This window comes from Bubalus kerabau, chromosome 1, assembly GCF_029407905.1.
Source record: "Bubalus kerabau isolate K-KA32 ecotype Philippines breed swamp buffalo chromosome 1, PCC_UOA_SB_1v2, whole genome shotgun sequence".
NCBI lineage: Eukaryota > Metazoa > Chordata > Mammalia > Artiodactyla > Bovidae > Bubalus > Bubalus kerabau.
Genome location: NC_073624.1, coordinates 88,467,236 through 88,611,414, shown reverse-complemented (window position 1 = coordinate 88,611,414; position 144,179 = coordinate 88,467,236). Strand labels below are relative to the sequence as shown.

Below are 144,179 nucleotides of genomic sequence, written 5' to 3'. Positions count from 1 at the left end.
CAGTCAGATCCTGCCTTTATCAGAATATGCCTTTATTCAAAGAGAATTTTTTCCTCTAAGGCTCAGTTGCCTCTTCCTGAAGTTTAGTTTTTATTCCTTCCTTCCTTCTTTCCTTTCTCCTTTTCTTTCTTTCTTCATTGAAGTTTCTGTATTTACCATTAAAACTTTTTACACCTGCTGACGCCCATTCATGAACTGAAGACTAATTCATTCCCATTGAGCTTCTGGACCAATGTAAGTAAGGAGACACACTTGGGCATCTGTCCTGCACTGGAGTTAAATTTCTAGAACTTTCTACTATAGTCAGAAAAGTTAGTCTACCCAGATCATAAGAATACCTCTAGGGAACATTGCTTCCTAATTCTACATGCCAGCCTATTGCAGGCTTTGCTCTGACTTAGCAAAAATCCTCATACATCATCATTAGCTTTTTACCAAATTAGTGAGCACACACAAACATACACATGTGTGCACATGTCTACACACAAGCTAATCCTACACACAAGGATTAATATTCAATCCTGGCAATGGTGCAATAAAACTACTGCTTTCAAATATTGATAATGGCATTGTAAATTGGAACATGTTTGGAAAGAAATATCCCAAAACGTATCCAGAACCAAGAAAATATTCATTCACATAGTAATTCCATAAAATTGTGTATGGTCTCAAGAAGAGATAATCTAAAATGCAAGAACAGGAATGTCCAGCATTATTTATAACACTGAAAAATTTTAAGAAAATAGTCAATAATAGAGATATTATAGTATATTTATCTATGAAATCTTATATTGATATTAAAATAATTAATATAAAGTCTATATAACAACAGATGATACAATAAGTACCATATACTGAATGCTTTCTATGTTCTAGGCCATAAATTTGCAATGTTGTGAATATTACTTCATAGCTGTCTCACAGTAATTCTATGAAATAGGTATTACCCCCTTTGAAGTCTCTTTTTAACATTCTTCTTTCATTTCCCCTGCCCTTTTTCAATGATCTCTTTCAGTGACTTCCCTTTTCCATGTAATAGAAGGAGAACTCCTTAAAGAATCTCCTACCTGACTGCAGAGCATGAGATTTTTTAACCATTATCCTAAACTGACTCCTACCTAATATGGTGTTAAACAGAAAAACAAAAGGAAATCAGATTACAACTTTATTATATCTGCTACAACTTAGGTTTTAAAGATGTTGCCTCTGGAAAAACACTTGGAAGATTATATACATAATTAATGACAGTTGTCCTAGGGTCATGAAATTTTAGAGGGATGATACTTTTTTTTCTTCAGAATTTCTGTAATGCATTTGACTTTCTTATACTTTCTTATACTACTTACACTAAAGTATAAATACTTTAAAATCCCCCAAATGGAAGTAATTTGGTTCTTGAGTGATGGATCATAATTTTCTTGCTCTACAGCATTCTTTATGGTCACTGTAATGTTGTTTTCAGAATTTTAAAATATGCTAAACAATAAAAATTTCTGTCTGCTGCATTTATGAAAGTCACCATGATTAAGCATTAAAGCTGTAGAGCTTAAGGACCGAAATCATCTCAACAAATGCATCAATATAGTGCTTTGTAGGTTTCATTTTTATGTACATGGACTCACTTGATCTTTTGGAGACCTGAAACATAGAACTTCAGTGTTCTGTAAGCTGTCCAGAAAGCCCTGCTCCTAGAGTATCAGTCCCACTGGATGCACTGACGAGTCTCCATGCCCTGGAGAAGGACCAGCAGGCACTTGACAGATGCATCACCCAGCCCCATCCAAGCACAGCTGGAAACACAGCTGCAGGCTGCAGCCGGCAGAGCCCCTGTAAATCATCACTGAAAAATGCTGAAGAGGAAGGCTCTTCTGAAGGTTCTTCCTTCCTTCCGCCCCCTCTTTCTGTCCCTCTTGGCTGACTTTTCCACTTCATAGGAAGAGCAGTTCTACTTCATGTTGCTAAACAATCAACAGCTGGTGATGACAAGCTCCTCACTTCTTCCCTGAACTTAAAGCTCTCCCAAACAGCCCAATAACAGGGCAACTGCAGAGATCTTGGGGACTAATACTTCCCCCGCTAGGCAAAAATTTCAGCAGAAACTACTGCTTTCCTTCAGATTTTTCCTAACAGGAAAAACAGAGACTTTAAATGTCGCTTTTCTTTTTTTAAAGCATGGAATTTTTCTGATTATAAAATAACTACTCAGTGTAGAAAAATAAAAATGAATTTAACGAATAAAATCACCTTAAATCCTATCACCTAGAAATAACCACTGTTATGTTTTTAATAAATTCCTGGCCTTTTAAGAATATGTGATAAATAAAAACATATATTTATACACATTTTGCTTTCACCATTTGAAAGAATCATACTGAACATACTATATAGTTTCCTTCTTTATTTTCAGTTAATATTACTTGCATCTTCTTATTAATGATGTGGCAAAATATCTTTTTAATGCTTTGTACATAGTATCATAACTTTAGAAACCATTCCTTGCAGGTTTGTTGTAATATCAGCACCATCTGACTCCTCTTCCTGTATCCTTTCACTCCACTAGAATCCTCATGGGCATTTAAAATTCTCTGGCTCAGTGAGAATTAAGCACAGGAAGAGGAAAAGCAGGCCATCTGTGCAGGAAGGTAAAACCAGTGTAAATTAAATGGGGTGTGAAAAAAAGCCACTTATGCTCTTTAAATATGTGCTACTTGAGAAATGCTCACCTGTGTACAGAACTAATCACTAAACACACAGGCTTCAGGTGAATGGCTGGTTCTGAGTGTCCTTTGTTCAAAAAGCAATCTTATTTTTTAAAAATGATTCTTTATGGCTTTAAAATGATCCCAGAGATTTCGCTCAAACCTTAAACATTCCAAGCATGACAAGCCAAAACCCAAACAAGCCTCCATCCCTGGCAAGAGTTCCATTTTTCTCCTAGCTTTGCTCATCAGCTCAGGGTAATTTTGGATTCTGGCTCTTCATCCAGGGCTGTTTGCTCACTCACTGCCATCTCTTCCTCCCTGGTAGGTTTTTGCTCATCCCTTTCTTTTCAATATCCCCCTCCAAACCTCTCTTCTTTGTCTTTACTGGAACACATGTAGTGGAATAGCTGGTGGTGAAGAATGCTGGATTTGAAGTCACACCGTACATCTGAATTCTGTCTGTGGCAATTTATGAAAATCACTAGCCTCCCCTGTCCTTCAGTTTTCAACTGACAAATGGGGCTAACAGTACCTGTCTCAGAGGACTGCAGTCAGGAGTAATCCGCTACTTTCTGTAAGGCACTTTTAGAAAAGCGCCCAGCTCACAGTGAGCATTTATTCACTCTCGCTTTTATTATTACTACTAGAAGAGCTTCCTAGATGTGTTCTCTGTTTTCAGTCTCTGAAGAGTGGTAACAGAATAACTCCAGCTATCTCTGTGTCCATTCAGTGCGTTTTTATGTGCCAACCCTGGGCTACTCACTTATCATGGCTTGCTTTTATTCTTTATTACAATCTTCACACTGGAAATGACCTTCCACTTGACAAATGCAAAAACTGAGGCTCAGGAAAGTTCCCTAGTCCACCTTTTACAACTTCTTTAAGACATTATAGCATCCTTTTTATACACAGTATTTCTTTGCGAAATATCTACAAGATAGTCTCTTAACTGCCCCTACATTGCTTCTGCTTTCCAACCGGGGGCATTGGGTTAGTGGCTGGAAATGCATTCTCACTACCACCCAATATGGCCATTGTAAGTCCATCCCCTGCTCTTTCAGCTTCAGCCCTGAGGTTACTTTAGATTCTGCTCATATCTCTTTCTTTCCCCATCACCATATTTATCCTAAGACAAAGATTTAAATCTCCTTCTTCTCCTGGAAGTACAGTGAAGTACCCTATCTCTAGTTCTTGGAGTATTTATGTCACCCATATCTTGAATTTCCCTGAATTTAACTATTGTGTTACGTTAGTCACTCAGTCGTGTCTGACTCTTTGCAGCCCCGTAGACTGTAGCTTACTGGGCTCCTCTGTCCTTAGACTTCTCCAGGCAAGAATACTGGAGTGGGTTGCCACTTCCTTCTCCAGGGGATCTTCTTGATCCAGGGATCGAACCTGGATCTTCTGCACGGCAGGCAGATTCTTGGCCATCTAAGCCAGCAGGGAAGCAAATTTAACTATATCCACCTTTGAGAGGAAAATCAATATATGCAGTCAAGGATAAATGACTAGTATGTGTTGCTGCAATTTTGGAACACAATTTTAAGATTTTTCCAGCCCCTGACAAGGAAGCATGGAGTATTTTATTTGCAGGTGACTGTGAAGGTTAATAGAGTGCCTCTGAGACTTCAGTGGGCACAGGAATCACTTGAGTATCTGGTTAAAACGTATGTTCTGAGATTCTGCATTTCTCACAGGCTCCCATGTGATGGTATTGGTTCTCTGGGTGGCATTGGTATCTTGAGTAGTAAAAGTTGAGTAGATATTCTTAAGGAAAAAGTTGAACAATTAATTGAGGACCATAGAAAAATATTAACTTATAAAGAGATAGGGAAGCAAGTATAATCTACAAAAGACAAATACTGATCTAGGAAAATAAAGATCCAAAGTTTTAAGGGATTTCAGGTATAAACTGAATTGGATGCACTTTTCCTCTTTTGTATTAATTTTAGACTCTCATTCTCTGTCTTCCCCTCTTGTACCCATATATCATGTAAGATTTATTATTCGTACCCTCTCCTAATATGTTCTGGTCACCCCTGTATTCCATGTCCATCAGTACTTTAGAATCATGGTTAGAGTTCTTTAGAAGTCAGCAGATTTTACAAGTACCTGTGTGAAGCATTTAAGAAGTTGTAATGAGTAGAAGAGAAAGAAAAATAGCAAGATTGGGGAGTCAGAATGAGAGAAATTGGAGTAGCCTAGGAGTCTAGAGTAACAACTTCTCCAAACAAAATCTGGGACACATGGTTTGACAGTAGATAGCAAAAGTAGGCACAGATCACATACTTGAAATTTCAAAATGCAGATCATATAGTCAACATCCGTATAGGGAATGATTGAGTGCTTATGCTGAGAAACAGAAGGTAAGGCAGATTGGGGCGTCACTGGCCCCGGGGGAGGGTAGTGGCTACCTATAGCTCTTCTTGAATATCTGGAGTGCTTGTCATGTGACAGAGGAGAAGAGAGGAAGGGGTAGTGAAGGACAGAGAGAGGATAACCTGAAAATGAAATAAACAGTCCCGGGGGCTAGAAGCCCCTTATCAGGGATGTTATGGAGGAAATTCCAGCATCCCAGCTTGAAATGCTACGTTTCTATTATGCTTTCAAGATCCAGTGAGATACTCATTTAGCCACTGGTATATCCCAGGCACATCTAGTCTGTTCAGAAAACTTGTCAAGGCCCTCACCTAAACCTATGTCTCCTTTCTCTTTTTAATGTGTCCCCGTCTTCCTTCTTTTTCCCAACTAAGAATGTGAAAGTGTCTCAGGGGGGAATAGTCAAAGAACCTGACTAGGTACTGGTAGTAACCTTCTCTAAACCAAAACTAGGACCCTTGCTTTGCCCCCTCATCTGGGAAGGGAGTAATAGAGCTGATGTTGGTTGTGTCCTGGCAAACCCTGCCCTGTAACCCAGCACCCCCAGAGGAGCAGCCCCAGAACAAAACCACATAGACCTCTGCTCCACCCACTGTGGGCGTTTCCCGAGCCAGACAGATATGAAGGACGAAGGGGAAGGGCTGGAGGGGCAGAAGCCGTGAAGGAGGCATTGCCTTTTCCTACTTGTAAAAAATGAAAAGGCCCCCGGGGAGGTTTCCTACCTGAAGTTATCAGCAAACACTTTAATTAGAGTTCATATTTTGTGATGGCTCATTGCTGAAATTGGCTGAAACCAGGGACTGGGCACAGGAAGAGGCCCCAGAGGAGCACTGGTGGGTGGGAATGACGGAAGGAAGGAAAGCGGGCTGATAAGGGAGGCACGGAGGGCACTAGGGTGAGCCTCCAACCTGGGCTCACTGAGCCACAGGCTGCACATTCCTGCCACCTTATCTTGCCTTTAGATTCTAGGACAAAAGTCAGGTCCTTTTCCCAGGGAAATTCAGCACAGGAATTAAATGTGCTGCTCGCTTCCCCAGAGAAGGGACTGTAGTGACATGGACTATTTGGAGCTGGTGTGTATGTGTGTGTGCATACATTCCAGTGCGTGTGTGCGTACATTCCAGTGTGTGTGTGTGTCTCAAGGCTTGTGTGTCCTCAACTACTGTGCCCACAGGGGTGAGGTTTCCCAAGATGGGGTCTATGGGAGGAGAGGAGGGTTTGGGTTGGGAAAAACAGGCTGAGTTCAATTTTGTACGTGTTATGCCTGAATCAAGAACTTAGAGTATTTTATTTTAGAAGTATGTATACACGCATGTAGGTAGGTAACTATAAAAACATAGGTCTTCAAGATGGTCTTGCTCTAGAGGCTTTACATACATGAACTCACGATCTTCACAACATTGAAGTACGATCTGTTATGATACCCACTTTGCAGGCGAGAGAACTGAGGCACAGTGCTAGTGAATAACTCGCTCAAGGTCACACGTGCAGTCAGCACAAGGCAGAGCCTGGGCTTGAACTCAGGCTGTCCAGTTTCAGAGACCATTTTTTAACCCAACTGTCTCTCACGTTAAATATAAAACAGAGTTAAATAAGTGTTCAAGTAAAGCATAGAAATTCTTAATCAGAGCTAATAAGTAGAAAGCACTAAGCGTCAGACTCTAAGCCTGTATCTCAGATAACCCACACGACAAGTCTATGAGATGGGTACTATGAATATTCTTTGTTTTAGAAGTACAGAGACACTCAAGGTAACGGAAGTTAAGTCACTTGCCCACATATGCATCTTGCATGTGGACCAGATGGAAACTAGGGTATATTTAGTAGCAAAGCCTTTGCTTGGAACCAGGACTCCATACCAAGAGAAAGAATGAACAGTATCTAACTTACTCTTTTAGGTTCCTCGATGAAGCCAACAAACAATTAGGAAATGTCCTCCTCATCTCTCATTTTCCACTCCTTTACATCACATTCTTTTTAAAAAATATCTATTTATTCGGCTGCACTGGGTGTTAGTTGTGGCACACAGGATCTAGTTCCCTGACTAGGAATCAATCCCAGAACCCCTGTCTTGGGAGTGCAGAATCTTAGCCGCTGGACCACCAGGGAAGTCCCTACATCACATATTTTACTTTGCCTCCATTAGAAAGATGAGTCCCCTGTCCATGCCTGCAGCTTCTTTCATCTCCAAAAATCTGTGTCAAAGTATGTGCATACTCAGTCTCAGTTGCGTCCAACTCTGAGACCCCATGGACTGTAGCCTGAAAGGCTTCTCTGTCCATGGAATTTCCCAGGCAAGAATACTCGAGTTGGTTGTCATTTCCTATTCCGGGGGATCTTCCTGATCCAGGGATTTCAACCTGCATGTCCTGTGTCTCCTGCATTGGCAGACCAGTTCTTTATCACTCCACCACCTGGGAAACCTGTCAGGGCATACCTTACATTTTTAATGTCTTTCGAATGCTAGCTTGTAAGGCAGCTTGGTAACTCAGGCAAGTTATTCAAGAAATTAACTGGATAATCATTTCTGTTACTTTGCCGCTGATAGGAAACAAAATAGCAAAACCAACATGCTAGTAATTAATAAGACTGATAAACTCAGTACATCTTATGACTAAAATTGTATATTACTCATATCTTTTTAACCCCAACAAATATTAAAAGGCCTGATAATCACTCAATAAATATTCATTAAACCACATGGATGATAAAGCTGCATGATACTAGAATGGCAGGATGACTTCTAATTGTTTTCTTCTATTCTATCCCTCATATTTACAGCATATAACAGAAAGAAACACAGGTGCAGAAGGCCAACAGATGGGAGTTCTAATTCCAGCTCAGCGGCTGTCTATGAAATCTTGACTAAGTTACAGTACCTCTTTGCCCTTCACATATCCCTCTGAAAATTGGGCACAATAGTGTCTACCTTTGGAGTAGGAAATGGCAACCCACTCCAGTATTTCTTGCCTGGAAAATTTCATGGACAGAGCAGCCTGGCAGGCTACAGTCCATGGGGTCTCAAAGAATGTAACAGAACTGAGTGACTGAGCAGTACCAGTGTCTACCTTAAAGGTTGTTGTGAAGGCAACACAGGCAGCACACAGGCAGGTGACCTAGAAGTGGGCACTGGCAGGGGTTCGGTCATTTTCCTTCTGTTTCCTCCTCTGCAATCGTCCTCAGCTGCCACCTCTGCAATGCCCCCATTCTCCCGTTCGTCTCTACCTGTCCCCCCATCCCCCAACCCCACTTCAGAAAGGCCATAAAGCTGAGTGCTCTGTTAATATGGACAGATAATTATTAACATTTCCTGATCAAGAATGTACGTGTAAGTCGATCTGCTCCTATTTCTCCCTGGCTTCTTTATATTTTGCTACTTCACTAAAGAAGGGAATGAGAAGCAAAGGGAATGGAAATTCTTCTGTTCTGGTTTTGCGTGCCTACGAGTCAGACAAGTCACAACAATGAGGACTTTAGGACTCTTTCTTATCTAGTTCTTATCCACTTATGACATGGAGTATACTAGGCTGTGTGTTTTTAAAAATACTTCTCTCAAGATTTGTTTTATACTTTTACAAATCTTACTGAGTACACACTGATAATTGACTCACAACATGGAAATGATGAGGACTACTTTAAGTTTATGCCACAGAGCACACCACAGGACACTGTCCCTTCCCCTTTCAAGATTGCAGCTGGCAGAAACCCTCACTTATCTGCCCCCTTGTGGAAGAATCTGGCGAAAGAGAGCTGATTTGTCCGAAGTGGACACTCCTTTCCCAGGGCAGTCTGCATCCCATGACTGGTCCATATGATGGTGAAAAAAAGACAACTCTAAAGGATTACCCCAGCCTTGAGCTCCCCGTGGGGTTGGCTGGGGATTTCACTCTAACTGTGTTGTAGCCCAACTACTTCCTCCTCCCTAATCTTGCTTGTTTTCCTTCCCTTCCTCAAGTGTGGATCCCAGGAGCACCTCTGATAAACCACACACTCATTCATCTCAGTCTCACACTGTTTCCCAGGGAACCCAACCTGTGACAGAAGTCTGATTGGTTGATTTTCGAACATTCTTGGTGACTTAGACCTGCAAAATAAGAATGTCAATCAATATATTGTGGATAGCTAAAAACTGACTGCATGAAAAGTTCCTATATATGCTTACCTGATAGAGACATGTAATTTACCTAAAAATGGTGTCTTAGTTGTGCATGATGTCTTAGTTAGGACAGTTCATATTTTTATTTTAAAAAGTAAGATTTGATTGGCAAAGTTCCGTTTCTATAAACTAATTTAGGAAAAGTTGCTATATTCAGGTTGTTCAGGAGTGTGGTATACTTCTCAATATACTCAGATCTTTATCTATATATTTTACACTTTAAAAAATATAGAAAGACAACATACATATTTCATGTTAAGAGAATCCTTGGGTAGTCTAGGTTTTCATTGTAAATCCTTTATGTGTGTGTTTAAGTTGAATTACAGGTGTGGCACAAGTTGAATTGTTTTGTTTTATTGACTTAATAATCTTAAATTCATCTGGTGTAATAAACTGTAATAAATAATAACATTGAATAAAAGAGGCACCACAACTGAGTAGAGAAAGAATTTTCACAGCTGGCACTGGAATAATAGGTTAGTGATTTGGAACAAATCAGTTTAGATTCTTAAGTCTCCCTAGATGGGTTAAAGAAGTAAACAGGTGGAAAAATATCTAAGTCATAAGAACTAAAGCCATACGCTGGTGAATATTCTCTCTGTATAAGCAATTAATTTGTAAGTTTAAGGAAAAAAACTCAACAATTTATTGACATAAAAATTTCCACTTCTGAACACAAAAAAAGGCAGACAAAAACAGAAAAAAAAATTTAGCTACAATTTATGACTTTTAAAATATAAAAAGCTAAATGGATTTCCAAACACAAAATACTGGGAGAAAATACACATAATATACAATTCAGAGAAGAAATAAAAGGTCTAATAAGTGCATTTAAAAAGTTCAATAGAACTGGTAACAAAAGAAAAGCAAATTAAACCCAGAAACTTTTCACTTACTAAATTAATAAAAATGAGTAAAGTTGTAATACCCAAGAAAGCTGAAGAAGCAATACCATGACTACCTTCACATACTATCAATGTTTCCTTGCATACTTTCTTTCAAGAAAGTGATTTTAAACTTGTAGCAAGTATTTTAAAGCATTGCTACATTTTAACTCTAGAATTCCTCTTCTATAAATTTATCTATGGGAATAATCAGAGATGGGGAAAAGTACCATACACTTCTATAAAAAAGCAAAAATCTGAAATCAATGAGAATGACTGCAAAACCATATGATAGAATAATTTGTTATCTTAAAATTTTATGGTTTTGAAGAATTTTTAATGAGAGTAAAATGATCAAAATTTAATGTCACAAAAATACAAAACTGCACACGATTCCGATTGTACTAATGGTATGCACATATGCAAAATGAACTAAATGTCAATAGTGGTTATCTAGAGTCTATCAACTTATAAATGGTTTGGATTGTCTTTTTTCCATTTGACTGCATGTTGCAACTTTTCCATGGTGAGAATAAATTTTACAGTTATATGTGTATGTGTGTATTTAAAAAGTGAATGGGAGGAAAAGAATTTGAACATATTGTTAACTATTCTTTGGTGAAGCTTGACACTTAAATAGAAGACAAGGGCTATAGCCAGAGACAAATGTAAAATCATGGGGAATTTCCTCCCAATTTCCCCCCTTCCCTAACTCCCCCATCCTCTTTTTTTCTTTATTTTAATGATAGGAGAAGTTTGAATACTTTACAGTCAGTAGAGAAGAGGATGAAAATACAGTAGTCAAAAAATAATTGCAGGAGTAAGTTTCCCAAGGAGAGTCAGATAAAGAGCACTGCCAAAGGAATTAACTTTGAACACATTCGTTGAACAAGTATTGAATGAACAAATGCCAAGCAATAAGACAATTTTCTTTCATTCTGTTCCTTTTCAAAATTGAAAAGGAAAAACCAGTGCATTTCTTTTTTGATCTAAGTTACAATAATAAATATAAAGAGCTGTCGAATTCATTATAAAATTGATATTGCTAAGTGCTTTGTATCTTAACTATAGGATGATGTCTAAATATTAATTGTTATAAGAAGAGCAAGGAGGAACAACAGGACAAATTAATATATAACTGTTCTTTTAAATCACAAAATTTAATTTGACTCCATTTACAAATGTGAATTTCATATAGCAAAGGTGAATTAGACATGCTGGCACATATCCAGACAAGTCTGGAAGAAAAACCACACTTGCTATTAAGGAATGGTCATTTTTAGGGGGTTGGGGCTCTGAATTTTCTAGATAATTCTGATGAGCTAGAACCTTGTTAAACTAAATACATTACTTAAATTTTTTTATTTCTTACTGAAGTATAGTTGATTTACAGTGTTTCAGATGTACAGCCAAGTTATTCAGTTTCACTTATACATATGTGTGTGTGTGTGTGTGTGTGTGTGTGCACACGCAGTCATGGCTGACTCTTTGCAATCTGATGGACTGTAGCCCACCAGGCTCCTCTGTCTGTGGGATTCTCTAGGCAAGAATATTGGAGAAGGTTGCCATTTCCTCCTCCAGGGGATCTTTCCAACCCAGGAATTGAAGCCACATCCCTTGTGTCTCCTGCATTGGCAAGTGAATTCTTTACCATGGTGCCACCTGGGAAACGCTTATATATGTATTGTTTTCCGTTACTTTTTAAAAATGTTTATTTATTTATTTTTGGCTGTGCTGGGTCTTTGTTGCTGCATGGGCTTTTCTCTAGTGGTGAGAGGGGGCTACTTCCTAGTTGCAGTGGACAAGCTTCTCACTGCTGTAGATTTTCTTGCTGCAGAGCACAGGTTCTAGAGTTCGTGGGCTCCAGTATTTGCTGGCACGTGGGCTCAGTAGTTGAGGCTCCTGGGCTCTAGAGCACAGGCTCAATAGTTGTGGTGCATGGGCCTGTTTCCCTGCGGCATTTGGGATCTTCCCAGGTTAGGGATCGAACCCGTGTCTCCTGCATTGGAAGGCTGATTCCTTACCACTAAGCCACCAGAGAAGCCCAACACATTACTTTTTAAACACAGGTTGAAGTTCCTTTTTCCCTTTTAAAAGTGTCATTCGATAAGCTCTTACCCTTGATGTTTTAAAATGGTAATTCATTAGCCACAAGTTTCCAAAAATGGCTATTCATTTGCTTTGTGTATATAGGCTCTCAGGCTTTAAAAACTTAGCTAAATGTACATTTTATAAATATTTTATAAATATTGTTATATTCCTTGTCATTTTAAGGACCTGAAATTTAAATTCAATAGAAAAGAATTAGAGCTACTGAACTATAAAGATATTCTACTTTTTCATTCATACATTCATTAATTGGACAAATATTTATTGAGCTTCTATTATGTCCAAGGTGCTTGAAAACAGTTAAAAAACATGCCATCTGTTTTTGGCATGGCACAAACATGTCTCTGTGAGGTTTCTTTTCCAGCTGTGACAGCCATTAAATAAAAGAATCAAAATTAATCAAATTTGGAACCAGACTTGTGAATTGCTGTATCACAGAGTGTTAAACTAAGATTTTAAAAATAAAGTATACTCAATAGAATTTATCTTACTAAAATGTTAATATTGTAATAATAATTAGAAATATATTTTAGTAATACAAAAAATAACAAATAAGTATAAACTCCTGCTATTTAACTTTTTGTGAATGTTTTTATGTATATGATAAATAGGACAATAATAGGGAGGGGCGGTCCTAAGACGGCGAAGGAATAGGATGGTGAGACCACTTTCTCTCCCACAAATTCATCAAAAGAACACTTAAATGCTGAGTAAATTCCACAAAACAACTTCTGAATGCTGGCAGAGGACATCAGGCACCCAGAAAAGCAGCCCATTGTCTTCGAAACGAGGTAGGGAAAAAATATAAAAGACAAAAAATAGAGACAAAAGAGGTAGGGATGGAACTCTGTCCCAGGAAGGGAGTCTTAAAAAGAGGGAAGTTTCCAAACACCAGGAAACATTCTCACTGCCGAGTCTGTGGTGAGCCTTGGAAGCACAGAGGGCAACATAACAGGGAGGAAAAATAAATAAATAATTAAAACCCACAGATTACGAGCCCAAGAGTAACTCCCCCAGCAGAGAAGCAGTGCAGACGCCTGCACTCGCCACTAGCAAGCGGGGGCTGGGCAGGGAGGCGCGGGCTGCATTGCTTAGAGTAAGGACCAGGCCTGAATGCCCCGAGGGCAATCTGAGGGAACTAACTTGGGCTAGCAAACCAGATTGCGGGAATGGCTACCTCGCGCAAAGCCAGCCCTAACCTAAGATGCCGACAGGCCCTCACACAGAACAAAGGACTGAACACAGATAACCGGCTGCAGACCATCCCCCTCCGGTGACAGGCAGCCAGAGCTGGAAGCGGGCAATCGCAGCCCCAGAGAGACGTTATCTACCAAACTGCAAGCAGGCTTCTTTGCTAACTAAGACTTCTTGAGGTTCCGGACAGTCAACATCCGCCTGAGAATGTGTGCTGGTTGTACACCCAGAAAACCGAGCGGCAGGGATGGGGGAGGCAATAAGTCGCAGTGACCGTGCTCGCCAAACACATCACCTGAGCTGCTCGGACCTGAGAAGGGCACAAAACGCAGGCCCAACCAAGTCTGCGCCTCTGAGGACTACCCGAGTGCCTGACCTGAGAAGCTTAGACCTGGGAGGTGCATGCAGCCCAGGGCTGGCCTCAGATGGTTCCTGGTGGAGCAACCTAGAGCCTGAGCAGTGTGGGCAGGGAGGGTACACGCGCCGTGAACAGGGGCAGGCCCAGTGTGGCCGAGGCACTGCAAGCACACGCCAGTGTTATTTGTTTGCAGCGTCCCTCCCTCCCCACAGCACGACTGACCAAGTGAGCCTAAAAAAAGTGTCCATCACCACCCCCTTTGTGTCAGGGCAGAAATCAGACACTGAAGAGACCAGCAAACAGAAGAAGCTAAAACAGAGGGAACCGCCTTGGAAGTGACAGGTGCAATAGAGTAAAACCCTGTCATTAGTATTGACTACATGGGAAGGGGCCTATAGATCTTGAGAAATATGAGCCGGACCAAGGAACTGTCTGAAAATGAACTGACCCCACAATACCTACAACACCACCAGAGAAAGCCCTAGATATATTTTTACTATTTTTACGATGATTCTTTTTAAAAAAAATTTTTTTTAATTTTAAGTCCTCTATTACTCCTTTAAATTTCACTTTTGTAATCTACCATTACTTTGCAAAAAAAAAAAAAAAAAGAACCTATTTTTTAAAAGCAAACTACATATATATATATTTATAATTTTTGTGACTTTGTTTTTTTTTCCTCTTTCTTTTTTTTCTTCTTCTTTTCTTTAATATTGTATTTTTGAAATTCCAAACTCTACTCTAGATTTTTAATCTGTGCTTTTTGGTATTTGTTATCAATTTTGTACCTTTAAGAACCCAATCTTCAGTACCCATTTTTACTTGGGAGTGAGATTACTGGCTTGACTACTCTCTCCCTCTTTGGAATCTCCTTTTTCTCCACCAGGTCGTCTCTGTCTCCTCCCTACCCCCTCTCTTCTCTACCGAACTCTGTGAATCTCTGTGTGTTCCAGACGGTGGAGAACACTTACGGAACTGATTACTGGCTGGGTCTGTCTCTCTCCTTTTCATTCCCCACTTTTATCCTCCTGGCCACCTCTGTCTCCTTCCTCCCTCTTCTCTTCTCTGTATAACACCATGAATATCTCTGAGTGGTCCAGTTGTGCAGTGCGCATAAGGAAGTGCTTACTGGCTAGCTTGCTCTCTCCTCTATTGATTCCACCTCATCTCATTTGGGTCACCTCTAACTCCCTCCTCCCTCTTCTCTTCTCCATGTAACTCTGTGAACCTCTCTGGGTGTCCCTCACTGTGGAGAAACTTTTCATCTTTAACCTAGATATTTTATCAACGGTGCTGTATAGAAGGAGAAGTCTTGAGACTACAGTAAAAATAAGACTGAAAACCAAAAGCAGGAGGCTTAAGTCAAAACCCTGAGAACACCAGAGAACTCCTGACTCCAGGGAACATTAATTGACAGGAGCTCATCAAACGCCTCCATACCTACACTGAAACCAAGCACCACCCAGAGGCCAAGAAGTTCCAGAGCAAGACATACTACTCAAATTCTCCAACAACACAGGAACACAGCCCTGAGTTCCAATATACAGGCTGCCCAAAGTTACTCCAAAATCATTGACATCTCATAACTCATTACTGGACACTTCATTGCACTCCAGAGAGAAGAAATCCAGCTCCACCCACCAGAACACCGACACAAGCTTCCCTAACCAAGAAACCTTGATAAGCCACCTGTACAACCCCACCCACAGTGAGGAAATGCCACAATAAAGAGAACCCCACAAACTGCCAGAATACAGAAAGGCCACCCCAAACTCAGCAATATAAACAAGATGAAGAGACAGAGGAATACCCAGCAGGTAAAGGAACAGGATAAATGCCCACCAAACCAAACCAAAGAGGAAGAGATAGGGAATCTACCTGATAATGAATTCCAAATAATGATAGTGAAAATGGTCCAAAATCTTGAAAGCAAAATGGAATCACAGACAAATAGGCTGGAGAAAAGGATTGAGAAGATGCAAGAAAGGTTTAACAAGGACCTAGAAGAAATAAAAAAGAGTCAATATATAATGAATAATGCAATAAATGAGATAAAAAACACTCTGGAGGCAACAAATAGTAGAATAACAGAGGCAGAAGATAGGATTAGTGAATTAGAAGATAGAATGGTAGAAATAAATGAATCAGAGAGGAAAAAAGAAAAACAGATTAAAAGAAACGAGGACAATCTCAGAGGCCTCCAGGACAGTGTTAAATGCCCCAACATTCAAATCATAGGAGTCCCAGAAGAAGAAGACAAAAAGAAAGACCATGAGAAAATACTTGAGGAGATAATAGTTGAAAACTTCCCTAAAATGGGGAAGGAAATAATCACCCAAGTCCAAGAAACCCAGAGAGTCCCAAACAGGATAAACCCAAGGCGAAACACCCCAAGACACATATTAATCAAATTAACAAAGATCAAACACAAAGAACAAATATTAAAAGCAGCAAGGGAAACACAACAAATAACACACAAGGGGATTCCCATAAGGATAACAGCTGATCTTTCAATAGAAACTCTTCAAGCCAGGAGGGAATGGCAAGACATACTTAAAGTAATGAAAGAAAATAAGATTACTGTACCCAGCAAGGATCTCATTCAAATATGAAGGAGAAATCAAAAGCTTTACAGACAAGCAAAAACTGAGAGAATTCAGCACCACCAAACCAGCCCTCCAACAAATGCTAAAGGAGATTCTCTAGACAGGCAACACAAAAAGGGTGTATAAACTTGAACCCAAAACAATAAAGTAAATAGCAATGGGATCATACTTATCAATAATTACCTTAAATGTAAATGGGTCGAATGCCCCAACCAAAGGACAAAGACTCGCTGAATGGATACAAAAACAAGACCCCAATATATGTTGTCTTCAAGGGACCCACCTCTAAACAGGGGACACATACAGACTGAAAGTGAAGGGCTGGAAAAAGGTATTCCATGCAAATAGAGACCAAAAGAAAGCAGGAGTAGCAATACTCATATAAGATAAAATAGACTTTAAAACAAAGGCTGTGAAAAGAGACAAAGAAGGACACTACATAATGATCAAAGGATCAATCCAAGAAGAAGATATAACAATTATAAATATATATGCACCCAACACGGGAGCACCACAATAGCTAAGACAAATGCTAACAAGTATGAAAGGGGAAATTAACAATAACACAATAATAGTGGGAGACTTTAACACCCCACTCACACCTATGGATAGATCAACTAAACAGAAAATTAACAAGGAAACACACACTTTAAATGATACACTAGACCAGTTAGACCTAATTGATATGTATAGGACATTTCACCCCAAAACAATAAATTTCACCTTTTTCTCAAGAGCACACAGAACCTTCTCCAGGATAGATCACATCCTGGGCCATAAATCTAGCCTTGGTAAATTCAAAAAAATTGAAATCACTCCAAGCATCCTTTCTGACCACAATGCAGTAAGATTAGATCTCAATTACAGGAGAAAAACTATTAAAAATTCCAACATATGGAGGCTGAACAACACGCTGCTGAATAACCCACAAATCACAGAAGAAATCAAAAAAGAAATAAAAATATGCATAGAAACGAATGAAAATGAAAACACAACAACCCAAAACCTGTGGGACACTGTAAAAGCAGTGCTAAGGGGAAAGTTCATAGCAATACAAGCATACCTCAAGAAACAAGAAAAAAGTCAAATAAATAACCTAACCTACACCTAAAGCAACTAGAAAAGGAAGAAATGAAGAACCCCAGGGTTAGTAGAAGGAAAGAAATCTTTAAAATTAGGGCAGAAATAAATGCAAAAGAAACAAAAGAGGCCATAGCAAAAATCAACAAAGCCAAAAGCTGGTTCTTTGAAAGAGTAAATAAAATTTACAAACCATTAGCCAGACTCATCAAGAAACAAAGGGAGAAAAATCAAATCAATAAAATTAGAAATGAAAATGGAGAGATCACAACAGACAACACAGAAATACAAAGGATCATAAGATAGTACTATCAGCAACTATATGCCAATAAGATGGACAACTTGGAAGAAATGGACAAATTCTTAGAAAAGTACAACTTTCCAAAACTGAACCAGGAAGAAAATCTTAACAGACCCATCACAAGCACGGAAATTGAAACTGTAATCAGAAATCTTGAAGCAAACAAAAGCCCAGGTCCAGACAGCTTCACAGCTGAATGCTACCAAAAATTTAGAGAAGAGCTAACACCTATCCTGCTCAAACTCTTCCAGCAAATTGCAGAGGAAGGCAAACTTCCAGACTCATTCTATGAGGCCACCATCACCCTAATATCAAAACCTGACAAAGCTGCCACAAAAAAAGAAAACTACAGGCAAATATCACTGATGAACATAGATGCAAAAATCCTTTACAAAATTCTAGCAATCAGAAGCCAACAACGCATTAAAAAGATCATACATCATGACCAAGTGGGCTTTATCCCAGGGATGCAAGGATTCTTCAATATCTGCAAATCAATCAATGTAATACACCACATTAACAAATTGAAAAATAAAAACCATATGATTATCTCAATAGATGCAGAGAAAGCCTTTGACAAAATTCAACATCCATTTATGATAAAAACTCTCCAGAAAGCAGGAATAGAAGGAACATACCTCAACATAATAAAAGCTATATGTGACAAACCCACAGCAAACATTATCCTCAGTGGTGAAAAATTGAAACCATTTCCCCTAAAGTCAGGAACATAACAAGACAAGGGTGCCCACTTTCACCACTACTATTCAACATAGTTTTAGAAGTTTTGGCCACAGCAATCAGAGCAGAAAAAGAAATAAAAGGAATCCAAATTGGAAACGAAGAAGTAAAAATCTCACTGTTTGCAGATGACATGATCCTCTATCTAGAAAACCCTAAAGACTCCACCAGAAAATTACTAGAGGTAATCAATGAATATAGTAAAGTTGCAGGATATAAAATCAGCATGCAGAAATCCCTTGCATTCCTATACACTAATAACGAGAAAATAGAAAGAGAAATTAAGGAAACAATTTCATTTACCATTGCAATGAAAAGACTAAAATACTTAGGAATATATCTACTTAAAGAAACTAAAGACCTATATATAGAAAACTAAAAAACACTGGTGAAAGAAATCAAAGAGGACACTAATAGATGGAGAAATATACCGTGTTCATGGATCGGAAGAATCAATATAGTGAAAATGAGTATACTACCCAAAGCAATCTACAGATTCAATGGAATCCCTATCAAGCTACCAACAGTATTTTTCACAGAATTAGAACAAATAATTTCACAATTTGTATGGAAATACAAAAAACCTCGAATAGCCAAAGCAATCTTGAGAAAGAAGAATGGAACTGGAGGAATCAACCTGCCTGACTTCAGGCTCTACTACAAAGCCACAGTCATCAAGACAGTATGGTACTGGCACAAAGACAGAAATATAGATCAATGGAACAAAATAGAAAGCCCAGAGATAAATCCACACACCTATGGACACCTTATCTTTGACAAAGGAGGCAGGAATATACAATGGATTTAAGACAATCTCTTTAACAAGTGGTGCTGGGAAAACTGGTCAACCACCTGTAAAAGAATGAAACTAGAACACTTTCTAACACCATACACAAAAATAAACTCAAAATGGATTAAAGATCTAAATGTAAGGCCAGAAACTATAAAACTCCTAGAGGAGAACATAGGCAAAACACTCTCCGACATAAATCATAGCAGGATCCTCTATGACCCACCTCCCAGAATATTGGAAATAAAAGCAAAAATAAACAAATGGGATCTAATTAAACTTAAAAGCTTCTGCACAACAAAGGAAAGTATAAGCAAGGTGAAAAGACAGCCTTCAGAATGGGAGAAAATAATAGTAAATGAAGCAACTGACAAACAACTAATATCAAAAATACACAAGCAACTCCTGCACCTCAATTCCAGAAAAATAAACGACCCAATCAAAAAATGGGTCAAAGAAATAAACAGACATTTCTCCAAAGAAGACATACAGATGGCTAACAAACACATGAAAAGATGCTCAACATCACTCATGATCAGAAAAATGCAAATCAAAACCACAATGAGGTACCATTTCACGCCAGTCAGAATGGCTGTGATCCAAAAGTCTACAAACAATAAATGCTGGAGAGGGTGTGGAGAAAATGGAACCCTCTTACACTGTTGGTGGGAATGCAAACTCGTACAGCCACTATGGAGAACAGTGTGGAGATTCCTTAAAAAACTGGAAATAGAACTGCTTTATGACCCAGCAATCCCACTGTTGGACATACCCACCGAGGAACCCAGAATTGAAAGAGACACGTGTACCCCAATGTTCATCGCAGCACTGTTTATAATAGCCAGGACATGGAAGCAACCTAGATGTCCATCAGCAGATGAATGGATAAGAAAGCTGTGGTACATATACACAATGGAGTATTACTCAGCCATTAAAAAGAATACATTTGAATCAGTTCTAATGAGGTGGATGAAACTGGAGCCGATTACACAGAGTGAAGTAAGCCAGAAAGAAGAACACCAATACAGTATACTAATGCATATATATGGAATTTAGAAAGATGATAACGATAACCCTGTATGCGAGACATCAAAAGAGACACAGGTGTATAGAACAGTCTTTTGGACTCTGTGGGAGAGGGAGAGGGTGGGATGATTTGGGAGAATGGCATTGAAACATGTATAATATCATGTATGAAACGAATCACCAGTCCAGGTTCAATGCATGATACTGGTTGCTTGGGGCTGGTGCACTGGGACAACCCACAGGGATGGAATGGGGAGGGAGGATGGAAAGGGGTTCAGGATGGGGAACACGTGTATACCTGTGGCAGATTCATGTTGATGTATGGCAAAACCAATACAATATTTTAAAGTAATTAACCTCCAATTAAAATAAATAAATTTATATTAAAAAAATAGGACGATAACACAGATATATTAGTGACAAATATATTGAGGTACATATTATGTTGCAGAAGTAAAATCAAGGTGTCTTTAGGTTCAGTTCAGTTCAGTCGCTCAGTCGTATCCAACTCTTTGTGACCCCATGAATTGAATTGCAGCACTCCAGGCCTCCCTGTCCATCACCAACTCCCGGAGTTCACTCAGACTCACGTCCATCGAGTCAGTGATGCCATCCAGCCATCTCATCCTCTGTCGTCACCTTCTCCTCTTGCCACCAATCCCTCCCAGCAGTAGAGTCTTTTCCAATAAGTCAACTCTTCACATGAGGTGGCCAAAGTACTGGAGTTTCAGCTTTAGCATCATTCCTTCCAAAGAAATCCCAGGACTGATCTCCTTCAGAATGGACTGGTTGGATCTCCTTGCAGTCCCAGGGACTCTCAAGAGTCTTCTCCAACACCACAGTTCAAAAGCATCAAGTCTTTAGGTTAAATTAATTAAAAAAAATTTTTAATATATGTTTTCAGGATGACATATGTTATCAATGCCCTTTGATGAGAACTTTTCCAGAAGTGTGTTATTGGAGGCTCATGCCATCTACGGTCATAAGGAAGAAGGAAAAGGAACAAATGCCATAAGTATTTAGTAGGCGGAGTGACAGGACTGGTGATTATTCCTTTGAAAATGTTCACTGGATCATGTCCATCACTGCTCCTTACTAAAATCCTCCACATAAAGAGGATAGCATCCAAGCAAGGCTCATGTCTTCAGGGGAGCCTCCACAGATTCCCAGCCCAGTGCATGTCCCTCTGTTACCCCAGAGAGTCATGCTGAGGTCTCTCCCTCACAGCACTTATCTCTATCTACAAACTTCATTCATTGGTGAGATCATTTGCAGAATGTTGGTCCTTCTGAGCTCCATGAAGGACTAGCAGAATGCCTGGCATTTAGTAAATGTTAGTGCAAAGAATGCATCAGTTGGATCTGAAAGGTGAAGGAGACACTAAGCTACCCCCCTACCTCTAGCCTGAACAGTTGTGACCATGATGGTACAGTTTCACGAGACGGGGTCTATGGGGGAAGAGGAGGGTTTGGGCTTGGGGGAAAAAGGATGAGTTCAATTTTGGACATGTTACATCTGAATCAAAAACTTGTGAAGTATTTTACTTTAGAAGCACATACATATGTGTGTGTATAGTTAACTAGAAACATATCAATAAACCTCTCAGTAAAATTATCCCATTTGTGACTATGAAATAGCATTGGATGTCTAAAATAAAACCGAATACATAGTCCTTCAAAATCAAGCACACTGAAAATTACTGGGTATTTCCTATTTTAAGAACAATTACTTAAAATAGAAATTTATTTTAGTAAAGTGTGTAACTCTACTCAAGTAATGAATAGGGCTCTTCCCCTTTTATTGCTTGCCAGAAGGAATAGAAAAAAAGAGACAAAAAAAACACCCCCTTCCTCCCCAAAGCTACCTTCTCAGCAGAAAAGGCAAAACCTATATGGCACACCACTCCAGTACTTTTGCCTGGAAAATCCCATGGATGGAGGAGCCTGGTAGGCTGCAGTCCATGGGGTCGCTAAGAGTCGGACACGACTGAGCAACTTTGATTTCACTTTTCACTTTCATGCATTGGAGAAGGAAATGGCAACCCACTGCAGTGTTCTTGCCTGGAGAATCCCAGGGACGGGGGAGCCTGGTGCGCTGCCGTCTATGGGGTTGCACAGAGTCGGACACGACTGAAGTGACCTAGCATAGCATATTTCTGCCCAGTAAGGTTTTAGCATCATATACCCTCCTTCTAACTTCCTGAGATGACCTTGCCCTTGTTCTCACCTGAACTAGCTCATGCTATCCATCTGGGACTTGTTTCAAATTTTCACGCCTTCTGATTTTGTCATTCATTTCCCCATTTTCTTATCTCTATCCTCACTTCCCTTGATACCTCTCATCACTTCCCTACTATTGCTTTCATTTCTCTGGCTCTTGGATGAAGATTCTTTCTCCATTGTATTGCTTTTGGACACCCAAACTGATAAGAAAGTAAGAATGATGATACTGGTTCAGAACTAAGGAACAGTCAGCCCTGTATTCCATTTCTAAAACTATCTCTAAGGGTTTGAGGGTTTAAAGATCTCCCTGAGTCTAGCCACCTGAATATTTAATTTAGACCTATCATTTAAATTTATGTTATCCTTACTTGGAATGAATGCTTTTCAACATGCCTTTTACCTTTACTTGCCTGATTCCAAACCCTGTGCTCTTATCATCTGTGCTATTTGTGAACATCTCTGTGTATTATTTTTAGGATGCAGATTCCCAGAAGTGACACCAATGGGATCTAAGTTCTTCCTATTTATTGCCAAATTATTTTCCAGTAACTAATATTGTTATTAAATACCTAAGATACATTATGACTTGCTTGAAATGTTTACACATATTAACAAACATATTTCATATTACCATGTAAGGTAGGTGTTATTATTTCCACTTTAAAGATGAGGAAATTCAGGAACAGAGATAATAATAATAATAACTCCGCGGTCGCAGAGTTATTAGGGTGGAATCAGAATTAGAATTCAGAAAATTTCACTTCAGAGCCCACATTTTTATCACTAAATTAAATGTGATTAAATTTAATTTTATCACAAAAAAGTTATAGTAACTTATACTGGCACCATTAACAAGTGTAGATAATATACTCAACTTTGGAACACTTCTACTTTTTGATTAGCACATTCATATGTAGAGCTTAACTTCCCTTTGTCACTTTAAAATTAAGGTTTGGAGTGGACATGGAGGACTATTTTCTAATAAATACGTTGTCTCCTTACTCCCATAGTGGGAGAACAGGATTAGAGGTGTTGGTCTGACAGCTATTTCAGTATAGAATGAGCATAATGCAATACTCATGCCTGTAAGCTGGGACTTTGAAAATTCATTGCCCTGTGCTTATTTCTGCAAAGCATGCAAGAAAGTAACAGATACCACTTATTGTGCACTTACTGTGTGCCAAGCATTGTGGTGAAGATTCTGGAGACACAGAGTCATTTAAACATCAGATGGGTATCATTACCTCATATGGTAAGAAGCTAGGGAGATCCAGGCATGTTGATCTGCATAACAATGCATAAAGGTCAGGTAGATAAACCCCTGGGACTGATCATTGGCTCTGGTTCTTTAGTTTAGCTTCAGTGAATGAGACCATTTTGCCATCCAGTCACAATACGGAACAAACCCTACTCTCTGCTCCCCTAACAGATGAAAATTAAGTGACCCTACAAAGCTAACCTGGGCCAAAATCAGGAACAATAGACATTTTTAAAGAGGACTGCACTGTGATTTTATTTTAAATTCGGTTTAGATTCAGTAGAATTTGTTGACCTCCTGCCAGAGCCAGTTACAGATCTGGAGAGGTAGATTGTCCACTGAGATGCTGGAAGAGATGACAGAAGACCCTGTCAGGCCCAGACGACTGGGACTCTTTTAGGTTGCAAAGTTATTCTTTGCTCCTTTAACTAACTCCTATTGTCAAAATACTGTTATCTATGAATGAGATCCAAAGAACATTGAAGTTGGTAAAATGGGTTAATTAGGCAAAGAAATGTGATTACATCCATCAAAAGAAAAACTAGATACTTTTAAAGACCATCTGATGTTTTAGATCATATTAGTTGGAGTAAAAGACTGATTTCAGAATAAATAACTTATTTTCTAATGAGGTAAGTTTTTTTTTTTTCATAGATGGCCATATTACTTCTGTTATAAATAGAAGATATTCAGGACACTTATTCTGCAAAAACTGTACCTACTGATCTTTCTATTTTTCATCATTGTCAAAATTCAGACTGTCCTATAACTGATTAAAAAGAGAAAACTATACACATTCAGGAGATAGTTTTGATCCCATTTCAAAATTCACCCACAAGAAATATATATATATGTATAGATCTACATACCAATGTATTTGGACAGCTTTGAAAACTCATGGGGGAAAGCACCTTTTCTTTGTAAGTGCACAGCTCTCCTACTGGGCACCCAGACGGGAAGCATGTGCAACCCAGGTGAGTACAGGGTGAAGCTGCGGTGAGGGCAGGTGTTGCTCAAGTTTAGGCTGAATCTTGTTGGGGATGTGATTAATCTTTCTTCACAAAGTTGCCCCTCCTTCCTGGACCCTTCCAGAAAGGGCCCATGGGAGCTACTAGAAAACTCCCAGGTGACCTGAGGTGATTCAATTCTCTTTTCACGCTACAGATTCCTTCTCCAGCCTCACTTCCAGATACAGAAATGTTTATTTTCTCAGTACCATAGGGCAGCCCACTGTATAACCCATTAATATGTCCTGACTACATGAGTATCATTTGGGGAATCTACTCAGTTGCAAAGGTCCACAGTAATTTTAGATACAATCAACAATGACCTTGGGGCTCATAACTGTTACAAAGCAAACTGATTCCCAGGCTGCCTGGAAATAGGGCAGCGATCCCCATGTGAAGGCAGGGGGTCCTTCATCCTCTTGGTCCTCCAAAGGGGTTGTTCCAGCATCAGGGAACATCTTAGAGCCAGGCACAGTAAACTGACTTTGGAATCAGTGCTGGATATAAGACCTAGATATGTCAGTTAGAGCTGAGTGGACTTGGAATAAATTCATTAGACTCTGAATCATGGGTTATAATGGACTGTACCTCCTAGGAATGATGTGAGGATTAAATGAGAGACCATCTATTAGGTGCTTATGTTGTTGCTTGTCTCGAGAGGCACACAGCAAAGAGCAGACTCATCATCATGATACCCCTGCTTCCATTTGAGACCACAGCAATTGGGTTTAAATGCTGAGCTACTGAAAGGACCTCTGACAGGAAGTTTCACCTACAAGTGGTGTTGGAGGAAAAGCCACACTGAAGCCACTGAGCACTCTTCCTGAATATCATCCCCATCCTTCCTCCCAGCAATCGTCTCCACAGCAGCTTCTTCGTTTCAGCCTCCAAGGGGACATCTACACTCCATTTTCAGATTGCCAACTAAAATCCAGATGAGGGGTGAAGATCTTTCCACACTCGAAGCCCAAGACTGTCTAGTTGCAAACGGTTGTAGAATCATGGTTAAGCCTGAGCATGGACTTTGAATTTGGGCCTGAACAAGAATTCAAGCCCCCTTTCACCACTTACTGTCTTAATGTGAACTTAGCCTCTTCAAACCTGTTTTCTTATTTATACACAGGCTAATATGATATTGAGTAATTAAAAGGATAACATGTAATAATATTTACATGTAAAGTGCTTAGCACAGTAGTTGCCAAGGAGTGAAGCCCAATTCGACTACTGAATTGAGTTTGTAAAATGCTACCTTGATTACTGCGGCCTTGTAGTATAGTCTGAAGTCAAGGAACCTGATTCCTCCAGCTCTGCTTTTCGTTCTCAAGATGGCTTTGGCTGTTCAGGGTCTTTTGTGTTTCTAAACAAATTGAAAATTTTTTTGCTTTACTTCTGTGAAAAATGCCATTGGTAATTTAATAGGATTGCACTGAATCTGTAAATTGCCTTGGATAGGATAGTCATTTTCACAGTATTAATCCTTCTAAACCAAGATCATGGTATATCTCTCCATCTGATTGTGTCCTCTTTATTTCAGTATCTGAACAGTTTTCTGAGTCGAGGTCTTTTGCCTCCTTAGGTAGGTTTGTTCCTAAGTATTTGATTCTTTTTGTTAAAATGGTGAATGGGATTGTTTTCTTAATTTCTCTTTCCAGTCTTTTGTTGCTAGTGTATAAGAATACAAGAGATTTCTGTCCATTAATTGTGTATCCTGCAACTTTACCAATTCATTGATTGGCACCAGTAGTTATTACTCAGCCATAAAAAGTAATGAAATTGTGCCATTTGCAGAGATGTGGATGGACGTAGAGACTATCATTCAGAGTGAAGTCAAAAAGAGAAAAACAAACATTGAATATTAACACACATATCTAGAAAAATGGTACAGATGAACCTGTTTACGAAGCAGAAATACAGACACAGATGCAGAGGAGACAGAAGTATGGACAGCAAGGGGGAAAAGGGGAAGTAGGATCAATTGTGAGATTGAGACTGACATATATACACTGCTGCTGCTAAGTTGCTTCAGTCCTGCCCTGACTCGGTGCGACCCCATAGACAGCAGCCCACCAGGCTCCCCTGTCCCTGGGATTCTCAAGGCAAGAACACTGGAGTGGGTTGCCATTTCCTTCTCCAATGCATGCAAGTGAAGAGTGAAAGTGAAGTCGCTCAGTCGTGTCCGACTCTTAGCCTCTTAGCGACCCCATGGACTGCAGCCTACCAGTCTCCTCCGTCCATAGGATTTTCCAGGCAAAAGTACTAGAGTGGGGTGCTGTTGCCTTCTCCACTATGTATAAAATAGATAACTCATGAGAGTCTACTGGGAGAACAGGGAGGGGGAAAAAAAGGTACAATCTGTTTATAGGACATAAGTTAACCTTAAAAAATGCATTACAATATATATTAAGAGCAGACAAATACTGCTTGATTCCACTTATACAAGGTAGCTACAACAGCTGTCAGAAAGTACTTTGGGGGTGGGGTGGAAAGGGAATGGGGAGTTAAGTGTTTAAGGGGAACAGAGTTTCAGTATAGGAAGCTGAAAAATTCAGAAGATGGATGATGGTGAGAGTCGAAAAACAATATGAATGTACTTAGTGTCACTGAACTATACAGTTAAATAGTTAAAATAGTATGTTTATATTATAGGATTTTTACCACAATTTAAAAAAAATTTTAAATGCTACCTAACTGCAGCCTTAGGTGCACAGAAATAAGTTAAAACCCTAATCAAAAGATAAGCTTTCCATCAGACAATCAGACATGCTCTCTAAACACTGGGGAATATACCAGTGATGATAAGGTAACCAGCTGATGGAGCCATGCTCAGTCTATCATTTTGCATGTTCAGATTTCCTACCTTATTTATAAGCATTATCCCTGCCAGGCAAAGGGCACACTACTTATAATTAGCAATTTCATTCTAAATTAGCTTCCTCTAGAAAGGGAGGGGGGAGAAAAACCAACTTTTTGGCGACGTGTATACTATTATTAGGATATGGGTACTGCTAACTGTGGTGGTGTTGTTTTTTACAAACTTGGGAACAAAACTAAGGACAAACGTTAAGCAGGCGAGGGAAGCAGTGTCAGAGGCAGAATTTGACCGCAGGTCTGTTTGAGCGAGGCTCCCCATCCATCATCTTCCCCTTTCTGTTTGCACTGCCTTTCAGCTTCTCCGGTTTATTCAAGAGCTGGCCTTCTGAACAGGATTCTCAGACAGCCATTGTCGAACTAACCAAGACCAATTTCTGCCACTCGACGGAACAAGTATTCTAGTTATGAGGCGTTTGGTTTTCCTCTCGCTTTTCCAGCGGTGACTAAAAAGCCATAGCCACTGCATCAGAGGCTATTCCGTCTGCCCTTTTGAAATGCGCCTGGTAGATTAATTTTTGAAAGATGATTCACCTTCCTTTTCCTGTTTTGATGGAACACGGAGACGCAACCATTCCTGTCAATAGAAGGCTCGAGTTTCCACCGCGCAAATTCGCGCGGCGCTGACTCTCATTGGCTGACGCGCAGGTGGGATTTCCTGTCGCCATTTTAAGGAAACACACTGCCCTGCAAGGAAGTGCCCAGTCAGTTCAGAGGGGCTGTGCCTGGAACAAAGAGAGAGCAAAAGAAAGGGAAACGGTCCCAGCAGCCCCAGATCCCTCCATCCTGCGCCCTCGCTCCCCGCTGACCCCAGATTTCGAGCGCCCGGCTTCTTGATCCCCGACGCGCCACGCCCGGGGCTCGATCACATGGGGTCTCCTCCCAGCCCAGAGCGCGCCCCAGCTCAGCAAAACCACCCAGTTCCCCCAACGGAGCCCCTCAACATAGATCTCGGGGTGCGCGCTGGCCGGGACTGCGGGTGCTGGATCCGGAAGAGGGGAGGCACCTCCCACTGCGGGTGACGGACAAAGGCTTTCCAGAGGTGTCCGCGCTCCCGGCCGATCCCGGCCTCCTCCGCGCCGTCCCTAGGGAGCCTCCACGCCGCTCCCTTGCTGCCAGCGGCTCCCACGCTGCTTGCAGGGCTGTGAGCCGACCAGCCACTCCGGCGGCCATCCTCACGCGGCGCCCTTCCCACAATGCAACTCCCCTCGCTCACGCGCCCCGGCCCGGCTCCGGCGTACCCCCAATGCACCCGCAGCTCCCCATCGCACAGTCCTCCTCGCCTCCTTCCGTGCCCTCCAAGCCACCTCCCCTCTCCATCTCCGAGGGCTCCCAGTCTCCGGCCACCGCTGCAGCTGGGCTCTGGGCTCGTCGCAGGGCACCAGGAGGGCGTGGGGCAGGTGTCCAGGCTGCGCGCACACTCCGCTCCCGGTGCCACCGCCGGCGCTCCCGGCACACAAGCGCCCCGCAACCCCTCCCTCGCTCCCTCTCTCTTTCCGATGCTCAACCTTCGCCGGCCGCGGTCGCCGCATCCTCGGCGGACGGCGACAAGGAGGCAGCCAGGGGCGGCCGCCTAGGCAAGAGACACCATGTGACGGGCACCGCTCAGTGACACGCATCTTCGGTTAAAGAGCGGACGCGCAGGAGGGGAGGCGACGGCACGCGAGACGCGGATAAATAGCCTGAACAGCTAAACCATCGCGAGCCATGGATGCGCAAGGGCGACGCGTCCCCTAGTAGGAGAATGACTGTGATTTGATTCGAGACCCTCTGCGGCCGAGCGAGCGGATGTGAGTGCGAGGCTGGCGAGCACCGTGTGGGTAAGGGTTGCTGGTGGGGGGAGCTTCTGATGCAATCGGCCCCGAAAGGAGGAGGAGAGCCAGGAGTGCGCGGGCTGGGGCGGCACGCCGCTCCGCATGAAGGTCGCCGCCCTTCACCTTCCTCGGAAATCGCCACGCCACGCCGAGCCTCCCCGCCCAGCCCTCGCTGACGGAAGGCACCTTTCATCCGCCAAGGCAGCCAGACCTTGACACAAAGGACATCGCAAGGCTGGGGGAAAATCCGGGAAGGGCGGATACCACTTTTCCCCCCCTTTTTTTTTTGGTCCGAGGTAAGAGGATTTCCCTTTCCCAGGGAGAGCTGAGGGAGCAGCGGTGGGGAGGAAAGGGACGTTTTAGATGTGGGAGGAGGCGGTAACGCAGAAGTCATCCATGCGGGCGTAAAAGGAAGGAGTGCGCGGCTGAGCCGGATGCGTTCGGATTTTGCTTTTACCAAGAGAAAAGTCAGATCCAAGGTTCTGCTGACCGCCTGCGGCAGTGTAAAGAGGCGCGGAGCCCGTGGTTTTAGCGTTGCGTGGGCTGCGGCTTACTTTTGGGGTCTGTTTTCTTAGTGGCAGATTGTGGTGCCAGATCTGGTTAAATCATTCGCGGGTTAGGGACCACGCGGGTCTAGAGAGCGCGCCGAGGTGAGGGCTCCACTGCATTCCCGAGGAGTGGTTGAGTGCTGGGCATTTGCGGGGAATTTCCTGTGTCGTAGGAGCCCCAAGAAAGGCATGTGATGTGCCCGGGGTTGAGTATGCGGCCGGCTGGGTCTCGAGGACTGGCCACGGAGCCCGAGTAAACAGGAACACGCTCGCCGGCCCTTCTCGAGCTCTGCCCGGCTCTCAGTAACGGAGAGGATGCGGGCTATGAGGTTGGGGGACGAGGGGTGAGGGGGATTATTAAGCGATGCTGGCAGTGACTCACTGCCCTTTCCCTCCCCAAAGAGGTTCTTTCCCAAAGGAAGGAGAGAAAGAGAGAAGTGCCGTTCTGAAAGCTAGGAACCGGTGGAGCTGGCGAACAAAAGGGCAACGATTGCGCGGGGCCCGAGCGCCGAGTGTCCTCCCCAGCACTCCCACGTCTTCCCCCCACCCCCGAATCACCCTCGCGTCCCTAAATGTTACCACAATAGGCCTTTAACCTCGCCGGGCGGGTGCCCCGAGGAAAGTGCTCCTTCGCCCCGGTGCACGCCCCCACCACCGTCATTCCCCTCCCGGAGCTTCGGGGTCCTCAGCACCCACTGGTACCCCCAGGCTACAGGGCTGCCTGGGCGTCGCTTCCCTGTGGAAGTGCCCAGCCCTGGGTTTGGACTGAACTGTAGTTAGAAGGTACAAGTATATATGGCGGCAAAAGGAATTTCGCGGTAACCGCGTCCCGGCGTTTCGGAGGTGCCTTTCACAGGCTGTCTTCGGCTTGGGAAGTTGGTGCTACAATTGTGAGTCCTTTGTGTCTGACCCGGTATTTATTGCTCTGGTTCTCCGGTGAAAACCTAATTGCCACCAGTATCACATACTTTCGCGGACGAATCCCTGGTGATGTATTTCATGAGTTGAAAAAGACCCGAGAGCTAGGAAACCGTATTTATTTGCATTTGGGAAAGGATCTGACATCTCTGCCGTGGGTTTAAGACTTTTTAATATAAGGGGAAGGAGAGAATAAATCCATCGTTTGCAGACTCCAGGGCCCAACAAGACTGTAATTTGTCACCTTGATAGAAGAAACGGCGGCAACTCGTGCTTTTTCTGACGTCAGAACGACGACGGAAATAAAACCTGAGCTAGGTGGCTGGCTGGCCTCATTGTTAAATGAATCTCTCACCGGCTGGGTATTCCTGAAATTTTTCAGACAGGTCTGATGATGGTAGGATTTCAGTTTGGGCCCCAACCTCAAATTGGCTTTACTCCTCAGAGTTACTCAGTTCTCAGTAGTTCCTTAGACATCACTAAACTCACCTGATTTGGCTTGAGGCCTTAACCTTGATGAGGTGAATTCACTTTTTCCCCCCTAAACATATTCAATGAGTGTTTCCTACTGAGAGTTTATGTGGCAGTTAGCAACTACAAGATAAAAGTTCCTATTTCTGTGAGCTGTCCCTTCTCCTGGGGGGAAACAGACAATAAATACACCTATAAATGAATGTTGGAGATTTGTTCTTGCAGTGAACGAATAGAACCACGTCAATCTTGTGAGGAAGGCTGATGCCTGAGATAGATGACCTTCTAGGTGGGTCTTGTAAGAGGGTACATTTGTCCTGAGACTAAGAGACCAGACACCTGATTATTGCTAGACTGTCTTTTTCTTTCCCTGGGTGATGCATGAGCGCAAAATTAGTCTTACTTACCATTGTTTCCCTAATGCCCAGCACAGAATAACTGCTTAATAAATGCCTGTTGGATTGAGATCTTAGTCAAAACATCTTGTTCACCACTTAGTGCTACTGTTGACCATCCTTTTCTTTCTAGATCTCATTATTTGTTCCTCTGCTAAGTTGAAGCATCGGAGTCTCTTTCTACTGTGCTTTTTCTCTCGCCTTCTCTCCGTTTTTGAGCAGTTACCAGGAATCTGCAAATGATGCATAAACCTGTCTTTTCATCTCCATTCCCACTGCCCAGGTTCAGGTCTCTATCACTTGATTTAGACAGGGCAATTTAAGGAGTTTATTGGGATTCAAAAATGGTGAAACAGACATGGAGGTGCCCTGAAGAAACTAGCACTCGGGGGAGCAGATGCAAGCACGGTGAAGGGTAAAGAGTAAAGTAGCCAGCAAAGGAGGCGTAATGGGCTTCTAGTTGGTCTCCTGGGTATAAAGTTCTGCTCCCCTAATTCAGTCTCAACACTTCCATGGGATCTGTATTTTTTAAACTAATTTTAAACTAATCTTTCTTTTGAAAACCCTTCAGTGGTTTTCAAAAACCACTGTTTTTCAAAATCAGTTGCCTACAATTAAAGTCTAAATTCCTTAGTCAGGCATCTGGGACCTTCCACAATCTGTTCCTCACCTCTTTCCATCACTTTCTCCCAGTTCACCCTATGTCCTCCCTGTCACTTTCTGCCTCAATATTGATGCTGATTCCAAACTGGAATGCCTGCTGAAATCCTATATATTTGTAAAAGGCTTAGCCCAAATACCACTTTCTGCCTCTTTAAATAAGTGTTCACTGATTACCTCCTAGCCTTTTCATATTTATCTTTCACATTTTGCACCATCAGTCCAGGTGATGGAAGGTGAAGTAAGGACAGATACTTTGAGTCAAATGTAAATGCCCAGTCTCAACTTATCAGCTTAGACACCTTGGGCAAGTTGTTCAGCATCTCGGAGCCTCAGTTTTCCCACCCCCCCTTTGTTAAATGGTAGTGATGGTGGTGATGATAGTGGTACTTACTGAGTTATCCTGAAGGGTTAGTGAGGATAATAGATGTGAAGAGCTTGGCACACTGTTAATACTCCATAGGTACTAAATTAAAAGAGACTTCAGGTTTCTCATCTATCAGAGGAGGTGGGGGAAGTTGATCAGGAAAGTTCCCCTTACCTCTAATGTTCAACGAATATTTAATCATTTAAAAATATTTTTCTGAAAATGTTTTAACGGAAACTACCTGAAACTTTTCAGTCCCTGGGCGAATGTGCATCTGTGAAAGGTAGTATGGAGGTGGGGGAAGCAAGTGCATAGAAGGAAGTGAAATCCAAATAGCATCATAGACTTTAGAGAAGGACACCCTAGAACACTGGCCCTAAATTGAACCTTTTTAAAAAACTTATATCTGGAATTGATAGCATTTTAGTCATTAGTTTTCAGCTCACCACCTGTGTGTTAGGGTTACTTACTAAGCATAAAGGAATCCAGTCATAGGAAAGCACCATGGTTTGGGTAAACTTTGCAAGCACCCAGGTTGCTGTCAAGGAACTCTGCCTCAGGTAATGCTATAGTGTATCTTTGCCTGTAACTAACTGGGTCCCCTTGGGTAACTCAGCTAACATTTTTAATGCCTCCTTTTCTCATCTGTATGATGCTAATGACAATGTCTGAGCTGTGAAGGTACAATGAGAACAGAGCCAAGAATATCCTTGAACAAGTTCAGACTCTGGTAATCTGCAGGTTTAGGAGATAGGTCAGGATTAATGATTCTCAAAGCAGGCTTCACACCAGATTCACCTAAAGTCTCTTAAAAGCTACCAATGCCCAGACTCTATTTCCAGAGATTCAGATTTAGTTGGCCTGGCATAGAGCTCAGACAGGGGAATTTTTTAAAAACAATACTGGGGTAATTTTTATAAGTGATTTAGATTTAAAAACAAAACAAAAACAGAAATTAAATGACGACTTCCATATATTGTTTGTTTGATAAACCTCTTGGTAATATGAAGTTATGAGCTTGATTGGCTTTTCCCCCGACTTCACGAAACCAACTGGTTGTTGACATCATGGAGTCACAGCCTCAGGTTACAGTTTATAACTTGAATTTTCCCAGGTAGAGAAGCCCGTCAGAGTGATGCAGCCAGGGCCACATAAAGATTTAATGTGTGGATCTCAGTTTCCATCTCTTAGGAGTGATGGAAAACAAAGAAGATGGGAAAAGAAGGGAACAATGGAAAGGAAAAGGAAATGGAGAGTTTATGGCCCGAGGTCTGGGAGGAGGGGGCTTTGAGTTGGGAGAATGGCAGGACAGAACACAGAGGAAAAGTTGGGCTTGATTTATTGAACTGATTTTGTTATGTTGGTGACTAGAGAACCAAATGAAGCCTGTGGGTGTATTTTGTAGGACTTGTTCTCTTAAAATTGTTTGGAATTAGCTGTCAACATTTAAGTATCTGAATTTCACTTAAAACTTGATTTCTGGCATTTCTTGAAAAGAAATAAAAAGATCTGTCTTATTTTTACTGAAATAGATGAGACACATGTTCTCCAGTTCCTTGTATCCAATCTGCTTTGCTTATTTGTCTTACCTACTTGGGCTCCAGCTACATTTGTTTTTAGCTTTTAATATAATCTGCAGATCTTAGTATTGGCAACACATTAGAATCTTCTCAAAGCATTTAAAACATCCATGCTTAGATTCCATTCTAGACGAACTGAATCAGAAACTGGTGTGTGTTAGGGGGCATGTTATCACTATTATTTTTCCAAACCTCCCAAGGTGATTTCTATGTGTAGTTAGAACTGAGGACTACTAGTCTGAGTCGGACACGACTGAAGTGACTTAGCAGTAGCAGCAGTCTGAGTCACCTATTGCAACCCACTCCAGTACTCTTGCTTGGAAAATCCCATGGACGGATGAGCCTGGTAGGCTGCAGTCCATGGGGTGGCTAAGAGTCGAGGACGACTGAGCAACTTCACTTTCACTTTTCACTTTCATGCATTGGAGAAGGAAATGGCAACCCACTCCAGTATTCTTGCCAGGGACAGAGGAGCCTAGTGGGTTGCCGTCTATGGGGTCGCACAGAGTTGGACACGACTGAAGTGACTTAGCAGTAGCAGCAGTCTGAGTCACCTATTCAAAAGACTTGTCTACAAGCCCATCTTATCTCTGAAAATGATTCATTAAGAAACAGTATATAGAATCATAAATTCAGAGGATTTTAGAAGCAGGAGAGATCTTTGAGAGTGCATCTGTTAATCCGAACTTCAGATTCTGCCTGAGAAAAAGTCCAAAAAGAAAAAAAGCTTGTTCAAAGACTGTAAGCATCATTTAGTATGAATTATAGTGTTTTATTATATTTTCTCTTTTCAAATAAAGGTATACTTTTAAATGTTTATAAGTGATCCTCTTTACACACACTAAAAAGCCTCTTGATGAAAGTGAAAGTGGAGAGTGAAAAAGTTGGCTTAAAGCTCAACATTCAGAAAATGAAGATCATGGCATCTGGTCTCATCACTTCATGGGAAATAGATGGGGAAACAGTGGAAACAGTGTCAGACTTTATTTTTTGGGGCTCCAAAATCACTGGTGATGGTGATTGTAGCCATGAAATTAAAAGACCCTTACTCCTTGGAAGGAAAGTTATGTCCAACCTAGATAGCATATTCAAAAGCAGAGACATTACTCTGCCAACAAAGGTCCGACTAGTCAAGGCTGTGGTTTTTCCAGTGGTCATGTATGGATGTGAGAGTTGGACTGTGAAGAAAGCTGAGCGCCGAAGAATTGATGCTTTTGAACTGTGGTGTTGGAGAAGACTCTTGAGAGTCCCTTGGACTGCAAGGAGATCCAACCAGTCCATTCTGAAGGAGATCAGCCCTGGGATTTCTTTGGAAAGAATGATGCTAAAGCTGAAACTCCAGTACTTTGGCCACCTCATGCGAAGAGTTGACTCATTGGAAAAGACTCTGATGCTGGGAGGGATTGCGGGCAGGAGGATAAGGGGACGACAGAGGATGAGATGGCTGGATGGTATCACTGACTCAATGGACGTGAGTCTGAGTGAACTCTGGGAGTTGGTGATGGACAGGCAGGCCTGGCGTGCTGCGATTCATGGGGTCGCAAAGAGTCGGACATGACTGAGCAACTGAACTGAACTGAACTTACATGCACCACTCTGGGGTGCTTTCAATTTGTCATGATTTCTATTTTTCCTAGAGTATTTTGTTTGGAGTTAGCTAGAACTTAAAAAAAAAAAAAATAAGTTGCCATTCACTGTTTTTAGTCCAGTAGTAGTTCTTGATCAGAGGTATTGCTAGAGCAAAAAGTACATGTGCAGAAAAGAGACTTTCTCAAAGGCTATAGGAATATATTTTGGGTTGTTTTTGAACTCTGTACATAATTATTTAAATCTATTAATTTTCAGTTGATGAGAAAGATTTTTACTTTTGTGTATTCACACTGTTCAAAGACACTGTTTAAAGTTAAATTTTAAAATGTAATATACAATACAATCTGTTCTCCTGTATCCAGAGTTGCAGGTTACCTTCATTAACTTCTAAAGTTTATTAGTATTTTCTCTCTTTGAGAAATCAGAATAATTGCAAAACATCTCAATGGGAAGGTTAACTCCTAGACATCTTAGGCTGGGCATGTTAATAAGACACATTTGAAAAATTCATCTAGATGAGTCAAATATTTTAATGTAAAAAATAAAATTGTGAAAGTTATAGAAGAAAACATGGGAGGGAGCTTTTGGCGGGATAGGCAGTGAAGGCTTTGGAGTAGGAAATGGCAGCCACTCCAGTATTCTTGCCTGGAAAATTCCATGGACAGAGGAGCCTGGAGGGCTACAGTCCATGGAGTCGCAGAGTTTGATGCAACTGAGCACACAGCACAGCAGTGAAGGAGGCTTTTCTCACTGTAGATGCTTTCGTACTGTATGAGTGGTGTACTGTGTACATGTATTACTAGTCAAATATTTTCTAATAAAATGAAATAGTTCAATACAAAAATAAAAACAAAACATCATCTAGGAACCTGAACAGAGTTCTTGTGGAGCAGGTGTTGGGATACTGTAAACAAGACAGGACCAGGGGTCCATCATTTCAAGGCAGTGAACTGTTCCTCTCTGCCCCCCGCAGGAGTGGTCAGTCCTTACTCCCCTGTGAGCTTCCTGGTACACAGGGCTTCTCATCCCCAGTGCTCCTGGCCTTTGGGCCAGATAAAGCTTTGATGTGAATAGCTGTCCTGTGCATTGTATGATGTTTAGCAGCACCTCTGACCTCTCTCTGCTAGAAGCCTACAATACCCTCTCACTTGTGACAGCCAAAAATGTCTCCAGGCATGGCCAGTGTCCATTGAGGGTGGGGGCCAAAATGGTCCCTAGTTGAGAACCACTACTTGAATATAACCCTTTCTGTGGGCTTGTAGAAATCATACCAAGAATTCTTAAACATTCCAGCCATAGTGACTGTGTTGTTAATCATAGATACCTTTCATTAATATAGTACTTTACAATTTTAAATATATTATCACATACTTTGTGCATGCTCAGATCGAAAGTAAAATACAGTGGCAGAGTTAATGAAAACTATGTGGAGCAGCTGTACATGTTGCTTCTTTTAACTTCTCATCTTTGTTTTGTTTTCCTAAGAAATTGTGTTTGTGAGGATTGTGCTGTATTGTCTGCAGGCAGATGATCAGTTGAGTCGTCATTATTGTTAACGTTTTTACTATCACTGTGTATTGAGCTAAGAGGTCTGTGCTCCCTGTCCTCGAGAAGTTGAGAATGTACTTAGGAAGGAGGATAACTCCATAAAGAGATCATGAAAACATATAAGACCCCTTCCTATAATCCAGTGAGTATACAAAAGTGCTATGAGAAGTCATCACAGGTAAATAATCACAAGTGGTCACTGGAGGAAGACCTTATAGAGAAGCTTGGCTTGAAATAATCTTTTTTTTTTTAAAAAACCACACAAGCCAGCAAGCTGGGCTTTTTGAAAGAAATGTACTTAGTGGGCACAGGCTCAATGGGAAAGGAAGTGGCTGAGAAGTATGTTCAGGGCCAAGGTGGGGGGCAGTGGGAGGAAAGCCGAAAACTGCAAAGCAGATCCATTACAGAAGTGAAAGGTTCAGAAGGAACATCCTGGGAGAGAAATTTAAAGAGTTAAGAGGGGACTTCCCTGATGATCCAGTGGCTAAGACTCCACGCTCCCAAGGAGGCCTGAATTCCATACCTGGTCAGGGATCCCACATGCCGCAACTAAGGCCCAGCACAGCCAAATAAATAAATAAATATTAAGGGGAAAAAGAAGAGTTAAGGGCAATCTTGGCTTTGAATTTGCTGTTCCAGGGGTTCGACTAGTAGAAACACTTAGGACTGGCAAGGGGAAAAGAGGAATACGTCAAGACATGGATTTTCAGGGAAGAATCTGCCTCTGTAAATGGAGTGGGCTGGGCTCAGTAGGCAGCACGGGGGGAAGCGACCAGCCAGGCTACGATTGTGGAGCCAGAAGGAACAAGAGGAAGGAAGGGATGGTATGAAATGTTGATAGGACTCAGAGACTGATTAGATACCCGAGTTCCAAGTCTGAGTGATGAGGGGAACCAACATTATCGTGAACAGAAATAGAAAAGCTGATGTGTGAGGTCAGATGGTATGTTCAGTGGGGCACGTTGAGTTGGAGGTCACGACAAGCATTCACGTGAAGAGGTCTCCCAGGCAGCTGGGATCTGAAAAGAATTTGTGAAAATTTTTCTGAGCAGGAGGAGGGAACCTGAGAGATTGTCTCTCCCCTCCAGCTTTCTCAGTTTACAGATAAAGAAATACATGGCATGTTAAGTGACGTGATCATCAGCAAGTAGGAAGTATGACAGAGATCCTATCTCCTAATTTCTAGAGGAATTCTAGTTTTGTAAAACGAAAAGCCCTGGGGAAAAGAGATCTGAAAGGCACCCTTGTGGGATGAAGACTGACACTTCAGGCTTGAAACTTACAAAGGAAAGAGTTTGGAGTGTATGAAGGGAAGCCGGGTGGGGGTAGGGCTGCCCCCACACAGAGCACAGAGGATGGGAGGAGAACAGGAGCTGGCAGTGGAGGCTGGAAACAGTTCCTCTGAGAATGCGGATGCTTGCAGATGCAGTGAGAAGCAAGGTGGTGGGGTTCAGGAAACAGTGTCCCTCCTGTGCAGGGAGGTGAAAGGTTGAGAACTGAGAAAAGGCCACTTGCCTTGATTAGGAAGAGGTAGCAATAGTAGCAGTGACAGTCGCCCTCGCTTACCAGAACCAGGGTAGGTACGGACCCAGTTGTGGAAGCTTTATAGCGACTCTGTGAGGTAGATACTGCTTCATCTCCATTTTACAGATGACAAAACTGAGACAAAGAGATATTAACCTACTTGCCCAGAGTCAGCACAGCTCCTGAGGGGTGGAGCCAGGATTTGCCAGTGGAACTAGGGTTCAAGGGAGTGATGAGAACAGGGGTAAGCTGTTTAGACTGTTGGCCGTAGAGACAGGAGCAGGCTGATTGTTCAAAGTCACTTTCCAAATATGGAGCTGAGCGTGATTGACAGAAGTTGGGGGAGCCACCAGAGGGAGAGTGGGAGGCCAGGTCCTAGCAGAGCTGAGACCAGGAGCACTGGCTAAGTCATGAGTTTTGAGTAAGAAGAGAGAAAACACCGTCTCTTCTGAGACTGCTTACTGGATCCCAGTCTTGCACTACCCAAGGTCATTCCCCACCTCCCAAGGACCCTGGGTTTTCAAAGATTGTATCCACTCTAAGTTTTTATTTTAACTGAAGTATTATTTATATGCAGTGCAACAGCTGGATCTTAAGCATACTGTTTAGAGAGTTTTGACTGTAACTTGAATTATATTAATTCACTTCCCACTTTTGGTACTCTAAGATATATTACACTGCCAGTCAGAATCTAGGATTATCACACCAAGTTAAGGCAATCTTGCCAAAACTAAGGACTCATGACATTTTAATTAACCTGTTTAGCCTGTTTGAGGCCTTTTGAAATATAGTGAAGCAGCTCATAGATCATATTATTACCATCTGAGAGTCCGGTGAGCCAGGGACCTCCAGTATGTAAATAGACTCAGTTGGTTGTGGGAAGACATGTCGTGGGAAGAGTTATCAGGAAGACAGAACCTAACTGGCCTTATACCTAACACATTCTCAAAACCACTGACCTAGCTGTCATAATTCATTCCCAGGAGCTGAACTAGGAGAGGTATGATCTTATTCTTCTTAATCACCAATAATCATTCATAGCAGTTTTGAAGTTACGTGTACCTGACTGGATATTTGGCTTCCCAGGTGGTGCTAGTGGTAAAGAACCTGCCTGCCAATGCAGGAGATGTAAGACTCTGGTTTGATCCTTGAGTCAGGGAAGATCCCCTGGAGGAAGGCATGGCAACCCACTTCAGTATTCTTGCTTGGAGAATCCCATGAACAAAGGAGCCTGGTGGGCTACAGTACATAGGGTTCCAGAATCGGACATGACTGAAGTGACTTAGCACACATGCATGACTGGCTATTTAATGTCGTTTAGGGATTCTTGTTAGGAGAAGGCAATGGCAACCCACTCCAGTACTCTTGCCTGAAAAATCCCATGGACAGAGGAGCCTGGTAGGTTGCAGTCCATGGGGTCGCAAAGAGTTGGACACTACTGAGCGACTTTGCTTTCACTTTTCACTTTCATGAATTGGAGAAGGAAATGGCAATCCACTCCAGTGTTCTTGCCTGGAGAATCCCAAGGACGATGGAGCCTGGTGGGCTGCCGTCTATAGGGTCACACAGGGTCGGACACAACTGAAGTGACTTAGCAGCAGCAGCAGGGATTCTTGTTACGTTTTAGATGTGATTGTGATATGGTGGTATTGTTTTAAAAATGGATCTGACTTTTTAGAAATATGTATTGAAGTATTTACAGATGATATCTGGAATGTCTTGTAAAATAATTCTAGGTGATACTGGGAGTAAAACTTCAACAAGACTGGCCTGAAATGATCATTATTGAAGTTGGTACATGGGGGTTCATTATTATGTTATGTTCACTTTTGCATACGTTTAAAAGTTCTCATAATAAAAAATTTCAGAGGTTGAAAAAAATAAAATTAAGAATATCAGTCAGGGTTTAACTGCATATAAACAGAGATCTCTTGTATGTTAAGCAAAAGGGATTGAATACAGGGAATTAAAGCCTATAAAATTGCTAGAAAAAATGGCAGACCAGGCTTTGGGCTCAGTCTCTAGGAATAAACACAGAGTACCACCACTCAGCTCACCTAAGGGTCTTCTCTTATGCCTCCATCAGGAAGCCAGCTTCTCATTGTTTGAACTGCATCCTCCGGGAACACATCACTGAGGCCAAATCTGATGGTCAGGAATTCACCACCACAGCTGTTGGCTGCACTGCAGCACCTGCTAAAATTGTACCAGCGAAATGGGTGCCTGGTCCCCACCACTTTGCTCTCTATTGCGTGAATGCTAAGTTGCTTCAGTTGTGTCCAATTCTTTGTGACCCTATAGGCTGTAATCCACCGGGCTCCTCTGTCCATGGGATTTCCCAAGCAAGAATACTGGAGTGGGTTGCCAATTCCTACTCCAGGGAATCTTCCTGACCTAGGGATTGAACCTGGATCTCCCACATTTACAGGCAAATTCTTTATTGTTTAAGCCACCTGGAAATCCCACCCTGCTAATCAGTAGATTGGGGGATTAGTTCAATTCAGTTCAGTTGCTCAGTCGTGTCCGACTTTTTGCAACCCCATGGACTGCAGCACGCCAGGATTTCTTGTCCATCACCAACTCCCAGTGTTTACTCAAACTCATGTTCATTGAGTCAGTGATGCCATCCAGTCATCTCATCCTCTGTCATCCCCGTCTCCTCCTGCCTTCAATCTTTCCCAGCATCAGAGTCTTTTCAAATGAGTCAGTTCTTTGCATCAGGTGGCCAAAGTATTGGAGTTTCAGCTTCAACATCTGTCCTTCCAGTGAACACTCAGGACTGATCTCCTTTAGGATGGACTGGCTGGATCTCCCTGCAGTCCAATGGACTCTCAAGAGTCTTCTCCAACACCACAGTTCAAAAGCATCAATTCTTTGGTGCTCAGCTTTCTTTATGGTCCAACTCTCACGTCTATACATGACCACTGGAAATACTGTAGCCTTGACCAGACGGACCTCTGTTGGCAAAGTAACGTTTCTGCTTTTTAATATGTTGTCTAGGTTGGTCATAGCTTTCCTTCCAATTTGGGGGATTAATTAACAAACGACAATTTCAGTTGCTAAGAAACTTTGTGACAGATTGGCCCAGTCAGTGTTTGTTCCCACTTCTTTCCAGTCCAGTTCTGCAAGGATGAAAAATTGAAAACTACATTTCCCACATTCATTTGCAGCTACGCTTCTAGAGGGGATTTAGATTCCACCAATTTTTCTTTCTGTTAGTGGAATCTAAGTGTATTTTTCCTTATTTATCCCCCAAAGTAATTTTGGACAATGTTTAAATTATAGTATATTTTTTGGTTTGGTTTCCTCTCTACAGTTTTTAACCAGCTTTTACCAAACCAGTATAAACTCTTCCTACTCAAGAATGTGTTCTTTGATCTCTCTGCTTCCGCTAGATTCATCTGAATGGGTGTTCTATGCACACTTGGCCACCATGTCTTTGCCTGCCCTGTTTCTAGTGCAAGGAATGCCTTCCCTGCTGCTGCTAAGTCGCTTCAGTAGTGTCCGACTCTGTGTGACCCCGTAAACGGCAGCCCACCAGGCTCCTCCGTCCCTGGGATTCTCCAGGCAAGAACACTGGAGTGGGTTGCCATTTCCTTCTCCAATGCATGAAAGTGAAAAGTGAAAGTGAAGTCTCTCAGTCGTGTCTGACTCCTAGCGACCCCATGGACTGCAGCCTACCAGGCTCCTCTGTCCATGGGACTTTCCAGACAAGAGTACTGGAGTGGGGTGCCATTGCCTTCTCCGAATGCCTTCCCTACTCCAGTCTAAATCCTATTTTTAAGCATAGTTCATATCCTAACTGTTTGTAAAATCTTACCTGATTTCTCCAGGCTCCAACTTCTTCCTTCCCCCTTCCTTCCTTCCTTCCCATGTGTACATATGTATGTCTCTGAAATCTTTCTGGACTTATCTTTGTTTTACTGTACAGTTTGGTCTCTATCATGCAAGTGTTTTATTGTTGTTACTTTATATAAAAAGGTCTTGCTTGTTTCAGTAGGCTGTATGTGCTTAGTCCTCATTCCTGTCCAACTTTTTGTGACCCCATGGACTGCAGCCTTCTAGGCTCCTCTGTCCATGGGCATTCTCCAGGCAAGAATACTGGAGTGGGTTGCCATGCCCTTCTCCAGGGAATCTTCCTAATCCAGGGATCAAACCCAGGTCTCCCACATTGCAGGTGTATTCTTTACCATCTAAGCCACCAGGGAAGCCCAAGAATACTGGAGTGGGTAGCCTATCCCTTCTCTAGGGGATCTTCCTGACCCAGGAATCGAACCGAGATTTCCTGCATCGCAGGCAGATTCTTTACCAGCTGAGCTACCAAGGAAGCCTGTAAGCAATGTTAAATTCTCTGTATAACCTCTTTTTTGATCTGTATCACCATGAAGAGTAGAGAAGTTTGTGTTTTTTACATGGGTACTGTTAGTAAAATGTACCAATAAGCACACCAAGATAATACTGCTTCTTAAGAATATCTCTGAATTTTGTAGTGAAGAAACAGAAATGTTCTGTGCTTAGTAAACTGTCATTTGTAACCTGTTATAGACGCTGGGGGATAGTCATTGTTGTTGGGTTAACATCAAGATCTTCACATGATGATCTCATTCAATCTTATAATTAACTGTACAGTCTGATAATTGCTTCTGTCCTTCAGTGAAACTATAATTCTTTTGTTTCTTAAACTTGACCTGCACTTCCTGTCTCTTTGTCATGGGCCATGTTCCCCTTCATTGAGAAGTCTCAGCTTAGGGCCCGTCTCCACCTGTTGTCTCCCATCCACCAGGCACTGCGACTGGCCAGCAGTAGCAGGCTGGATGTCAATTTATGGCAAGTCAAGCAGTTAAGGAACATTTTCAGTAATGATGTAGAACTGTGTTATGGACATAACTCAGGATGGGAGACTATATCTTGTTAAGTGAAAAAATACATCTTAAAAACTCTGTGGTATGATTTCCATTTTTGTAATGTATACATATTTTAAAAAAATCTGTACTTATTCCTTTCATTTAACAGATACTTATCAAGTGTCTACTGTGTGCCAGGCACTGTATCTATGTGCATAGAAAAACCCCTGAAGCTGATACTCCAATATACATATACAGTGATCATCTCTGCTTGCTGAGATAACAGGTGATTTTTTTTCTTTTTATTTGTTTTTTCCTTCATTTGCAAGCTTGTGTTTTCTAATTTTTCTACACTTATATTATTTGTTAATAGGGAACTAACATATTTTTTAAAAAACATGTCTATTTTCAAATGTGTACTGTGTAGTATTACATGAAAAACAATAGACTAAAAACACTAAAATTCCAAAGTTAATAAAAGAGAGCTAAAAAGGAAGAAAGAAAGGAAAAGAAAAAGGAGAAAAGAAGGGAGGAAGAAGCACGTTAAACTTTAACACTGGCCCATTTTGGATGTTGGGTTTCTTGTACAATGTTTGTTCTAAAGATTCTGCAATGGGTATGTATTAGCTTTAGAACCAGAACTTTTTTTTTGCCCTTTTTCAATAGCCAGTTCATATGTGACTTTTCTGTGAAACTGCCTCAGATCCCTGAATTTGGCCCTTTCAAGCTTTTAAAATCCTTTCATCACCTAGCACTCAATAAATATATGATACATTGAATGGGTAGTATTTTCTAAGTATGGCCTTAACTTTTTTAGTGACTAATGACACTAATTTTGTTACTTTTCTGCATTTTTCCAGTTTTTGTTTTCAAGAGTAAGTTAGATTTCAGATAGGCTATTTCATAACAATAAAAATGTATTCTAAAAAAAAAATAGGAGATTACAACCTAGACAAAACAGAGACTGACAAAAAACCATGTGAGGACAGAGCAAGAAGACAGCGATCTGTAAGGCAAGGAGAGAGGCCTCAGAAGAAACAAAACTTGCCAGCATCTGATTTTGGACTTCTGGAACTGTGAAAAAATGAATTTCTCTTTAAGCCAAGGCAAAAATAAATGTATCCTATGTGATTAACTTAGTACTGGCATTTGCCTATTACTGACATAATTTTAATGGCCAGAACTTCATCTATTCTTTCTATTCTTTTCCTCTTTTGTCCATTGCGTGTGTGTGTGTGTACATAGTATATATTTGTATACACACATGTATATTAACATAAAAGTTTAAATACAAACAGTAGACTCAAATCTGTTGTTAGTCACCTTTTCCTCTCCTTAGAAATTTTTTGTCTAGTACCCTATTTCCTACAAGTTTATGGAGAGAAAAGGACTCCTTAGCTCAGATTGGAAACGCCATCCACTGAGTGAACTTTCTAGAAGCCCTGCAGGATCGCTTCAGTAGCCTCTGAGGGAGTCATTTAGGTGAAAGCCAGGGTGGCAAGACTCCTAGGAATGACCCAGTCTGGTCCACTTGTGTGGCTTTCTTTAGAGGGGGCCAAAAGGTGACGGGGGCTTCAGCCTTTTTAATGCGCTTCAACTTTTGCAAAGAAAACACAGGCTGTAGACATTGCTGCTGTGTGAAGGCACTAAAAGCAATTAGTCATGGCCCAAGCTCCAGCACTGCCACCCTGGCTGGAAGAATCAGCTCAGAGCTGCCAGGTTGGCTTTAGATCAGGAGTTCAAAGAGCTTCAGTCTCTTGTCCCTGCTTCCTGGTTTCCAGAAGAGGCCTTGCTCTGCAGAAAGGGTGAGCCTTCTGGAACCTGAGATAGTAGACAGTATTTATCTTGTGGAAGCTATAAAGGATCATGGAACCAGAGAAGTCTCGTTCTAAATGTGTGAATAAAAAGAAGTAACTTGCGGCCTAGCTGTTGGGAAAAGAAGAAAGAAATTATTGAAGAATTATCATTCCAGAGTACTTTCTGAGGGTCCAGAAAATATTATCATATTTTTGCTATTTTAAATATTACATATTTTAAATATTACTTCCTGGGTATTGTAGGATGTTTACATTGGCACATTGGAGTTTTCACTCTTAACTAGGTTACAGTTGTGGAATTCAGGGTCAGACAAAACATCAAAACATCATCCAAGGGGGTTTACCATTGGAGGTGAAAAAAAAAAATCTTAGTGACATTCTGCTTCATCCCTTGGTCCTGAGACTCACTGAGGACTCCCTTGGTCCTGAGACATCACCTCACTGAGATTATCCAAGTGAGGCTCCCATACCTTTACAGGCCTGACTTTGAAAGTTGCATTTCCCTCTTGAAAGGATTCCTGGACCCAGTACCAAAATGTGCACGTGCGTGGGTGTGCGTGGGTGTAGGCTTCCCCATACCAACAACTGTTGACCCAGTTCTGACATTATCTACCAGTAGCTAGAATGAGATTCTACAGGTCAAGGTCTTTATCCCATGAAACTGCCCTCCACTTCAGACGCCATCACAAGTCCGAGTTGTTACCTGTGCTGCTGACTGACTGGCCATAAATCAGAGGTTTTCATGACCTCCTCATTGGTTCCAGTAATCTTCCAGAAGAGCTCACAGAACTCATGAAAACCTGTTTACTCACTTGGTTATCCATTTATTACAAAGGATACAAGTGAAGTGAAAGTGAAGGTCACTCAGTGGTGTCTGACTCTTTGGGACCCATGGACTATACAGTCCATGGCCTATACAGGCCAGAATACTGGAGTGAGTAGCCTTTCCCTTCTCCAGGGGATCTTCCCAACCCAGGGATCGAACCCAGGTCTCCCACATTGCAGGCAGATTCTTTACTAGCTGAGCCACCAGGGAAGCCCAAAAAGATACAGACCAACAGCCAAATGTAGCAGTACAGTGGCGAGGTCCTCAACAAAAGAGCTTCTGTCCTTGTGGAGTGTGGGGTCCAGGATGTGGGGAGTTCTGGGTCCCTAGTACGGATACTCTCCGAACCTCCTTTATTAATTTTTTTTCGCGGCTTCATTATATAGGCATCATTGATGAACTCATTGGCCATGAGTGATTGATTGAAGTTCTCTCCTCTTCCCGGAAATCATGGATAGGACGGAAAATTCCAGTCCTCTAATCAAGTGTTTGACTCCACTGGCAACCAGCCCCCATCCTTAGGTGCTTTCCCAGAGTTGGGTCATTAACATAACAAAAGACATTTATCACTCTTACAGTGTGTGTAAGTCGCTCAGTCATGGCCAACTCTTTGCAACCGCATGGGGTTTGTAGCCCACCAGGCTCCTCTGTCCATGGAATTCTCCAGGCAAGAATACTGGAGTGGGTTGCCATTCACTGCTCCAGGAGATCTTGCCGACCCAGGGATCGAACCTGGGTCTCCCTCATTACAGGCAGATTCTTAACTATATAAGCTCTAAGGGTTTGGTGAGCTGTGAGCCAGAAGTAGGAACAAAGACCAAATATGTATTCTTTATAACAAATCAGGGGTTCCCTGATAGCTCAGTTGGTAAAGAATCCATTTGCAATGCAGGAGACCCTGGTTTGATTCCTGGCTTGGGAAGATCCGCTGGAGAAGGGATAGGCTACTCACTCTAGTATTCTTGGGCTTCCCTTATGGCTCAGCTGGTAAAGAATCCGCCTGCAATGTGGGAGACCTGAGTTCAATCCCTGGGTTGGGAAGATCACCTGGAGAAGGGAAAGTGACAGTCATAAAGTGAAAGTCACTCAGTCATGTGTGACTGTGACCCATGGACTATCGAGTCAGACATGACTGACTTTCACTTTATGATAAATCACAGTACCACACCTCTGTGGCCACCTGCTTTTTGGTTTGTGATGCTGTGTGTCTGAAACTCTGTGGTAATAGTGCTCAGTTGCTAAGCCTGACTTGTGTCTGACTCTTTGCAACCCTATGGACTATAGCCTGCCAGGCTCCCCTGTCCATGGAATTGCCCAGGCAAGTATACTAGAGTGAGCTGCCATTTCCTCCTCCAGGGGATCTTCCCAACTGAGGCATGGAACTCTCATCCTCTGTGTCTTCTTCATTGGTAGGTCTTTACCACTGAGCCACCTGGGAAGCCTGAAACTCTTATATATTAATGGTGACCCCTTTGAAATTTAAATCACAATCATCCATGTAGGGGAAAATGTGAACTCGGCAAGTCTTTCATTTCTGTGAGGAAATATAGTTTCAGGTGGATTAACCTAAATCCCCAGAGTATGAGTTTTTAATTCCCTAATTCCCTGACATGGAGTGATTTCATTGAAGAGATTGATTTAATCTCTTGCAGTTGATGGATAAACTGTTTGCTAAATTTCAAAACACAGATTTGTCCTTTGCTGCTTGACCTCCAGGTTGGGTGGTTGATCCTGCATGATGCCATTTATTGAGGATTTGCATTTTTATTAAACTGGGATTGCTAAATCAGAGGTGCTTTTGTGTCCGTTCAATCTGTACCCAGCTATGTGTGTGCCCTGTGGTCTGACGCATTAAAACAACTGCTTTCCTTTTAAACTTACTACTTCATAAAAGGGCATCTCTATTGACTAAAGATGACATGGTATTTCTATAAACGTGAACATAAAGATTATGGGACATGACTCCTTTTATAGTTAAAAGTGTAGGGAGATTTATGAAAGACATAAAATGTACAGTCTCTATAATTTGATGTACCAAGATTGCTTTAATACATTGAATAACAAAATGTAAAAGTTGTCAGTAAATTAATTGTTTGTGTGTAATAGTTTATTTTTAATCAGTGGTATTTGTATGTTTAATTATTTTTCCTTGTGTTGTATTTTAGGGGTGTCAACCTTATATTTTTGCTGCTATCCTTTTGTAAATACTCTCAGAAAAAGAGAATTTGGACCCATTTTTTGACGACAGGTAGTTTCTAAACATGATGCATTTCAAAAGTGGACTCGAACTAACTGAGTTGCAGAACATGACAGTGCCCGAAGATGATAACATTAGCAATGATTCCAATGATTTCACTGAAGTAGAAAATGGTCAGATAAATAGGTGAGTATTTTTCCACTAACACTTTCTCTCCAATGAAAGAAAGGTCTCTAAAATATTATTCTGGTTTTTCAGTTATTCTCTTGAATTATTCATTACTAAAGTTATGCTCCATTTGAAGATGTAATTTGAATTTCATATGTGACATCTGTTGGGCATAGTCTGCAATAGCAGATGAAGCAAATAGGAAAGGAATTTATTCATCCTTTCGCATCTTTCAATTGAGTCTAATAAAAATGTATAAATACATTGGACCCCAACCAGCCCTAACTTTTCAAAAGCTTTATGCTTATGAATTAGACCAACTGTTGGAATTTAGCTGCACGCCATATCTGAATGTGTACTACAGTCATCTGGCTTCGCCCACATTTTAATCAAGAAATGGTCAAAGTCGCGCTTGCCAATGTTCACATGTTAAAACGACAAATACGTCATTACAAGCATCATTTGTAACATGGATTTTGAGTAATAATAACATAGGGCTAAATGCCTCTGTGAGAAACTAGAGAAATAGTACATGAAACAGAGAGAAATGAAGAGATACTGTGAGTGAGGGGAGGTAGGGGGCAGATAGGAAGAATGCTGGCCTGGCAGCTCTCACCCTCAGCTGTGACCACAACAAGTCCTTCCAACCCTTGGGTCCTGTGTTTCTTAAGTTACAAGAGTAGGACTAAACTTAAATATATATATGTATGTATATTTTAATGATTCGGGGCATTATCTGACCTGATTTTACTTTTTTTAATTTATTGAAGTGTAGTTGATTTATATACTGTGTTAGTTTCTGGTGTATGAAAGAGTGATTCAGTTTTGCATGTATATACACTCTTTTTCATATTGTCTTCAAGTATTGTTTATCATAGGATAAATTGAATATATTGATATTGAATATATTGATAATTCCCTGTGCTATCCAGTAGGACCTTGTTGTTTATCCATTCTATGTATAGTAGCTTGCACTTGCTAACTTCAAACTCCCAGTCCTTCTCTCCCCACCCCTTCCCACTGACAGCCACAAGTCTGTTCTCTATGTCTGTGAGTCTGTTTACACTTGTGTTATATTTTTAGATTCCATACATAAGTGATATCGTATGGAATTTATCTTTCTCTGCCTGACTTACGTCACTTAGTATGATTATCTCTAGGTTCATCCACATGGCTGCCAACTTATGTAGATCCCTATCGGAAAGTTTTTCAGCTTGGGAGTTTGTGTGTGGTTTGTTTGGAGTTGAGGCCTCCTAAAAGGCTGGGAGAAAAGTGAAATTTGTGGGGACTACTTATTAGAACATAGACCATGCTGCACTTGGGAAGGCAGAGTCAAAAGGAAATTGGGAGGGAGGAGGATGAAAACATTTTGTCAGCTAACCAGGCATCTCTGCAGCAATCCTTTCTGATAATCTCTGCATTCTGATACAATGCATAATTGAAAGTTGGGGGTAGGATTGGGCTGCCCTCATTTACATACACTCAGAAGTTTCAGCCCCCTCTCCTCCTTATTCTCTTTCTTAAATGTTCTCAGAGATTAAGTCTCCAACCCAAATACTTCCTCACTACCATCCAAGTATCATTTACTGTGTAGTGATATTTCTTAATGTTGGACCCAAGTTTGCTTCTTTGACCTTTCCTGCGTAATTATTAAGAATAACTGCCATTTCTTGAGTGCCAGTTGGGATTATATATTACACATATCCTTATAACAATCCTTAAAATATCATGCAATGTATTCTTTTGCAAATAAGGAAATTTAAAAATTCAGTATGCCAATAAGAACGTGGAAGCTCAGAGAAATAAATAACTTGCTCAAGGGCACATACAGGTCTATAAGAAATCTGTGTCTGTCTACCCTCTTCTGCTACCTCTGTTTAAAATGCTCCAGCATGAATGAAAAGGATAGTTCCTACTCTCAGTTTAAACTCGGCTAAACTCTACTAGTGCTGTTTTCTGCTCTGGGTTCCTGGGGTGTTCTGTAGTCATTACTGATTTCCACTGAACAATGGATGGGACATCCGTCAGCTGTTTCACAAGTGCAAATTCCCAAATCAGTGTAAGCCTTGAGGACCTTAAAACGAGAGTCTTTTATAATATTCAGTTCAGGCTCTGAACTTGATCTTTAAGGGTTTTACTATGAAAAAGTATTGTTTTGGAGGCGATAACCCCTTGCAATAAGAGAAGGCACTGCTTCTCACCCCTTTGGGTGCCTGCCAAGAGAGCCCACTTGCCTACTAGGCATGGGCTGTACAGCCTCATATTTTTTGGAATTTTATTCCACTGTTGCAGATGCAGTGTGATGCATTTATTTGTCCCCTCTTTGGTTGACGTGGTTTATGAATCTTGCTTCACTTCTGGCTCTAGACCAATAAAAATTAAAAATAACATATTACAGCATGAAGCCCAAAAGGTAAATAATAATCAGAAAAGAGCCCCCACCCCCATGATTTCTGCAAAGCTACACCTGAGTACCTCTGACTCTTCTGGTAGCTTTTTCGCATTCATGGGAAGAAGGTAGGCCTGATTATATGAATCTAAGAGAATCCTCTCCCAGAACAGTGAACTTCTAGGTAACAGTGCATCTTTGTAAGGAAGCTGGAGAAAATGTTGAAAGCAAATGTTGAACCCTGATTACCTGGCATCCAGCTGATAGCCTTGCCTGGAAACTTCTCCCCCTAGGACACTTTAAGAAGCATTTTTTAAAGTTTAGTTAAAAATAGAGTAGAGCCCTTTGGGTATTAGGACTCCTGCCCATCTTCCAGTTCAGTTGTTTTATTTCATGCCCTAGTTTTTGGGGTGGTAGCCATAGAAATCGTGCCCGACTCTCTTATGATCCGATGGACTGTAGCCTTCCAGGCTCCACTGTCCATGGAATTCTTCAGGCAAGAGTACTGGAGTGGGTAGCCATTCCTTTCTCCAGGGGATCTCCCCTACTCAGGAATGGAACCTGGGTTCTCTGCCTTACAGGAGAGTTCTTTACTGTCTGAGCCAGACAGCAGAAGCCCTGCAGTCATAGAAGTCTACCCCTGGAACAGCAAAACCTTTTGAAATGTCCACTGGGCCAGTATTGCTGACATTTTAATGTGCATTTGAAACACCTGGAGAACTTGTTAACATGCAGATTCTGACTCAGTAGCTCTGGAACTGGGCTTGAAATTCTGACTTCCTGCAAGCTCCCAGGTGATGCTGGACCTCATTTTGGGTAAGGAGCTCTAGACACTCCTCTAGATGTGATCTCCTGGAGAGGAGGAACCATCTTAACCGTCTTTATATCTCTTTTACCTTGTTATGATACTATAATGGTGCCTGGTACAGGGCAAACATCTCAAAACATTTGTTAAATGAAAGTGACAGAGACAGACAGAGAGAGCTCTTAAGTACATGGTTTGAATTTCAACTTGTATTGAACGCTGGCTCTATCCACAGGTCTTGTGTGATCTTGTGCTTTGAGCCTTAGTCCCATCTCTATAACACAAGCATGAAAATAATACCTGACCTCCTGGGATTGCTGGGGAGTATTAAACGCAATGCTGTTTGTAGGTTAAGGACTCAAGCTGTACTATCAGCCAGCTTCAGTTCAAATCCTGGCTCAATGGGTTAGTTATTAGTAATCTAACTTTAGTCAAATTACTTCATTTCCCTAAAATGGAGCTAATTATTGTGAAAAGAGATGAGAAAACTCATATAAAGTACTTGGCACAGGGTCTGGCAAGATATGGGAAAGTCTCTAACAAAAGTACAGACCTCTTTCTTTGGCAAGCACATCTTTCTTCTCCATCCAAGGACTAACAAAACTGTTTTAGTTTTGGGGGTGATTGTTGGTTATTGTTATCCTAAAGTTGTTGAAATATTCATAGATGATACTAACTGTATCCAGGCAAATATTCACATATTTTCATATTTATATTCTGTTCTCATCTCCATGTATAGTTATTGTGGTTATGACCCAGGAAGCTCGTAACAAAATCTGAGAGTCTCTCCTTAAGATTTTCCTTAATGAGAAACTCGTCACTACACACTTGCGTCAGCCTTTTTTCTCTTGGTCCCTTATCTTTCAGAGTTGATGGACTACGTTTGTATCATTGGGAGGACTCTTGAAAAGTTATCACTTCTTTTCTTCTAATGTCTTTGCTGTACCTTTGGGAAGAAGAGGCCATAACTTTTTCTTATATTCAGTTTTCATGTTGGAAAATTCTTCCCTCGCTTTAATCACTCCTGCTACAACAGAAGTCTCTTTTCTCCTATTTTCAGTAGAGTTTATCCACCAAATAAGGCTTTGTTCACCTCTCAGTATTCTCTTTAAATACCTACTGTTTCTTTCATTCATTCATGTTTTCCAGTCTCTTTCATACATGCTTTTTGCTCCTTTTCTCTTTCCTTCATATAGAATGTAGTGTTTCAGGGGAGGAGCTAGGAAAGGTTATTTCAGTTCAGCTATTCATCTCTTTTGTGTTGTAAATCCTCCAGTGAAACACTACAATCTAGTAAGTAACCTGATTGGTGGAGATTAAAATAGGAAGATTATTTTCCCATTGTACAACCCATCCTTAATTGGATTGTTGTTGTTGGTTTATTTTTGGTTTTAAATAACTGCTCTACATTGCTTGCCTCCTTCACATACCTCAGTATAATGCCTCCTTTTTTAAGGCTTTGTCCATTGAAGGTCAGCACGACAGCCACTGTAGATTTTTGTTTTGTTTTGTTCACAGAACAGTTGCCTACCTAAGATTTGATCGAATTCTGCTTTATGGGTACAGACTGACCCAGCGAAAACTCTTTCTTAATAATACTCTTATCATCCTGAGACCACATGTCAAAGACACCTTCTCCAATAACCCATTTTTAAGTCAATAAAGAGGTCTTTGCCAGAGGTCAGTGCTTTTTTAACAGGCAATTGCATTTTTAAAATGGTGAGATTACAGAAACTTGTGATAAGCTGCTGACCTAGTTACTGTAAACGGACTTTTCCATCACACAAAAAAGATTGTTTTTGTTGTATGTGTGTGTTTAAGTTTGCAGCAATATAAAGCAAAGATTGAAAAATAAAAGAGAAGAAAATGTGGAAAGAAAACACAGAGGCTTTCTTTGAGTACTTCATTCTTACCGAGCAAGATTTCCCTGTAGCCTAAGCCAGTCTAGTTCCTCAATGGAAGAGGAGCCTTAGGTTTATGGAGGGTTCCTCTGAGTTGCTGATGAGAGGGGCAGGTACATAGAAGGAGTGAGAACATGACGCCACCACTCTGAATGCAAGATTAGTGCCTAGTGCCACAGTTGGTGCCACAGAAAAATCCTAAATAGGTCAGAGTCAGAAGAGTCCGTTCAATCTAGAGTATCCAGCACACACACGGAGGATGAGGGTCATGCACCAGGCAGGAAAGCACTGGCTTAGAGGAGGATGGAGGGTCTCTTGAGGGAGAGTGCATTCCTAATAGCACTGTTTTTCAGTCCCTGTTCTCCGAATGCCCTGGTCTTATCTCCGTCCTCATCGCCTCTTGGGAAGACCATTCAGAAGAGCAGGGGGAGCTAAGATTGAACAAGGCCAAATCAAATTCAGCAGTACCTGGAATTTGCAGGCCAAGCAATTTGTACTGAAAACTTTTTCATTAGGAGCGCTAGTAAAGATTTTTGGGAAAACCTATTAAGCTTGGCTGCATAAAGTAGACGGAAAGAGGCAGAATCGGGAGGTGCTTGAGGCACAATGTGTTTTAATAAGCTTTTTCATGGTTACTCATCACAACAGCTCTGCAAGTCCCTTGCGTTATTTTCCTCCTGTGGAAGCGTTGCAGCAGGGAGCCAGCAGGCATGCAGGGGCCTCGTCTTCCTCCCCTCCCATTGCAGCCTCTGACCCTGCGGAATGCCCCTGCATCCTGGCGCCTTGATCCATTTTTCTCTGTCAGCTTTCTTCCCCAAGTCTGGGGTGCACGGGCAGGCCAGGAGCTTAGACCTGCCATAACAGGAGGCTTATTGGTGTTTGGTTTAGTTGATTTGAAAATGTTGGGGATTTTCCCCTTTATTTAAAAATAATGAAAATTCTCTTTGGAAAGCAAGTCGCTCCACAAGAAAGGCAAATGGGACCTTCTGGATAATGATTTGGCTCACTTAAGTGGTTGTTAAAATTAATCTAATTCCATGCAATCTTTTATTTAACAGCAGCACTCAATATGAGTCCATTTCACTTTGGCAAGTCCAGCACCCCCGTTTCCTTGGGCTGCCAGGATGAAAAGGAAGGTTGCGCTCCCTTGTCCCTCTCCAGCCAGATCTGTAAACCTCAGTTCTGTGGAAAGATTTAAAATGTTAAGGGTAAAAGAAGGGCCAGGGTTAGAGTACTGTCAGATGGGTCTCCAGAGAAGTGGCTTTCATTATGTCATTCTCTTGCTAAGACCCTACCGTGCTATTTCCCAGACCTCAGCCTTTAAGATTCCTCTGGCTAATCCTGCCCAATAATGGTTTTTCCTTTTCTGGCTTCCTTATCTCATCTCTGTTTTGCATGGTCTGATGTTCCTATTCTGGTGTTTTGGTTTGTTGTCGTTCAGTCGCTATGTTGTCATTAACTCGTTTCCAACTCTTTGTGACCCATGGACCGCAGTGCACTAGGCTTCTCTGTCCTTTACTATCAGAGTTGACTCAAACTCACGTCCACTGAGTCAGTGATGCCATCCAGAATTCTCATCCTCTGCCTCCCCCTTCTCCTGTCTCAATCTTTCCCAGTATCAGGGTCTTTTCCAATGGGTTGGCTCTTTGCATCAGGTAACCAAAGTATTGGAGCTTCAGCTTCAGCATCAGTCCCTCCAATGAACTGGTTTGATCTCCTTGCTGTCCAAGGGACTCTCAAGGGTCTTCTGCAGCACCACAACTTGAAAGCATCAATTCTTCGTCACTCAGCCTTCTTTATGGTCTCACATCCGTACAGGACTACAAGAAATGCTCCTCAACTGGAAAGTCACCTCCTGTGTTTCAGGAGACCAAGGTTTTCTTTACTTCCTTTTCATTTCTGACAGTCACTGGAAAGGTTCTAGGCAAATGCAGACGCTGAAGGAAATAAACCACAGATTGTGTTGCTCATACCAGGTGGTGGCCTCAGGGGAGGTTCATAGTTCATATGTTGCCTGCCTTTGGTTTATCCAGGTGAAAAAAAGCAAACCTGAAGAATATGGATTCAAGATGAAAGAGGTAGATAAATAAAACCAACATTGATGATATATATCTTTCATTAAAAAATGGTTTATTGTGAAATACAGCTTCGTTCAGAAAAGCATCTGAAAATGTATAGTTCAAAAATACATGCTTCTTTAAAATAGTCTAGTTCAAGTGTCTTTATATTTATTAGGGAAAAATTTATGGATTAGTTCTTACTAAAAGCAGATAATTAAATTTCCAGAAAAGCCAAAAAGAATTCCTGTTTTATTATTACATGTAGAAGTTTACTTATGGATGGACTTTTCCTTGTCAATAGCACTTCTTTTTTTAATGGGAAATTTTTTAAATTAGAAATTCAGGCCATTAAGTTCTAATGTTAATCCCAATAATATATTTGTTGGTTCTTAGAGCATTCTGATTGCCTCCTTCTGTACGTTTTGTATATACTTGACTCTACTCAGCCTGTCTGAATCTTCCCCAGATTCAGAAAGTGTTCCTTTCATTTTGTGCCTGGAGCTGTACTGGTATTTTACATGTGCTCTTATTTAACTGTCCCAGTAACACTGTGAGATAATGCAATAGTGTCATTCCTATTTCACAGATGAGGAAACGGGGGTAGCATACTCATGCCCTCGGAATAAGTAAGGATTGAACTCAAGTTCTGAATCCCTTTAAGCCCTAGCTCTGCCCCTGACCATGGACCATATGCCCCTCCTCCTCTACCATAATTTCCTCATCTGAACTCCTACGGGCTAGTGTCTACATCACTTACGACACACTTCCATGCCTCCCACGTTGCCCATATATAAGCAGGTGCTAAAGTGATGTTTCATGGGGAAAGAGTTATTTTCCATTTTTGCAGGGGTGAAAGGAGGGTATACCTGTGTAATAACTTTGTACTCCAAGAATGTGAGCTTATAAAGAGTCCTGTCTCCAGTATTCTTTTTATTTTATTTTTTTTATTATTTTTTTAATTTTATTTTATTTTTAAACTTTACATAACTGTATTAGATTTCAGTATTTCCAGTATTCTTTTTAAATGCCAGCCTTGTAGTATTTTTGATCTTATCTAATGTTCTATTAGAGAAAAATCTATATAAAAGTTAACTTGAATTGCATATAGTGTTTTAATTCATTGGTATTAAAATTACTCAAAATCTATAGCTCTTTTTGACTTAGAGTTGTCTTTTGTTTCCTCTCAAGATGAGCATTGTTTGGTACTAAGTAGCAATACGTGACCCTTGAACTTCCAGATGTTCAAGCTGGTTTTAGAAAAGGCAGAGGAACCAGAGATCAAATTGCCAACATCCGCTGGATCATATGAAAAGCAAGAGAATTCCAGAAAAACATCTATTTCTGCTTTATTGACTATGCCAAAGCCTTTGACTGTGTGGATCACAATAAACTGTGGAAACTTCTGAAAGAGATGGGAATACCAGACCACCTGACCTGCCTCTTGAGAAACCTATATACAGGTCAGGAAGCAACAGTTAGAACTGGGCATGGAACAACAGACTGGTTCCGTATAGGAAAAGGAGTACGTCAAGGCTGTATATTGTCACCCTGCTTATTTAACTTCTATGCAGAGTACATCATGAGAAACGCTGGGCTGGAAGAAGCACAAGCTGGAATCAAGATTGCTGGGAGAAATATCAATAACCTCAGATATGCAGATGACACCACCCTTATGGCAGAAAGTGAAGAGCCTATTGATGAAAGTGAAAGAGGAGAGTGAAAAAGTTGGCTTAAAGCTCAATGTTCAGAAAACTAAGATCATGGCATCCAGTCCCATCACTTCATGGGAAATAGATGGGGAAACAGTGGAAACAGTGTCAGACTTTATTTTGGGGGGCTCCAAAATCACTGCAGCCATGAAATTAAAAGATGCTTACTCCTTGGAAGGTAAGTTATGACCAACCTAGATAGCATATTGGAAAGCAGAGACATTACTTTGCCAACAAAGGTCCGTCTAGTCAAGGCTATGGTTTTTCCAGTGGTAATGTATGGATGTGAGAGTTGGACTGTGAAGAAAGCTGAGTGCCAAAGAATTGATGCTTTTGAACTGTGGTGTTGGAGAAGACTCTTGAGAGTCCCTTGGACTGCAGGGAGATCCAACCAGTCCATCCTAAAGGAGATCAGTCCTGGGTGTTCATTGGAAGGACTGATGCTGAAGCTGAAACTCCAGTACTTTGGCCACCTCATGCAAAGAGTTGACTCCTTGGAAAAGACCCTGATGCTGGGAGGGATTGGGGGCAGGAGGAGAAGGGGACAACAGAGGATGAGATGGCTGGATGGCATCACCAACTTGATGGACATGTGTTTGAGTGAACTCCAGGAGTTGGTGATGGACAGGAGGCCTGGCGTGCTGTGATTCATGGGGTCGCAAAGAGTCGGACATGACTGAACGACTGAACTGAACTGAGAGTGAGGGATGTAAAAAGGAATGAGGCAAAGTGTCTACCCTTGAAGCACTTTTAGTTTATTAGGTAAAACAAGAATGTGAGCAACTAATCCTGACAAAAATTAAAAGCAGCCATGAAATTAAAAGATGCTTGCTCCTTGGAAGAAAAGCTATGACAAATCTAGACAGTGTATTAAAAAGCAGAGACATCACTTTACTGACAAAGACCATAATGTCAAAGCTATGGTTTTTCCATTAGTCATATACGGATGTGAAAGTTGGACCATAAAGAAGGCTGAGCACTGAAGAATTGATGCTTTTGAATTGTGGTGCTGGAAAAGACTCTTGAGTGTCCCTCGGGCAGCAAAGAGATCAAGCCAGTCAATCCTAAAGGAAATCAAGCCCAAATATTCATTGGGAGGACTGATGCTGAAGCTGAAGCTCCAATACTTTGACCACCTTATGTGAAGAGCTGACTTATTGGAGAAGACTCTGATGCTGGGAAAGATTGAGGACAGGAGGAGAAGGGAACAACAGAGGATGAAATGGTTAGATGGCATCACCAACTTAATGGGTATGAGTTTGAGCAAACTCCAGGAGATAGTGAAGAACAGGGAAGCCTAGTGTGCTGCAGTCCATGGGGTCACAAAGAATGGGACACAACTTAGTGACTGAACAACAAAAACAGTCCTGACTGAAAAAAAACGAAAACAAGTCAGTGAGAGCAGTTGGATAGGACTATAAACTCGTAGATAACGGATTGATAACTTTTCATGCATGATGTTTTGGTAAATAATAAATCATTCAGTCATGATGTTAAGCTCCAAGTCATTATAATGAGATTAAATCATTATGCCTCTCTTTACAGCAAGTTTATTTCTGATCGTGAAAGTAGAAGAAGTCTCACCAACAGCCACTTGGAAAAAAAGAAATGTGATGACTATGTAAGTGTCATTTTAATAAAGTTTGCTTATTTTTTAAATTACAATAATTGCAACAGATGTTTTTAATTCATCCAGCATGGTACCAAAAGCATAGCTATTTACTCACCAAGACTTTCCTTGGAGCCTGTGTACTGTCTCCTGAAACCCATTTGAAAAAATAAGTAGACCACGAAGAAAGAATTCATTGAGTTTCATTTCCCTGTTGGTTCCTGATAGTGCTTTAAAGGCTTTGGAGTGATGATCTTTCTGGAGGACTGTTTTGTTTAGTGTGACTGTTTCTCTGTTCAGATTCCAGGAACAACCTCCTTGGGGATGTCTGTTTTTAACCTAAGCAACGCCATTATGGGCAGTGGGATTTTAGGACTCGCCTTCGCCCTGGCAAACACTGGAATCCTACTTTTTCTGTGAGTGTTGACACAGCCATACTTTCCATTTAAAAACTGTATTTTCTGTATGCTTCTGTTCATACCCAGAATACATTGGAAATATTTTTAAATGGTTCTTACTTCTTTTTATGTTTTACTAGCGTGACTACTTTATAGTGCCTACTTTTGTATTGTTTGTTTGAATGGTTTTTTCCCAAGGAGCACCTAATGTTTGTACAGCTAAAAAAATAGAAAATCATTTTATTAATCAAAAATACCAAAATAAGTACTTGTGAAAAGTATAAAAGATTTGAAAATAGCACTTGTATTTTTGGACACTTGACTTGTCACTTTAAATCTCAGCTAAATGGTGAAAAAACTAAGAGGTGTTTAATCCTTCCAGTCAGCACTTTGGTATTTGAATTGCTGTGGGACATAAACTATATCCAAAGGTAACTGCAAATTTGTTTGTAATAAATATTCAAGAAGCACAGAAGTTTTCAGTGTTTTAAAGATGAGAAAATAGGGTGTACTTTCTCCCTGAGATTCAGTGAAAAGAAAATGGACAGTTTTCTTTCACAATAAGGTCATCTCAAACTGTTGAAGAAGACTTTCTGCAAATGTACAGAGGGCTTAATTTCAGTTGGAATGAGACGGCAGATCATAGCAATCATCGTTTATACCAGGAAAATTCCTACCCAGTCTGATTCCCCTCTCGCACCTCAAAGGAGTATCAGTGGTGCTTTGCCTGATGAGGCTGGTACAAAATGCCCTTCTCCTGGGATCTTGTCTTTTTGCCCCTGATGGCGCTCCCACTCTTCACTGGGTTTGCCCAGTAGTCCTCATTGTTGTATCCATCATTTCTTTGGAAGCAGTTCTGAAAAGACTACTAACCCTGCAATTTGTGTTTATTTCTTTAGAAAGGCTTAGAAAACTGACAGAAGTACATTGCTACCCATCCCACTACTCAGGCATCAGAAATGCCCATCCAGGCTGTGCTGTAGGGATTAATATTCTTACTTTTGTGTGTAAACCCATTAGAGGTGTCCTTCCTAGAATCAGAGCAACTCTGTGTAGGACAGTGAATCTAATATGTTGCCTTCCTTTTGTCGGCCTAATTCAGGAAACCCTCTTCTCTTTATTGCCCAGACTGAATCTTTCTGGGTGGTCTTTCTGTGGATGTATATCTTGAGCCAAGTGCTAGGTTTTAAAATGACAGAAGTTGAACAAAATATTTCTATGGTGATATTTTTTTTTTGTATACGTGAAACTCTGACCCTGTGAGGATGCCATAGATGGAGTTTGAGTAGCTGTTACTTGTGATTTTCAATGCGTTGACATGAAACGCCTGACTGCTAGTTTCTCCTTCTAAATGGTTATGTAGTCCAGCAAGTAACTTAGCTACTGTGAGCTGGAATTCCCTGTGCTTTGAAGCAAGAAAATTGCGCTAGAAAAAAAATCTCACAACCCTATTTACCTCCAGAACCCTATAGTTCTGTGACAATTTTCAGTTATTCCAAAGCTGGAAGTAAGTTTGATTCAGATGTAAGTGTTTCACATTGATTTCTTTCTTTTTAGCTATTGTAATATACAAAGTGTCAATTCTTTAATGAGGATAATGAGAAAACTCTTGTGGCTTATACTCTATGCCAGGAACTACTCAGAGTGTTTTAAGCTGAGTCCTGACGAGTCTATGAGGCAGGTACTACTGTCTGTTCCCAGTTTCAGAGATAATGGAACTGGTGCTTGGAGAGTAGACTTTTACTCTGGAATCTCTCTTTGCCACCATCCTGGTAATTCCTTCCTCCTTTCTTCTCTGCTAGATCCTTTGTTCCCTGCATTTTCATTTCTTGCTGTTTCTGGATTTACTTCCTTTTTGCTGCTGAGAAAGGGTAAATAAAAATAAAATTTCTGAGATCTTCATATCTGAAAAATATTTTTATTTTGCCTTCATCGTTGATGGGTAGTTTGGCTAGATATAAACTCTCTATTGGCAGTCATTTTCTTTCATAACTTGGAAGGCATTGCTTCATTCCTTGCTAGTTTTTTTCTGTTATGAAGTCAAAATGCTTCTGATTCCGGATCTTTTATATATAGCCAGGGTTTTTGTTTTTACTTTGTCTTTCCTGCAAACTTGCCAAATCTCTTTGTTCCCAATGTTCTGCAGTTTCACAATGATGTGTCTTGCTGTGTATCTCTTTTCATCCATTGTCTCAGGCAACTGGTACAGCTTTTCTTTTAGAAATTTATGGTCTTCAGTTCTGGAACATCTTCTTACATGTTGTCTTGATGAATTTCTTCCTGCTCTTTCTCTTTTTCTCTCTTTCTAAAACTGTTACCAAGATTTTAGACCTTCTGGACTAGCCCTCTAACTTTTTATTCTTTTCTTTATTTAATTTGTATACTTTTTCACTGTACTTTCTGGGATATGCCATCAAGTTTTTCTCCAACTCTTTACTGAATGTTTTATTTTTTCTTATTTTTTATTTACAGGAGGTTTTAAACATTCTTTGAATGTTCCTTTTTTAATATTATTTTATTTCTGTTTTATGATTTCATTGTTTTCCCTGAGGATTCTAGTGATCATTTTTCTCTGTTATGGAAAATTTCAAACACCAAGTTCAGTTCAGTTCACTTGCACAGTCATGCCCGACTCTTCATGACCCCATGAATCGCAGCACGCCAGGCCTCACTGTCCATCACCAATTCCCGGAGATCACTCAGACTCACTTCCATCAAGTCAGTGATGCCATCCAGCTATCTCATCCTCTGTCGTCCCCTTCTCCTCCTGGCCCCAATCCCTCCCAGCATCAGAGTCTTTTCCAATGAGTCAACTCTTCGCATCAGGTGGCCAAAGTACTGGAGTTTCAGCTTTAGCATCATTCCTTCCAAAGAAATCCCAGGGCTGATCTCCTTCAGAATGGACTGGTTGGATCTCCTTGCAGTCCAAGGGACTCTCAAGAGTCTTCTCCAACACCACAGTTCAAAAGCATCAATTCTTCGGCGCCCAGCCTTCTTCACAGTCCAACTCTCACATCCATACATGACCACAGGAAAAACCATAGCCTTGACTAGACAGACCTTTATTGGCAAAGTAATGTCTCTGCTTTCAAATATGCTATCTAGGTTGGTCATAACTTTCCTTCCAAGGAGTAAGCGTCTTTTAATTTCATGGCTGCAATCACCATCTGCAGTGATTTTGGAGCCCCCCAAAATAAAGTCTGACACTGTTTCCACTGTTGCCCCATCTATTTCCCATGAAGTGATGGGACCGGATGCCATGATCTTCGTTTAGAGACTCTAAAAGCTTCCCTTCTTCCCTTTATCTCATGACCTTGCTTGTTTAGTCAGCCCCTTTCCCAGGTTGTCTTGAAGCAAATCCAAGCCATCATTTCATTCAAAAATATTTGTGTATTTCACTAATATATAAGGGCTGTAAAACATAACCATAATATGTCATACCCCCCAAATTAACCATAGTTCCTTAATATCATCAAATATCAAAACTATATTTAAATTGCTCTGATTATCTCATTAAAAAAAAAACAATTGGATTGTTCACATCAATACTCAAATAAGGTCCATACAGTATGAGTGTTTGGTATGTGGTTTAAGTCTCTGAGTCTGTAGGCCCCACATTCTCTTCTGTTCTCTTCTGTGCAATTTATTTGTTCAAGAAACTAGGCCATTTGTCCTATAGAGTTTCTATAATCTGAGTTCTGCTGATGATTGTACTCTTGTGATGCAAGTTGACTTTTCTGTTTTGGACTCTTTCATTTTAGAACCTTTCCTTAGATGTCAGGTTGTCCCTCTCTGTCTGCTGTATTCAAGAATTGCCAGGGGGTGAGGGGAGAACAAGGCTAATTGAAATCTGGTATACATGAGTGGGGCTTGTTGGAAATAGCTTAACTAAAGATGCTGTCAGTAGCCCTTTTCTTGGGGAGCCAGCCATGTCAGTTTCTCCTTGGCTGTTCACATCACTCAGAGATCTTCCTGTAAGGCCTGGACATTGCTGCCGTCTTTCTTGGGACCAAGTAGAGGGAAATGGCTTGGGGGAATATCTCTGTGCATGTGCACCCAATCCTGGTTTTCATTGCAGTACCCCTCCCCCACAAATTGTGCTGGGTCTCTCACTTGGAGACTTACAGTTTATACTCTTCAGAGAATATATTTATGTATCTTTTGCCTATATGGGAGAGGAGCAGTCAGCTCAATTTACAGAGTAGATACCTGGTCTGAGGAATCTAGCTATTTCTTGAAGTTTTACAGATCCTCTTTATTTAAGCTCATCGTGTCCATTGTTGCCCACTTCCAGTAATGCCCCTAGGCCCTTTCTCTGGTGTAAACTGGCTTGGCTTTCTCCACTGCAAATTTAACTTTCAGATCTGTCTGCTTTCCAGCTTCTGAAACTTTGTAATTGTCTCTTCTCTCCTATTCTTACTATCCTAGCAGTTTTGTGCCTTTAAAAAAAATCCCTTTACAGGTTTATTGGAGCAGGGGAAGCCGGAGTAAATTCCAGCGTTCCATCAACCATTCCTGAAGTGTGGTTGATTTTTAGTTACACTGGTTCAGGGAGAAGTCTTGTCTCATGACTCTTCAGTTTCTTATTGAGGCGAAGACTTAGATAAAGGTGACTTTTATAGTTGTAGGAAGATCTCCTCTGGATAAAACCATCATAGGTTGGTTGGTTCTTTGCAAGATCCATGAATAGCCAGCACCACACACCAAATCTTCAGGGTAAAGCCCTTGAAGGTAGTTGTATAGAGACCCAAACTTACAAGTTTTTCCCAGAAGGCAGAACTCTCCTACCTCAGAACAAGGGTTCACTCTGTGTTGTAAAACCAGCTGCTCCCACAGCTGCTCAAAGCCAAGAAGCAGTTGGCAGGATGAAGATAATTCATGTGGTACAGGGCCCTGTTCCAGACTCTTATTGGCCAACACCGAGAAGGAGTCCAAGCCTGCCCAGGCTTCTTTAGAAAAGCAGCTGGGAAGGCTCCTCTGTGTCTCACTGAGGCTGGGTGCCGAACTCTTCACTGGGGTCATCTGGAAACTTGCTGGGGTGATTGCTTTTTCTTGGATGAGATTGGGGCTTATTTGGGGGACCTGACTATAATGGCTATCATTCATGTTTAAAGCACATCTGATTCAGTGAATTCTGCCCTATTATAAGAATACTGTGAGGATTTGTGTTATCCAGAGCCTTTCTGAGGCCTTATATTGGCATCTTAAGAAACAGGAAATATGGTCATGGGGACTCTCAGCTTACAGTTGTTCTGAATGTATATGTTCTTTGTTAAAAAAAAAAAAATAATGGGGCTGTTCCCTGAAGCAGCAATTTGGGGATGTGCTGAGGCACAATGTGAAAGTGTTAGTTGCTCAGTCGTATCCAACTTTTTGCAACTCTGTGGACTGTAGCCTCTTTCTGTGGAATTGTCCTGGCAAGAATACTGGAGTCATTGCCATTCTCTTCTCCAGGGAATCTTCCCTACTCAGGGACTGAACCCAGAACTCCCACATTGCAGGCAGAATCTTTACCATCTGAGCCACCAGGGGAGCCCATCAAAGTAAGGGTGAGATGCTCCTATCTAATTGAGTTTTCCTAAGAGTGGGGTCCAAGGGAAAGGCAGTGGATGCTGAAGAAATCTCTCTGCACTGTATCCTCCTCCTCTCTTACTAATCTCTGTGCACAGCTTCCCCATAAGTTCATTATAGCAAAACTAGGAATTAAAAGTAAATATTCGCATGGAACAATGATGGCTTTTGTTTTGTTTGTTATTTCACATTCAGTTCAGTTCAGTCGCTCAGTCATGTCCGACTCTTTGTGACCCCATAAATTGCAGCACGCCAGGCCTCCCTGTCCATCACCAACTCCTCGAGTTTACTCAAACTCACATCCATCCGGTCTGTGATGCCATCCAGCCATCTCATCCTCTGTCATTTCCTCCTGCCCCCAACCTCTCCCACCATCAGAGTCTTTTCCAATGAGTCAACTCTTCGCATGAGGTGGCCAAAGTACTGGAGTTTCAGCTTTAGCATCATTCCTTCCAAAGAAATCCCAGGGCTGATCTCCTTCAGAATGGACTGGTTGGATCTCCTTGCAGTCCAAGGGACTCTCAAGAGTCTTCTCCAACACCACAGTTCAAAAGCATCAATTCTTCTGTGCTCAGCTTTCTTCACAGTCCAACTCTCACATCCATACATGACCACAGGAAAAACCATAGCCTTGACTAGACGGACCTTTGTTGGCAAAGTAATGTCTCTGTTTTTCAATGTGCTGTCTAGGTTGGTCATAACTTTCCTTCCAAGGAGTAAGCACCTTTTAATTTCATGGCTGCAGTCACCATCTGCAGTGATTTTGGAGCCCAGAAAAATAAAGTCTGACACTGTTTCCACTGTTTCCCCATCTATTTCCCATGAAATGATGGGACCAGGTGCCATGATCTTCGTTTCTGAATGTTGAGCTTTAAGCCAACTTTTTAACTCTCCTCCTTCACTCTCATCAAGAGGCTTTTTAGTTCCTCTTCACTTTCTGCCATAAGGGTGCTGTCATCTGCATATCTGAGGTTATTGATATTTCTCCCGGCAATCTTGATTCCAGCTTGTGCTTCTTCCAGCCCAGCATTTCTCATTACCATTTCCCAAAACAGGAAAATTGCATTTTCTGAAGATTTCTATTAAAGACCTACATTTTATAGAAAATTAATCTCTGAAGAGCATGTCATCTCACTGTGCCAGGTTAATGAGAGGTTAATTACACTATATAGAAGCCGATAAAGTAATAAATGCTTTATATTTTTCCTTAACTTCTTAGCATGTATTATTATTTTAATCATGTAACCTTTAAGTTTAAAACCATGAAAAAGAAGAATGTAATTCATGATATTCCTAGGAGCTCAAAGAGATATCACAGTTTATTGTAAACACTGAGTTTGTAAACTATCTGTTCAAAATGATCATTGTGAAATAACATTATAATCTGTGTGGAATAATAATTTAAATTTTATTTTGGTTGATTATTACTCCTGCATATTTTTGGTGTTTTCCATTTTCTGTCTCACTTAGGTAGTGGTGATGAGAATAAAAAGGATAATGTCTAAAAGCACACTTTGAAAAGTGACATGCAAGAAAACATGTATTAATTAGTAACGACCCCTTCAGGCTCCTTTAAGAAACTAATGAGTGTGCGCATAGACGGGCAGGAAAGAGAGAGAGAGGGGGAGATGGAGAGATAACCAGGAGTGCCTGGTACATAGTAACACTATGTACTAAGCATTTGCTAAAGTATTAACTAGGTAGCTACTAAATAGTAGGTAACATTTGTTGAACGGTAACTATATATATCATATTATCTCATCGAATCCCCACAGCAACACTATGAAGTAAATATTACCCCCATTTTAATGATGAAGTAACTGATGTTTAATAACACCTTAGAAAGTAGGGAAGCCAGAGTTGCATTCAGAATCTCTTGACTCTAGAACCTGAGTGACCTAAAACACTGTACTGCCTTTTAGTGATGCCTTCAGAAGCCAAACTTACATTATTAATGTACTTCTTGAGACAAATCTTATTCTTATCAATGGGTACTTGCAAGTTAATCCCTTATCTCTTGAAAATCACCTTGTAACATCAGTCAGTATTCTTGAACTACTTTACTGCTGTTCCACCAAGAACCATCACCCACCTTTTTTGTAATGAAGATAGTTCAGGAATACCAAGGATACCAAATTATGTATCAGGGGTGGTTAAATTCCTGGTCTCAGCAAGTATAGTACATGCCTCATGTGTTCAGTCACCTAGTCATATCTGACTCTTTGTGACCCCATGGACTGTAGGCTGCTAGGCTCCTCTGTCCATGGGATTTCCCAGGCAAGAATACTGAAGTGGGTTACCATTTCCTCCTCCTGGGGATTTTCCCAGTCCTAAGCTGGGTCTCCTGTGGCTCTGTACTGGCAGGTAGATTCTTTACCACTTGAGCCACCTGGGACACCCTATACAAGCCTCAAGTATATTGTAAGACCAGTAGGCTTTGTGAACTGCTTCATATTTGTCTTTATCTGTATTTGCCTTTGCCTCATGTACTATTTAAGATTGCTCACTGCCCTTGAACCTAATTCCTTCCAGGACTTTAACTAAATTTTTTGTAATTAAGAATTGAAAACCAAGAAATAGCAAAGTCAAATAACATCAAGGTCATTATTAGGGAATTGGTTAAATAACCATAATTGTTCCATGAAATGGAAAATTCAGTTCAGTTCAGTTCAGTCGCTCAGTCGTGTCCGACTCTTTGTGACCCCATGAATCACAGCATGCCAGGCCTCCCTGTCCATCACCAACTCCCGGAGTTCACTCAGACTCACGTCCATTGAGCCAGTGATGCCATCCAGCCATCTCATCCTCTGTCGTCCCCTTCTCCTCCTGCCCCTAATCCCTCCCAGCATCAGAGTCTTTTCCAATGAGTCAACTCTTCACATCAGGTGGCCAAAGTACTGGAGTTTCAACTTTAGCATCATTCCTTCCAAAGAAATCCCAGGGCTGATCTCCTTCAGAATGGACTGGTTGGATCTCCTTACAGTCCAAGGGACTCTCAAGAGTCTTCGCCAACACCACAGTTCAAAAGCATCAATTCTTCAGCGCTCAGCCTTCTTCACAGTCCAACTCACATCCATACATGACCACAGGAAAAACCATAGCCTTGACTAGATGGACCTTTGTTGGCAAAGTGATGTCTCTGCTTTTGAATATGCTCTCTAGGTTGGACATAACTTTCCTTCCAAGGAGTAAGCGTCTTTTAATTTCATGGCTGCAGTCACCATCTGCAGTGATTTTGGAGCCCCAAAAAATAAAGTCTGATGCTGTTTCCACTGTTTCCCCATCTATTTCCCATTAGACTACTATTTAAAAGAGTGAAATAGACTTATATGTCCTGCTATGGAGAAATTTTCCAGGGATGTTATTATGTAGAAGCAAACTGAATATTGGGTGGAAGTGAGCATGGGGATAGATTGAGTATATGTACGTATATTACATAGACTTTGTGGGGAAGGTTCACAAGAAAACTGTTGACAGTGGCTACTTTGGGAGTGTGACACAGGGCCTAGGGGTGGAATGGGAGTGGAAAGTTTACACTCTTTAACGTATCTTTTTCACCATATGCTTTAGGGGAAGAAATTAGTTAAGAAATTGTTTTTTAAAGAACTTAAAACTACTGCAATGAGACTTTTTCTCTTACCTTCAGAAAACTTGAGAAAAAAAAAAATTCAGCGTGATTATTTAGACCACAAGAGCTAGAATGAGCCATCAGTACAGTGCCACCTGCTCCAATCTGCATTTTCCCTTCATCTCCCTGCAGACTGCCTCTGCATCAGCCACAGAGGCCACCAGGACTGTGCGCATCACCTTGGCCTTTCCACTACCCAGTGGGGGCCACCCCACTCCCGTACCATCCCTGTGCTTCTGAATCCTGACATTCCTCTAAGACCCAGGCCAGATGCCATCTCCAAAAAGGTTTCTCTGATCCTCCAAGATGGAAGGATCTCCCTTTCTTTTTTTTTGGTGTAGCCTTTATAGCAAATAGCACTTCCATTATTTAGGGCTTCCCAGGAGATGCAGTGGTAAAGAATCTGCCTGCCAGTGTCAGAGACACAAGAAATATGGGTTCAATCCCTGGATTGAGAAGATCCCCTGGAGTAGAAAATGGAAGCTCACTCCAGTATTTCCTAGAAAATGGACAGAGGAGCCTGGTGGGCTACCATCCATGGGCTCTCCCAAGAGTCGGACATGACTTAGCAACTCAGCACAGCACACATACTTCCATTATTTAGGCATATATATTCTGTTTCCTGTTGAGCACTGATCCCTACAAGGGCAGGATTAATGTCTAATTCTTCCTTATTCTCCCCCTCACCACAAAATCCAAAACAGTGCTTGCCTATGGCTGATCTCAATAAAGTTTTCCTGAAATGAATGAATGACTATGTGAGAATTAGCTTAGTCTTACAAAGGCTTTAGGGCAAACAATGTCCCTTATAATTTTGCAAACTTATCAGAAGGAAAAAAGTCAACTATGAGATTTAGTTCACCCTCCAATTTTAAGCAGGCTGTGGAGATGTAATGAAAATTAGAGAAGGTTAGCAAGGGACTCACCACCCTTTGGTTACTTTCCTGGGAATGCCTCCTTCATTCAAAAAATCAAAATAGACACTGTTAAGAATTACTGTATGAGGTTAGCACTGCATTGCTAAAAGGGCATTTATTGCTAAATTGCTGTTTGCAGAAAGGACAGTAATTTTCATTGTTAGTTTACAGCAATTACCTTCACTTTGTGGTGGATTGTTTGTTCCAATTGTAGGTAAAGTCCCTCTCTTAATATTTACCTTTGTAGATGGTTATCACTATCCTACCACCAAAAAGATGCAATACAGTATTGCCTATAATCACAGTGTTTGCAAACAAATCAGTAAATAGCCATTCAGTAAAGATAAATCTAAAAAATGAGGAATGCTATAAGCCAAGATCAGACTACCAGATGCCTTCTCTAGTGTTTTACAATTCAGCCCGCATAAGGGGTAGGCAGAAATGGAATTAGAACAACAGACTCATCAACACATTGCCCTAAATCCTGTTCATATATTACGGTTATTTGATCATTACTGTTGTGTCACAAATATGGGCTTCTTGTTCTATCAGGAGATTTGCTGTCTTAAACAACTGCCTCAGCATAGCTCTCTGGAGTCTCTCAATCTTTTTCTGCAAATTTTACCAAATTGGAGTGAGGTTGCAGTGTACCTTTGCAAATATTCTGCATCGTCTCGAACTGTCATTGCTTTATTACTTTAGATACATTCCTAAAAGTTTGAATCATACCCACCAAAGATGATAATTTCGCTCTTAGCCATAACAAAGATGGTCTGTGTGATATTTATCAAGTCATTCCTGGTAAATGTTGAGTTGTCTTCTCTGGGGGCTCTGAAGCAGGCAGTTCTTGGCCTCCTAAGGAAAGACCAAATTGGATGTTGTGATATCAAAACAGGCACAATAAAGAGGAAGTCAATAGGAAATGCTGCTCTTCTGATGATCGTAGGAGGTCCCTGGGTGGAGGCTCACTCATCTTCCATCTTGTCAGTCACTTACTTGTTTTCAAAATTCTTTGAGTTATGGTCTCCGTTCCTTAGAAATGATTTGAAGAGAAAATTGTTGTCCTTCAGCTGGCAGCAAATATCAATGGCCTCAGAGTCTCTTGTTTGGGAATAATGATACTGGAAGGGGAGCAGTGGTACATTCAGGCTTGCCAGCATTTGGAATACATGTAGAAAGGACAGCGGCAGTGCCCTTGAACTCTATTGAAATTCACTGGATGAGGAAGCTTTTCAGAAATGGGGAAATAGGAAAGGGGTTAGTGTTGTGCTAAAAATGAGTGCCTATTTTGTAAACAGAAGGAGTTGGCAAGTATAAGAGATCGGTCCCACCCACAGTTTTTAAAAATTGAGCAGTTATGCTTCGTTGATGAATCATCTGAGATGTGTCTGATAAGGGCTTCCAAGAAGTCGATTCTCTTGGCCCCAGAGATATAGGAGTGGTGTGCGTGTGAGTGTACACGTGTGCATAAACATGCAGCACGTACACTGAGTCTTCACTCAGATCTTCCTATGCTGAGTTGCATCCAGAGCCCTGGTGCTACCCAAGGGCAGCAGTGTGGCCCCATTTTGGAGCCCTGTGTTTTTCTTAGTCTGCATGAAGCAGCTTAACTAAACTGTCTGAGGTTTTAACAGTACTATTCATGGCCATGATGCATAGAATGCCTTTAACGTTTACTCTTCTGGGTTACAGTAAGACAGATGTGTCACACAGTAGGTCCAAGCAGTCCAGAAATTTGGATTTTCCAGAGTAGCTTGAACTCACAGAGTAGCAGGTAGTTTAGTAGATTGGAAAACTGCCCTGGCGTGGGCCAGTTAGTCTGGCTTTGTTCTATGGCCCCAGGCTTCACCTTTGGTCAGGCACTCTGTATCAGTGATCTACATCTGTATCAGGGTCAGCAAAGTATAGTCCACAGACAAAAGCCACCTGCAGCCTCTATTTGTATGGCTTGCTAGACGAGAATGGCTTAAATTTTTTTTTAAGGGTTAAAAAATGAAGATACCTATAAAGTATGCATTGTTTCATGGAGTCTTTATAACAATTCTATTTAGCATCCCATTTTACAAATAAAGAAGCTAAGATTTACAGAGGCTAAGTAACTTTGCCCAGGATGACACCAGTTGGGAGTGGGAGAGGGGACGGGAGGGCAACGATGATGTATTCCTCTTAACTCACCTTAAGTGTATGGGTTGTTACCTTGGAAACAGAAAAAGCATGAATTGAGCCTGTATTCCACTATTCCTACTGGAATGGAAGTCCACACAGCCCATTAAGTATAGCAGGTTCCTTTACCTAATGGTTATATGGAATTCTTTCATCACTCACGGGTCACATCTTTAGAGTGTAATAAAGGAGGCATCATTTTGAAAGGTAAGGATCTAGGTTTGAGGAGAAGGAAAGCCAGTGATCCTTGTGGAATGGAAGGAGAGGAAGGAAGCCATTTCTCAAGTTAAAAGCTCACAAAACCCACAGCCTTCTATCAGTAACTATAGTCAAAAAACAGGAAGTGGTGCCACATGGCTTTCTTGCTGATACAACTTCCTCATTTAAACTCAGACCTCTTCCTAACTTTCTTAGCTTCTCAAAAGCATCAACTAAACTGATAAACTCTATTTCTATCTACGTAAAAACTTCTCTCTCTTTAGGATTATATTAGATATTGTTTGATTTGATCACCAGTGAAATACATTCCTTGCCTTAGACAAAACAAATGACCTAATCAACAGTGACCAGTACTTTGTTTTGTCTAAGGCAAGGAATGTATATCACTGGTGATCAAATCAAACAATATCTAATATAATCTTAAAGAGAGAGAAGTTTTTAAAAGAGATACACAGATAGAAATAGAGTTTATCAGTTTAGTTGATGCTTTTGAGAAGCTAAGAAAGTTAGGAGGAGGTCTGAGTTTAAATGAGGAAGTTGTAGCCACAAGAAAGAAAGCCTGTGCTACCACTTCGTGTTTTTTTTTGCCTGTAGTTGTAACCAGTCCATTCTGAAGGAGATCAGCCCAGGATTTCTTTGGAAGGAATGATGCTGAAGCTGAAACTCCGGTACTTTGGCCACTTCATGCGAAGAGTTGACTCATTGGAAAAAACTCTGATGCTGGGAGGGATTAGGGGCAGGAGGAGAAGGGGACGACAGAGGATGAGATGGCTGGATGGCATCACTGACTCAATGGATGTGAGTCTGAGTGAACTCTGGGAGTTGGTGATGGACAGGGAGGCCTGGCATGCTGCGGTTCATGGGGTCGCAAAGAGTCGGACAGGACTGAGCAACTGAACTGAACTGAATCAACAGTGAGGCTAGTTTAAGAGAACCTTTGCACCACAGAATTTAGATTTGCCTACAAGAAAAGTAATGGAATTGTACAAATAATTGATCCTCACCTGTTTCCTGCCCAGCCTTTAAAAACCATCCCTTTAATTCTCTTGTTCACTTTGTAAATATTACAAATAATCACATGCTACTAGATCCTCGTGTGCTGGTCTTCTGACCCTCAGAATGTTGAAATGTAATCAGGATGTAGTGACTAAGAAGTCCATTTTGGGACTGAATAACTAGATGTTTCTGCTCTTTTCCATAAGTATTTCATGAGTTCCTTAAATTAAATGGGAATTATATTAATAAGCTTTGGGCTTAAACAGATACACACCTCCCAAAAAAGGGTTTGGAATAATGATGCTGGCATTTGAAAGATTCTTTATATTTTTTATTTTAATACTACTATTGTAAAAGTAAGATAATCATTAAGGCCTTTTTGAAAATGTATAAAATATTAAAAAATCACTCAAAGTCTATTAAAACAAGCTCAATTATTAATACTTGGACATATTTTAATCTAAGTTTTTTGTCTTCTGCTAGGCTCTTGCTTTTCACACAGGTATTCTTCTGTGGACATTTGACTTTGGCAGACAGTAAAGCATAGTGGATAAAGACTCTGGAGTTCGACTGCCAGAGTTTGAGGGCTACGATGCTGGCTTTGTGACCTTGGATAAAATATTCAATGTCTCTGAACTTTAGTTTCCTTATCTGTAAAATAGGTAGTAATAGTACTATTCATAAGTAAAATACTGTAAAAAGTGTTTAGTGTGGGCCTGACAGAGTGAATATTTAAATTTATTGTTCTGTTCAGTTCAGTTGCTCAGTCGTATCCAACTCTGTGACCCCATGGACTGCAGCACACCAGGCCTCCCTGTCCATCACCAACTGCCAGAGCTTGCTCAAACTCAATGTCCATCGAGTTGGTGATGCCATCCAACCATCTCATCCTCTGTCATCCCCTTCTCCTCCTGCCTTCAATCTTTCCCAGCATCAGGGTCTTATTGTTAATATAAATTTATTGTTAGCAGTGATCAACAAAGTGCTTAATTATGCCGAATTCTCATTGAAGTAAATGAAAGCTCTAGGAGGTGCATTTGTTATGTAAAAAATAATTTTGAATTTTTCAAAATATTTAAAAAATCCTCATGAATTAGAACAGCTTGTCCCTCTCTCCTGATTTTCAGGCGTGTATTCTTCCATTTAAGCTCTCATCAAAAAATACTTCTTCTGTGTGCCCTTTCCTCTCCACTTAAGCCTCTCCCACTGGCATCACTACACAGACCAGAAACTATACTGCACCACCCACTATGCACGTACCCACTAGACACCCTGCTCCAGACCACAGCCTCCTCTACTTCCCTCCAAGGGCTTCCCTTTGGATACTCCCAACTGTGCCTTGTATGTCTTTTAAAACCTCTGTGCTTCCTTCCCTGTCCAGCTTAGATGTCACAGCCCTTCACTTAAACTCCTCACTTCCCCACACCTGAAATTCCCTTCCTCCACTGGTGCTGTATCACAGTATCCTGGAAAAGCCCTGAACCTGAGCTCCCTGACCACACAAATGAATGACATTTCAAATTCACCTCATTGGGCTCTCCAGCCCTTCCTTCATCCCCAGCAGGCACTCTGCTCTCTTCAGCAGTATTTTAAAATATGGATGTGAGAGTTGGACTATAAAGAAAGCTGAGCACAGAAGAATTGATGCTTTTGAACTGTGGTGTTAGAGAAGACTCTTGAGAGTCCCTTGGACTGCAAGGAGATCCAACCAGTCCATCCTAAAGGAGATTAGTCCTGGGTGTTCATTGGAGGGACTGATGTTGAAGCTGAAAGTCCAATACTTTGGCCACCTGATCTGAAGATCTGACTCATTTGAAAAGACCCTGATGTTGGGAAAGATTGAGGGCAGGAGGAGAAGGGGACAACAGAGGATGAGATGGTTGGATGGCATCACCGACACAACGGACATGAGTTTGGGTGGACTCTGGGAGTTGGCGGTGGACAGGGAGGCCTGGCGTGGTGCTGTTCATGGGGTCGCAAAGAGTCGGACACGACTGAGTGACTGAACTGAATTCACGTCATAGAGATATTTCTTATATGAAGAGTTGAGGGTGGAGTGAAAGAGTGAGGAGAGTCAGTGGAGATGAGAGGTGAATGAGAAAATGGGGAAGGTGGAGACAGCCTTGAAATGTGGAAGAAAGGTGGGAGGTAGAAGAGAGCTTGGGAGAGGCCAGCATCACAGGGAAGGACTGAAGAGATGATTGGCCAGGAAACAGAGCTTTTCCTACACTTTGTTCAATTCCCTTGTCCTCGGGTTTTACATTTTCTTGCAAATATTCTGCCTCAATCAGCATCTCTGTCTATGAGTCCACATAGACAGTGGACTGTCTATGATAGTGAGGGGCTGCAGTTTGGGGGGATACAATGTTAGATAAAAGCAGGATGAGTAATAAAGACCACTTTCTCTCCAGCGAAGGAGTTTTCATGTGGACTATTCTAATGATGAGGATGGCAAAAGTTTTATATTTTTTAAGGAAATAATTCATTTATTCATCAAATATCTATTGGTACATTTTATGTGCCAGACACTCTCCCAGGCACTGGGGATATCAAAGGATATAGAAACAGAGATACCTGCATGATAAAATAACGTTAGCATGTCAGAGTATTTTTCAATTCAAGAAAGCTTTCGTGAGCACCAAGCCACAGAGCACTGGTGCTCTCGCTGCACCTCAGGTGCCAGCACACATGCACAGAGCCCCACAGCTCAGAGACACGTGCGGGCAGAGCAGAGAGGCGTCCGCAGCCGCCTGAGGCCTTAGTGTAGGGATGCTAGTAAGATCACTCTTTCCTGAGTGACTTGGTCTGAGAGAAAAACACCAGCTTGTCATTCGGTTCTTAGGCAGGGGCTCTCCAGATCTCACAGGAAGCTGGTGTTCTTTTCTGGTGAGGAAAGAAGAGGAGCTACAGTAATGATTCACCTAGTAATTGCTTACTTTCACGGCCTCCCTTGTGATAAGACAGAGCTGTTCATTCCTCCCTTCTAGCTCTTCTTCCTTGACCTTGATGTTCTCCCAGCCTCTGCCTTCTCAGATGAACAGCCCCTACTAGTGTAGAATGTGGTTAGTGAATTCTTCCTCTTGGACACCCTTCCAGGAAGGTGCCCTGGCCCTGTGTTCCCAGAGGAGCACTGCGGGCCAGTGCAGACCCGACTCTGCGTGGCTCTGGACGTCGGGCCGCCAGAGCTCTGCCGAGATGCCTGTGTCCACCCTTGGTTACCCCTATGTTCCCTTTTCTTCTCAAAGCAGAACTGAAAAGAGACAGATTACCAGAAACCTAGCTTTTTCCTAAGAACCTGCAGAAAGGGCAGTGCCCTAAGGTTGGGAGTGCAGGCGGAGGACAGGCCAGCTGAAAATAGGCCCCAGATCCACTTTCCTAGGACCAGCTCAGCTCCTTGTTTGGGCTGAAGTGACTACAAAAAGGAAGATAGTAACTGTGCTCTTAAGGTTTGGGTTGGAGGACTAGGCCTAGGAATTGACAGGCTGATCACAGGGTTTCAGCCTGTCTCAGCCAGGTGTCAGGGTCTCTCAAACAATCTCAGGCCTAGCCCTTGTCTCCAGTCACAGCACCTTGACAGCCAAGACCTTTACTTGGAAAATGCAGCTTCGCACCCCCATCCCCGACCCCCACACCCACATCCACCCCTCGCAGTTAGGTGTGGACACCACTGCTCCTTGCTGAGCTGGCTTGTGGATTTGTACTTCAGAGGTACAAAAATAGTTGATATAATAAGTCACCAGCCTGAAATGCCATCACCTGGTAAGAAATAAATCAGGCATCTTTGGACATTATTTTTTTAAAAGGTTTTATAATCTCATCCAGGTTTAGATAGAAGAGGGGGGATTATATAGTGTGGTCAACCTCAGGGCCCCTTTGGAGGAAAGGACATGGCAGTTGGGGAGGGGTGTGAAGTTAAAAATAATTTAAAATATATTTATCCTAGTGAAGTAAGTCATGCCCTAATACCCTTAGGAAGTCAACCAAAGGAAACAGACAGGACTCACTTTCACACTGAGAGTCGCTCAGGGTCCCACAGGAATGGCATTGGTTCAGTTGTAAATGTTTCCCTTCAGCCCAGTCTCACCTGGACAGTGGTGGGGTCCGTGTCCCAGGTAATCACACTGAACACCTGCAGACAGTGTGGAAGGTGATGTGGTGGCGCTGGTTCAGAGGTTGTGAGAAATAAACACTGAGATGGACGTGCCAGGGGACCAGAGCTCGTAGCTTTACATCCTGGCTACTCTAGGTGCAGTCCATGGACCAGCGGCATCAGCTTACCTGGGAGCTTGGGGAAAATACAGAATCTGACGTCCCATCCCAGACCTGCTGACTAAGAATCTTCATTTTAACAAGAACCTAAGGAAATTCAGCAGAGAAGGCAATGGCACCCCACTCCAGTACTCTTGCCTGGAAAATCCCATGGACGGAGGAGCCTGGTAGGCTGCAGTCCATGGGGTCACTAAGAGTTGGACACGACTGGGCAACTTCACTTTCACTTTCCACTTTCCTGCATTGGAGAAGGAAATGGCAACCCACTCCAGTGTTCTTGCCTTGAGAATCCCAGGGACGGGGGAGTCTGGTGGGCTGCCGTCTATGGGGTCGCACAGAGTCGGACACGACTGAAGTGACTTAGCAGCAGCAGCAGCAAGGAGATTCAGATAGACTCGAAGCTTGAGAATAATTGCTTTAAACTCAGGCAAGGGAGAGGACAAGGAGAGTCATGCTGGGAGGGTCAGTAAGGGTTCTGTCTTTTTTGAGAGAAGTGGGGCCTGGATGAGTTGAAAGCCCTCACCTGCGTGGCAGCCTTGAACACCCCCATCTGAGCTATTTCTGGATACACAGTGGTGACGGCTGCTTCATCTTCACCTCTTTCAAGGGCTCTGATGCTCGGTTGGAGGATGTCATATGATTTCTTGTTATATAGCTGGGCTGTTAAAAAGATAGTTTCATCTGCCTTAAAGTGTTGTTAGGTTGGGTTTTATTCTTTTTTCTTTTTTTTGAAGGTATAACTTATAAAATTCCTAATTCAAATTAAAGGATGTAGGATTGGATGAATTTACTCAAATACAGTTGTGAAATCACCACTACAGCCATGGTATAGAACATTTCAAGCATCTTAAGTGTTGGTTCCATTTATTGTCACAGCTTTCTATTTCATTGGCATAAAATACTTTTAAAAATGAAAAATTTTAAAACAGCCATATAATCTTTGTATATATTATAGAAGAATAAAGAATCACAGTCCTATAAATGTTTCAAACAATGACAGATAAATATTTTTAAAATAGACGTTTAGGTGTTCATTGTTTAACGTATGAGGCAAAATTTTCTTGCAGCAAATAGAGGAAAAATGTCTCTGAATATATTGTCAGAGGACTGAAAATGGACAAATTTCATCCCAGGTTTCAAAAGTGGTACTCTTGCATGGAAAATCCCATGGACGGAGGAGCCTGGTGGGCTGCAGTCCATAGGGTCGCTGAGGGTCGGACACGACTGAGCGACTTCACTTTCACTTTTCACTTTCATGCATTGGAGAAGGAGGTGGCGGCCCACTCCAGTGTCCTTGCCTGGAGAATCCCAGGGACGGGGGAGCCTGGTGGGCTGCCGTCTGTGGGATCACACAGAGTCGGACACGACTGAAGCGACTCAGCAGCAGCAACAGCAGCAAACATCATTCCAGAGCAAATTACTAAATAGCTTATTTATGTGCAATTACTGCAGAAAATATTGCTCCATGGGCCAAATAAGTATGTCCTAAATAGTCATGCTTAACTAACTTATCTTTTGAAGAATGAACTGGTAACACAGGGAATACTTCTCAGTACTCTGTAATGACTTACAAGGAAAAGAATCTTAAAGAGTGGATATATGTATATGTATAACTGATTCACTTTGCTGTACAGTGGAAATTAACACAGCATTGTAAATCAACTATACGCCAATAAAAATTTTAAGAAGAGTGAACTGGCAGGTCACAGGACTGGCTTAAACAGAGTGTACCTTGATTTTTGTAAGATATTTGGCAGAATCTCATGTGACTTAAAAATGAGATTCTAACCTTTGTAAAGTCACTTATTCTTAGGTAAGAGTCTGCTATGTCCTGTGTTTGATATTATAAGTATAGGTAAATAGGACAGGCCATGAGTGCATGCTTAGTCACTCACTCGTGTCTGACTCTTAGTGACCCCATGGATTGTGGTCTGTCGTGCTTCTCTGTCCATGGAATTCTCCAGGCAAGAATACTGGAGTGGATAGCCATTCCCTTCGCCAGAGGATCTTCCCAACCCAGGGATTGAACCCATGTCTCCAGCATTGCAGGTGAATTCTTTACCATCTGAGCCACCAGGGAAGCCCTAGGACAGGCCATGGCTGTGAATTAAACCATCAGGGCCTGTCCTACAGTCCAGTGGTGGAGACATATAGTAAAGCAATAAAACAGATTCCTCTGGCTGCTGGATCCAAGAAAATCAAGAAAAAAGAGACATAGAGATTATCCCAGCTGCCCAGAATTTAAAGATGCTAGTGGCTTGGATTTGAGTAGTGGATGTGGAGATAGGAAAAAAAAAAAAGAAGTGTATGGATTGGGGTTATATTTTGGAGGCCAAGAAAATCAAGAAAAAAGAGACATAGAGATTATCCCAGCTGCCCAGAAATTAAAGATGATAGTGGCTTGGATTTGAGTAGTGGATGTGGAGATAGAAAAAAAAAAAAGAAGTGTATGGATTGGGGTTATATTTTGGAGGCATAAATGATCAAACACTTGCCAATAAATTAGACACGAGGGACGAGAGAGTAGATGAGAAGTCAGGGGTGATGTCTACTTGAAGCAGTTGTCTGGACAAGGGGCCACTTTCCAGACGGTCTTGTTCCATTCAGCGTTAGAACCACACCCAGGATGAAGCTTGAGTTTTCTTGGGTGAAGACTTGGATGAAGGCAGACTCAAGATAGGAAGCTGGATGAGGTAATTGATACATAAGTAAAAAGGATCAGCAATTTAAAAAATATTGGGAGACTGGAAAGATAAAAGGTAATGAAAATAAGTGCAGACCCTTATACCTGACTTTTCAAAAAGTGCACAGGATGGAACCAGGAAGACTGGCCTAACAGCAGTTCCTACCAGAAACTCAATAAAAATGAAAAGTGTGACCTGCTTCCATGAAAATGAAAACCAAAATAGGTCACCTTAAAAGAAGCAGGGTGTACAGCACAAATTAATCATCTTATTGTGCTTTGCACTTTTTGGACCAAAACTAATGTGAGACCATCATGTACACAGCCATTAAAAAGGATGGATGAACAGCTGAAAGTACTAGAGATGTTCAAGTCAACGAGCACCGTCTTAAAATGAGCATTGTAAAATGAGCACCGTCAGATGGACTTTGAGATAGAAGAGGGGATAGATTTCAAGTCGATTCAAGTAGGTCCGGAGGGTAAAATAGGGACCCAGGATGAAGCTAGCAGCACTGCTTTCAGCTCAGCCTCAGTTCCACTGCACAGCACTTCCAGAACCAGGATGGGTTGTACTTGTGTCTCCTGACAGGAGACCTGGCAGACCTACAAGCCTTTGTGTTGGCACAGAGCAGAGAGGTTTCCCATCCTGGCTGAAAAGCTGGGCAGGGTAGTCTCTCAAGGTCTCTCCCGAGTCCAGGGGTCTAGAATTCTGTTTCCTAACCAGAGTTCCAGGAAAACATCTATTTCTGCTTTACTGACTATGCCAAAGCCTTTGACTGTGTGGATCACAATAAACTGTGCAAAATTCTGAAAGAGATGGGAATACCAGACCACCTGACCTGCCTCTTAAGAAACCTATATGCAGGTCAGGAAGCAACAGTTAGAACTGGACATGGAACAACAGACTGGTTCCAAATTGGAAAAGGAGTACGTCAAGGCTGTATATTGTCACCCTGCTTATTTAACTTCTATGCAGAGTACATCATGAGAAACGCTGGGCTGGAAGAAGCACAAGCTGGAATCAAGATTGCCGGGAGAAATATCAATAACCTCAGATATGCAGATGACACCACCCTTATGGCAGAAAGTGAAGAGGAACTCAAAAGCCTCTTGATGAAAGTGAAAGTGGAGTGAAAAAGTTGGCTTAAAGCTCAATATTCAGAAAATGAAGATTATAGCATCTGGTCCCATCACTTCATGGGAAATAGATGGGGAAACAGTGGAAACAGTGTCAGACTTTATTTTTTGGGGCTCCAAAATCACTGCAGATGGTGGCTGCAGCCATGAAATTAAAAGATGCTTACTCCTTGGAAGGAAAGTTATGACCAACCTAGATAGCATATTCAAAAGCAGAGACATTACTTTGCCAACAAAGGTCCATCTAGTCAAGGCTATGGTTTTTCCTGTGGTCATGAATGGATGTGAGAGTTGTACTGTGAAGAAGGCTGAGCGCCGAAGAATTGATGCTTTTGAACTGTGGTGTTGGAGGAGGACTCTTGAGAGTCCCTTGGACTGCAAGGAGATCCAACCAGTCCATTCTGAAAGAGATCAGCCCTGGGATTTCTTTGGAAGGACTGATGCTAAAGCTGAAACTCCAGTACTTTGGCCACCTGATGCGAAGAGTTGACTCATTGGAAAAGACTCTGATGCTGGGAGGGATTGGGGGCAGGAGGAGAAGGAGACGACAGAGGATGAGATGGCTGGATTGTATCACTGACTTGATGGACGTGAGTCTGAGTGAACTCCAGGAGTTGGTGATGGACAGGGAGTCCTGGCATGCCACGGTTCATGGGGTTGCAAAGAGTCGGGCACGACTGAGCGACTTATCTGATCTGAACCAGCCTCTTGGTTCTCAGGGGACACAAAATCTAGTGGAATGTCCCTGCACCGTGTTTACAAAGTATCGCTGATGCATGAGGGTTCTCAGAATTCCTGACCACATTCTTCACAAGACTGACCTCGCTCCACTGTTTCCCCAGGGCCTGTGTCCAGTCATGTTCTAGATCCTCTCCTCTTCAAGGCTGAACATCAGTTTGGACTGTTCATACCTTGACAACTGCCTGGTGCTGAGGTTTGCTTCTCATTGAACAGGTCTTTTTCAATGATCAGCTTTTGCCCCAGCCATATGAAAACTTTTGGTCAGTCATTAGTAATGTGAAAGGTTTCCCAGGAAGAGCAGTGGTAAAGAATCCACCTGCCAGTGCAGGAGATGCAAAGAAACGCAGGTTCAATCCCTGGGTCAGAAAGATTCCCTGGAGTAGGAAATGGCAACCCACTCCAGTATTCTTGCCTGGAAAATTCCATGGGCAGAGGAGCCTTGTGGACTGTAGTCCACAGGGTCTCAAATAGTTGAACACGACTGAGCGACTGAGCATGCACACACACAGCAGCACGAAAGCTTATATGACAGCCAGATGAAATGGAAGACACAAATCACTTCTGTTGCTCTTAGTTCAGGAATACCGGCTTATGTTTCTCCTCCAGGAAACCTAACTATATGTCCAGATGTTTACTTGGACAAATAAGGGCACAGTTATGCTCAAAATAAATGTTCAAATAAGTCATTTTTGTATCTCAAGTCATTCTTCCTGGTCTGTCTTTTAGACGTCAACTCCCGCTGGAGCCTCTTAAACTATTCTGGGATCTGTGGTAACTAATTAGATACCTTATCACTTCTTCTAAGAATCTAAATAGGGAGGTGAATTTTTCTAAATCTTAGTCCCATTAGTGCTAGATTCTGTTACAGGCTAAAGCAGTCTTAGAGTTTTAATATATACAGAAGGTGCCTCTTAGTGACAACTTAGAAAAAGCTTTTTGCTTTATATTAGCTTTCAGTCTTGGAAGGGAAGATGTATGTGTTGGAAGGGATGGAGAAAAGGGTCTTCAGGGATTGGCTGTCAGACTTACTATGGGGTCATTTGGTTGGAGGTGTGGCCTGATGGCTCTCAGACATGGGAGCAAGGGGCTTGTCATCACTGTGGGATGACCTCAGTTTGCCAGTGTTAACTGTGGGGAAGAAGATAGCTGAGTTTCCTGCTAAAATCTTCCCTGATCAACCCTTTCCTCCCACTTGGAAAAGAAAAGGAAGTGATATGCATGCGTGCGTGCTCAGTCACTTCAGTGGTGTCTACTCTTTACGACTCTGTGGACTGTAGCCCTCCAGGCTCCTCTGTCCATGGGATTTCCCAGGCAAGAATACTAAAGTGGGTTGCCATTTCCTTCTCCAGGGGATCTTCCCGACTCAGGGATCGAACCCAAGACTCTTGAATGTCCTACGCTGGCAGACGGGTTCTTTACCACTGGTGCCACCAGGGGAAGCCCTGATACAAGTGCATCATCTCCAAAGAAAGTCCACCCGAAAGAAAGGCAAAGAGGCTTCTGGTACAAGAACACCACATGGTCCTAGCTGGGGGAACAGATGTTTCCTTAGAATCTTTCTTTTGCTACTGAAGACCCAGTTCTTCCGGGCTGAGGGCCTTTGGTTAACCATTAGGTTCAGTTCAGTTCAGTCGCTCAGTCGTGTCCAACTCTTTGCGACCCCATGAACCGTGGCATGCCAGGCCTCCCTGTCCATCACCAACTCCCAGAGTTCACTCAGACTCACGTCCATCGAGTCAGTGATGCCATCCAGCCATCTCATCCTCTGTCGTCCCTTTCTCCTCCTGCCCCTAATCCCTCCCAGAATCAGAGTCTTTACCAATGAGTCAACTCTTCGCATCAGGTGGCCAAAGTACTGGAGTTTCAGCTTTAGCATCAGTTCTTCCAAAGAAATGCCAGGGCTGATCTCCTTCAGAATGGACTGGTTGGATCTCCTTGCAGTCCAAGGGACTCTCAAGAGTCTTCTCCAACACCACAGTTCAAAAGCATCAATTCTTCAGCGCTCAGCTTTCTTCACAGTCCAACTCTCACATCCATACATGACCACAGGAAAAACCATAGCCTTGACTAGACGGACCTTTGTTGGCAAAGCAATGTCTCTGCTTTTGAATATGCTATCTAGGTTGGTCATAACTTTCCTTCCAAGGAGTAAGCATCTTTTAATTTCATGGCTGCAGCCACCATCTGCAGTGATTTTGGAGCCCCAAAAAATAAAGTCTGACACTGTTTCCACTGTTTCCCCATCTATTTCCCATGAAGTGATGGGACCAGATGGCATGATCTTCGTTTTCCGAATGTTGAGCTTTAAGCCAACTTTTTCACTCTCCACTTTCACTTTCATCAAGAGGCTTTTGAGTTCCTCTTCACTTTCTGCCATAAGGGTGGTGTCATCTGCATATCTGAGGTTATTGATATGTCTCCCGGCAATCTTGTTTCCAGCTTGTGTTTCTTCCAGTCCAGTGTTTCTCATGATGTACTCTGCATAGAAGTTAAATAAGCAGGGTGACAATATACAGCCTTGACGTACTCCTTTTCCAATTTGGAACCAGTCTGTTGTTCCATGTCCAGTTCTAACTGTTGCTTCCTGACCTGCATATAGGCTTCTTAAGAGGCAGGTCAGGTGGTCTGGTATTCCCATCTCTTCAAGAATTTTGCACAGTTTATTGTGATCCATACAGTCAAAGGCTTTGGCATAGTCAATAAAGCAGAAATAGATGATTTTCTGGAACTCTCTTGCTTTTTCCATGATCCATTGGATGTTGGCAATTAGGTAGACATTAGTAATTATCCCTCCTACAAGGTATGTATTTTGAAAGGTCATACTCTTTACTCAATAGCTCGGGGCCAGTGGTAATATGCACTCTTCTCCCCAGCTCAGTCCCAAGAGGGTCAATTGAGCAGAGGACAAAGTCGCTCCAGAAGAGCACATGGCTAATCGTCAAGTTCCGCCCACTCAGCCCCTAGTTGGGAAGCCCAAGCTGCGCGTGCCACACAGAAATAAATCCGCTGTGGCCTGGCACAGGCGCATGTGGAAATTGCCGTTTAGGCTTCAGTGTCACCGTGAGTGAACTCTGAGTGAAACTCAAAGCCTGCTTCCTCAACATAAATATTATCTTACAAGATGAAAGAGAAATCATTGCACAGTTGTGTCCTGTGTCTTACTCTGTGGCATATCAAGTCATGTTCCACTGCTTATCTCAAAACTGCTCCATTGCTTAATAAAAGCTTGCTCTCAGCTTTTCATGTCCCTCAGCCAGAATAAGTAATAAGGGACTTACCCTCTTATTCACCCTCTTCCTCCGAGATCTGAGTCAATACATATCCAGATGCCCTTCCTTACAGTCATACATACATTCCTCTTTATTAGCTGGTCAGTTGTACCTTCACCCAAAGGGTTAGGTTTTCTGATCTTTCTCCCAGTATTTGTTTTACCTCTGCTGAGCCCTGTCACTCTCTTATGTTTCCTGGCCAGTCTCTGGCCATTCATTTTCTCTGCCCTTGACTGTCTTTGCTCCCCCATTTATCTCCCCATGGTTGAAACATAGGCGAAACAAAATGCTGCAAGACAGGGGAAAGCTAAGAAGCTGTCTTTCTGCTTGGGGCAAGGGAAGGCCCCTGAGGAGGTGGCAGCTGAGCAGGGGTTCAGCAGGCACGTGGGATGTGGGGAGGTCTGGTAGGAGGCCCTTGCAGAGAAAACTGCTCAAGGTGCCAAGCACTGCCCAACAGTCCTTGCCAGAAAAATAATTGCCTTAACTACTCAGACATGGAATCAATTGCACAAATGCCTTGTTTCCGGGACATTTTTCCCAACATCAGGAAGTGAATGGTTTCATCTAGGAGACTGGAATTTTGTTCTTATTAATAAATAAGCTTTATTTTCAATTCTTATGTCTGTTTTAACCAAATGATTCCAAACTGTGTCATCTCCCACATCATTTTTAACTGTGCTTTTTCTTGAGGAAGGTTCGGCAATGAGCCAGATGTACTAAAACAAAAACATGAGTTCATCATTCAACAAAGTCTTTTTATTACAGATGATTGTCAGAATTTTCCCATCCATTAAAGGAGGTTCTTTTAAGAGACACTGAGAGAAAAAAAAAAAAAAAAAAAAAAAAGTGAATTATCTCATTGGTTTAATTTATTCAAAAATAGCCATAGAATAAATAGATGGAAAGAACCCTAGACACCATTTGCCTTTATATTATAGGCAAGGAGTCTAGGAATGGGAGACCTCAAGAAAGGTGCCCGAAGTCACGTCACTGACCTAAAGGTCGCTTCATGCCTTCCTCTCCCAGCCCCCACCCCTCCCTTCTCACACCTCCTCACTCAGATGTCACAGAAAGTGTACCATAGACCACAAAAGCTTTCTTTCACAATGTTGTTTTAAAAGTCACCTCAATTGAAATGATTCCAGAGTGCCATTTATATTTAAGCTTAGAATTACATAAAAGATTTGAATTCTTGGAGTTACAGTCCAATGAGCAATTCTTTACTTGGTAGAACATTTTTATTGAAGATGTTAAGGAGGGTGTGACTAATAGGTTCCAGTATTTGGATTCTATCAGTGAATAGTGTTAACCTATTAATCAGCCTTGGCCTTTCTACATTTTAAGGTCAGAGTCTTTATAGTTATCACAAGACTTATTTTCTTTGCTTTAGGGTACTTTTGACTTCAGTAACACTGCTGTCTATATATTCAATCAACCTGCTGTTGATCTGTTCAAAGGAAACAGGTAAGCTGTTTGTAAAGCTAAAGTGATAAATTCTCACAGTGACATTTTGAACAAATGATACTCTCCCTGTTCAACAACTTGTTTATTAAAGAAAAGCAGTACTTTGACCTGTTGTCACTGGAAGACCTATAGTGGTATTTACTTAGTAGATACAGGAACATATAAATGAGCTTGTTATGAATAGTAAGCAAATAACATTGCAATTTAAAGAGAACCCTCAAATATACTTGCTTTTCTAGTTTAAGATAACTTCATTTTAAAGACCTTGGTTTTTCCTCAAGTGTTTATAAATTCAGACCAAGGATCCCATGCTTTTATATTATAGGCTCCAAGGTTTTAAAAGTAAACAGAGCTTTCATTCTCTTTTGTGCATATTCCAAGGAGAAAATGTGACTCCCAAGCAATGTGGGCGTCAGTGTGCTGTGAAAAGACTTTAAGTTCTCTGGGCAGTGTAATACCTGACGTGTTTATTTTCTATTCCTGGGACACTGGATTATGTTTGTAATACTTTGACTTTTACGTTAGCTAAAACCACATTGGCCAACCATTACTGTATATAGATGACTCCATTTAACTGGAACATTTTGTAATAAACTGTGGATCTAACCATTGTCTAGTTTAAACATCAGTCTTATGAAAGAATAAACAGAAGTTTAATTATAGTCTAACCCAATTTCTTTTTGTGAACCTTTTGAAAAATGTGAGCTGAACTGTTACAAAGAAGCATAAACCCATTTTTTTAATGAATGGTTTAACATTTTAGTATTTGTTCAGATGAGCCAGTTGAAGACTTTACAATTTTGCTATAGCCAAATTATTCTCTCGAAAGTATTATCTGATGCTTTCTTTTGTGAGTGTCAAATCTCTGAAATAAAGATCAAAATTCTAATGTCGTGGTTATTACATGTTTTTATGTTATTATATTTAGAACCCCCAAGGCATTGTTGGAATATTATTATTCCTTGTTAGCCTCATCAGTTCAGGTAATTCATTCAAAAGAAACCTTTCTTCCCAGCCATCAGGGTTTTTATTTTTAAAACAAATTTTTATTTTAATGATATACACTAGACCTGAGAATAAAATTAGAGTGGGACTTTCCCCCCAGTAAAGTAGGGAGATTTTTGAGATAATTAAAATAAAAATAAGGCTTATGACCTAATCATTTACTTGTAATGCTTTTGTAGCCAACCTGAAAAAAAAATGGTGGTCATGTCTGACATTTTTAAAAGTCAACAAGTTGTTTTTGTTTGTAATGAGAATGCCTTAATCCTTACAAAGCCAAGAAGACTATGTATATGATTTTTGATAAAGACACAGTAACTTGGGGAATATTCAATAGAATGGTGAAATCTTGGCTATTTTTAATGTAGGTAACTCATCACTTTTTCTGTTCTCAACTATGGTTTTTTAAACAGGCTGCATGGTTTATGAAAAGCTGGGAGAACAGGTCTTTGGTACCACAGGGAAGCTCGTCATCTTTGGAGCCACCTCCCTACAGAACACTGGAGGTAAAAAGATTGTTTTTTCTACACATTAAAGTTGTGAATGTTATTACTGTTTTTTCTAATCTTAGTGGTTGGGTGGCCACATGAATTTTAACACAATTCAAACAGTATCATTCTCATTGCTAAAATTGTGCAATGAAAGTGAAGCAGAGACAGTAGTCACTTACAACCAGTTACACTTACAACCAGGGGTACTTGGACAGTGTCTACAGCCATCTTTATGTCCTACTGAAGGTTAGTCTAGAGACAGTCTGGTGACCTTTGTATAGCTTGCAACATGAGCCTCAGTATCTCCTTTCTAAAAATGTTCTCATTTTCTTCTAGCAATGCTGAGCTACCTCTTCATAGTAAAAAATGAGCTACCTTCTGCCATAAAATTTCTAATGGGAAAAGAAGAGGAATTTTCGTAAGTTAGACTGTTGTTTAAAAGATAACTAAAATGTTTTTAATTGAAATGAGGGCTAATAACCTAAGTTTTTGTTTTATGAAGACTGCAGAAACAGAATTTTCCCTAGGCTGTTTTTTCTTGGTTTGTTGTTTCTGGGGGTTTATAAATGAAGGAAGCAAGGAGAACCATTTGAATCTGAGCATTTAAAAGATAGATTCATCAGCCGTGCCAAAGACGCTAAGTCCTGCAACTTCCCAAGAGCTTGAAATCGACATCTAGTTTCTCTGAAATAGAACAGATATGGAGTATTTCTAATGCAGAAATAGAACATGCAAAATTAAGACCCAAAATTCTTCCTTAAAGAAGAGACAGAACATTTTGGGAGCAGAATTGACATGAGCCAGCCTCGTTAAAGATGTAGCTAACCTTGGAAAATGTTGCCTCTGCATTTGGCACACCGTTGTGTTTTGACTACCTCTTGTTCAACAGTTCTTGTTAGTCTTAGTTTCTCTGTCTTCTTTCAAGGGAGAATTGTAGAAGCCAGAGTTCCTAGTGTTCTAGCATCAGGATTCAAGGTCAAATACAAGCGATTAGGGAGTAAGCAATACCTACCTGTGGTGGCTTATTTTTTGACGATATTCACCAAGCCAAGCAAAAAGGAACTTTCTCTTTAAATAATTGATAAGACAATTTGTAAGCTGACAAAATGTAATGTGTGCATTCAGCTTTGAAGTCATATAAATAATTCAGAGGAATGGCACACTTAGCCAGTCGGGGAGAGCAGGGGAAAAGAAGTATCTCTTCCTCGGTCACATGGAGAGACAGATGATAGTAAATGACTAGTGGTTGGCTTAAAGTGTTTGGATAAAATCGAATAATAATTACCATTAAAAAAAAATGTTTTTAATTTTTAAAAATATTGTGAAATTTTACTTGTGAGAAAAAAAGTCGCTTTCTAAGAAAATGTGGCTATCTGCTTAAATGCCTTCCAGAGCCTGGTACGTGGATGGCCGCCTGCTGGTGGTGCTAGTTACCTTTGGCATAATTCTCCCTCTGTGTCTCTTGAAGAACTTAGGTAAGATCTTGCTTTTATCACAGTCTCTACAGCACTCAGATGAATCAGAAACCTAATAAAAACAAACAACTTTGCTCCCTACTTTGACTTGCAGGGTAAAGATTGAATAATAAATTGTAAGTATTAATGAGGCATGACTTTAATAGGGGATTAAAAACACTGGCTCATATGTGACTTTGTAAGCAGTCCCTCTTCTAAGCCATGGAAGGGTAAAGGGGGTCCTTGGGCCAGCAGCAGAAAATGCTCTGTCTAAAAGCCCAAAGTCCAAAAAATGGAATTCTCCTCATAGAAGGTCTTACACACTCTGATTGTTTAGATGGACAGAATTTCATAGCCATTACCAAGACAGAAAGTGGCTTATATTTTTACCCAGAGGAGAAGGGGACCACAGAGGACAAGATGGGTGGATGGCATCCCCAACTCAATGGACATGAATTTGAGCAAGCTCCAGGAGATGGTGAAGGACAGGGAAGCCTGGCAGTCCATGGGGTTGCAAAGAGTCAGTCAGGACTGAGTACTGAACAGGCAAAAATTGATATTATGAATCAGTCTTAAACGATCAGAGTCTAACCAGTCTCAATGATTTGCCTCACTGAAGGGAGAGAGAGAAGTGAAAAGTGGTAGATGATCACTAAGCCATATCCACTTGGCTTTGACATTTTTGCATGTGTGCTTATATTTGGAGACAAGAATCCCTGATGTTATGAAAATTTCATGTGTGAAATAATGCAGCCAGACCTCTATCCAGTCCAATGCCACTGAAATGCATTTCCTTATAATTCTGGGCTCATTTGAGGCAGACATCTCAAGTTCTTACCACACCTCTGTAGCTGTTCTGTTAGGCCTGTAAGTGGATTTTTTCTTTAAAGCTACTTAATTTTCTGGTTTCTGAGTCTCTGTTTAAGCTTTTCTGTGTATATATAGCTCTTTTTCATGCCAGTGGAGAAGGACTCTTCTCCCCCAGAGGTGAGCACCGTGCAGCCCCCAGAGACCACTTAACTCTGCCTTTCTGGAGCTTATGGTGCTCAGAGATCTCCCAGGCATTCTAAGGGGAACAAGGTCGAGTGCCTTGGGTGCTCAGTTTATCCCTAGAAATCACTTCATCTCTTCTGTGCATATTCAGTATGCACACAATAAGTACATAATCAAGAACTATTGAATGGATCAAGGAGTAAATGGATTTGGCTATAGGAATTCATTAGAATACAGCAGCAGAGACCTATAGCCAAATTTGGGAGGCTCTTTTCCCCTGGACTCTGGAAATCTGCATTCTCTAGTGTGTCAGGAAGAACTGGAATCAAAGCACATACTACTGTATTGTTTTAATTTAAAGTCACCATTTTTTGCCAAATAAGGTAGCCCTATCAAACAGAAAATCTTATATTCACATTAGCGTGTATGGATATTATTGGAACCCTAAACTGTGCTTGAAATAATGCATTGAAAGAGGTGATGGATAAAATAATCATTCTTTAAACTCTTTTTAGGTTATCTTGGCTATACTAGTGGATTTTCCTTGAGCTGTATGGTATTTTTCCTAATTGTGGTAAGTGCTGGTTGGAATGGTTGGCCTGGTTTTGCCATAGTACGATGCTACATAATAATTATGCATTATTGGGCTTTATTTGATAAAGTTTGATTGTTTCTCCTTTATTTTTTTTTTAATGCCAGGTTATCTACAAGAAATTTCAAATTGGCTCTTCTGTTCCAGAGCTAAATTCAACAATTTCTAATTCAACAAATCCGGATATGTGTACGCCAAAATATGTTACCTTCAATTCAAAGGCAAGTTTCTTGTCCTTTAGATATAAAAATAGGAGTTTTTTTTACAAAGGACATTGTGTTTCTTAAACTTGTTTTAATTAAACTGTCTTTGATGCATTGATTCTCAAAGGAACAGGGTACCACAGGTTTCAAATGCCACAGTCCATTTAATGACCTTGAAGAAATATACAAATGGTGTATTTCATGCTCCCTTTTACCCAGTTTAGTGTAGGCCAACCTAAAGTATTCTCTGTGAAAAGCTCTTTCTGCACAATTATCTCAGCTCTGCTATTTCTTATAGTTCTTTAAAAACAAATTAATAACATCCTTAGCCCACTGTTTCTTCTTTTCTTAAAATTAATTTTTTAATAGGAGGATAATTCCTTTACAATGTTGTGTGGATTTCTGCCGTACAACTTGAATCAGTCCTGATATATGTATACCCCTTCCCTTTGAGCCTCCCTCCCACCCATCCCCATCCCACAGCTCACTGCTTCTATCTTGTGGTGACAGAAAGGAATACCTCAAACTTCCCCAGCTTGTACAGTTGAAATATAGACCCTACCACAAATTGGCACTTCAGGAACATTCATACGACATATTGGGGAAGGGTGGACTATGGAAACAGTCAGGCTTGGATTTGAATTCTCAGGCAAATTGTCAACCCCACTTGTAAAATGATGACTCTATTGTGTATCTTACAGGGTTTCTTAGAATGTGCCTGATACCTTGCTTGGGCAAAATTATAGCATGAGAAATGTTACTTTTCCCTTCTTCTCTGCCAGCTTCTTTTTGCATAAGAAGTTACTATATTGAATTATCTTTTTCTAAGAAACTAATTTAGTTTGATCTCTCACCTGCTGTCTTTAAACTCTGAAAGGTACCCCAAAGTAGTGAAGTGGTTTTCTTTTAAGAAAGTCATTTTCTTTTTAGATGCCATATTTAAGTCTGACTGATGCACCCCTTATAAAGCAGAGAGCAGTGAAACAAAGGTGCATGTTCTGGCTGTGTTGCCTTGCCTGTCTTGGAGGGAGCCAGGAGAACAGTGCTGGTCTGTCTCAGGATTGTGGGGACTCAGTGAAATAACAGAGGAAAGTGCTTGTAACCAGCTAGTGCCACATGAATACAGGTGATGCAACGCCTGGGGAACGTAAAATACAGCGTAGGTGAGCCTGGCTGTAAAACCCCTCTCTGCCAAGCGCATAATGTCTCAAGCTAGATAAGCTGTCTTAGAAAAGCTGCTCCTATTTTAGATATCAAAGCTCCCCTAATAACCAAATAATCCAAGGATTCTGAAGGGCTGTCAGATAAAAAGACAGCTCAGAAATACTGGAGCAATACAGTTTTTATGGTAAAAATGCCTTTCCGTAACGTTTATTTTTTCCTCCCAAATAGACCGTGTACGCTTTACCAACAATTGCGTTTGCTTTTGTCTGCCACCCGTCGGTCCTGCCAATTTACAGTGAACTGAAAGAGTAAGAGATTTGTTTAATTTTTTTTTTCAAACTGAATCATTTTACAGCTCCTCATTAATAGGCAAGTGCTGTATCAAAATAAATGGACTCATATCATGAACTTCCATAGCCCCAGCTTCAACATTTACTTTGTCATTCTTGAGCAAGACACAAACCTGCAGTATATTTTGGCCATAAATGTATAAAAAGCATTTATTATGTGGGCTTTTTCTTATTAATTTGGTTTTTCAAATACTGTGTTACACAAGAGAGTTCAAGTTTTTGTGTTGCTTTATATTACTTGTGATTAGTTTGCAAATGAATAATGGTAATCTTCAGATTCATCTGTGAACCACTGAATACATTGTATATGATTTGCCTTTTGGTTTAGTTGGAAAAGGCTGGTAAAACAGGCATGAAGAAATGAATGTTAAGACCACAAACTGGACAGAAGAATATTGTTGTTCATTTTAAACTATTACAGTGATTATGGATTTGTTTTTGATTGCTCTTCTAAAGAAAACGAAAGGACTACTTATGAATTTCCTAATGGGTCCTCTTCTTAGCCTCTCTTATTATCAGACTTTATACATAAAAATATTTATCATGTCATAGTCTCTTTTTTTGAGATAACTGGTTTACAACTTACATAGGTTTCATGTGTACAACCTGATATTTCTACTTCCATACACACTACGTCCTGCTCACAAAAATATAGTTTCCATCCGTCACCATACAATGGATCTCCTTTACCCATTTTGTCCTCCCTCTACCCTTTCCCTGCTGGTAACCACGACTCTATTCTCTGTAGCTACATCCTTGTAAATTTATTCCTAGATATTTTATTCTTTTTGTTGCATTTGTAAGTGGATTGTTTTCTTAATTTCTCTTTCTGTTCTCTCATTGTTAGCATATAGAAACATGGCAGAGTTTTGTGTGATTTTTGTACCTTGCAACTTTACTGTACTTGTTTATTATCTCTAATAGTTTTTTGGTGGAGTCTTCAGGGTTTTCAGTGTATAAAATGATGTCACCTGCAAATAGTGACAGTTTTACTTTGTTCTTTCCAATTTGGATGCTTTTTATTTTTTTTCTTCCCTAATTGCTCTGGCTAGGACTTCTGCTATTAGGCTGAATAAGAGTGGTAAGAGTGGGCATCATTTTAGAGGGATAGCTTCCATTTTTCATCATTTAGAGTGATGTTTGCTGTGGGTTTGTCATTGCTGATATTTTGTTGAGGATTTTTACATCTGTATTCATCAGAGATATTAGCCAGCAATTTTCCTTTTTTGTGTTGTCTTTGTCTGGTTTTGGTATCACAAAGATGTTGGCCTCATAACATGTTACGAACCATTCCCTCCTCTTCAGATTTTTAGAAGAGTTTGCAAAGGATAGGTATTAAATCTTTGAATGTTTGGTAGAATTCACCAGTGAAGTCCTCTGGTCCTAGACTTCTGTTCTTCCAGAGGTTTTTGATGACTGCTTCAGTCTCTGTACAAGTGATGGGTCTATTCGCATTTTCTGTTTCTTCATGATTCAGTCTTGAAAGGTTATATGATTCTAAGCGTTTGTCCGTTTCTTCTAGGTTGTCCAGTGTGCTGCGTATAACTTTCATAATACTCCCTTGTAGTCTCTTGTATTTCGATGGTGTCTATTGGTACTTACTCTCTTCTGTGTCTGATTTTATTTATCAGGGCCTTCTGTCTTTTTTTCTTTGTAAGCCTAGCTAAAGGGTTGTCAATTGTGTTTGTCTTTTTAAAGAATCAGTTCTTAGTTTCATTGGTCCTTTCTGTTGTCTTTTTAGTTTCTATTTTATTTATTTCCACTCATTTTTATTTCCTTTCTTATACTGACTTTGGAGTTTGTTCTTCTTTTTCTAGTTTCTTTAGGTGTCAGGGTAGATTGTTTGACATTTTTCTTGTTTCTTGAAATAGGCATCATGGCATAGTCTTAAGCTCAGAAAAGATATACAGTATAGTTATCTATTTCCATTTTGAAAGAAAGATGATGTTACTCAGGATTGAATTCACTCATGATTGTTCCTCTTTCATTTTAAATTGATTCATGACTAAGTTTTGAAGTATTTACATCTACCTATCTTTGCATGCATTAGTCCTACTTTATGATCTTATATTTAAGATATTTAAAAATAAGATAATTAAAAGATATCTTTGGCATCTTTTAAACTTAATAGTTCTGCTTTTAGTTTGTAGTTTTCTTATGTGGGTACTTCTCAATTTGTCTTGTGTTCCATACTTCCTATTATGACACAGTCAAATGTCCTGCTTCTTGGTGGCCTACTCTTGAGTACAAGTCTTGGAGATTAATTGTTTGGGCAGCTAAAGAAACTTAGAGGTTCATGCAAACTCCCAAGATAAACTTGACCTAAGAGAGAAAGAGAGAGCCGTTCATTATCCCAGCTGTGAGTTCCTGGGCACTCATTGCTGTGGACACATACAGGCTTCCCTGAGGCTGTGTGAGTGCATGCATGCTTAGTCGCTTCAGTCAAGTCTGACTCCTTGCATCCCCGTGGACTTCAGTCTGCAGGCTCCTCTGTCTATGGGATTTTCCAGACAAGAATACTGGAGCAGGTGGCCATGCCCTCCTCCAGGGGATCTTCCCGACCCAGGGATGGAACCAGTATCTCCTGCATTGCAGGTGAATTCTTTACTCACTGAGCCACCTGGGAAACCCTCCCTGAGGCTATTCGATGGGAAAATCAGACCTTAAATAGCAGCTTTAGTGACAAAACACTTGGTCAAATTCTAGCTCAGTGCCTGATCTCTGGAGCCAAGGAAACAGCATTGGAACTTACTCTGCCTTTTTCCTGTGCATCCTGAGTGTGGAGATAGTATCAAACAAATGTTAAAAAAACACTCTCTGCCCCTCAGATGATAACTCAATATTCTTTCAAAAGAATGAGGAAGAACATTCAAGGCATTGTTTGTTCCATGGCTCTTTCTCTCACAATACCCAATCAGTGTAAAGAAAGTTATTGGAAACTGGCATATTTGCTATAATTACTGGGGGTAATTATAGCCGCTCAAGTCAGCCCAAGCCTGTTAGAAAGAAAGTTAAGTTCCATTCTTCAGGGTTAATATTTGTGCTTACATTCAATAAGATGGTTTTTAATTTTTCAAATTTCTTTTTCTTTGTTTTTAGTCGATCACAGAAAAAGATGCAGATGGTTTCAAATATCTCCTTTTTCGCCATGTTTGTTATGTATTTTTTGACTGCCATTTTTGGCTACTTGACATTCTGTGGTAAGTACCTTCTGTCACTACCTAAATATAGATATTAGTAAGTAAACTAGTAAAAATCAGTATCAAAATATGTACTGATATTTCAATGTGATAACCCCCAAAAGCAACAAATCTATCCATTGATTTTACTTATCTTTTCTTCTGCTTAAAGCAAATGGCTATGGTTCCTTTACATATTCATGCTGACTATGCAATAGAATAATTACCATAATTTTTTCTCCTAATACTGTCCTTAAAAAAAAATGCATTTTATAAGCATGTCACCTTTACTAAGGAAGGTTTAGAACTATATCAGAGAAGGCTTTCCTAATTGCTATTGTGAACTGGGTCATTTTCCATTAATAGAAAAGAGAGACAGAGACAGGTTTGGAAAGTGAGAAAGAGAAGAGTGCTACACTCATGACACTGTGCGTTAATTAATAATAAACACCTGATTGTTCAGCAGCAGGTGGAGCTTGGCTTCAATATGAAGCAATGACAGAGTTAAATGAAATCTGAAAAAGAACAAAGTTTCCTTTGTAACTTTTATTGACCCTGTGTGAATAGTCTACCTTACTGCTCCTTCATCCTCTTCTATTCCAATCATCCTGCAATTTTATTTAACATCTTTCATTATCATTACAGTTTGGGAGCTGGTTTAAATTTGAATACGTAAATTTCACATTACATTCTCTATTAAATAACATTTCTTGGGGGCACTTTTTTTCATAAACACAAATGTCTCAAAATTTAAACACATTTGAGATGATTAATTCGGCCTGGAAAGGCTTCCCTGATTATACAGTTGTATTATTACCATTACCACAAGCCTCATAGCTTGTGGGACCGTAGTTCCCCCACCAGAGATTGAACCCAGCCTTTGGTAGTAAAAGTGCTGACTCCTAACCACTGGACCTCCAGGGAATTCCCTAATTACCATTTTCACAAGCAAGGGAGAAGAGCATTATCTAATGAATCCATAAATACTACATTTAATTTCTGCATAAAGATGGTGTTCTCAAGTTTCCTGCAGAGTTGCAGGGCTTGGGGGTGGGTAAAGGGAGGGAAAGAGAGAGAGAGCGAGCCTAATATTAGTTGACTGGTCTCACTGTTGCCTTGTTTAAGCTATGGTTTTTTTGTGGCAAATCCATTTTTTTCCCACATAGAATAGAATATCAAAACCTTTCAGTACTCTTAGAGAAAAAAAGCTCAGCTACTTTTAGATGGTTATGAATTTTGAATCAAGGAAATTAGAACTAAGGAGATTTTTATTATAATCTAGGATCCTTTTTCTAAAATTGAGACCTGTCTCTGGCCCAGACTGTTAGATGGAACTGGAATTCCACACCCTGAACCTTGAGATGGGAAGGGAACTATCTCTTGTCAAAGGAGTGGATTTTTGAGTTGGAGACAAAATGGCAGAGTAGAAGGACCTTGAGCTTAGCTCCTCTCCAGAGCACATCCAAATTACAACTAACTGCTGTATAGTCATTGATTAAAAAAAGACAGGAGTGGGCCTTCCTCGGTGGTCCAGTGGCTAAGACTCCATGCTCCCAATGCAGGGGGCCTGGGTTTGATCCCTGGTCTGGGAACAAAGTGCCACATGCCACAACTAAAGATTCTACACACAGCAACTAAGACCTGACATAGTCAAATAAATAAATAAAAATAAATCTTTAAAAAACAGCAATTATTCTCTTAAAAAGGTCAAGAGTGAGCTTTTTCTTGCTCAGTGACTGCTTTTCTAGCTTTGCTTGTCTTTGAAATGACACTTTCTAAAGTTCAGTGTTAAGAAAAAGTTCAAAGTGGTATATAAGCTTTATGAGGAAAGCATATCTGGACGAGGAGAATGAGTTCCTTGCAGCAGTGAAGTTCCATGGGCACTTTTCTTGGATGTTGAGTGATAACAGAAGTCTTTGAAAGAGGCTCCAGGTGGCCTGCAGCCCACTCAGCGAGACTGAGGCTGATGGGCATTGTTGGATGAGTGGCACCAAGTTGAAGAGAATCTAGATGAAGAAGGGCTTTGTGTTTCAACCATATGGTATGCCTAACCTCAGCTCACTCCTAGGTTTAGTTTAGTGTAAATTACACTCTGTATAATTTCTGCTGATTACTCTTACACTCTTTTTTGCTGCAGGTATGGGCAGGTGGGGCATGTCTCATATGGGGGACTTTGCTCTCCAACTTTATAAATTGTTGAATAGACACTTTAGTTCCCAGAGTATTGCTTTCCTTGCCTCCTTTAGTTTACAGATCCTTTGTGGTTCAGGAAACCCGTCACTCCATGATAATTCTTTTGTCTTGTTTTAATGCCTTTTCACATTCCGCCTCATTTTAGAAAGCGTGCAGTCCGACCTCCTCCACAAGTACCAGAGTAAGGACGACATCCTTATCCTGACGGTACGGCTGGCAGTCATCATGGCCGTCATCCTCACCGTGCCCGTGTTATTTTTCACGGTGAGTAAAAGGCCTCAGTGCAACCTGAGAAAAGCTGAGGGCTCCTCTTCCATGCTGCCTTCAGGAGCCACTTGCAGATCAAGGCTGCTGTGGGGAATTCCTGCATCATTGAAACTGCCTGAGGGAAGGATCTCAAAGGTCTTTGGAAAGAAAGTGGTATCAGTGAGTTAGGGTAGCTTTCTGACGGATGAATCAATTCTGATTAGTCTATCCCTCTTCCTTACAGAGAAATGTAGATAGACTATTTGAATCCCAGTCATCCAAGACAGGGCAATATAGAAGGACCAGAAGAGAGTGCTCAGTCACAGATTAAATAGAAACTGTCCCCTGCTCCCCGCCCCCTGCAAAAGAAAACTACCTACTCATAAAGAAAAGGACTTTCCATCTTATGTCCAGCCCCGTGGTTTCCCAGCCGTTTAAGCCATCTATAAACTCACGAGGTGTGGACTGAACATGTCCAAATGCCTATGCCCCAATCCATCCATAACTGATGAGAAACACGAAAGGCATCAAGCTGGAGGCATGACAGGACCTTTTGCTTTCTTTTTCTGCAGGTTCGATCTTCTATATTTGAACTGGCTAAGAAAACAAAGTTTAATTTATGTCGTCATGTCTTGGTGACCTTCATACTCCTGGTTATTATCAACTTGTTGGTGATCTTCATACCCTCCATGAAGGATATTTTTGGAGTCGTTGGTATGGCTTTCTGACCTGCTGCTTATTCTATGATAGCTCTTTAGAAAGTTAAACTTTCACAATGATAACCTCAATTTTTCTTATTTTCCAGGCGTTACATCTGCTAATATGCTTATTTTCATTCTTCCTTCATCTCTTTATTTAAAAATCACAAGCCAAGATGAAGACAAGGGAACTCAACGAATTTGGGTATGTCTCATGCCAGCCACTCTCATTTTTCTGGTTTGTTTTTCATTGAACTATGCCAGGTAAATAGTCCATCTCCACCATCTAGTACTTACAGTGACCTCAAAAGGAGGCAACCATCCTCGTGTTTGCCCATTTGGGAGATTTAAAATGTCATATCAGGATCTTCTCCATTCCCTCAAAATATCTTCAGGTTCTGCTCCTTTTGTGTCAGAGTGGCCAGCCAAGAAATTAGACATTTATCATCCTGTGTCTCTCCAGGGTGATGCCTTTTCATTAGCAAGATCTGAAGTGGAAAGGGACTCAAAAATTTTCTGCAGTCCACTGTTTCTGTATAGTCCCTGGTCCTGTAACTCCATCCTTCAGCCCAGGGAACCTGCAGTGCCTTAATTGAAACAGCTGAGTTAGCATTGAGTCTTTTTATAATTTGACAGAAATGCTTTGGAGCAACAGACCTGGATTCAGAAACTACCTTTCTATATTGGAATTCTTGTTTCCAGGTCTGGTGAAGTTCAAGGGCATCTTGAAGGTGGTGCACTTGGAGACAGTGAGGGAAGCAGGGGTGAAGTGGCTGCTACATGAGTACCTTCTGGAGCACCATTATGTTTGGCCTCGGAGAAGGCTTCTCAGCCGCCCCCCCAGATAGTGTAAGCACTCCAATCACAAACGTTACCTGAGTCAACAGACCCCAATGAGGGGCGTAGGCACGGGGGAACATCCCTGTGTATTTAGAGGAAGCATCGTTGATGCCACTGGAGCATCTACTTCCCCAAAAGGACTATCCCTAAAGCCGTAAATCTCAAATCCTTCTAAATCTGACCAGTGGGGGCTTCATGAGGATAGAGAGGAAGGAGCAGTCTTCTGGTCCCCAACTTGTTTTTGGGGGAGGTTTTTGACTAAATTTTGGCAGTAAGCTTAAGATTCAATCTGACAGTGGTAGAGACCTACTGATCACCAATCTCTGGGCCTCTCCAACCTTGCTCCCATTATAAAACCACTGGGAGTTATCTACCACATAGCATTAAACAAGAGATCCAGTCTATGTAGGGGCTCACTGGGAGTTACACCAGACCGGTGATGGTGAGCCTGGATGCAACCCTCTCAACCCCACTCTCCCCCCCCTCCCCTTCCCATAACTCTGTCTTCTCCTCCAGACTCCAGTCCAACCCGCCCTGGCTCTCTTGACACTTCATCCTTCTCCTTGAATTTCAGCTCTCATTGGAAACTCTCAACACGAAGCAATTTAAAAGCTTGTGTTCTCCAGATTTTAGATTTAGTAACCTGCCCCCTGGGCCTTCATCAACCCTTGAAAGCACTTAATTTTGTATACCCATTTCCTGTCTCACTCGATCAAATCTACTCTGCTTTTAGATATCCTTTTAACACTTTTTCAAACAGAAATGTTTACCTGCCAGTGATAAACTAGGCTGGCTGATGACATGACCTGTATGTTGTCAAAGGATGATCTTTTTTCTTCGTTTTCATCTTTAGTCTGAAAGAAGCTAGCAAGAGTAATACCCAGTCAGTTGTAGAGCAGATTCACTCTAAGATGACCATGAAGTCAAAGAGCAGAATACAGGGGATGGTTGTGCACAGCTAGTTTTTCTTAGTTTCCCATCCTTGGAGAATCAGATACACACAACTTTAGAAAGAATCTCACAGTTCAGTAATAGATGTAACCAACCAAATAAAATATGAGGGGACATGAAGAGAGAGGGAAATCATTTTTGTTTTTTCCCAGGTGTACATGGGAAATGTTTGCTTCCCTGAAAATAACCCTTGCCTTTCTGTTACTCCAGGCTGCCCTTTTCTTGGGTCTGGGAGTGTTGTTTTCCCTGGTAAGCATTCCCTTGGTCATCTACGACTGGGCCTACTCATCAAGTGGTGACGAAGGCCACTGAGACCAGCTGAGAAAAAGAGTCAAGTTACCACGCATCAGCAACCCTTCATCACTTCCTCTGCAAGTTTACAGAAGCAAACAGAAATTTACAAGATACACAATGAAATAATACTTTGGTAGCAAAACAAGAGACCTGTTTCTATCATGGTTCATTCCCCTCCAGGATTGGGGGTCAATTTTAAGATTGTGGATTTTTTTGGTTCCAAATTTCATGCAATCATATTTTCCAGTACTTTTCACAGCTGATTGTTTTTCACTCTACTAACTCTATTTTTTTGTGATTTCATCGTCTTAGAACTCTGAAGACGTGATCATCCATCGTGTTTATTTATTGTACATCCAGATTCTGAAATAATTTTCCTACTGATGTTCAGCTTATATCTGTACCTTTTTAGCAGAGAAAAGAATCTTGAATTGTATATATTTATTTTGCTTTACAGAAAAAAATGGTTTCGTAAATAATTTGCCTATTTTGGTTAAAATAGCACATAGGGATAATCAGATGAGAGTCACAGGGCACATACCCTTGTTGGATCAGAGAATGCCCAATATTTGAGGCAGCTCTGATCACCTGGCAGGTGAGCTTCAGCAGCTCATGGCCTCGCTGGCATTCCATCCACTCTGTGCAGAGACCTTCTCTGGTGAGTGTTCTCAGCTCAGAAAGGGGTGGAATGATTCTTACCTTGGTAAATATACTGAACTACACATCTGGGTTATCTAGCAAATGAAGTTTTGTTTCCCTCTTTGTGTCAAAGTTACTCTATATAATCGGAGTCAGCCTTTGTTGGGGAAGACCCACGACACCTTTATAACAAATTGAGAAACAAGAGTCCTACAAAAAGATTGTCCAAAATGCATGAGGAAATATTTTTCAGATGCAGATAACCTTCAGCCCAACATCTGTATTGTTGAAGGGGGAAAAACATTTTCTTAAATTATAAACCCAGCAGCTTCTACTCATGTCCATCAGCTTTTTGCACAGAAAATCATGTGTATCTAACCAAGGATGATCTAGGGAAAGTAAGTCCTGTTTTATATTAGGTACTTTAGGGGGTCTTTAAAAAATTTGTTTTATATCTATGAAAGTGAAAGTGTTAGTTGCTCAATTGTGTCCACCTCTTTGCAACCTCATGGACTGTAGCCTGCCAGGCTCCTCTGTTCATGGACTTCTCCAGGCAAGAAGACTGGAGTGGGTAGCCATTCCCTTCTCTAGGGGATCTTCCCGACCCAGGGATCGAACTGGTGTCTCCTGCATTGCAGGCAGATTCTTTACTGTCTGAGCCACCAAGGGAACCCAATCTGCCTGCAGTGCAGAAGACCCTGGTTCCATCTCTGAGTTGGGAAGATCCCCTGGAGAAGGGAATGGCTACCCACTCCAGTATTCTTGCCTGGAGAAGTCCATGGACAGAGGAGTCTGGTGGACTATAGTCCATGAGGTTGCAAAGAGGTGAACACAACTGAGCGACTAACACTTTGTATCTATAAATTTAGGTTATTGCAAATACAAGATTTTTGTACCTTAAATAAGCCTCATTCCTATTTCTTCTCTACTAGCCATCCATCCAGTCTTGAAAAAGAGCCTTCAGAGATGATTTTGAGGACAGCGTGTGATGAAAGCACTGTGTACCTTTCTCCCCCAAGATGGGGACTTTGGTGGCAGTGCTATCCCTCTCCTCATCCCTGGTCAAGGGTGGGCTGTCATTGCCCACCTGATGTGACCCACATAGGGGACAGAGTTGCTGACACTCTTACCCCAGCCCCTCTCCTAAAAGCCAGTGAAGGAAATTCCTGAGAGACTGTAAAAGCAGAGAAGTATGGGGCACGGTAGCTTGAAAAGGCACTGGGGACAGGATAGAAACCCAGTACCACATTCCCCCTATGCTGGGCCATCACCCGTGCTTGGATTGTCTGTATCACACAATGAGAAGCATGTGTACCCTGTGAGCTAGTCTCTTGAAACAGGACTTGTGTTATATCTACATCCTGGTTGAATTCAACAAACACATCAGTTCACTGAACAGATTTCTTATCCAGAGATAAGTAGCCTCTAACCACAGGCTCTTGGCAGAGTTTTGAGGCACTTAACTCTGGGCTCTGTTCCTCCCGCACTGAGATCCCTGGAGGCCTCCATACTTACCAGGAGTAACACGGAACTGTCCCCTCCCCTTTACAGACTAATATCCCATACAGAAAGCAAGCATCAGGGTCATTCCTGACCCTCTTGGGGGAAAAGGAAAGATTATTTTCTGCCTGTCTTAGTAGTATCATCATAGCTTCTAATGTCATGCTCCAGAATTACATCCACAGAGATTAGAGTTCAGGTATTTAGAAATGAGTACCTACCTACGTATGAATTCCTAACCCAGTGAAACCCACACCGTTTCTGTCCTTCTCAGCAGTCTTCCATAGATAAGCAGAAGAGAAACTCAACCAAACAAGATGCCTGGCCCTTGGACCTTGTCAGGGGGCACCCAATCATGTAATAGCTAGATAGTGGATGACCCTCCATTAAAAAAATAAAAATTTCATTTGCAAGCTATATTAGGCTACTTCCCATTTTCTTAATTAACTTATAAAAATTCACTTTCTGCCCATACAGTTTAGAAGATTATCATTAGCTCTTGGGATGTATAGTGATATTTTTGGATCTTTGAATTTTATGTGTCAGAACAGGGGATTTTTTAAATTATTTAAAATATGCTTATTTAGAGGAGGCTTGGGATGTGTAGTGATATTTTTGGATCTCTGGATTTTATGTGTCAGAATGGGATTTTTTTTTTATTATTTAAAATATGCTTATTTAGAGGAGGCACTTGTTGATGTCTGCACTACTACAGGGTTTTAAAACCTTCTTTGTACGTTTATTTAAGTTTATTGTTGACTGAATATAATAGACCCTACTGTAATTTGTCAGATATCAGTGATTAATTTCATCATTTGCAGTCCATGGGGTCGCTAAGAGTCGGATATGACTGAGTGACTTCACTTTCACTTTTCACTTTCCTGCATTGGAGAAGGAAATGGCAACCCACTCCAGTGTTCTTGCCTGGAGAATCCCAGAGACGGGGGAGCCTGGTGGGCTGCCGTCTCTGGGGTCGCACAGAGTCGGACACGACTGAAGCGACTTAGCAGCAGCAGCTGTAAAGTGTACTGTTCTTATTCTTCTTGTTCAGAGTAGTGAACCCGTAGCCAAAAATACATGTACCACAGATGTTAGGTAGAATTTAAATCACACAGTCAAGTGCTGTACAAGTTTTTCTGCTATGTGAGTAGACTAACGAATTTTATACCTTAAGCCTTTGGGAGAAGCACGCTTTCCTCGGGTAGATGGGATCTCAGCACCAGTGAACAGTGCTAGGTTCGTGCTTTGGGGTATGAACTGTTCTCTAGTTGTAATAACATAGCACACTGCAAATCCCTAATTTCCTTCATGTTACTTATTGAAAGTGAGGACAGCAGCATATGTACAGGAAAGAAATTCAGCCTTGTTAATCATAGGCAGTCCGCAATTTATAAGCTAGTGCAGAACCCCAACTTACAGGCAGAGCATAGTACAGAACTGTCGGTTGGTTGTTTGCAACCTGGAATGTATTTTCCTTCAGAAACCAAGTTATACATGATGGTTAGGCCCCCCGACCAACTAGAAAAGATGATCTAAACTCATAGTTTAGCTGAAATAGGGTACTATATTAACAAGATTGCTAAGGAATCTAAGCAATGAATACGATTTTGTTTCCAGCAGATGTTTGCTCAGAGTTGCTGAGAATCCGTCCCTCATGTTGTTAGTGGAATCTGGATCAACCACTCCAACCTCACACTGCCTACTGGGTGGTGGCACCAGAGTAGCCACCAATTAGAAGTGCCCAGAGTGGCCTACAGCTGGGTCCCTAGCAAAGGAAGGGGACCAGGTCCAGGGCAACCAGAGACCTCATAGGAGGAAGAGGGTTAAGAAGGATGAGGGGTCCTCTGGTGGGCCATACATCACCAGGGACATTCTCCGCTGCTACCCCTTCTTTTCTCTGGAGGCTCAGGCCTGGCCTGCCTGCTTCTGTTTGTAGGACCTTTTGCTCCTGGAGTTTATCTCCTTCACTCCCACTACCATAAATGATGTCACTGTGTAGCTTCTACTGCATGCCAGTCGCTGAAGCCAGCACATAGCACTTTTAATGGATTTAGTGCTAGGAAACCATAGTTTAACTGCCCAATAGTCCAAGGGGTAAAAACCTCTCTACCCACTTTTCCTCTTATATTTGCAGACTCTGTTGAGAAAGACATACATGGGTGATGGCCATGGAGTTTGGGGTAGACTAATGGCTGTGATAAGGTATCATGGTTTTTCAGAGGACACCTCAGACAGTCACCCCAGAATTAGCTTCTTTCTAGAGTTGGATTCAAGCCTCCAAGTCAGTGTTCCTCAAAGTGGGGATCCCCAGATCAGCAGCATCAGCATCACCTGGGAACTCGATGGGATGCACATACTCAGGCCTCAGCCCAGACCAAATAAGATCAGAAACTTGGGGGGTGGAGGTCCAGCAAACTGTATTTTATAATCACTCCCAGTGATCTTGGCACAGGTCAAGTTAGAGACCCACACTGAGCCAATTCATCTCACTTTTTCTCCCCATTAGTCCTATCTGTCATTCTCAGACAGTGGTTCCTGGGACTTGAGGGATAAGAGTGGGAACCAGGACTTAGGGAGGGGAGAAATGCAGCCCCCTTCCCACTGGAAATGCTGGTACAGGTGCATCATTGCAAATAAGGCTGCCTGCATGTGGCCTGAGACACAGTAAGGTTACAGTTTTGGCAGCTGTGAAGAAATGAAAATGAGGTGTTTTGGATATTTTTTTTTCTTTTTTGAAAGCAATTAAAAGATATACCTTTTATTAGAGGAAATACTGAATTTAGGTCAGAAGTTTCTCTAGAATGTTTGGGTTCATCATGTGATGATCAAGCCTATCCTCCCTTTAAAGGGAGTTCTCTGCTGAGAGAGGCTACAGAAAAGCCTTTGAAAAGGTTAGTGCTCCACTCTTTCAGCGGATCAGAGTGCTGGATGGCACATCTTGTTGGGTCGGGGGTGGGGAGGAGATCGGTGAAATGATCAGGTATTTGATTTTATGCCTTTAGTGCAAAAGCCATCAGTTTCCCTCTATTTTTCAGTGTAAGTTGGCTTGAGGCTTAGGATGTAAACCTTAAGAATATAATTCCTGCATTCTAGTTCATGGTAAACTTCTATCCACTTTCAAAATAAAGATTGAGATTTTATCATTTGAGGATGTTAATGTTTTCCTTAGGAATGGCAAATCTGAGAATCTTTTAGCAACACCATTCCTGTAAAATACAGTGAATTATTTATAATGATCTAAGGTTTTCAGATACAAATTTGGGGACCGGGTGACTAACAACTGAAAGATACCACTAAATCTTAAAGGAAAAGTTCTTGAAAAGCATATAAAAGTCACAGGGCTCAGACCTCCTTCTTTAGAGTTTTCTGTAAGGAAGGACTGTGAAGCTGGGCCTATATGCATACAGGCTTGAATTCGTGTTTTTTAAAGGAAGAATCTATGCAGTTGAGGCTTATCGTAGGAAATACTTCATTTGTATGTAAATACATTGTAAATAAATAGGAGGCTGTATATTTTTGAAGTTGTTGATCCACATTGAAATAGAAGTTGCTAGTATCTGCATATCAAGAATAAATGTCTTCATTGATACTAGTGGTTTTGTTTGGGAATTAGAAAAATTTACATTCTCTCCCAGGTAACATAGTTCTCTTAATGTAAACTTGGAACCTACAAATCTTGTTTAGAGAGAGAAATGTCTGAGAAATAGTTAACGTTGATTTCTTATACTGGTATTAAGATTAATTATTTCAAAGCTAGTCCTCTGAGCTACAAAAAATAAGGAACATTTTAGACCCAAATTATTGCCATACAGAAATAGAATACCCAAAATAACAAGTTGTTTCTTTGCAATAGTGTTTCACTGTTAACACTGATACTACTACACAGTATTTATGAAAACAGATGTTGGGGAGGAGGAATTTTTTTTTTCTCCAAAATTGAATTTCTGTTTCCCAAACTTTGGTCCCTTTGAAAGGGAAAGAGCTGAATATTAGACCTGAATATTAACTGTGAGCACAAATTTGAAAGAAAGAAGAAAAGAACTATTATTTATCAAGCTTTTGAAAGTCTTGCATGTTTGCCTTTTCAGTGTCCACGCCAACATAGGATGTCTTAAGTAATTTTTTTTTTTTCCCCAAAGACTTGAATCTTGATCGCTGTTATGTAATCTACTCTCTAGAGGTCAGTGTATTCTAGACTTCATCTACCTGTAGCATACCACAAAACTTTGTAATTCATGGTTGATTAAACACATAGTTTTGTTTTTTCCCCCCAGGATGTGGGGTAAATAAAGACATGTAAGAAGTCCTATTGTATAACTTCTCTGTTAACATAGTTTTTAAACATTAAAATGTGGAATAAAGCATTTATGAATTTTTGTGTTCATTCTTCTAGGGTGCAATACTAAGGTGGCTCAATGGCTAAGAATCTGCCTGCAATGCGGGAGACATGGGTTCGATCCCTAGGTTGGGAAGATCCCCTGGAGGAGGAAATGGTAATCCCCTCCAGTATTCTTGCCTGGATAATCCCATAGACAGAGGAGCCTGATGGGGAGCCATGGGGTTGCAAAGAGTTGGACCTGAGTGACTGAACACGCACACACACACACACACACTAACTAAAAGGGCAAGAGGGTAATTGGGTTCTTGCTACACTCACTAGGTGGGATTGTTGGAGACAGATTTGCCACACTTGTCAGTGTTTTGGGACACTGAGAGTTCATGGAACCTTGTATTCAAGTGTCCAAACTTTAAAAAATGCTTCCAGTTCTACTGGTAAGCAGAAATGCATGTTTGTTTATGGCTTTAAAAATAATCTTGTTCCTGTGACAATGTTATTCCAACCAACTGAATTATTTACAGGAAATTGAGCATGTAATAGTTCTTCATTACTGGTTGGGACATAGACTTGGATTACTGTGATACTGAATGGTTTGCCTTGGACATGAACAGAGATCATTCTGTCATTTTTGAGATTGCACCCAACAACTGCATTTCGGACTCTTTTGTTGACTATGAGGGCTACTCCATTTCTTCTAAGGGATTCTTGCCCACAGTAGTAGATATAATGGTCATATGAGTTAAATTCACCCATTCCAGTCCATTTTAGTTCACTGATTCCTAAAATGTTGATGTTCACTCTTGCTTTCTCCTGTTTGACCACTTCCAATTTATCTTGATTCATGGATCTAACATTCCAGGTTTCTATGCAGTGTTGTTCTTTACAGCATCCACTTTGCTTCCATCACCAGTCACATCCACAACTGGGCATTGTTTTTGCTTTGGCTCCCTCTCTTTATTCTTTCTGGACTCAGTTCTCCACTAGCATATTGGACACCTACCAACCTGGGGAGTTCAACTTTCAGTGTCATAATTTTTGCATTTTCATACAGTTCATGGGGTTCTCCAGGCAAGAATACCAAGTGGTTTGCCATTCCCTTCTCCAGTAGACCACGTTTGGTCAAAAAACTAAGATCCTGGCATCCAGTCCCATCACTTCATGGCAAATAGATGGGGAAACAATGGAAACAGCGAGAGACTTTATTTTCAGTTTCAGTTCAGTTCAGTTCAGTCGCTCAGTTGTGTCCGACTCTTTGTGACCTCATGAACCGCAGCAGCCAGGCCTCCCTGTCCATCACCAACTCCCAGAGTCCACCCAAACCCATGTCCATTGAGTCAGTGATACTATCCAACCATCTCATCCTCTGATGTCCCCTTCTCCTCCTGCCCTCAATTTTTCCCAGCATCAGAGTCTTTTCAAATGAGTCAGCTCTTCGCATTAGGTGGCCAACGTATTGGAGTTTCAGCTTCAACATCATTCCTTCCAACAAACACCCAGGACTGATCTCCTTTGTCCAAGGGACTCTCAAGATTCTTCTCCAGTACCACAGTTCAAAAGCATCAATTCTTCTGTGCTCAGCTTTCTACACAATCCAACTCTCACATCCATACATGACCACTGGAAAAACCATAGCCTTGACTAGACAGACCTTTGTTGGCAAAGTAATGTCTCTGCTTTTTAATATGCTGTCTAGGTTGGTCATAGCTTTCCTTCCAAGGAGCACACGTCTTTTAATTTCATGGCTGCAATCACCATCTGCAGTGGAGCCCCGAAAAATAAAGTCAGCCACCGTTTCCACTGTTTCCCCATCTATTTGCCATGAAGTGATGGGACCAGATGACATGATTTTAGTTTTCTGAATGTTGAGTTTTAAGCCAACTTTTTCACTCTCCTCTTTCACTTTCATCAAGAGGCTCTTTAGTTCTTCTTCACTTTCTGCCATAAGGGTGGTGTCATCTGCATATCTGAGGTTATTGATATTTCTCCCAGCAATCTTGATTCCAGCTTGTGCTTCTTCCAGCTCAGCATTTCTCATGATGTACTCTGCATGTAAGTTAAATAAGTAGGGTGACAATATACAACCTTGACGTACTCCTTTTCCTATTTGGAACCAGTCTGTTGTTCCATGTGCAGTTCTAACTGTTGCTTCCTGACCTTGCACACAGGTTTCTCAAGAGGCAGGTTAGGTGGTCTGGTATTCCCATCTCTTTCAGAATTTTCCACAGTGTATTTGATCCACACAGTCAAAGGCTTTGGCATAGTCAATAAAGCAGAAATAGATGTTTTTCTGGAACTCTCTTGCTTTTTCGATGATCCAGAGGATGTTGGCAATTCGATCTCTGGTTCCTCTGGCTTTTCTAAAACCAGCTTGAACATCTGGAAGTTCACAGTTCACGTATTGCTGAAGCCTGGCTTGGAGAATTTTGAGCATTACTTTACTAGCATGTGAGATGAGTGCAATTGTGTGGTAGTTTGACTATTTTGGGGGGCTCCAAAATCACTGCAGATGGTGACTGCAGCCATGAGATTAAAAGATGCTTGCTCCTTGGAAGAAAGCTATGACCAATCTAGACAGCATATTAAAAAGCAGAAACATTACTTTGCCAACAAAGGTCTGTCTAGTCAAGGCTATGGTTTTTCCAGTGGTCATGTATGGATGTGAGAGTTGGACTGTGAAGAAGGCTGAGCGCCGAAGAATTGATGCTTTTGAACTGTGGTGTTGAAGAAGACTCTTGAGAGTCCCTTGGATTGCAAGGAGATCAAATCAGTCAATCCTGAAGGAAATCAGTGCTGAATACTCATTGGAAGGACTTGATGCTAACGCTGAAACTCCAATATTTGGTCATCTGATGAGAAGAACTGGCTCATTGGAAAAGACCCTGAGGCTGGGAAAGATTCAAGGCAGGAGGAGAAGGGGACAACAGAGAATGAGATTTTAGATAGCGTCACCGACTGGATGGACATGAGTTTGGGCAAACTCCAGGAGTTGGTGATGGACAGGGAGGCCTGGCGTGCTGCAGTCCATAGGGTCACATGACTGAGTGACAGAACTGAACTGAACAGTTCTTTGTGTACCAATAAGAACTGGCTCCCCCAAACCTCAGTTCACTGCATTGTTCTAAGATTATTTGTAAAAGCTAAAACTCAGTGATTAAAGACAAATGAGAATTCTAAAAAAAAGAAAAATTCTTCCAATAGGAATCTCTCTGATCTGAAGCATATTACAATTCTCCAATCCTTAATAATCAGAGTAGGTTGAACATAATATTTTCTTCTTAAACTCAAGTTCATCTTTATGAGTATCAGTTTCTGTGCCATCTTGTATGAGGGACTCTAGTCTTTCTCTGCCCACATTGTAACCACTCATAAAATAGGAAATCCTATCAATACTTCCATTTCTCCAGGAACTATTGAAGGGAAAGCTCCTATAGCCTGATTTTTCCCTTGTCCATCATTGGCTCCTCCCCATGATTTTAGGAAAGTTTATCCGACCAAGATGGCAAGATGGCCATAGTCTGATGTCTGCATTTATCTGTGGAACAACCTGCACCTCAAGGTATGACTGGGTGTGAGGCTGCTCTTGACCTTCACTGGGCTGCCCTGGAGATACCTTATTCTGCAGGGCCACCTTCCTGCCCATGTGGATCTCAAGGTGGAAATTTGGAGCCAGGAGTCCAAGCTGTGGACTCCAACGTAGCTTCATTAGCAATAAGGCTGATACTTTTATCCTTATGTGCCTCCTGGTTCTGTTTCTTAATCAAAACCCCAGGGATAAAGGGTGTGAGTCATTTCACTTTCAAACCCAAGCAGTTGTAGAAGTGCATTAGAATTGAGCAGGTTTTGTTATGAATCAAAAGGTCTGGTCCTATTGTACTTTTAATGGCTCTGACTGCTTCCACTACCATTCCATGCTAATGTTCTATTCTGCCCTATTTTATATATAATTGTTTGGATTTGGGGAGAATAACCCATAATGAAATAAACTATGGACTTCCAAAATGGAATAAACTATGGACGTACTGATTACCTTGCAACTCAGAAGACCTGCTTGCTTACCTTCTAGATTTATAATTAGATTCTGTCTCATTAGCATTGTCTGAGAAGGAGTTGATGAGACCCAAATAACTGAGCCATTTTTTTGTATACCAGTGTTTTATCATTCATTATTTCTAATTTTAGACTAATCCAAATTGGCAGGACAATCTGTTCTTCAGTAGTTAGTGCAACATTAAAATAACCTGCCAAATTATCAAAATGCATTATAAAGCAATAGCATTTAAAACAGACTTATGATGTGGATATAAATAGATCATAATAGAGAACACAAATAACATCAGAAAAGTAGCCTTTCCAAATTAATGGGGAAAATAAGGGATACTCAATAAATGGTGAAAAAAAGACTTAGTTTTATGAAGATAATAAAGCTATATCCTTATATTGCCCCTTATATCTTAAAAAAAAAAAAGATCATCTAAAGACTTTAAAACACACAGATAAATATGTCTTTTTTTTTTTTAAACAAATGTAGTGCTATGATTCTCATATAAACTAGTCAAGTGTCAAAATGTTTATGTAGCTCATTATTAATAAAGGAACAAATAAGATGTTTTAAACTGGTTCCAGGGAGAATTCAAAGAAAAGACACATATATGAGCAACCAGAGATGCTGAAATGAATTTGCTAAAAGATACAAAACTGGCTCTTTCCCCAGGGAGAAATCAATTACATCTCCATCGGACAGAATTCATTTGCTTCTTTGGGCAATAATCATTTCAGTTTCTATCAGCTTTCTACAATTTACAGGGTTATGAGACAACTCAAAGACAAAAAAATGAGCAAAATTCATTTGGAATCAGAACTCAGAAGGGACATCTAGTATTACACAGAAAACCTACTAATTTTTTCTACTCCTTTTAAAACTTCAAATTCTTTCCAATTTTCTTAATATCTTTTCCTTTTTTGAACATAAAAGTCTCTAAGATTATTTTTGGTCATTAAAAAAGATGGCCTCATTAGGTGTGACCTGGTAATTCACATAGGTGTAGTGTCAGTTAACCAAGTAGGCTTTCTTGGGGCTTCCCTGGTGGTTCAGTGATAAAGAACATGCCTGCCAATGCAGGAGACTCGGGTTCGATCCCTGGGTCTGAAAGACTCCCCTGGAGGATGAAAATGGCAACCCACTCCAGTATTCTTGCCTCTGAAATCCTATGGACAGAGGAGCCTGCTGGGCTACAGTCCATGGGGTCACAAAAGAGTGGCACATGACTCAGCTACTAAACAACAACAGACCTTTCTTGGGTTTGCATTGTACAACTACTGGAGCTCTGAAGTGCACTTTTTAAAAGTCTCTATTATTTGCCAGCTCAAGCCTAGGTAGGGCTTCCCTGGTGGCTCAGAAAGAAAAGAATCCACCTACAATGCAGGAGACCTGGCTTCAATTTCTGGGTTGGGAAGACGCCCTGGAAAAGGGAATGGCTACCCCCTTCAGTATACTTGCCTGGAGAATTCCATGGACAGAGGAGCCTGGAGGGCTGCAATCCATGGGATCACAAAGAGCTGGACACAACTGAGTGACTTTCACTTTCAAGGCTAGGAAATCAAGCCCAAGAAATTCCACCATACTTTGCCCATGTTGCCTATAAATCTGAATGAATTCCTCTCTATGTGAGTTCCCAAATTTGCTAAGGAGCCTGGTCTTCTAGAAAGTGCCCTTTCTCACAATCTATAAGGATGCTGCAAGAACTGGCTTTCCTGGGATGGCTTTGTTGGCACTGGCTTCATAAGTAAAATCAACCTGTGTTCACTAGAGGTATTCAATTAAATGAACATCCTTCACAAATACAACATTCCCAGAAATTGATATACAATTTTTTTCAATTATATACTAGTAGAAAGGAAGCTATGCAAATAACTATACATTGCTATGAAAGAGTAAAAGAACTTGGAGCTTCTTAATTTATTGATGGTGGGAAGATCAATGAGTTTAACTTCATTTTACAAAAGCAGAGTCTAGTGAATCAATGTAGATTAAAGATATCTTAAAAAGAAATAGAAATGGCTTCCTTGTTTATCCGGAAAAGAGTATTAAAACAGTCTCAACAGAACCACAGAAAACTTTCCCTCATTAACGCCTTCCATCCTGTGTAATTCTGCTCTGCTGGATTTGGTTTAAGGTTCTTCGGACATAAACTTACCTGCTTCTAGACTAAAAGGAGTCATGGAAAGTCACACTCACTTCACAGGTACAGCTTGAAAGTTATCTAAGTAACGTCAGCCCAGAAACATGTACCCAAAAGTCTATTCTATGAAGTATCAGTAGTTTAATATACTTGGCAAGTCCTTTTCCAATGGGCCTTTTCCAATGACGCAATGGGCCTCTGTGTCTTTGCTTTGTTGTTGCTGTTCAGCCTCCAAGTCGTGTCTGACTCTACAACCCCATAAACTGCAGCACTCCAGGCTCCCCTGTCCTTCACTATCTCCTGGAGTTTGCTCAAACTCATGTCCCTTGAGTCAGTGATGCTATCTAACCATCTTATCCTCTGTCGCCCCCTTCTCCTTTTGCCCTCAATATTTCCCAGCATCGGAGTCTGTTCCAATGAGTTGGCTCTTTGCATCAGGTGGCCAAAGTATTGGAGCTTCAGCATCAGTCCTTTCAATGAATATTCAGGTTGATTTCCTTTAGGATTGACCGGTGTGATCTCCTTGCAGTCCAAGGGACTCTCAAGAGTCTTGTCTAGCACCACAGTTCAAAAGCATCAATTCTTCAGTGCTCAAATTTCTTTATGGTCCAACTCTCACATCCATACATGACTACTGGAAAAACCACTTTGACTATGCAGACCTTTGTCAGCAAAGTGATGTCTCTGCTTTTTAATATACTGTTTAGGTTTGTCAAAGCTTTCCTTTCAAGGAGCAAGTGTCTTTTAATTTCATGGCTGCAGTCACCATCAGCACTGATTTTGTAGCCCAATAAAATATAACCTATCACTATTTCCACTTTTTCTCCTTCTATTTGCCAAGAAGTGATTGGACTAGATGCCATGATCTTTGTTTTTTGAATATTGAGCTTTAACCAGCTTTTTCACTCTCCTCTTTCACCCTCATCAAGAGGCTCTTTACCAATAGCTGATTCATGTTGATGTTTGGCAGAACCAGCACAACATTATAAAACAATTATCCTTCAATTTAAAAAATAAATAAATTTTAAACATAAATAAATAAATTTAAAGGTTAAAAAGTCTCTTTAGTTCCTCTTCACTTTCTGCCATTAGAGTGGTATCATTTGCATATTTGAGGTTGTCCATATTTCTCCCAGCAATCTTGATTCCCACTTGTGATTCATCCAGCCCTGCATTTTGCATGATGTTCTCTGCAGGGTGACAATACACAGCCTTGACGTACTCCTTTCCCAACTTTGAAACAGTCTGTTGTTTCATGTTCAGTTCTAACTGTTGCTTCTTGACCTGCATACAGGTTTCTCAGGAGACAGGTAAGATGGTCTGGTATTCCCATCTCTTTAAGGATTTTCCAGTTTGTTTTGTGATCAACACAGTCAAAGGCTTTAGCATAGTCAAGCCTAGTCAATGAAGCAGAAGTAGATGTTTTTCTGGAATTTCCTTGCTTTCTCTATGATCCAGTGAATGCTGGAAATTTGATCTCTGATTCCTCTGCTTTTTCTAAGCCCATTTGTGTATCTGGAAGCTCTGAGTTCATGTACTGCTGAAACCTAGCTTGAAGGATTTTGAGCATAACCTTGCTAGCATGAAAAGTGAGCACAATTGTATGGTAGCTTGAACATTCTTTGGTATTGCCCTTCTTTGGGATTGGCATGAAAGCTGACGTTTTCTAGTTCTATGGCCATTGCTGAGTTTTCCAACCTTGCTGACATATTGCCTGCAACACTTGGATTTTAAAACTTCAGCTGGAATCCCATCACCTCCACTAGCTTTTTTTTTTTTTTTGTAGTAATGCTTCCTAAGGCTTAGTTGAACTCACACTCCGAGATGCCTGGCTCTAGGTGAGTGAGTATACTATAGTGATTATTCTGGTCATTAAGACCTTTTTGTATAGTTCTCCCATGTTTTCTTGCCACCTTTTATTAATCTCTTCTGCTTCTGTTAGGTTCTTACTGTTTCTGTCCTTTATCATGCCCATCCTTGCATGAAATGTTCCCTTGATATCTCCAATTTTCTTGAAGATATCTCTAGTCTTTCCCAGTCTATGGTTTTCCTCTATTTCTTTGCATTATTCATTTAAGAAGGCCTTCTATCTCTCCTTGCTATTCTCTGGAACTCTGCATTCAGTTTGGTATGTCTTTCCCTTTCTCCCTTGCCTTTTGCTTCTCTTCTTTCCTCAGATATTTATAAAGCCTCCTTGAACAACCACTTTGCTTCTTGCATTTCTTTTTCTTGGGTGTGGTTTTGGTCACTGCCTCCTGTACAGTGTTATGAGCCTCCGTCCATGGTTCTTCAGCCACTCTGTCTACCAAGTCTAATCTCTTTAATCTATCTGTCACTTCCACTGTATAATCATACAGGATTTTATTTAGGTCATACATGAATGGCCTAGTGGTTTTCACTATTTTCTTCAATGTCTGCTAAAGATCCAAACTTTGACCTGCAGCTTATAGCAGGACCTCAGACAACTTTCAAGAATCATAGAACCTATTGAATAACGAGACTGAAAAGCTGTGGTTAATTTCCTAGGTAACTAATGGTTTCCACTCTATCTTAATTATTCTTCCAGAAAACCTTAAAGAGCCATGTAGTATTCCACTGAAAGAATACCCAGTAATCTTTTTTGCCTATTCCAAAGCCTTTCAGAGTTTTCCTATCACTATCTATATATCTGTGGGACTTTCCTATAGTTCAGATAGTAAAGAATCTGCCTGCAATGCAGGAGACCTGGGTTCAATCCCTGGGTCAGTAACATCCCCTGGAGAAGGAAATGGCTGCCCACTCCAGTATTCTTGCCTGGAGAATTCCATGGACAGGGTAGACTGGTGGGTACAGTCCATGGGGTCACAAAGAGTTGGACATGACTAAACAATACACAGATATCCGTATCTTATATATACATTATCTTGGAGAGGGGAAGGCCTTTCTGCATACAAAATGCAGAGGTCACAAAGAAAGTAATTGAGCTATAAATATTTTTAAACTCTCTATGACTTACAAAGTAGCAAAGTGCAGAAAAAAAATTTCAAATAGATGAAACTAACATTTGCTACACCCCAGTTACGACTACTATGACCTGACTCTCAAATTTGAGGTGGAAATTATTCAAAGTATTCCCTTAATCATATTACCAGGATGCTCCATGCTTCCTTCTTGATCGTCCCCATTCCAAATTGTCCAAGAACCCTTGAGGCATTTAGCTCCAGAAGTGCCTGCTTCCAAACTCCAGGCAAAAGCGAACTTCCAAGTGAATTGAAGCAGTTCACAGCAGGCTTTCATCCCACTGCCGTGCAGTTTCTGTTGCTGCCACACAGTGTTACTGTTGAACACGGGCACTGCACAGTTTGTTAATTTGCCTCTACTGTTAACCATGGTACACTGGCTGGTCCACAACTCATCCAGGGTTGAAGCCACAGAGAAAGGATGACTAGTGCAGGCGGTGCTATGGTGACTGCCACCTTGGGAGCCCAAGCAAAGAAGAGCAGTTTTCCAAAGCTTGTTCCCAAATCATGCCCTCCAGGCTGTCTGACTTAGGCAGGACTCCAGTTACAGCTGCACATGGTATCAACTCTTTTCCTTCCCCCTCCACCCCGCTGGGTATTTAAACCTGACTGATGCCAGATCTCCATTCTGTATGTCCTTCTTGGTGAGTTCCCCTTTAGGGAATCTATGCTGCTGCTAAGTCGCTTCAGTCGTGTCCGACTCAGTGTGAGCTCATAGACAGCAGCCCACCGGGCTCCCCTGTCCCTGGGATTCTCCAGGCAAGAACACTGGAGTGGGTTGCCATTTCCTTCTCCAATGTATGAAAGTGAAAAGTGAAAGGGAAGTTGCTCAGTCATGTCTGACTCTTAGCGACCCCATGGACTGCAGCCTACCAGGCTCCTCTGTCCATGGGATTTGCCAGGCAAGAGTACTGGAGTGGGGTGCCATCACCTTCTCCGAGGGAATCTATGAGAGAAGTTCTAAAAGTAGTAAAATTCAAAAGAGAAGGTACTGGTAGCAGAATTAATCCTATCTTTGTGATGTCTCTGCAAATTTGCCTGACTTTCCAGCTGTCATTGTTTCAATACCTCAAGGGATGTTTGGCTTCAAACGGTCACACTAAGCCACAAAAATATTTCTGGTTACAGTTCTCCCTTGAGGGGATGCCTGTATGTTCGGCTCCTATTTAGAACTTTAGAGAGGCCATTCCATTGACTTTTTCTTCTTTGAAAGTTGCTAAACTATATTCACAAAGAAACAGTTTAAAGTTCTGCCTACCCAGTCCTTGGCTACATAGCAGAGAGCTAATCTCCTTAATGAATCAAAAGCTTTTAAAAATCAGTAAGAAAAAAATTTAAATCCCTGTGAAAAATGGGCTACAAAAATGTAAAAAGGAGCTACCAGAAAAAGAAATAAACATTTGAAATGGTACCCAATCTAAAAATCTAGCTCATAGGTAAAAATTATTTTAATTGGAGGCTAATTACTTTACAATATTGTATTGGTTTTGCCATGCATCATCATGAATCCGCTACAATAAATGTAGTTTAGAACATTTATATAACTTTAAAATTTTTACTTTCATCCTGGCAAAGATTAAAGCAGTTGCTAATGTAATTCTGGTAAGGATGTAAGAATCAGCCATTCTGATATGCGACTGATGACAGTGTAAACTGTTGCAAACTTTTTAGAGATAAATTTGGCAATATCTATTAATACTCTTAACTTTTGCCCATCAATTCCACATCTGTGAATTTTTCTAACTCACAAGAAGGTACAAAAATAAATGTGTAATATACTATCAGATCCTCATCGATTCATCTCAAGTCATATTCCTGTCTCTCTTTTTTCACTGCTTCTGCTTCCCTTAGGCTGTTTCATTGTCTCTTTATACTATACTCTTGAACAGTCCTTATGTTAACACTTCTCCACAAGTAAACCCAGCCCCACCGCCCTATTTTTCATATTCAGGCTCCCAGTTAGCCTAGCTCCACATCCCAGATAGAAATTAGAAACATTTTCTGATCTTATGCATCAAAAAATTTTAATTGGAAGATTCTTGTTCAACCACAGCTTGATTTTTCATAGCTAGTTCCAAAACAGGATGGGTAGCTTTTATATATTTTGTGAATTTGTTGTTGGTGTTGTTTAGTTGCTAAGTCTTATTGGAATCTTTTGCAGCACCATGGACTGTAGCCTGCCAGGCTCCTCTGTCCATGGGATTTCCCAGGCAACAGTGGGTTGCCATTTCCTTCTCTAGAGGATTTATGCTAGAGTCTGTCTTCAGGCCAATTTAATCATAAAATCTATAGTGGTATAACCAGAGATATTTTCAAAATTATCCAAAACTTAAAAATAAGACAAAGAAAAGAAAGACAATATCGAACTGGACATTATTTATCAGTGCTACCCACAGATTATTTAATCATCTATAGGAATGTGAACTACTGACTATGTGTGTTAGTCGCTCAGTTGTGTCCAGCTGTTTTTGTGAGCCCATGAACTGTAGCCTGCCAAGCTCCTCTGTCTATAGAATTGTCCAGGCCAGAATGCTGGAGTAGGTAGCCATTCCCTTCTCCAGGAGATCTTCCCAACCCAAGGATCAAACCTGGGTCTCCTGCATTACAGGCAGTTTCTTTACCATTTGAGCCACTAGGGAAATCCACTACTGACTATATAGACCCAGATTTTGTGATAGTCCATAGCTTATAATATTACAACATACACAATTACATTTGTAATATTTAAATGTAATATGTAATTATATATTTAAATATGTAATTTGTAATGTGTAATTGGATATTTATATATGAAATGCATAATTTTTATGTATAATGTGTAAATATTGGAAATCATAATTTTAAATATCACATGTTAAGTGTTAATTTATAAATTTTTGTCTAAGAGGCAAATTACTTCTACCCAGTCAAAATAAAACCTCAAAAGCTTTGTATTTAGTTTAGTGATCTTATTCTATCATTCTTTTCTGTTATTATTGTTCAGTCCCAAATTGTGTCCAACTATTTGCAACCCCATGAACTGCAGCACACCAGGCTTCTCTGTCTTTCACTATCTCCCTGAGTTTGCTCAGATTCACGTCCATTGAGTCAGTGATGCCATCTACGCATTTCATCCTATGTCACCCCCTTCTCCTCTTGTCCTCAATCTTTCCTCAGATCAGGGTCCCTTTCAATGAGTCAGCTCTTTGCATCAAGTGGTCAAAATATTGGAGCTTCAGCTTCAGCCTCAGTCCTTCCAATGAATATTAGGGTTGATTTCCTTTAGGATTGACTGTTTGGAGCTCCTTGCTGTCCAAGGGACTCTCAAGAGTCTTCTCCTGCATCACAGCTTGAAAGCATCAAATCTTCAGCCGTCTGCCTTCTTTATAGTGCAACTCTCACATCCATACATGACTACGGGAAAAACCATTGCTTTGGCTACATCGAACGTTGTCAGTAAAGTGATATCTCTGATTTTTAATACACTATCTAGGTTTGTCATAGATTTTCTTCCAAGGAGCAAGTGTCTTTTAATTTTGTGGCTGCAGTCACCATCTGAATTGTTTCTACATTTTCCCCATCTATTTGCCATAAAGTGATAGGACCAGATGCCATGATCTTAGGTTTTTGAATGTTGAGTTTTAATTCAGCTTTTTCACTCTCCTCTTTTGCCTTCATCAAGAGACTCTTTAGTTCCTCTTCCCTTTCTGCCACTTAAGTGGCATATATATCATCTGCATATATGTGGTTCTTGGTATTTCTTCTGGCAATCTTGATACCAGCTTGTAATTCATCCAGCCTGGCATTTCATATGATGTACTCTGCATATAAGTTAAATAAGCAGAGTGACAATACACAGCCTTGATGTACTCCTTTCCCAATTTTGAACCAGTCTGTTAGTCCATGTCCAGTTCTAACTGTTGCTTCTTGTCCTGCATACAGGTTTCTCAGGAGGCAGGTGAGAGGCAGGCAGGTGAGAGTCCCATCTCTTCAAGAAGTTTCCACAGTTTATTGTGATCCACGCAATCAATAGCTTTAGCATAGTCAATGAAGCGGAGTAGATTTTTTTTTTGGAATTCCCTTGCTTTTTCTATGATCCAGGATATGTTGGCAATTTGACCTCTGGTTCCTCTGTCTTTTTTAAATCCAGCTTGTACATCTGGAATTTCTCAGTTCATATGCTGCTGAAGCCTAGCTTGAAGGGTTTTGAGCATAATCTTGCTGGTATGTGAAATAAGTGCAATTGTACAGTAATTTGAACATTCTTTGGCATTGCCTATCTTTGGGATTGGAATGAAAACTGACCTTTTCCAGTCCTATAGCCACTGCTGAGTTTTTCAAATTTGCTGGCATAATGAGTGCAGCACTTTAACAGTATCATCTTTTAGGATTTGAAATAGCTCAGCTGGAATTCCATCACCTCCATTAATTTTGTTCATAGTATGCTACCTAAGGCCCACTTGACTTCACACTCCAGGATGTCTGGCTCTAGGTGAGTGACCACACCTTCGTGGTTGTCTGGGTCATGAAGATCTTTTTTGTACAGTTCTTCTGTGTGTTCTTGCCACCTTTTCATTCTTTTTAAATGCTGATAAACAACCAGTCCCTAAAAATGCCTTTCAAGCTGGTTTTACTATCTTACTTCAGATTGGCTGTGTATTACCTTGAGCTTATTACTTCTATTAAGAAAACTCTAAGATGTGAAATTCCTACCACTGTTATGATATTTTATGTTACCATATTCACTCAAGCATAGATAATTTTTTTATCTTTAATTCTCAACCTCTTGTTCATAATATGAACATTCTGGACACAAAATAATTTTTGATATTTTTTTGTGGGCAAAATTTTTGGTACTTTTTTATGGACAAGTATTGAAAGTCCAATTTTTAAACATATTACACAGATCAAACAAAACACATCTGAGAGCAAGATAGGTCTCTGACCACTAGCTGGTGCCTACTTCCTTCTCAGGCTTTGGAAACAAACTAGGTCTATATGACGATCTCAGCACTTGGAAACTGGGTGTCAGAGGAAGTAGTATGTACTGTCCCTGCCTGTTGAGAAGATGGCTCTTCTCAGTAGTTGAGAAGCAGTCTTTTCAGCTTGGGGAAGCTGCTTACTTTTCACTTTTCACACATGAAAGTTTACATCTGAGGTATACGTGTGTTTTCCTGTAGAAAAGCATGAAGGTTTGGAAGAGTGGAAAGGAATGTGTGAAATCTAGTTTTCATTCAAAGCTTCCAAAGATCCCTTTGGCACACAATGTCCTTATTCCTGTATCTTTTCTCTTAGAGACTTGCCAGTGGAGCCCTCTGAGTGGCCCACATGCCTGAGGAGGCAGAATCTCCCCATTTCCCACAGCATAAGAGCAATGATCAACAGGTGTGACCTACCACAGCTTGGTAACCTTGTGGAATCAGATGCCTGATGTGGATGCCTGCTGTCTGCATAGCTCCTCTGGGGGCCAGGGCAGTTTTCCTTCAGACATCCATGATCAATTCTGCCCAATTCCTTGCCTGGCTCCTTCCCTTCCCAGTCCTACTATCTGACCCCCCTGAGGGTTCTTCTTAGGAATACTTCTTAATAAAGCATTTCGATCATGGAAAAAGCAAGAGAGTTCCAGAAAAACATCTATTTCTGCTTTATTGACTATGCCAAAGCCTTTGACTGTGTGGATCACAATAAACTGTGGGAAATTCTGAAAGAGATGGGAATATCAGACCACCTGACCTGCCTCTTGAGAAATCTGTATGCAGGTCAGGAAGCAACAGTTAGAACTGGACATGGAACAACAGACTGGTTCCAAATAGGAAAAGGAGTACGTCAAGGTGGTATATTGTCACCCTGCTTATTTAACTTATATGCAGAGTACATCATGAGAAACGCTGGACTGGAAGAAACACAAGCTGGAATCAAGACTGCTGGGAGAAATATCAATCACCTCAAATATGCAGATGACACCACCCTTATGGCAGAAAGTGAAGAGGAACTAAAAAGCCTCTTGATGAAAGTGAAAGAGGAGAGTAAAAAAGTTGGCTTAAAGCTCGACATTCAGAAAATGAAGATCATGGCATTCAGTCCCATCACTTCATGGCAAATAGATGGGGAAACAGTGGAAATAGTGTCAGACTTTATTTTTGGGGGCTCCAAAATCACTGCAGATGGTGACTGCAGCCATGAAATTAAAAGATGCTTACTCCTTGGAAGGAAAGTTATGACCAACCTAGATAGCATATTCAAAAGCAGAGACATTACTTTGCCCACAAAGGTCCGTCTAGTCAAGGCTATGGTTTTTCCTGTGGTCATGTATGGATGTAAGTTGGACTGTGAAGAAGGCTGAGCGCTGAAGAATTAATGCTTTTGAACTGTGGTGTTGGAGAAGACTCTTGAGAGTCCCTTGGACTGCAAGGAGATCCAACCAGTCCATTCTGAAGGAAATCAGCCCTGGGATTTCTTTGGAAGGAATGATGCTAAAGCTGAAACTCCAGTACTTTGGCCACCTCATGCAAAGAGTTGACTCATTGGAAAAGACTCTGATGCTGGGAGGGATTGGGGGCAGGAGGAGAAGGGGACGACAGAGGATGAGATGGCTGGATGGCATCACTGACTCGATGGACGTGAGTCTGAGTGAACTCTGGGAGTTGGTGATGGACAGGGAGGCCTGGCGTGCTGCAATTCACGGAGTCGCAAAGAGTCAGACACGACTGAGCAACTGAACTGAACTGAACTGAACTGACACAAATTCTGCTTAGAATTTGCTTCTAGGAAACCCGACTTAAGACACTAAGTTTGCCTCAGCTTCCCAGGTGGCACTAGTGGTAAAGAACTCTCCTGCCAGTGCAGGAGCCGTAAGAAATGTGGGTTTGATCCCTGGGTTGGGAAGATCCTCTGGAGGAGGGCCTGGCAACCCATTCCAGTATTCTTGCCTGGGGAGTCCTATGGACAGAGGAGCCTGGCGGGCTACTGTCCACTGGGTCGCAGAGTCGGACATGACTGAAATGACTTAACACACACACACACTTTATAAAATAAATGATCTGAGCTTTTTGAGCTTTCTAACAAATAAAAGTCCTGGGGATTTTGTGTTTTTTTGGGTTTTGGGTGGGGGGAGTAGTGCAGTCCTTGGGACCTTCTTCCCCTCATTCAAAGTCAAAAAACAACAATCCTTCTGGAATGAAATATCCTTATCAATTTTCCAGAGTTTCTTTTCTCTGAACAAGATAACCACAAAACAAACGACAGAGAATAGCACGTTTTCTAAGAAAGGGCCCACACAAATGACAACACGATTTCCAAGTACCCCCAGCAAGCCCACTCAGGCCCCTCTCAGAATCCTCTGGAAACCCTCCTAGGCCACATCCTCTTTTCACATAAGGCCCTTGCGGGAGACACTGCAGTGTTTGTGTGTATTATGTGGAGTGAATGGCAAATACTGTACTGCCTTCAAACTGAAATGGCCAACTAAATATCCTTCAGATCATAAGTTAATGAATGACCTGTCACAGTTCAGTTCAGTAGCTCAGTCTTGTCCGACTTTTTGCAACCCCATGGGCTGCAGCATGCCAGGCTTCCCTCTCCATCACCAGCTCCTGGAGCTTGCTTAAACTCATGCCCATTGAGTTGGTGATGCCATCCAACCATCTCATCCTCTGTAATCCTCTCCTCCTGCCCTCAGTCTTTCCCAGCATCAGGGTCTTTTCCAGTGAGTCAGTTCCTTGCATCAGGTGGCCAAAGTATTGAAGTTGCAGCTGTCACATCAGTGTTTAAAATCCTCCAGTGGCTTCCTGTATTACTCACAGAAAAACCTTAAGTCCTTCTCTACATCGGGTGTTTCCATGGTATTTTAAAATTTTATCTATCCACCCCAATCGGGCCTCCCTGTTCCTTAAATATATCAAGCATGCTCTGACCTCTGGGCCTTTGCACTTGTTATCCTTTCTCTTGATGAAAGTGAAAGAGGAGAGTGAAAAAGCTGGCTTAAAACAGCATACAAAAACTAAGATCATGGCATCCAGTCCCATCACTTCATGACAAATAGATGGGGAAACAGTGAGAGACTTTATTTTCTTGGGCTCTAAAATCACTGCAGGTGGTGACTACAGCCATGAAATTAAAAGACTCTTGCTCCTTGGGAAAAAAGCTATGACCAACCTGGACAACCTACTAAAAAGCAGAGACATTACTTTGGCAGCAAAGGTCCATTTAGTCAAAGATGGTTTTCCCAGCAGTCATGTATGGATGTGAGAATTGGACCATAAAGAAAGGTGAGCACCCAAGAATTGATGCTTTTGAACTGTGGTGTTGGAGAAGACTCTTGAGAGTCCCTTGGACAGCAAGGAGATCAAAGCAGTGCATCCTAAAGGAGATCAGTCCTGGGTGTTCATTGGAAGGACTGATGCTGAAGCTGAAACTCCAATATGTTGTCCACCTGATGAGAAGAACTAACTTCCTGGAAAAGACCCTGATGCTGAAAAAGATTGAAGGCAGGAGGAGAAAGGGACAACAGAGGATGAGATGGCTGGATGGCATCACCGACTGGATGGACATGAGTTTGAGCAAGCTCCGGGAGTGGGTGATGGACAGGGAGGCCTGGCGTGCTGCGGTCCATGGGGTCACAAAGAATCAGACACGACTGAGTGATTGAACTTAACCGAACTGAACTGATTCTTTCCCTTGTTATCCTTTTCTCATAGTTATCCGCATGGCAGTTGACCTCTTTGCTTTCAGATCTCTTTCTCTAAGACCCTCTCTGACCATTCTATTTAAAAAATAGCAACTCATCTAAGACTCATACCTCACTCTATATTGTTGTTCAGTCACTAAGTCGCATCTGACTCTTTGCAACCCCATGAACTGCAGCACACCAGGCTTCCCTGTCTTTCACTATCTCTCAGAGTTTGTTCAAATTCATGTCCGTTGTGTCAGTGATGCTGTCTAACCACCTTGTCTTCTGCTTCCCTCTTCACCTTTTGCCTTCAATCTTTCCCAGCATCATGTCTTTTCCAATGAGTTAGCTCTTCACATCATGTGGCCAAAGTATTGGAGGTTTGACTTCACCAATAGACTTCCAGTGACTATTCAAGATTGATTTCCTTTAGGATTGACTGGTTTAAGCTCTTTGCAGTCCAAGGGACTCTCAAGAGTCTTCTCCAGCACCGTAATTCAAAAGCAGCAATTCTTCAGCACTCAGCCTTCTTTACGGTCCAACTCTCACATCTGTACATGACTACTGGAAAAACCATAGCTTTGACTATACAGACCTCTGACAGCAAAGTGATGTCTCTGCTTTTTAATATGCTGTCTATGTTTTTCATAGGTTTTCTTCCAAGGAGCAAAGGTCTTTCAATTTCATGGCTACAGTCACCGTCCACAGTGATTTTGAAGCCCAAGAAATGAAAATCTGTCTCTGCTTCCATTTTTTCCCCTTCTATTTGCCATGAAGTGATGGGACCAGACACCCTGATCTTAGTTTTTTGAATGTCGAGTTTTAAGTTAGCCTTTTCACTCTCCTCTTTCACCCTCATCAAGAGGCTAATTCCTCTTCATTTTCTACAGAGGAAATACCTTAAAGTGGTATCATCTGCATATCTGAGGTTGTTGATGTTTCTCCCTGCCATCTTGATTCCCAGCTTGTGATTCATTCAGCCAGGCATTTCATGTGATGTACTCTGCATATAAGCTTAACAAACAGGGCTGTAACAATATATAGCCTTTTGTACTCCTTTCCCAGTTTTGAAGCAATTCATTGTTCCATGTCTAGTTCTAACTTGATTCTTGACCTGCATACGTGTTTCTCAGGAGACAGGTAAGGTGGTCTGGTATTCCCATCTCATTAAGAATTTTCCACAGTTTGTTGTGATCTGCACAGTCAAAGTCTTTCATGTAGTTGATGAAGCAGAAGTAGATATTTTTCTGGAATTCCCTTGCTTTCTCTATGATCCAAAGAATGTTGGCAATTTGATCTGTGGTTCCTCTGCCTTTTCAAAACCCAGGTTTGTAATCTGGAAGTTCTCAGTTCATATACTACTGAAGGATTTTGAGCATGATCTTACTACCATGCAAAATGAGCACAGTTGTATGGTAGTTTGAACATTCTTTGGCATTGCCCTACATCACTTATCTTATTTTCTTTTTGTTGCTAGAATTCTTATCTCCATCTGAAATGCTTTATTTTGTTCATTTATTTAAGATATATCTGTCCCTATCTGAACTGTAACTCATAGAGGGCAGTGCGAGTATATTCAGTTGCTCAGTCATGTCCAACTCTATGAGACCCAATGGACTATAGCCCACCAGGCTCCTCTGTCCATGGGATTTTCCATGCAAGAATACTGGAGCCGGTTGCCATTTCCTCCTCCATGGCATAGAAGCAGGGTTATGTCTATTTCATTCATTGCTGTAATCCCAGAAACTGGAACAGGGTTCAGTTCAGTTCAGTCCCTCAGTCGTGCCCGACTCTTTGCGACCCCATGAATCGCAGCATGCCAGGCCTCCCTGTCCAACAGAGTAGGTGTTCAATAAATATTTGTTGAGTAAATTAAGGTGTTTACATTAAGTCATTTTCTTCCTTTAAGTGTGATAATCAGATTCAGCATTCAATATTATGCTTCCAGATTTGTTTTTCTCCCCCTTTACAAAATTTTTAAGTTTAATTTGAAATATTTTATAGGTATTTTAAAAATTATAAGCACCTCCTTGCAACAAGGCAAACTTTGTACAGATGCATTAAGAAGTAATTAATAATCTCTTATAATCTGTTTTCTGAGGCAGTAGTAATTAATAACTTTTTCCTTACACTCATACAGATCTCAAATAGATGTGGGGCTGAATTTGTTTTTAGACCACTAGACTAGTAATAAATATGAGAAATAAAAATTTAAGTATGGTGGTTACACACATAGACTCCAAAAATATGTATTGGCTCTGAAAGCTCAGACATGTTACTTAATATTTTGATGCTTGGTTTTGCCTTTGTGGTAGTAATAACAGAACCATTCCATAGGCTTGCTGGGGAATTCAATGACTTAATTAAAACAACAATCAAAACTTAGAATAGTATATATTGTACTGTAAGTACAAAGTACATGATCTAATTTTTTTCTCCCACTTAACAGTAGAGCTTGGATATCCCTTTAACAAAGTACCTATAGATTTAACTCATTCTGTGAATAGTCGCATAGCATTTCCCGGTATGGAAAAGCCAGAGAAATAATTTTTTTCAGTCTTTCCCCTAATGATGGACATACAGATTTTTACAGTTTTTACCAGTATATACAGGACTACAATAAATATGTAAGACTGCAGGTCCTTGAAAATTGATGTATTATTTCTCTAGGATAAAAATTTCAAAAGTGAGATTGCTGGGCTGAAAGGTCTATGCTTATTTCTTTTTAATAGAAATTGAAAAATTACTCTCTAAATTATTATAATAATCCACTTCCTCACAAATAATATATATCTGCCCCTTTTCTGCATCTTCACTAGAACTGGATACTGGGACACTTTTTAAAATATATATATTTATTTAGCTCACTGGGCTGGGTCTTCTCTGCAGCATGCTGGCTCTTAGGTAGCAGCATGCAGATTCTTATTTGCAGTATATGGGATCTAGTTCCCTGACCAGGGATCAAACCTGGGTCCTCTGCATTGGAGATTCAGAGGTGTAGCCACTGGACCACCAGGGAAGTCTGACACTGGGACACTTATGAAGTTTTGCCAAGTTGTAACCAATAAATAGGATCTTGTTTTTATTTTACATTTCTAAACTGTTAATCAAACTGATCATTTTTTCATATATTAGCAGTTTTCATTTCCTTTTTAATGAAATGCCTATTCATATTCTTTACCAATTGTCCAATAGGATTTTAAAAATTGATTCCTACAAGAAGGGACAAAGGAACACTATTACATGTATTGTAAAATATTTACTTTTTCCCAGTCTGCTGTGTTTGTTTTTGGACTTTGTGATATATTGAATCCTTTTATTTTCTGCTTTCATATAATCAAATATAACTATTTTTACTAGATGGCTTTAGGTTTTTCTGTATTTCTAGACTTTATAAAGAAATTCTTTCTTAGTACCAAGTAATAAAAATATCTTCTTAAAATTTCATCTAATGTGTTTGTTATTATTTTGTTTAGAATATTTAAGGTCTTCAATGCATGTGAAGTAAATTTGTGTGTGTGAGAGGTGGGGATATAACTTTCCATATAGATTAATGGTTTGGTAAGTCAGTACCACTTATCATATAAACCACTCTGTCCACTTTTTGTTAAGTTTTCAAGTATATTTTGATCTGTTTCTGGGCTTTCTATTCTTCCCATCAATTCTTCTACCCCAATGCTAAAGCCATCTAATTTACAGTTGTTGTTTCCTCTAATTTACCATCTTAACCATTTTTAATTTTTAAAATATTTTTTATTTATTTTGCTGCATCTAGTCTTAGTTGCAGACGTGGAATCTTTAGTTGTGGCCTGCAGGCATGAGGACTCTTAGTTGCAGCATGGGGGATCTAGTTTCCCAACCAGGGATCAAAGCTGGGCCCCCTGCACGGGGAGGATTGAGTCTTAGCCACTAGACCACCAGGGAAGTCCCAGTTGTTTTATTTTTTATTTTAAAAACATTTTGAATTTACTTATGACATTTTTCCTTTTTTAGCTTTATTGAAGTATAATTGACAAATAAAATGTAATATATCTAAAGTGTAACATCATGAGTAAACATATATGTACATTGCAAAAGAATTCTTCTCATTTACACCCCCATCATCACAAATATTTATCCTTTTGTGTGTGTGAGAGAGAAAACGGATAAGTTCTACTCTCTTGGTGAATTTCAATTACACAACACAGTGCTATCAACTATAGTTAGTCATTTCATGCTTCAATAATTGGGAAGGAAAGCCCCTCTTAATCCTTCTTTTAAAAAATTATTGGTTACTTTTAGATATTTAATCTTGCCTCTTGATTCTAAAATAAATTTTCCTAGATTTTTTAAAGCCTTTTGGAATTCATGATGGAATGGCAGTACACTAATCTTATTTATTAGAGTATTAAGAATAGACTTTAAAATGTTGAGTCTTCAGTTCAGTCACTCAGTTGTGTCTGACTCTTTGTAATCCCATGGACTGCAGCACACCAGGCTTCTCTGTCCATCACCAACCCCTATCTCAAACTCGTCCATTGAGTTGGTGATGCCATCCAACCATCTCATCCTCTGTCATCCCCTTCTCTTCCTGCTTTTAATCTTTCCCAGCATCAGGGTCTTTTCCAATGAGTCAGCTCTTCGAATCAGGTGGCCAAAGTATTGAAGCTTCAGCATCAGTTCTTCCAACGAATGTTCAAGACTGAGTAGGATTTACTAGTTTGATCTCCTTGCAGTCCAAGGAACTCTCAAGAGTCTTCTCCAACACCACATTTCAAAAACATCAATTCTTGGGCTCTCCACTTTCTTTACATCCAACTCTCACATCCATACATGACTACTGGAAAACTATAGCTTTGACTAGATGGACCTTCGTAGGCAAAGTAATGTCTCTGCTTTTTAACATGCTGTCTAAGTTTGTCACAGTTTTTCTAAAAAGGAGCAAGCATCTTTTAATTTCATGGCTGCAGTCACCATCTGCAGTGATTTTGGAGCCCAAGACTTCCTCCCATCCAAAACAAAAATATCTCTCAATTTATGTAGATCTTATTGTATATCTTTCAGGAAGATTTTACAGTCTGCTTCATATAGGTTCTCTACTGCTGCTGCTAAGGCGCTTCAGTCGGTCCAACTCTGTGCGACCCCATAAATGGCAGCCCACCAGGCTCCCCTGTCCCTGGGATTCTCCAGGCAAGAACACTGGAGTGGGTTACCATTTCCTTCTCCAATGCATGAAAGTGAAAAGTGAAAGTGAAGTCACTCAGTCATGTCCAACTCTTAGTGACCCCACTGACGGCAGCCCACCAGGCTCCTCCATCCATTACCTCCCCTTTAAAGTTATTCCTAAGATTTTTGTAGAGCAACAGGAGGGCCCAGATGTCATGTGACAACACTAAGTGATGGTCTGGGAATAGATCCTGATCAGGCCTCTTAGTCACTTGACCTCTCCACCTTCAATGCTTTCGTTTTTTGTTTTTAATTGAAGGATAATTGCTTTACAGAATTTTGTTGTTTTCTATCAAACCTCAACATGAATCAGCCATAGCTATACATATGTCCCCTCCCTTTTGAACCTCCCTCCCATATTTCTCCCCATCCTATCCCTCTGGGTTGAATCAGAACCCCTGTCTGAGTTTCCTGAGCCATAGAGCAAGTTCCCATTGGCTATCTATTTTACATATGGTAATATAAGTTGGCTTAAAACTCAACATTCAGAAAAGGAAGATCATGACATCTGGTCCCATCACTTCATGGGAAATAGATGGGGAAACAGTGGAAACAGTTGTCAGACTTTATTTTTTGGGGCTCCAAAATCACTGCAGTTGGTGACTGCAGCCATGAAATTAAAAGATGCTTACTCCTTGGAAGGAAAGTTATGACCAACCTAGATAGCATATTCAAAAGCAGAGACATTACTTTGGCAACAAAGGTCCATCTAGTCAAGGCTATGGTTTTTCCAGTGGTCATGTATGGATGTGAGAGTTGGACTGTGAAGAAGGCTGAGCACCAAAGAATTGATGCTTTTGAACTGTGGTGTTGGAGAAGACTCTTGAGAGCCCCTTGGACTGCAAGGAGATCCAACCAGTCCATTCTGAAGGAGATCAGCCCTGGGATTTCTTTGGAAGGAATGATGCTAAAGCTGAAACTCCAGTACTTTGGCCACCTCACGCGAAGAGTTGACTCATTGGAAAAGACTCTGATGCTGGGAAGGATTGGGGGCAGGAGGAGAAGGGGATGACAGAGGGTGAGATGGCTGGATGGCATCACTGACTCGATGGACGTGAGTCTGAGTGAACTCCAGGAGTTGGTGATGGACAGGGAGGCCCGGCCTGCTGTGATTCATGGGGTTGCAAAGAGTCGGACACGACTGAGCGACTGAACTGAACTGAATATAAGTTTCCATGTTACTCTTTCCATATATCTCACCCTCTCCTCCCCTCTCCCTATGTCCATAAGTCTGTTCTCTATGTCTGTTTCTCCATTGCTGCCCTGTAAATAAGTTCTTCAGTACCATTCTTCTAGATTCCGTATATATGTGTTAGAATACAACTATAAACATCTTTCTCTTTCTGACTCACTTCACTCTATATAATAGGTTCTAGGTTCATCCACCTCATCAGAACTGACTCAAATGCTCTCCTTTTTATAGCTGAGTAATATTCCATTGTGTATACGTATCACAGCTTCATTATCCATTCACCTCTCGATGGACATCTAGGTTGCTTCCATGCTCTAGCTATTGTAAATAGTGCGGCAGTGAACAATGGGATACATGTGTCTCTTTCAATTTTGGTTTCCTCAGGGTATATGCCTAAGAGTGGGATTGCTGGGTCATATGGTGGTTTTATTCCTAGTTTTTTAAGGAATCTCCATACCATCCTCCATAGCAGCTGTATCAATTTACATTCCCTCCAACAGTGCAAGAGTGTTCCCTTTTCTCCACACCCTTTCTAGCATTTATTGTTTGTAGATTTTTTGATGATGGCCATTCTGACCGGTGTGAGATGATATCTTATTGTAGTTTTAATTTGCATTTCTCTAATAATGAGCGATGTTGAGCATTTTTCATGTGTTTGTTAGCCATCTGTATGTCTTCTTTGGAGAAATGTCTGTTTAAGTCTTTTTCCCACTTTTTGATTGGGTTGTTTGTTTTTCCAGTATTGAGTTCAATGAGTTACTTGTATATTTTGGAAATTGATCCTTTGTCAGTTGTTTCATTTGCTATTATTTTCTCCCATTCTGAGGGTTGCCTTTTCACCTGGATTATAGTTTCTTTTGCTGTGCAAAAGCTTTTAAGTTTAATCAGGTTCCACTTGTTTATTTTTGTTTTTATTTCCATTACTCTAGGAGGTGGGTCATAGAGGATCTTGCTTTGATTTATGTCATCAAGTGTTCTACCTATGTTTTCCTCTAAGAATTTTATAGCTTCTGGTCTTACATTTAGGTCCTTAATCCATTTTGAGTTTATCTTTGTGTACAGTGTTAGGAAGTGTTCTAATTTCATTCTTTTACATTTAGGTTTCCAGGTTTCCCAGCACCATTTATTGAAGAAGCTGTCTTTGCCCCATTGTATATTCTTGCCTCCTTTGTCAAAAATAAGGTACCCATAGGTGCATGGGTTTATTTCTGGGCTTTCTATCTTGTTCCATTGGCCTCGATTTCTGTTTTTGTGCCAGTACCATACTGTCTTGTTGACTGTAGCTTTGTAGTATAACCTGAAGTCAGGAAGGTTGATTTCTCCAGCTCCATTCTTCTTTCTCAAGACTGCTTTGGCTATTCGGGGTCTTTTGTGTGTCCATATGAATTGTGAAATTTTTTGTTCTAATTCTGTGAAAAATGCCATTGGTTATTTGATAGGGATCACATTGAATCTGTAGATTGCATTTGATAGTATAGTCATTTTCACAATATCGATTCTTCCTAAACAGGAACATGGAATATCTCTCCATCTGTTTATGTCATCTTTGAGTTTTTTCATTAGTGTCTTATAATTTTCAGTTCTTTTGTCTCTTTAGATAAGTTTATCCTAGATATAGAATTCTTTTTGTTGCAATGGTGAATGTGATTGATTCCTTAATTTCTCTTTCTGATTTTTCATTATTAGTATATAGAAATGCAAGTGATTTCTGTGTATTGATTTTGTATCCTGCAACTTTGCTAAGTTCACTGATTAGTTCTAGTAATTTTCTGATACTATCTTTAGGGTTTTCTATGTACAGTATCATGTCATCTGCAAACAGTGAGAGCTGTACTTCTTATTTTCTGATCTGGATCCCTTTTACTTCATTTTCTTCTCTGATTGTTGTAGGTAGGACTTCCAAAATTATGTTGAATAACAGTGGTGAAAGTGGACACCCTTGTCTTGTTCTTGATATTAGGGAGAATGCTTTCAGTTTTTCACCATTGAGAATAATATTTGCTGTAGGCTTGTCATATACAGCCCTTACTATGTTGAGATAGGTTCCTTCTATGCCCATTTTTTGAAGAGGTTTAATCATAAATGGGTGCTGAATTTTGTCAAAAGCTTTTTCTGCATCTATTGAGATTATCATATGATTTTTATCTTTCAATTTATTAATATGGTGTATCACATTGATTGATTTGTGTATATTCAAGAATCCTTGCATCCCTGGAATAAACTCAACTTGATTATGGTGTATGAGCTTTTAGATGAGTTGCTAAATTATGTTTGCTAAAATTTTGATGAGGATTTTTGCATCTATGTTTATCAGTGATATTAGCCTGTAGCTTTCTTTTTGTGTGTTGTCTTTGTCTGGTTTTGTTATCAGGGTGATGGTGGCCTCATAGAATGAGTTTAAAAGTGTTCCTTCCTCTACAGGAAAAGAGTTTTTTGAAAGAGTTTTAGAAGGATAGGCATTAGCTCTTCTCTAAATATTTGATAGAATTCTCCTGTGAAGCCATCTGGTCCTGGGCTTTTGTTTTTTGGGTTTTGATCAAAGCTTCAATTTTGGTGCTTGTAATTGGGTTGTTCATAATTTCTATTTCTTCCTGGTTCAGTCTTGGAAGATTGAGCTTTTCTAAGAATCTGTCCATTTCTTACAGGTTATCCATTTTATTGCCATATCATTGTTCATAGTATTATAATCCTTTGTGTTTCTGCATTGTCTGTTGTAGCCTCTTCTTTTTCATTTCTAATTTTGTTGATTTGATTTTTCTCTCTTTTTTTCTTGATGAGCCTGGCTAAAGGTTTGTTAATTTTATTTTCTCAAAGAACCAGCTTTTAGTTTTATTCATCTTTACTATTGTTTCTTTCATTTCTTTTTTATTTATTGCTGCTCAGATCTTTATGATTTCTTTCATTCTAATAATTTTGGGGTTTTTTGTTGTTCTTCTTCTTTTTCCAGTTGTTTTAGATGTAGAGGTAGGTTATTTATTTGATGTTTTTCTTGTTTCTTGAGGTAGGTTTGTATTGCTATAAAGTTCCCTCTTAGAACTGCTTTTGCTGCATCCAATAAGTTTTGAGTTGTCTGTTTTCATTGTCATTTGTTTCCAGAAATTTTTTTATTTCCTTTTTGATTTCTTCAGTAACCTGTTGGTTATTTAGAAACTTGTTGTTTAATCTCCATGTGTTTGTGTTTCTTAGTTTTTTTTCTTGTAATTGATATCTAATCTCATAGCATTGTGGCTGGAGAAGATGCTTGATACGATTTCAATTTTCTTAAATTTACTGAGGTTTGACCTGTGACCCAAGATGTGGTCTATCCTGGAGAATGTCCCATGTGCACTTGAGAAGAAGGTGTATTCTGCATTTGGATGGAATGTTCTGAAGATATCAATGAGATCCATCTCATCTAATGTATCATTTAAGACTTGTGTTTCCTTATTAATTTTCTGTTTTGATGCTCTGTTCATTGGTGTGAGTGGGGTGTTAAAGTCTCCTACTATTATTGTGTTACTGTCAATGTCTCCTTTTATGTCTGTTAATGTTTGTCTTATGTATTCAGGTGCACCTATGTTGGGTGCATAGATATTTACAATTGTTATGTCTTCCTCTTGGATTGATCCCTTGCTCATTATGTAATGTCCTTCCTTATCTCTTGTAATTTTCTTTATTTTAAGGTCTATTTTGTCTGATATGAGCATTGCTGCTTCAGCTTTATTTTGCTTCCCATTTGCATGGAATATATTTTTCCATCCTCTCACTTTCCGTCTATATGTGTCTTTAGGTCTGAAGTGGGTTTCTTGTAGACAGCATAAATGTGTGTCTTGTTTTGTATCCATTCAGCCAGTCTGTGTCTTTTGGTTGGAGTATTTAATCTGTTTACATTTAAAGTAATTATTGATACATGTGTTCCTATTTCCATTTTCTTAGTTGTTTGGGTTGATTTGTAGATGTTTTTTCTTCTCTTGTGTTTCTTGACTGTATAAGTCTGTTAAACATTTGTTGTAAATCTGGTTTGGTGGTACTGAATTCTCTAAACTTTTGCTTGTCTGAAAAGTTTTTTATTTCTCTATCAATTTTGAATGAGAACCTTGCCTGGTACAGTAATCTTGGTTGTAGATTTTTTTCCCTTTCAGTATTTTAAATATATCCTGTCATTCCCTTTTGGCCTGCAGAGTTTCTGCTGAAAGATCAACTGTTAAGTGTATGGAGTTTCCCTTGTATGTTACTTGTTGCTTCACCCTTGCTGCTTTTAATATTCTTTCTTTGTGTTTAGTCTTTGTTAGTTTGATTAGTATGTGTCTTGGCATGTTTCTCCTTGGGTGTATCTTGTATGGGACTCTTTGTGCCTCTTGGATTTGATTGACTATTTTCTTTTCCATGTTGGAGGAATTTTCAACTATAATCTCTTCAAAAATTTTCTCATACCTTTTCTTTTTCTCTTCTTCTGTGACCCCTATAATTCAAATGTTGGTACATTTGATATTGTCCCAGAGGTCTCTGAGACTATCCTCAGTTCTTTCCATTCTTTTTACTTTATTCTACTCTTCAGAAGTTATTTCCACCATTTTATCTTCCGGCTCACTGATTTGTTCTTCTGCTTCAGATATTTTGCTATTGATACCTTCTAGAGTATTTTTAATTTCAGTAATTGTGTTATTTGTCTCTGTATGTTTATTCTTTCATTCTTTCAGGTCTTTGTTAATTGATTTTTGCATTTTCTCCATTTTGTTTTCAAGATTTTTGATCATCTTTACTATCATTATTCTGAATTCTTTTTCAGACAGTTTGCCTATTTCCTTTTCATTTATTTGGACTTCTGTGTTTCTAGTTTGTTCCTTCATTTGTGTAGTATTTCTCTGCTTTTTCGTTATTATTATTTTTAACTTATTGTGTTTGAGGTCTTTTCCCAGGCTTCAAGGTTGAATTCTTTCTCCCTTTTGGTTTCTGCCCTCCTAAGGTTGGTCCAGTGGTTTGTGTAAACTTCATATAGGGTGAGATTTGTCCTGAGTTTTTGCTTGTTTGTTTGTTTGTTTTCCCTCTGATGGGCAAGGCTGAGTGAGGTGGTAATCCTGTCTGATGATGATTGGGTTTGTATTTTTGTTTTGTTTGTTGTTTAGATGAGGCATCCTGCACAGGGTGCTACTGGTGGTTTGGTGATGCCAGTCTTGCATTTAAGTGGTTTCCTTTGTGTGAGTCCTCACTATTTGATACTCTTTAGGGTTAGTTCTCTGGTAGTCTAGGGTCTTGGAGTCAGTGCTCCCACTCCAAAGGCTCAGTGCTTGATCTCTGGTCAGGAACAAACATTCCACAAGTGGTTTGTTATGGCATTAAGTGAGATTAAAACAAATGTCCAAAAACAAGAAACCAAAGATGAACCCCAGAAAAATGGCAGTTACAAAATCAGGTAAATGATAATTAAAATAATGGAATATACACATATACATATACACCCATGAGCAAAGTCAAAACAATCCAACTAAAACAAAGTACAGGATATTGACCTGGCGAACAAAGGAAATAAAAAATTTTATTTACTAGTTAAGAACAAAACTAACTTAAGCACAAACTGGAAAACAAAACTAAAGCAAGATGCCAAGTGGGGAATAAAGCAATGAAAACAAAACTATAACAGCAATGAAAAATGTGACTGAGAAAAAATAAAAGCAAAGCTCAAAAGCTTAATTAGACTTCATAGTGCCAATAAAATCAACAACTACACCAGAGGGGGAAAAAAAGGAAAACAAAAGGGAAAAAAATCCAAAAGAATCTAGAGAACAAGTCAAAACATAAGAATAATAAATATTTTTCTTGAATCACTGCTGTCAGAGTCCTTTCCCTCACTGGGAGTCACAGTCCACCTCACCTCCCTAGGATGCCCTCAAAAGCTTTGCTGATCTCTGGACCTGCTGTGTGGGCAGCTCAGATTCTAATTTGGTCCTACTCCTGTGTGTTCTTGCCTCCAATGTCCACAGCTATCAGAACTAGTACATCTTTTGTGGGAGTTCTCAATGACCTTTTATATAGTCCATAGACACAGAGTCTGCCTAGTTGATTGTGTGGAATGTGTGATTTTAATCTGTAGCTTGTACAGCTGGTGGGAAGGTTTTGGGTCTTCTTCCTTAGCCACACTGTCCCTCGGTTTCAATTGTGGTTTTATTTCCACCTCTGCATGTGGGTCATCCACTGGGGTTTGCTCCTGAGGCTGCCCTGGAGGACTTGGGTTTGCCCCTGTGAGGGCCAGATGTGGAGGTGGTGCAGTTGCTTGGGTTGCAGGGCTTCTGGCAGCACCAGGTACTCTGGGGAGTGGTGGCTAGGGCAGCAAGAAATATAGTGCTCTAGAAGAGTATGTCAACCAGTATTGGCCAATATGCTCCAGTATTCTTGCCTGGAGAACCCCCACCCCAACAGAGAAGCCTGGCAGGCCACAGTCTACAGGGCTGCAAAGAGTTGGACACTACCCAAGCGACCCTGTGCATACAGACGCTTGAAATTTTTTGCCTGTAGCAGCTCTGCCCTAGTGAGAATTGAGCGTGAGGGTGGTGCAGCTGCTTGGCTTGCAGAGACCCTGGCCAAGAGTGCAGGGACACGGAGTGCCTTCACCACAGGACTTAAGGCGTCATCAGAGTCTTTTGTCGAGCCTCTTATAGCTGTCCATCAGAAGGCCTATTTGGCCAGTCTTTCTCCATAGCTCCACATTTCAGGCACTTAGATGGCTCCCTTGTCTGAGGTCCTTCTCTGTTGTTCCTCACGTCAGGCACATAGAGGGCCCCCCGGTTGGGGTCCTACTCTGTAGTTCAGTGCATCAAGCATTTGATGGGTCAGCCTCTCTATTGTTGAGCTGCTGATGCTGGTGTGTGGGAAGAGAGAGGCTATAGTGATGGCTCCACCCCCTACACGTGACTCAGCAGTATCGCCTTGCTTCCATGGCTATGGGGCATTTCTCCACAGGCATTTCCCTCCACAATCTCCTCCCTCACATTCTCTCTCTCCCTCTCTCCACAGTCAACAGCAGCCCTCACCCTGAGATTGCTCCACAATCCCTAAACTCCACCTCCCAGCCTCTGCACCTTGTAGGGGACCTGCGTCCCTGTCCAGGGTATATATGGCTGTGGCAAGGACTGTCTGGTTCTCATTCCATTTAGGCTGCCACAGATCAGCTGTTTCACTCTTAAATGTTTCTCCTCTGACTCAGACGATTGTCCCGATGTGAGGATCGGACCCCTGCTTCAGTTCCCCCACCCACCAAGGGCAGATCCAGTCCAACTAACACTCCTGTTTTTCCCACTAGTTCCTTCATCCTACCAAGTTTTGTGTGGTTATAGGTATTCTTTTCCACTGGCCAGGTACTCCTGTCTGTTCTTAGCTGGTGTTCTGTATTCACTTCTGTGTCTGAAGTTGTATTCCTGATGTATCCAAGGACAGAGATGTATTCCACGTCCATTGACTCCTCTGCCATCTTGTTCAACCTCTGAAATAATGGCAATGCTTTCATTTTTCACCCTAACCCAGCCACTCACTCACATCATAATATCAAGTATTTGTTGTCATCAGTAACTGCATCTCCTGCATAATCTCAATTCCAAGAACTTCCCCGGTAGCCCACTGACTAAGAATCCACAGTGCAACGGAGGGGACGCAGGGTCTATCCCTGGTCAGGAACTAAGATCCCACTTACCATATAGCAACTAAGCCTGCACACCACCAGCTAAGCCCAGGTGCCACCAACTACTGAGCTGGTAGACCACAATTAGATCCATGGATCCATTAGATCCATGTGATCCAGAGTTCTTTGGAACTCTGCATTCCAAGGGGTATATCTTCCCTTTTCTCCTTTGCCTTTCACTTCTCTTCTATTCACAGCTTTTTGTAACGCCTCCTCAGACGATCATTTTGCCTTTTTGCATTTCTTTTTCTTGGGGATGGTCTTGATCCCCACCTCCTGCACAATGTCATGAAGCTCTGTCCATAGTTCTTCAGGTACTCTGTCTATCAGAGCTAACCTTGAATCTATTTGTCACTTCCAATGTATAATGGTAAGGGATTTGTTTTAGGTTATACCTGAATCCCACATTCAACCATTATAATGACTCCTGTGCATATTGACTTGCCTCCCTTGCTCTTTCTCACTTCAGGGCCCTCATCTGGCAGAAGCACAGCTCTGGTCAGACTGGGTACTCTCCTAGGTTTGCTCCTGCAGATTCTCTCTGCATCCTTCTGCACTCTGCTCTGTGCACTGGGAGCTGCCCTTTATAGATGCTTCAACATGGCTTCTTCACCCTTTATCTACCAGTTAGGTTTAGCCAATGAGAGGCACTGGCAAGAGAATGGAGGACAAGAGAAAGAGAAATAGGGGTATTAATTCCCTGCTCCCTTTTGTAGCAGTCTGCAGCTCTGCAGTGGCTAAGTTTCTCTTAGGCCACAGCTCCAGATCAGCAGGCCTTTTCCCTGCAGCCGTACTGCTCAGAAAGATCTGATGACTATTATTCCTTTTGCCCTTTCAGCGTTGGGGTGGTAACAGCTCTCTGCTGTTGCTATCCCTAGGATGCTTCTGCACTGTTGTTGGTTCCCTTCATGTTGCACTTACCTTTCAAGACTGTCCCACCATTTAATTGTCCTCAATCACTCCTCTTGAGAGTTACTTCACTTTTTTCCCTCAGTTAAATCCAGCTGAAAGCCTACTCTGTGCCTGCACCTGTGTATGTAACTTAATATGACTGGAGAAAAACCACAAACTCTTGACAAGTTGCACTTTAAATTTATGACCAGGAATCACAACTGGGTCCCTACTGGCTACAGGCAATCATAACTTTTATTACAAGTTCACTCATTCTCCCACTCTCTCAAGCAAATTTTTCACACCTTCTCTCTTCTAAAACCCCAAAACCTCATCCTCTTCTTCAATGTCAAGGGAATATTTTATTTCCTACTGCACTGAGATAATTGAAGCATCAGAAGAGAACTTCCCTAGACTCACACCATCTCTTGTAGCCTCCAACCGGCATCATCTCCCAGATATTCAGCTTTCCTGCTTGTTACCATGACAAACTATCTGAATACTCTACAAAGCCAGTCCCTGTACTTGAGGGACCCACCCTCCTTCATCTAATCAAGGATATTGCTCTAGCAATTTTCCTTTGTCTCTTCCATACTATTGATCTTCCTCTCTATTGGATCATTCTTAATAGACATAGTAGCATGTTTCTATTTCTCCCATTTAAAACTCAGCCATAAAAGTGAAAGTGAAAGTGTCTGTCACTTAGTCGTGTCCAACTCTTTGCAACCTCATGGACTGTAGCCCTCCAGGCTCCTATGTCCATGGGATTTTCCAGGCAAGAATACTTGAGTGGGTTGCCATTCCCTTCTCCAGGGGATCTTCCTGATCCTGAGACTGAACCCAGGTCTCCCTTATTGCAGGCAGATTCTTTACCATCGTAGCCGCCAGGGAAGCCTATGACACAATGACAGCTGTAAAAACACCTCTTTTAACTCGTTATTAGCAACTGCCTCTTTTCTTTTCCTTTCCCTTTGTAGCAAGGTTCCTAAAAATAATTGTCTATATTTACTGTCTCCAACTACGTTCCTTTGATTCCCCTTAAACCTGCTTCAGGCTTTAACGCCATTATTCCACCAAAATTGCTTTTGTCAAAGTGAAAGTGAAAGTCACTCAGTCGTGTTCAACTCTTTGCGATCCCATGGATTATACAGTCCATGGAACTCTCCAGGCCAGAATAGTGGAGTGGGTAGCTGTTCCCATCTCTAGGGGATCTTCCCAACCCAGGGATCAAACCCAGGTCTCCTGCATTGCAGGCAGATTCTTCACCAGCTGAGCCACCAGGAAAGCCCAAGAATACTGGAGTGGGTAGCTTATCCCTTCTCCAGTGGCTCTTCCTGACCCAGGAATTGAACCAGGGTCTCCTGCATTGCACATGGATTCTTTACCAGCTGAGCTCACTGGTATTAATTACAATGGTCAGACATCAGGCCTCAACCTGTCAGCAGCTTGACCTGCCTACCTCTCCCTCATACTCTTCAGCATGTCACATTCTCTTACTTTTCATACTATTCTGGTTGTTTCTTCTCAGTTTCTTCTGCTAGTTGGTTCTCTTAATTTATCCTATTAACTTTAGAGTACTGCAGAGATCAGGTTTTGAATCTTATCTTCATCTACATCTTGATAACCTCAAGCAGCCCCATATATTTAAATAAAATCTATATGTTGACAACTCCCATATTTCATATCTCTCTTGAACTCCAAGCTCATATACTCAAGTGCCTACCCAGCATCTCCTAAACAAACCTCTTGATTTCCACTCATTCCCTAAACTTGCTCCATGCCTCCTCCTTCCCTCAGTTGATGTCAACACCAATCTCCTGGTAACTCAGACAAAAAATTTGAATATATTCCTGACTTTCTCCATTATTACCTCTTGTTTTATCCTCTTCTATTATCCACCTGTTCACTTTGTTCCAGCTACACTGGATTCCTGTGCTCTTTGAACACACACGTCATATCTGTGTCATAGGGTTTTTGCTCTTTGCAGCTCTTCCCAAAAATTTCCTCTGGCTAACTCCCTCTCATCCTTTTAATCCTTGCACAATTCTCACTTTCTTAGTAAGGCTTACTCTGACCGCTCTTATGTAATCCCACCACTCACACACATACATATACATAAATGTCCCTTGCCCTTGTTTTTTGTTTCCTCTTAACAATTGCTGTCTAAGTAAAGTTTATTGCTTGTTGACTGTCTCCCTACTGGAAGATAAGCTTTGCAAGGTCAGGAGCCTTTCTACTGTGTTCACAGATGTATCCCAGTCTTAAAACTGTATCTGTCACCTAGTAGACACTCAAATACTGAGTAGCACTCAAATTACGATGAGTGAATGAAAAGTGATTTAAATATTAAATTCTGCTGTTTTGAGGTAGGAATCTAAATCTGTTCACATCCTGCTAATTTCCAAAAAAAAAAAAATGGGGTCAAGACTGGACCAGATTAGAGCTTATAGATATTGTCTACCTCAAAGGATTTCGATAGGAGAGTCTACCTTTGAGAGTCTACCTCAAAGCAGAGGTAGGTGAAAGGAAAGGGAGAAAAGGCCTGCAGGTTCTCTCAGTCTTGTTGGGGCAGTGGAAGGCTCAATTGAAAGTCCTTCCTCAGTTCTCGAGTTTGGACTGTTCTATACATTCTGGACAGAGAAGGCAATGGCACCCCACTCCAGTACTCTTGCCTGGAAAATCCCATGGACGGAGGAGCCTGGAAGGCTGCAGTCCATGGGGTCACTAAGAGTCGGGCACGATTGAGCGACTTCACTTTCACTCTTCACTTTCATGCATTGGAGAAGGAAATGGCAACCCACTCCAGTGTTCTTGCCTGGAGAATCCCAGGGACGGGGGAGCCTGGTGGGCTGCCGTCTATGGGGTCGCACAGAGTCGGACACGACTGAAGCCACTTAGCGGTAGCAGTAACCGTATACATTCTGGATGTGAAGAAAGTAAGAAAGGTCAAAGGTTTATTTATGGACATTTCCCCTACTAATGAGGAAATAAGCATCTCAGAATATATTTGTAGAAGATATTTAGTTTAGAAATTATAGATGTGCATGTGTGTGGTGTGTTGTTGCTGCTCTCTACTTTTCCTGAATATAATTTTTATAAGTCAGAAGGAACAAAACAATACACAAATACAATTTTTAGTCAACAAATGGGTTCCAAAGTTTCTGTGTTCAGGTTTGTCTTTCCAACTTCCAAAAGTTTCACTGTCTGAAGAAATGCTGGATTAGCACCTGCCAACATTAATCCCCTCTTGTATTTCCCCTTCATTGTCTTTCAAAGCATGATCTCTGGACTACCTGAATGAGAATAGTTGGATGTCTCTTAAAAATGCAGATTTCTGAGTCTTCCCAAGATCTATTAAGCCATGTGGTGGGGCCAGGAATCTGCATGCTCAATAAACTCCCTAGAGAGTTC

General features: G+C 41.0%; 1 protein-coding gene across 5 annotated transcripts; it reads left to right on the top strand.

The window, feature by feature from the left end:
• The first annotated feature begins 28,905 nt into the window (after positions 1-28,905).
• Positions 28,906-104,739, top strand: SLC38A1 (solute carrier family 38 member 1). Of its 5 annotated transcripts, XM_055581642.1 has the most exons (18): positions 28,906-29,791; positions 43,274-43,428; positions 44,110-44,226; positions 48,749-48,966; positions 59,358-59,433; positions 59,722-59,837; positions 86,803-86,876; positions 88,292-88,384; positions 88,706-88,787; positions 89,762-89,844; positions 91,332-91,390; positions 91,516-91,629; positions 93,004-93,083; positions 96,225-96,325; positions 98,643-98,761; positions 99,316-99,457; positions 99,549-99,646; positions 101,443-104,739. In XM_055581642.1, exons 4-18 carry the CDS (start codon positions 48,845-48,847, stop codon positions 101,542-101,544), a joined length of 1,461 nt encoding a protein of 486 aa, XP_055437617.1. In that variant the 5' UTR covers positions 28,906-29,791; positions 43,274-43,428; positions 44,110-44,226; positions 48,749-48,844; the 3' UTR covers positions 101,545-104,739. The 5 variants fall into 5 exon arrangements, with proteins under 5 accessions (XP_055437617.1, XP_055437634.1, XP_055437607.1 ...); XM_055581659.1 differs by lacking the exon at positions 43,274-43,428 and having other exon boundaries at positions 28,906-29,471; XM_055581632.1 differs by lacking the exon at positions 43,274-43,428.
• Positions 104,740-144,179: the final 39,440 nt, after the last annotated feature.

Coding starts and splice junctions, on each gene's coding strand:
- SLC38A1 (XM_055581659.1), top strand. CDS start 48,845: ATGATGCATTTCAAAAGTGGACTCGAACTAACTGAGTTGCAGAACATG. Junction 59,434..59,721: donor AAAAGAAATGTGATGACTAT/GTAAGTGTCATT, acceptor TTCTCTGTTCAG/ATTCCAGGAACAACCTCCTT. Junction 96,326..98,642: donor TGGCTACTTGACATTCTGTG/GTAAGTACCTTC, acceptor GCCTCATTTTAG/AAAGCGTGCAGTCCGACCTC.